General features: G+C 38.0%; 1 protein-coding gene and 2 long non-coding RNA genes across 6 annotated transcripts; 1 reads left to right on the plus strand and 2 right to left on the minus strand.

Moving 5' to 3' along the window:
* The first annotated feature begins 46,077 nt into the window (after positions 1 to 46,077).
* On the plus strand, positions 46,078 to 117,303 carry RNF180 (ring finger protein 180). Of its 3 annotated transcripts, none has more exons than XM_061342674.1 (7): positions 46,078 to 46,639; positions 53,099 to 53,234; positions 55,503 to 55,598; positions 59,122 to 60,048; positions 92,376 to 92,601; positions 97,303 to 97,428; positions 114,081 to 117,303. In XM_061342674.1, the coding sequence occupies exons 2-7, from the start codon at positions 53,133 to 53,135 to the stop codon at positions 114,284 to 114,286; spliced, it is 1,683 nt and encodes a 560-aa protein (XP_061198658.1). In that variant the 5' UTR covers positions 46,078 to 46,639; positions 53,099 to 53,132; the 3' UTR covers positions 114,287 to 117,303. The 3 variants fall into 3 exon arrangements, with proteins under 3 accessions (XP_061198658.1, XP_061198659.1, XP_061198660.1); XM_061342675.1 differs by having other exon boundaries at positions 46,078 to 46,447; XM_061342676.1 differs by lacking the exon at positions 46,078 to 46,639 and adding an exon at positions 47,247 to 47,308.
* Positions 81,624 to 85,379, minus strand: LOC133206562 (uncharacterized). Its single transcript, XR_009723806.1, has 3 exons — positions 85,245 to 85,379; positions 84,814 to 85,153; positions 81,624 to 81,948 (listed from the first exon to the last, which is right to left on the minus strand). It is a non-coding gene; the product is annotated as an uncharacterized LOC133206562 (long non-coding RNA).
* LOC133206580 (uncharacterized) lies at positions 100,523 to 121,314 on the minus strand. Of its 2 annotated transcripts, none has more exons than XR_009723809.1 (4): positions 121,187 to 121,314; positions 120,795 to 120,899; positions 119,920 to 119,982; positions 100,523 to 100,946 (listed from the first exon to the last, which is right to left on the minus strand). It is a non-coding gene; the product is annotated as an uncharacterized LOC133206580 (long non-coding RNA). The 2 variants fall into 2 exon arrangements; XR_009723810.1 differs by lacking the exon at positions 100,523 to 100,946 and adding an exon at positions 118,615 to 119,508.
* Between the last annotated feature and the right edge of the window lie 16,175 nt (positions 121,315 to 137,489).

Raw genomic sequence — 137,489 nt, forward strand, 5'->3', positions numbered from 1 at the left:
ATGAGGAATAGATTTCAAGCCTTTTCAATAAGTAACAGCATTAGTCTTATTATTAATTGCAAGTGCAGATAAAAATTAATAATCAGTATTTAAATTAAAAAGTCTAAAGAAAGTTCCTGGATTAAGAACAATGGAAATTGGTTAGAATAAATGCCATTATTAAGAGATGTGGGTTTGATTTCCCAGCTGCTGTAAATCAGGATAGTTCAAATGTAAATATCAATGGCCATAAATTATTACAAAATCTGAGAACCTAGTAAGACTCAAAGAGGTCTGTGGCAGCTAAAAAAGAGTATCCTCTTTTACATGAACACAGACAAAACCCTGACTCTGGTTTCCATTGTACTTGGTAATCTGGTATAAGTTGAAGATCTTGGCTGCTGTAAATATACTCAATTATTCCATGTTTTTAAGGTAGTTAATGGGGAAAGAAGGTAAGCTGAAAAATTTGTTGTTAAAAGGAAATTGTTACTCTGTACCACAATAATAGCTGAATCTTTTTAATCTAATAAAGTATGTCCTGCTTTTCATAGTGAGATGCAAAATGAGGTTGATATCAGACACAGAAAACTGGATACAAATTCCTTTAAAATAGGAGCAATGTGAGATGCAAAATGAGGTTGGTATCAGACACAGGAAACTGGATACAAATTCCTTTAAAATAGGGGCATATAAAAAAGCATACATCCAAGATCATGTAAATAACTGTTCCGTGAGATGATGCTGTAATATCTGTTCTGCTGCATGATGGCCATAACCCTGCATCTATCAGTCTTCACCAGAGCTGTTAAGGCTGCATTCCTGACTTTGGGCTATCTGCCTGTTTTTTCTGTAGTGTTTATCATGCTATTTTAATCTGAATTTAACAAATTCTGTCTCTATAACAGTTGCTACCTGTACAGGAACTCCATCTGCCTGCTGTGCTAGCATTGTGTAGGTCGTTGTAATGAAGATCACCCTAAGAGAATTTCTGGTATGTACATGTCAAACTTTATAATCCTTTTTTCCGTTTTTGATCTGTCATCTGTTGAGGTTCACTGACAATGGATCCTTATCAGTTTCTTTCTTCTATAGTTATACTAGCCTCCTGGTTTCCTTCATACCTGAGGTGAATGTTCCAGTTCTTCACAGCGTGTTCACGGGATGGACACAGGATGAAGACAGTCCTAAGTTAAAGCAGCTCATGCTTTAAGAAAATTTTTACTGTTTAGCCAAAGTTCTGCAACCATAACAGCTACAGGTTTACCAAGTATATATGAACAGCTTCACAGTATCACTTTTCTTTGGAACTACATGAGAATAAATATTATGGCAAGTGAAAAAAACAGTCAGTGGAATCTTGAAATACAAGTCTTTGTCAAATAATGTATTACTTTCTGCAAAGTATTTTAAGCACATATGTAATACTCAGCAAATATATGTCTGTTCAACATATATAATTATAATGTAATATAATATAACTAATATATATACACACTGTAGATATAGCGTATGTCCCACTGACATATATAGGCAAACCAACTACCCCACAAGTATTCAGATATTCAGGGGGGAATAATGAATGCAGCTCTGGCCATGTTAAGAGCAAGGTGGGTTTGCACTGAGGTTCTTTCAATTGCCTCCAGTGAAGACAGACCTTCTTGCAGTATTTTCTTTTCATGTTTGTCATCTGTTGGAACAGATTCTCTTCTATTTTCGTGGAATATCAAAATCCCCCATTTAAAACCACTTAATAAAAATTAATATTAATGGCAAATAACATGTTTAATCTAATTAGATGAATGAAGATGAGACCCAGTAGTGACCTTAATTAAAAAAAAAATTAATATTCTATTAATCTATTGTTGATTCGAGCTGATTGTCCATTTCCTAAGTGATAGAAGGATAGCAAGGTATAGTATAGAGTCAGTACCTCTCTCTCTTGACTAAAACTCTTTTACTTTCTGTAAATAAATAAATATTCATTAGTCCACAGAGAGAATGATTCAGTGACAGTGCAGATAGCCTTAAAGTGGTTTCAGATCCCTATCCCTATGACAAGTTAATTGTTTATATAAAGTGGCACAGCTCTAATGAGCTGCTGCATATCTCCATCAAGAGACGAAAAGTGCCTTATTTCAGGATAGCAAATAGCCTCATGGCCAGAATGCATTATGGTCATGGAAAAGACGTCAGTTCAAGTCTCTCCTCTAAATCTAAAAGAGGTTTGATGACTTCAGCCCACATATTCAAGACCTTAGGGATGTATCCTAAGGATCAAGTTGTCAACTATGATATTTCTCATTTTCAAGCCTTTTCTGTAAAAAAACAATTTCATCTAAATATTACTGTCCTTGCTACAAATATGAGCCCTAAATCTGTTTACCTATCCTGGAACAAAATTATTCTTGGTGTTAATATTTTTTCCTCCAGTGTCACACTCTGTCATAGAAATTCAACACCTTTAAGTTCTAACCCTAACAAGTTCTAGCCTAATAGCAAAGCAGGTAGATGAACAGCATTTTCCAAACTGAAGAATCAGTAGTTATCAGGGATAATTGCTATCCATAGTAGCCATGGGTAATGATTGTTTCTCCACAGCTATAGATCCCTCATGTTCATGTCATGTTTATTTGATTATCAAGCAGTATAACATCTTTCAAGGCCAGCCTATTAGTTGCTGAACTGAGATTAGAGGTCTCTTTTCAGGCTCTCGATTAATAAGTCTATTGTATTTTTGCACAAGGAGGTATCTTTCCACCCAAAAGCTACAATAATCCAGGATAGACAGGTATTTTCTCCCCAGCAGTTACAGATTTGGTTCCATATTCTGTAATGCAGCCTCTGCCTCTGAATTTGTCACAGTAACAGCCTGGCTGCAAAGGCCAAGGACAAATACTTGTCTCTGCATTCATGATTTTAGCCTGGCAAACCATGAGTTGTGTGAGAGGCCAGAAGCTTTGGATACCTGCAGGCTAAATCTTCTTCTTGCCCAACAGGATCTTTTGTTGAACCAAATGGCTAAGACTCCCTAAATATAGATAATGTGGTCATTGCTCTGTATCTGTGCACTGGATACTAACTATATCTGGTTATGTATTTTTCAAAATATCAAGCTGCATCCTATAGTTTGTCCCCAAAATTCTCAGTCCCAAAAATGAATTTCTAGGAGCACAGTCTCTATCAAGTCTCTAGTCTTTCAGCCATAGGTAGCCTAACAGTGATTGCAATTGCCTCTCTTTCATGCACCAGGTTTACTCCCGTATAATCCAATGCGCTTTCTCCTACATTGCAACAAGGTGATGAAATCCAAGCCTGTGGCATGCTACAGAGATATAAGACATTTCTAAACATGATTTAGTTGTTACAAAACTGCAGCTAAGATAGTGTTTCCATTTGCCTTAAGCTCCTACTTTTCCAAGTACAATTGACAGGACAACAATCTGATTCTGAAATTAATCAGAAATAATTCATTACAACCACGTTGGTTTAAAATATTAAAAGCTCAAGTGTACCCTGACTGAGTTTGCTGACAATACCAAACTGAGTGGCGAAGCAGATACCTTGGAAGGGGGAGCCACCCTACAGGAAGACCTGGATAGGCTGGAAGAAGATTGGGCTAAAAGGAACCCTATGGACTTCCACGAAAAAAAGTGTAAGGCCTTAGGAAAACACAACCCAAGAGTGCAGCACAGGCTGGGATTTGCCTGGCTAGGAAGTAACTGTGGGAAGGAACCTGGGGGTCCTGGTGGGAAACAAGCTCAATATGAGTGAACAGCGTGCAGCTGTGGAGGCAAAGAAAGCCAGTGGGAAGCTAGGTTACACCAATAGGGGCATCACCAGCAGAGATAAAGATGTCATTATCCCACTCTACTCAGCTTTTTTTAGGCCATACCTGGAATACTGTGGTCAGTTTTGGTCCTTGCTATACATAATAAATGTGGACAGGCTGGAGAGGGTACTGAGAAGGGCCACAAAGATAAAGGCCTGTGAATCCTGCAGTGTGAGGGAAGGCTGAGAGAAGTGGGTTTGTTCAGCCTTGAGAAAAGAAGGCTCAGGGAGACCTTATGACCATGTTCTAGTATTTAAAGGAAGATGGAGACTCCCATTTCACAAGGAGTCACATGGAAAAGACAATGGGTAGTGGGTACAAGATTCAGGTTGGACACAAGAGGAAAATGTTTTACAGTGAGAAAAATTAGCCGCTGGCATAATGGTGGATTCCCCAGCACTGGACACTTTTAAGATCTGGCTGGACAGGGTGCTGGTACATTTAGTTTAGATCCTGTTTTTCCAATAAAGGTTGGTCTGATGACCCTTGAAGCTCCTTCTTCAAGGCATTGTATGATTCTATGAAAATTTTAATAAGTAAATTTTAATAAGTAAATTTTAATAAGTAAAAGCAAAATCAGCTATATGATTATCTGCATACTACTCAGCCATCCTTCTAGGTTTCTGCCTTAGAGCAACTGTTTCCAAATCTTTTTTTATTGTTGACTCCCAATACATGTTTGTTTGTTTGTTTATAAAACAAATATATGTACCTCTGTACTAATACATTATGCACATTATAAAATGCACAAAAAGTAGAAATTAAAAAGCATAAGATAAAGCTGAAATAAAAACATTTAAAATATTATTTTATATTATTTATTAATAGTAAAAAATGTTTTTTTTATTCTCACATCCCAACAGTTTGTCTTGTGCATCACCTGGGGTGCACACTCCCCACTTTGAAGATCACAGTCCTACACTGAAGTTCTGTCATTGCTGTTTCTTTTCCTAAGCAAAGACTATCCCAATGTAATATACAAGTCACTATCAATGACAATGGTTTTATGCACTGATGGTTTAACTGGCAAGAGCATTCAGCAGTTGCAAATATACAACAATAATGTAGCAAGCCCTGCCAGCTCTGTCATTATGGTTTCTATGGCTAATTCTAAATGTCTTATTCACTGCCCAGGACCATGACATTGAGCTATTTTTTCTGCAAAGACATCATATGTCAAAAAATTGCTAACAAAAAATTGCATATGAAAATATATATGCCCCTGTTTGGAACACTTGACATGAACTATCTCAAAAAGTCAGAGGACTTAGAAGCACAAAAAGGTAAGAAATCAATTTCATACTCATAGTATGAAACTTGTGAGTAAAATCCTGGTTACACCAAAATTCAAAGTTCCCATCCACTTTCACTAGGGGAAAATTCTGCATCAAATACAGATATGAGCAGTTGTCCTAGACACAAGCCAAGCAATATTTCAGACATGAACACTGTAAGTTAGATCAATGTATGCTTTTAGAAAGATAAAAAATGTTTTATTTGCTGGAAAACTGAGTGGTGGAATGCATTAGGTAACAAGCTGGAAGAAAATCACCTCCATCTTATGAAATTAAATGAAAATGCACTTAAATGTATTTTAGCTGGCAATCAGAAACTGCCAGTTTGATTAATTTTTTAATATAACTCAGCTGCAAGATGGCAATCCAAATTTTGAGAATTCCATTCAGAAGTCAGCTACTAGCTAAGCAAAAGAGCAAAGTGCCATCAAAAGCTATACCAGTTCCATCAAAAAAGGATAACGTGCACATTAAAGTGGACTGGTAAATGTTCTGCTTGTGGAGATTCTTTTTGTGAAGAGTTTAACATCCACAATTACAGCAGCAAGATACATCCTTTAAATTCTAGTGATTCCAGGTGTCTCAGTGAGACTATTTGTATGCTTAGAGATAACTCCTATTTCAGCAAAAAACTTGAGAAAATGTTGAAATTAGCAGGCATTTCATTCTTCAGTGCTCCTGAATGAAACCACATAGCTGCATGTTTGCTTTAGGACATAGGTCAGTACTCTTTATTCATTTTAGTAGTGTTTCTGCCTCAGGGAAGCAGATAAATCTGTCAAATCTCTAAATCAGATCAACACATTAAATGGCGATACGGACACAAGAGGGAATTACTAGAGCACACAGTCTTAAACAATTTGGTAAGTGAGAGTGCCCTTTAAATATATGTGTACAAACAGGGGTCAGAATGAACCAGCATGTGATGGTACTTCAGGTACATATCTCCAATTTTTTTTTCAGTTGCCTGTGACTAGGAATCAATTAATAGGTAAAATGCAAGAACGTTTAGAGTCTGTGATACATAATCCTCAGCAGTTCCGGGATGAAAACACTCAGTTTTGAGCTTGACAAATAGCATTTTATAAGCTTCCTATAGAGCTTGCTGCCTCTTAGTCATCATTCCAATTCAGGCTAGCAACCCTAAAATTAAGCCAGAACTCAGCTGCTACTCAGGCTGCAGCAAGGTATAAAGAATGGTCAGAAATGCTGTTAATACCCACATATGCACCTGTAAACACTAAAAGGGGTTGAAATCCATGTGGGAAATTTCACACAATGCTTCAATTTTATCAGAAGTCACCCATGTAATGCAACACCTGTAAAATACTTTTCAATAGCTCTAAGGAAATCAGCTTGGTTTATGTCATGTTCTCCAGGTACCTTTTGCTTCTCTGGGGCTTGAAGGGAAGTTTTCTGCTGATGAAGTTACAAATATATTTGAAGGTGCTCCATCCCTGGTGGTGTTTGAGGCCAGGTTGCACAGAGCCTTGGGTGACATGGTCTAATGTGAGGTGTCCCTGCCCATGGCAGGGGGGTGGGAACTAGATGATCTTAAGGTCCTTTCCAACCCTAACTATTCTATGATTCTGTGAGACCAGGGGAATATAGCTTAGTTAATATTTAAAAAGTAACCTAACCAATTAATTGCATACCTCAGGAAGTCAATTGTGCAAAGACAGTAGAAACAACAAAAACAGTTTTCACACTGTGGAAGAAACAAATCATCAGCCCTTGAATGAAACAACTCAGTGTCTTGGCTGACTTGAATTACTAAAAGCCATCATTTAGCTGGGAACCTGCCAAATGTTCATCATATACACTGGGTGGAAATGCTGGGAAAAAAAATGAATGCATAAACATAAGATATGATGGTATAACTCTTTTAAGCAAAGAGACTTTGTGACGTAACAAAATGAAGCTGGGGAGAACTTTGTCACTAAAGTATTCGCAGCTCAACTTTAAATAACCTGGTCAAGGTTTTATGTTATACGCTTTTTATAGATAGAGTTGAAAGAAGTACAATAAAATTATTGGCTGGAATGAATACAATTCACCATCAAAGGAAGTGGAGTTTAAAGAACAATCCTTCCTTTAAAGGCAAATGATGGTATGACTCTATATGGGTTATAGAGGTCATATGATATATATGCAAGATTTGGAGCTTGTGAGGAAAAAGCAGACAAACCATAGCCATTTAGCAATCTCTGTGTTGGAAACTTCCTGCTCACACTTGGTATGTTTCTCATTTCTATAGGCACAGAGGTCAAACACTGTAGAGTCTGGTGATGTGGATGGACCAGGAGACAGCAGACTCACATGTGTGTGTGTTCTCCAAGAACATCTTCCCTCAGCAAGCCTTGACAAATGGTCAGATATTGGACAGAAATACGTCTGATCAATTTTTAGCTACACATATCCACTATTTATCACCCTGAGATATGGGGTCACACTTGATAAAAAGTAAACCACATATTTTTATAGATGCTGCATGGGAATTTCATGGACATCAAGGGACAAAAATAGGCTAAAACTGAATGCGTCTGAAAATGTTTTCCTCATGGAAAGAAAGTAGTAACAGAGCAAGCAGGCACTTTAATATATTTAATTACTATTTCTTGTTTCTATCAATTATTATTTTCTATTGCTACTAGTTATTATTTTCTATTAATAACTTAAACAGTTTGGGCAGCATCAGCCGTTGACAGCACCCAGTCCTACAGTTACGGCCAAGACCGGCAGCTTACACTGTCTGTTCTAGTCAGTTGAATGGGAATGCTCTTGGGCAGTGAAGTGAAAAGTGTGAAATGCCTACAGCTATGTTAACAATTTCTCTTAGCACCCAGAGGACGGTAGTTTTATGCAGTATGTCCTTTAGAAGCAGTTTCTAAGAAAGCACAGAAATTGACTGGAAGTGACAGATGATCGGAGATGAAGGTATCCCACAGAAAACTTGTGCAGTATAAAGGGGAGATATTCCAGTGCATGAGTATGTCTGGGCTACAACTTATCAACTACAGAAGGTGTAAACTGCAGTAGATGGAGTAGCAGAATTCAAGTGTATTGTTACATTTATAATTTGATGTCTAATCTCTCACACATGCATACACATATATGTGCAAATCTGAACAGTTACAATCACACAGGTCAAGAATCTTCTGTGATAAATTGCCCAGACTAGAAGAGGGGGGACTGCTCCTTTATCTAAATAGATGCGTATTTTGTATAATTCTAAATTTTGTTAATCTACCTTGCTTCTGCACCCAGACTTTCTCCTGTTCATTTTGTCTGACACTGGCACCAAACCAAGCTTCAGTTACTAGCCTTTGACACAGGATTATTGAATTGGGCCATTGCTGAAATTAGAAATATTCCTAAAATGAGAAAGGCGCATTGGCTGGTTATACCCGAGTGAAAGGGTAGGTTTGGCAGTGGTAAGGACAGATTGGTTTGTTTCTCCGAGTTAAATTCCAATGGAATTTCTAATCATTTAGCCTGGTTATCTACACAGCACAGGACATTTTATTTCTGCCAACTGCCCCTATATTTACCTATATTGTATATTATCCAATTTTTATTTGAAAGCATTTGATCATTAAAAAAAAAAAAAGATACTTTGATAGTTTGTCCCAATACTTTACACCTTAGTTGTTAAAGCCCATACTTGACATCTACTTGGAATTAGTCTCATTCCAGCTTCCAGTTCTCATTTCCAAGAATTTACACTTTTTTTTTTCCCGTCATTTACACTTTTTTTTTTCCCATCATAGTCAGAGAAGAGATTTTTAGCTGTGTGATATTTCAAAGGAAAAGTGGAAAGATTGTAGCAACTTTCAGAGTAATCATCTCTCCCATTTTGGAAAAACTTCATGGTAGGTTTTTTCATCATACTTCTCCTTAAAGAGACATACTCATTAGCAGTTTTGGAGGTATTTCTATATCTGTTGAAAGCACTCATCTGCTTTCCCTGATTAGTTGTTTGAACACTAAAGCACTCTCTCGTTTTGAAAAGAAACACACTCAAAATCTCTTCAAGGAAAATCAAGACCTAGTATACTTTCAGCATTAACAGAGCTTTTTCCAGTCTGTGATGTTTTCATCACTTGTAAATGATATTCACACTGGCTGGGTATGATAAGTTTATATGTGATATGCAGCAATATTTAAAAAATATATTTAATATTTAAATATTTAAAAATATTTACAATTTTTTAATATATTTTTAAAATGGATTCTACATGTGATTAAACTTGACTGCCTGTTCCTAAATGTTCAGCATTTATTTCATAAATCTATTATATAGATATATGTGCAATTTATTTCATATATCTAGTTATATGAATATATATATAGATATAGTCATTATATAGATATAGTTCAATTTATTTCATATATTTAGACTGGTTTCTTTCTCTGAGTTAAGTAAAAACAGTTTCTAATCACATTCTTTGCTCAATTAATTATGAAAACCTTATTGATGTATTCCTCAGAAAATATGTACACTTCCTCTGTCATTTTTTGTGTACTTTTACAGTGAATTCCTGGGTCACTTAATTCTGTGAACATCACTGAATTCTTATTAAGACATTTTCCCCTAATGTCTTTACAGTCCTGCAAAGAATTTAAAGAAAAAGCTAACTTTTGAAAATAGAATGCTAAATACTGCTAATTAATATTACTATTTAAGGAGAAGTATAGTGAAAATATGTACATAAATAAATAAAATATTATTTGCAGTTGTTTCATGGATATGACTCACAAAAGAAATTCTCTTTTGGGTTTGGAGTCTTTAATTTATTAGGGACACTCTGAATTCCAGTCTTCCTGTCTTCCCTCCAAAGTACTTCAAATCCACTGTAGCCCAGTGACATGTGCAGACTTTCTCAATATGTTCTTTATATCACCATCCAGGCCATTAATTAAATTCCTGAACAGAAGCATGTCCCAGGCAGATTTATGCAGTAGTTCCAACCTCCCAGAATGAGAGCACACCTTTGAAAATCTGCTTGTTCCCCACTTTATTTCACCTGGACCATATTTCCTTAGTTTGCAAATAAGGATGTCTTGCAGGATAGTGACAAAAGTCTTACTGAAGCCAGTATATCACATAACCTGCTTCTTCCTCATTTGCTACACTGGTTCTCCTATCAGAGGAGGAAATTACATTGAATCCCATTATTTGATCTTGACAAACCTACATTGAATAACTTTGTCATCATTGTTATCCCACAGACGCTCACAAAACGGATTATTCTAGCACTTTAACTAATATTGACATTAGGCTGACACACCTATAATTCTCTAAGTCCTTCCCTGGTCCTCTTGAAGTTATGCTGCATTTTTGCCTTATCCTTTCCAGATTCAAAGTGAGAATCTCTACTGATTCCAAGGTTGCTCAGGATTTCTTCAGAAAACCAAACTGAGTTTTACCAGCCCTTGCAGCCTGTAGTCATAGAATAGTATCAGATTCATTCAGGATTGCATGTTGGAAGAAAAAAATCAGGTAAGAGACCAAACTATACTATCCCCTATCTCAAGCAATCACAGGAGATTCCAACCAAAGTGTAATAGATCTGTAGTCTGTGGGTTACTTATTCATTATGCTGGAAATTAGGTGAAGAATCATGTGATTGATAGGTAATAGGCTCTGCTGTGGTGTCTGAAATAGGCAATATTTCTCATGTCCATCTGCTTGTGTTTCTGTGAAGTGAAGCTTAAGTAGGCAGAGTGAAAACTGATCTGACTCATGAGCGATCAGGTAGGTTTGCTGCAGAGGCAGCAGTTCTAGCAAGAAGCTAGGTAGCAAGGTGGGTGCAGTAAGCTCTCTGTGTTTGCTAACAACACACATCTCACAATGCCCAAAGAAAGGCAACTGGCAACTTTCTCCGGACTATTACACCTGTTAGCTGCATGGAGCCACTAGATTAGGACCTGTCACTAGTGGTGTCCCCCACAGACTGATTTGGACCCAATATTGTATACTATCTCCATGACAGGATCAAGTGTACCCTGACTAAGTTTGCTGATAATACCAAACTGAGTGGGGAAGCATATACTTTGGAAGGAAGAGCCACCGTGCAGAAAGACCTGGATAGGCTGGAAGAGCGAGCTAACAAGAATCTTATGAAGTTCTGCAGGGACAGGCAAAAGCTCTTGCACCTGGGAAAACATAATCCACGAGTGCACCACAGGCTGGGATTTATTTGGGGATCTACTGGGATGCATTTGGGGAGCACCAGTGTGGAAAGTCACCTGGGGGGTCCTGGTGGACAACAAGCTCAAGTATCTCTGCTCAAGCAGAGATATAGAAGCTCTTATCCCACTCTACTCAGTTTTTGTCAGGCCACACCAGGAATATTGTGGTCAGTTTTGGTCCTTGCTATATAAAATAGATGTGAACAGGCTGGAGAAGGTCCAGAGAAGGGCTGCAAAGATGATCAAAGGACAGGAAAGGCTGAGAGAAGTGGGTTTGTTCAGCCTTGAAAAAAGAAGGCTCAGGAAGACCTTATCACGACATTCCAGTATTTAAAGGGTAGCTACAAAGAAGGTGGAGAATCCTATTTTACAAGGAGTCACATGAGAAAGACAAGGGGTAATGGGTATAAGTTGATCCCAGTGAGATTCCAGTTGGACACTAAAGGAAATTTTTTCACAATGAGGACAATCAGCCACTGGAATAATCTCCGAGGGAAGTGGTGGTTTCCCCAGAATTTGACAGTTTTAAGATTTTGCTGGGATATCTACTCTAGATCCTGCTCTGTCAAGAAAGGTTGGACCAGATGATCCTTGAGGTCCTTTCCAACCCGCTATTCTATGATTGTACAATTCTACTATTCTGTGATTGTGTGACTTTGGTTAGCTGTGGATTTGCTGGAAAATCCATATATATCTTCTGCAAGACTAGTTTAAATGTTAACTGATTCTACTTTTTACCTCATCTCCAAGGTAGGCCAGTCATTGAAAGCTTAGAAGACTGCCTATCACTCTTGAAGGACTTCTGGGTTCCACTAATGCTAAAAGCATGAACTCAAGTTTGTATGCTTTTAAATTTTTTCTTTATTCTATGCAAATCATGTATGCTCAGTGTAATAGGGAAGAATTTAGAGACTTGTGCTGAAACTTTATAAAGACAAACATATAATCTTAACCATCTCATCCACCCAAGATTTTTTGAAAAGGCCATGTTCTATATTATATAGAACCTGTTTCTCTTCTTGTGGACAATTTCCTCTTTCATTACATATAAAATTCTCCATTTCACAGTAATACATAGCAAATGCTAAAATGTTGCCAAGGTCAGATGACAATATTTGATGTTTCTTTTGCTTTGATACATTTCACATCATGCAGGGTAATAGGTCATTAAAAGAGTAATTCTCTACTCTTCATGTAACACATACCAATAAAGAAGATCTTATTTCACTATTTCTTACATGTGAATAGAAAAATGACACTCAGCATTTGCAATTTCTGTCTGTTTAGGCTGTGAATCACTCCTGCTATGCAACACTTCAAGGCTGTCAGCAGTATCTTTTAGAGGTGTCAAATCTTTTAGAAGTCTTACTGCAGTATTTACTGGTTATAAAAATGATACGCAGCTGCATGCCACGCATCACATTGTGGGGGGAGTGTATATTCTTTAAAACAGATTTATTCAGTCATTGTGCAATATTCTGCAATGGAAATCATGTTCAGTGGTGAATCACTTTCTACTGGAAACATCTGTATTTACACAGAAACACTAAAATAATAAAACATTTAGTGAAGATTAAAACTTAAGGCAGATAAACCTATTAGATATGAATATGACATATGAAAGATTTGTCTTATTGTTTCTCCTTCTTTTTCTTACTCATAAGGATACCAGAATAAAAAAGGCAGGTACTGCTTTTCAAACTTTTTATACAGTCAGAGAGACAGTAAACACACAGTCAAGACATACAACATGAAAATAAAACTCTCTTGCCCCTAGTGATGCTCCAGTTTGTTAGAATTCAATTGCATTAATAGGGGAAGAGCAACCCCTTACACTAATTCTTTTGCCTACTCAGTACCTCTGTACCACATGCAATGTGTTGTCGCTCTAGACAGGAAAACCATTCTGTTTCTGTAGCAGGATCCCAAAGACCATGCTGATGTTAGAGGTAGATTTTAGTTCCTTCACAACTGTCAAGTGTAAATGTTTTCAGGATTCATTCATTCACAGGTCTCCACTTGTGTTCTTAGCACTTTCCTAAGGCCTATTCCCATGTGCCCTAGATAAACCAAATGGCAGTACTGTGATTTGGTAGCAGCTTTGACCTCTGGTAGGAACCTTCACTTGGTCATTAACATTGGTCAGGTGTAAATTCAGAAGAAATATGCTAACTCCAGCAGACCTTTACGAGAAAGCCTGAGTATGAATCTTAAAGGTCATGCCCACTCCTATTGAACAACTGTTTTTATCTTTCAGTACCCAAGAGTGTGTCTGGGAATTTTAGGTCCGTTAAGTAATTTCCAGAGATATTATCTTGTGTGTCTTCTTCCTAGCATCTGTTCTGAGGAGCAGGCACATGTAATACGGTCTTTATAAAGAAAATGCTGTCATCACAGGTAATTACATGTTCAGTCAAACCAGTTAAAACTAAATGATTTAATCTGTGGGGAGATGCTATCCCTCTCTCCCCTGTACACCCCTGGACTACTGCCTTCTTTTACTCTTCTCCCTCTGTCCTTGATTTTGACATTTACTGCAGTTACACAGTCAACTTCATAAGATTATAACTTAAGAAATGTAACTCACTTTGAAAGCCCAAACATACTTGTCAGTTTTCTCATTCACAATGACCTATATAAGCATATTTGTGGCATATTCTTCTAGGAACAAAACATTCACTATTATGTGTGCCATAAGGAAAAGTTACTGCCTACGTGCTAATCTGCTCTTCCCATGAGAACTTTTGAGTCTGTTTTTCCTTCAGTCTCAATGTTTGCCACTGGTTTAGGTAGATTCTGCAACATCAGCAAATGCTAACAAGCAAATTTTATGCCACCAGTACATAAGAGGGTAAGGGTCTGGCATAAAGAAGGGCAGAGATCTCAGTGAAATATATACAGGAAATATTTTCCCAAAGTGAACTGCCCTGAAACTTGGGCAATTAAGCATAGATAAAATCAGAGAACAAAATATAAAAAAAGAACAGTTGTATTTTCTCTGTACACAGCTCACAGCAGTGAAAACAACTACTGTCTGCTCAAAGAAGGACTTGCTTACAGTCCTAGTAATGAAAATATTGTGGTTCTCATACTTTCATCTGTATCCACAGTACCAAATTCTATTCTCTTTAGATCACAACTGAGTAAGCTTTCCCATCATTACAGAATTCTTGTATGCATGAACAGAAATGTGATTCTACATATTTCTCCTTTATTTGATTGAAATTCATGGCTCATATACATTGATGTTTTCTCCACCTCTATTTTATCCAATGTGATCTCTCCTACACTCTTCACTGTCAGAGAATCATAAAACTACAGAGCAAGGCTGGGCTTCCTTTGAAAACAGATCTTTCTTTTGATTTCCTTCTGCTTGGGTACTATTACAGCTCTAGAAAGTTTTACCTGGTGTTTCTGTTTTATACATTTACCACAGTTTTTCTCTCTTCAAAAGTTAGTCACCTTTAGAAAACTGAAATTCGGTAAATCTAAATCAACTTATTCCTCAAAGGGTATTATTTTTTGTTCATAAAGCCCTATAGCAAACATACTGTTGCACAGTTCTGTATGGAGAGAGTTTTCTCTATATAACCTGACTATATAGACAGTTAGACAGTACAGGGTCCATAATGTCTCAAAAAAAAAGTTGTATATATTCTGGTTTGGCTCAAGGTAAAAGAGAAAAAAAATCCTGACCTAAAATTGCACAGTCTTCTAGAGACAACAAATGCTTATCTCTTGCATTAATAACCAGTTTTTCAATATTCAGGTGTCTGTTATGATTCATGGTGCCAGAGTTGCTTAAAGTAATAGCAAGCTCACTGGGAAAGTCTTATGGAATGAAAAAGCAAATAAATCAAGGAAGAAATTTTAAAAACCGATTGCAGAAATTACTCACGCAAGCTATGATTTGTACTCATACAAGACATCCCTCCTAAAGGATTTTATTCAAATAATTGTATGATTATTAAAAGCCTCTGCGGTGAAATAATTTTTCCATCAGTTTTTGTTACTGTTCAGAAATAACATGTTACTCAGTAAATGCTATTTCTGAAAAAGCAAATAGCATCTGACACTAGGAGAAGTTAACCTAATATGAACTTTTTACAAAATGAAATAGAAGTTTAAATGCACCTGCATAGTCGAATGCATAACAAATGCTAGCAGAAATGTCACTGTCTTACATAACACTGGTAAATTAAAAAAAATCTATTACTGCAAGATTTTATTCTTTTTTTATACCTCAAGTTTCACATGTACTAGAAAACAGGTTCTCACTTTGGGACTTGTGAGCAATTGAGTGGTATTAAAAACATTTTTTTCTTAACAGCTAGGTGAAGATGTTGAAAATCAGGGACTGAGTACACCTGAGAACAAATCACATAACAGTGTGAGGATAACAGTACTAACATATTTTCCTTGGCCAAATTGTTAGCAATTTTATATTTCTATTTTATTCTACTTAAATATCTCCGCTTTACTTTTTCACCCCTAAAAGTCCCTCTGACAACTTATTGCTCAAACTACTTAACTGTTTTAAAAGAAAACATATCAAAAGTGGTATTTACCAAGCACAAATCTATTTCACAAAAAAAAGCCTGAATCTAGAAAAAATGTTTTACAGAAAACCTTCAGACAGATGCTAGCTTTTTCTGAAATCACCTATTTGTTTGTATGGCAAGGTTTTGGTAGCAGAGGAGTTACAGTGTTGGGTTCTGTGAGAAGCTGCCAGAAGCTTCCCCTCCATATGACAGAGCCAACACCAGGCAGCTCCAGGATGGGCTCACTGTTAGCCAACGCTGAGCCCATCAGCAATAGGTGTAGCACCTCTGGGATAACACAGTTAAGAATGCAGTGGTGGGAGGGGGAAAGTGCAATTGCAGCTGGAGAGAGGAGAGAATATGTGATAGAAACAGCCCTGCAGCCACCAAGGCCAGTGCAGAAGGAGGGGAGGAGGTGCTCCAGTGCCAAAGCAAAGATTCCCCTGCAGCCCATGGTGCAGCCCATGGTGAGGCAGCTGTGACCCTGCAACCCATGGAGGTCCATGGAGGAGCAGATCTCCACCTGCAGCCCAGGGAGGTCTATGGTAGAAGAGGTGGATGCACCTGAAAGAGGCTGTGACCCTATAAAGAGAAGCCCACAGCAAACCTGGAGCAGGTTTGCTGCAGGACTTGTGACCCTGTGGGGGACCCACACCGGAGCAGTCTGTTCCTAAAGGACTGCACCTCATGGAAGGGACCCACTTGGAGCAGTCTGTTCCTAAAGGGCTGCACCTCATGGAAGGGACCCACACTGGAGCAGTCTGCTCCTGAAGGACTGCACCCATAGAAAGGACCCACCCTGAGCAGGGGAAGAGTGTGAGGAGTTCTCCCCTGAGAAGGTGGGAGCAGCAAAGAAAATGTGATGAACTGACCAGGGCCGCTATTTCTGGTCCTCATGTGCCACTGGGGTGGAGTGAAGATAGAGCAAACCACAAGTTAAGCCTGCAAGGGAAGGTACAAGGGGAAGGTAGTTTAAGGTTTGGGTTTATTTCTCATTATCATACTCTGATTTCATTGGTAATAAACTGATTTCCCCAAGTCGAGTCTGTTTTGCCCATTACAGTAACTGGCAAGTGATCTCTCCCCGTCCCTATCTCAACCCACAAGCCTTTCATAATCTCTCTCCTCTGTACAGGTGAGGAGGAGGAGAGATGGAGCAGTTTTGGTAGGCACCTGCAAAAATTGCACAGCCCAAAATTGCACTGAAGTTCTTTTTGCTAACTGGCTCATTTTCCTAGTGTTCCAGATTTAATGATGTAAAAAATGACTGTGATGTGAGGACAGCACCAGGATGCCAATTTTTATCATTTCACCTCTAAGGGGATCTGGTAATAAGTCAGATAACAAAGATACAATCTTCCTAGGAGCTTTTGTACTCACTACAGCAGTGATTCCTTTGAGAATCAGTGCATGGTGTTTATATTGGACAACTAGATCAAACACATCCAGCAAGGCTGAATCATCTCTGTCGTATTCCATAATTTTGTGACAAATAATAGAAACGACACAGACCTGTTGAAAAAAGTGGAGAACAGGGAGGGGAACCTGAAGAGGGAATAGCCAAAAAAAAAAAATAAATCTCTTCCTTTTATGGACAAATCCACTTTTGTCACATTATATAATACTCATGTGATTTTCAGTTTCTTGGTGGCATGTATTACTCAATATGTACCACAAACTAAAGTTTTGAACTGGTTATGCTTCTTGTTAAGCAGGTCCCAAAACAAAAATTCTATATTATTATTATTATAATATTATATTATTATTATTATTATATTATTATATTATTATTATTATATTATGAGGGGCAGTCAACATGGCTTCACCAAGGGGAAGTCATGCTTGACCAATCTCGTAGCCTTTTATGAGGAAATAACATGGTGGATGGATGATGGCAGAGCGGTGGATGTGGTCTACCTTGACTTCAGCAAAGTGTTTGACACGGTTTCCCACAGCATCCCTGTGGCTAAATTGAGGAAGTGTGGTCTGGATGATCGGGTAGTGAGGTGGACTGTGAACTGGCTGAAGGAGAGAAGCCAGAGAGTTGTAGTCTATGGGGCGGAGTCTAGTTGGAGGCCTGTATCTAGTGGAGTGCCTCAAGGGTCGGTACTGGGACCAGTATTATTTAATATATTCATCAATGATTTAGATGAGGGAATTGAGTGTACTATCAGCAAGTTTGCTGATGACACTAAGCTGAGAGGGGTGGCCGACACGCCAGAAGGCTGTGCTGCCATCCAGAGAGACCTGGACAGGCTGGAGAGCTGGGCGGGGAATAACTTGATGAAATATAACAAGGGAAAGTGTAGAGTCCTGCATCTGGGCAGGAACAACCCCAGGTTCCAGTATAGGCTGGGGAATGACCTGTTAGAGAGCAGTGTAAGGGAGAGGGACCTGGGGGTCCTGGTGGACGACAGGGTGACCATGAGCCGACACTGTGCCCTTGTGGCCAAGAAGGCCAATGGCATCCTGGGGTGTATTAGAAGGGGGGTGGTTAGTAGGTCGAGAGAGGTTCTCCTTCCCCTCTACTCTGCCCTGGTGAGACCTCATCTGGAATACTGTGTCCAGTTCTGGGCCCCTCAGTTTAAGAAGGACAGGGACCTGCTGGAGAGAGTCCAGCGCAGGGCAACTAAGATGATTAAGGGAGTGGAGCATCTCCCTTATGAGGAAAGACTGAGGGAGCTGGGTCTCTATAGTTTGGAGAAGAGGAGATTGAGGTGACCTTATTAGTGTATATAAATATATAAAGGGGGAGTGTCACGAGGATGGAGCCAGGCTGTTCTCAGTGGCAAACAATGAAAGAACAAGGGGTAATGGGTACAAATTGGAGCACAAGAGGTTCCACTTAAACCTGAGAAGAAATTTCTTCTCAGTGAGGGTGACGGAACACTGGAACAGGCTGCCCAGGGAGGTTGTGGAATCTCCTTCTTTGGAGACATTCAAAACTCGCCTGGACACGTTCCTGTGTAACCTTATCTAGGTGTTCCTGCTCTGGCAGGGGGATTGGACTAGATGATCTTTTGAGGTCCCTTCCAATCTCTAACATACTGTGATACTGTGATACTGTGATTATTTAATTAGAATAAAAATATAGAAAATATTAAGAAAGGCTCAAACAACAATGAAAGAGCAAATCCAGTGTAATTATTTTTAAGTGATAAGCAGTTGGTGATTTTGCTGTATAGTTCTTGCATGCAACATAAAAGAAAAAAAAATCTCAGTTACTTTTAAATATAACGTAGTCTCTTCTGAGGAGGAGAAATAAAGCCCGACAAATTTCCTAAGAAAAGCTTATAATCAACAACCCACCTCCTGGACACATATTGTTAGTATAGCAAATGGGCACGCATACAGGACATTTAAAAAATGCACCAGTTGCACCTGCCTAAAGCCAGGTTTAGATGTAAGTAGTGGGAGAAAGCCTCAGACCACTGCAGTGAATTACATTTAACTTAACCTTTGCCTGATTAAAGCACAGATTTATCAGTAAGACAAGACAGGTGTAAATTCTCTTTTCTGTAACCACCCAGAGTTGCTTATGAAGGTAAACTGTGATCTTAAGGGTAATGTAGTAGCTGATACTCAGTAGAATACAAATTCCACCATTTGGAGGCTGAAAGGAAGCAGCCTTTGAATGAGTGTGTAAGTTTGAATAACTTCATTTTCTGTATTTCAGATTTTTCCGCCTATAGAAGAAAACAAAATTATTACCTTTCCAACACTGATAGATTTCAGTACTTTATTTTTACCCCTCAAGTAAATAAAATTTACTATAGGAAAATCATTAATAAATATTTTCAAAATCTCATCTCAAATTCATCATGAAATGTAAAAAATTCTTTCTTTTGCCTTTTGTGATAGAGGGTATGCAGGACTCAACAACTCTGCAGAGATTGTGACATAGAAATTATAACTGGATTTTTTCTGAACTTAGGTAGAAAGCATACTTCAAAAAACTATTAACGTTTGTTCACAAGGAAGCCTAAAATCCAGAAGAGTAAATATTGTTTAGCACTGTTATACTTAAATTTGTTCCTGTCTATGACAAATGAGGTCTTTGAAAATTACTATGTGTAGCCATGTACAGCTTTTTCAGTATCTCTTACTGCTTATTTTCATACTCTGGTTTCCTCTCGTGTCTTTCCAGATTGGCAACTGCAATGCAGTTTTCATTCTGTGAAAACTTTGCTATGACTGGATATAATGCAGATGGATTAGCTTAAGACATTATCATTTTAGATCTACTGAACAAACTTGAAAGTATTATGTTAACAAGGATCACTTTGTAAAAAATTGTCATTGGAAACAGATGTCTGTCATTGCTGGCTAAGACCATTGCTGGATACACTTAAAATGTGGTTTGATATTACTTTAATACCAACATAAATGTAGGTTGCTGCTGAAGGAGGTGATTTACATCATCCACATAACCCTCATCAGCACATTCAGAGTGCACATGAGCATTTGTTTGGTCACTTGATGAATCATAACAGGAAACAGATCCAGCTGAAAATTAATCTTTTAAGCTATTTGTTTATCTTGCTGATTCCAGCTGGATCACTTCCCAGGCCCAGGTCACTTAACTCAACACAAAGATCTGCACAAGATAGGGACTAGGAACAAGTGACTGCAGGTAGAGAAAAGGACATTTGGGTCAGATTAAAGGAACCATGAAACAACAACGAGAACAACACTAAGAGGTTGTACTTCTTTCTTAGGCTGCTGGCTTACACTTCTCAAATCTGTCACTTTTTAAAGGCAAATTATAATAAAAAATATTAGATTTTGTCAAAAGAAATTCTGGACAAATCATACTTCTAATAGAAGAGTTCATATTGACTATCTAATACATTCAAAATACAATGGCTGTGTTAGATTTTTAAAATGCTATTTTAAAGATATTAATGTGTATAAAATATAAATTAAAAAAAAATCCAATTTTACATGGAGGTAGATGTACACAGAGAGGAAAACCAACACAAAAATACCCTGTGATCCTGTTGTATCAATAGACAAGAGTAATAATAAAATATATATAACATACAATAAATTAGTTTGCAACAGGTATTTTAGAGGAATCTCACAGAACTTACTTGGTAATCTGTAAGTGTCAAGATAAGCTATGATTTATATGGTTTATCAGAGTGCAGCCTATGGTACCAGCACAGGTAAATCTTAATTTTAACTATTAACTATATTTAACTATTAACTATAGTTGACTAAAGGTAGCCATGCTATCTTTAGGTACCGGATTGTAAAATAACAACATTTACCATAGGAAAATGCTTTACTCTTGTGTACTACTGCCAAGTAGCCCAAATATGATTGCATTTCTAAAGCCAAGGTAAAATCATGTTTACTGGACTCCTGTTTTCTGAGCCTCTGAAGACAAGCATTTTCAGATTTTTCCCTACTGCTCACCAAACTATGAAAAGGGCTTTATGGCAGAGACACTTAAATTAGTTGAACACTTGTTTATGTCTATTTTGCATGGGTAACTTACTAACTCAAGTTAATTCAGTTAAACAAAAATTAAAATAGATCAAGCACATTTTTATTACGCTTCTGAACTGCTCTATGTAAGCTGCTTCAGTTTACCCTATTGCAACGTTTTACAAATTAAGACAGCCCAAAGGAATCTCAGTTTGTAAAAGCTGCATCCTGCTAAACACAAAAGGACAAAATGGGATATTTTTACAACTGAAAGAATCAAGGTTGCTGCAATTTGAGCAAAGGAATCGCGACTCAGTGGTTTGAAGGGGTCGGCACAAAGAGGATATTGAAAGCATATGGACAAGACTGTGCAATGCTGTGTAACCAAGTTGGCAGGAAATGGTCAATGTTTTTACAGGTAAATTGTGTTTGCTAGATTGTTCAGGAGACAGCCTCTTGTATATTATGTCCATAGATACAACCAGCCAGAGAAAGCTATTGCTAAATATTCTCCCATACATGGAAAATCCCCTGTTCATGGAATTAAGAAGTATTCTCAGCTGCAGAACTTTGGATGCTGGCTGTCTCTCTTGGGCACCTTTTTCATCTTCTTGCAAAGAACTGTGCAAAGACAGAATGACCACTCCAGTAACAGAGGATATTCTATTAGAATCTATTCTAATTAATTTTATTGAGTAGAACAGGTTGATACATCAGAAAGGGGGAAATCCCTTAAAAGTATCATTTTAAAATAACTTTCTCCCACCACCGCATTTCTTAAAATAACTATTGTTTTTAAATTACATAAACTATGTGATGAATTGAAACTTGAATAAACGCCATGACAATCTTCTCATTTCGTAGTCATTTTAGTGCTAGAGACAATTTAAAACATTTTTTGCTCATATATCTTGCCAAAGAGACCAGTGGTATAAGTACTCATCATCATTCCAAATATTCAGTATAGATCCTCACAGAAGCCCTCCTAAACATTCTTTTTTTTTTTTTTTTTTTTTTGGTATGCAGATAACTCAGTCTGGTTGTAGCCTGACCCCATCTCCATTCAGAAAAATTATCTTCTCTTAATTTGGGTATTTATTTCTTTATGGCTGTTAATGAAGTGTGGCTTAAGCGCAGGACTATTAAAATAGCAACTTATGAGCTTAAAATATTCCTACATTTTAGAAATAAAACAAAATAAAATATTTTAAAATTAAAGTTACGTAGTTGGAATTCTGTAATTCCAGGTGATTATGTTTTAATGTGTCTCTTGTTCCCACGAGACCTGTTCTTTAGTTATTAGTCCTCAAATCAGTTTTGGTTTTGTTGTTGATTTTTTTTTTCTTTGCTTGGCTTTTTGTTGTTTGCTTTTCTTATTTTACACATATGGGGATTAAAGAAAATTTCTCCATGCAGCCTCTACACCCAGTGTACCCTCTGCGTGGCACTGGCACAACTTTTGGATCTACAATCAGTCCCCAGTGCCTTATATAGGCTCCATGCAAGGACCTAGTGGAGCATGGTAACAGCACAACTAAAAGCTTCAAAAGGTAAGTTTTGTTTCAGGGCAGCTTCGCTGAAAGATGTTAGACAAAAACTACTGCAACAAGGCATAGACTGCGGTCTTTTACCATTTTGTATTGTTTCAATACTGATAAAAAGACATCATGCCTTCCGTATCTGATGTGTACAATCCACCAATTTTATAAGACTGAGATCTAAATTCTCTCCTCATTGTACAGGGTCATGCTCACTGAAGTGTAAGGAAGTCTGATGCAAAGAAAAGTCTAGTAACTGTCTTCTGTGTCTATTACCGCTCATATATATAGGAGAAGAGATTTAATTCCTTATGAGTCAAATGTGACCTGTGCAGAACCACTTTTTCTCTGATCACTGGAAGAAAGGAACATACTTTGGTTTTCTGATCCCATTCTGATGTGTTGTGTCTGCACATAAAGGTGCAGGGGGGAGGAGGAGAGTAAAATAAATAGATTTGATCATAAATAACTATGATATTTTTACAAAAACTTCCCGGATCAATGAGTCACTCTGATGTTTGAAATAATGTGCATTGAATATAGTACATCCTACCAAAAAAAGTAATATATTTCACAATTGCTACCAGGTTTTTGTATGGCAACGTGAACTTTTGCAAAACAGACTGAAAAAATTATGCAATTCCCTGCACACTTGAACTGGCATGCACAGGCTCTCTAACTCAAAAAAATTACTCCAGCTACAGAAGGGTTTGTTGAATTATGATACTGAGCACACACCTCTTTTAATCATAGAATCATAGAATAATTAGGGTTGGAAAGGACCTTAAGATCATCAAGTTCCAACCCCCCTGCCATGGGCAAGGACACATCACACTAAACCATGTCACTCAAGGCTCTGACCAAACTGGCCTTGAACACCGCCAGGGACGGAGCATTCACAACCTCCCTGGGCAACCCATTCCAGTGCCTCACCACCCTACCAGGAAAGAACTTCTTCCTTACACCCAATCTAAACTTCTGCTGTTTAAGCTTTAACCCGTTAGTCCTTCCCCTATCGCTACAGTCCCTAACGAAGAGTCCATCCCCAGCACCCTTACAGGCCCCCTTCAGATACTGGAAGGCTGCTATGAGGTCTCCACACAGCCTTCTCCAGGCTGAACAGCCCAAACGTTCTCAGCCTATCTTCATATGGGAGGTGCTCCAGTCCCCTGATCATCCTTGTTCCAATGTTCCTTGCCCATCCTTGATCTCGACTTGTTCCAAAAGTTCCATGTCCGTGTTATGTTGAGGACACCAGAACTGCACACAGTGCTCCAGGTGAGGTCTCACGACAGAAAGAGTAGAGGGGCAGGATCACCTTCTTCATCCTGCTTGGTCACACTCCTTTTGATGCAGCCCAGCACACGGTTGGCTTTCTCGGCTGTGAGCACACTGCAGCCGGCTCATGTTAAGTTTCTCATCGACCAGCACCCCCAAGTCCTTCTCTGCAGGGCTGCTCTGAATCTCTTCTCTGCCCAACCTGTAGCTGCGCCTGGGATTGCTCTGACCCAGGTGTAGGACCTTGCACTTGGCATGGTTAAACTTCATGAGGTTGGCATCAGCCCACCTCACAAGTGTGTCGAGGTCGCTCTGGATGGCCTTTCTTCACTCCAGCATATCAGCCGAACCACACAGCTTGGTGTCATCAGCAAACTTGCTGAGGGCGCACTCAATCCCACTGTCTGTGTCAGTGACAAAGATATTGAACAAGACCTGTCCCAACACCGATCCCTGAGGGACACCACTCATTACTGGTCTCCAACTGGACATCGAGCCATTGAGCACAACTCTGTGTGCAGCCATCCAGCCAGTTCTTTATCCCCCAAATTCACATACTTGGAGACTCAGGAGCATCTTAAATCAGATTTTTGTTTATTTTTATTATCCTGAGTTGTAAATAAAATTCTAAAGAAAGAGAAAATAATCACAGATTATTTATTTTTAGTGTTAGAAGTGCAAATTTTATTCTATAATTTTGAAAAGGGAAAGATGGTTTGTAGGAACGTACACTAAAATCGATAGAAAGCAGATTAATCAGTGCTGTCATAAATCCCACACATAAATGTCTTTGAAAACTTGCTCTTCTCTAATTAAACCTGTCATAAGAAAACAATTTTCAGAAAACAGCAAAGATTAAAAATATATATTTGTATGACTTATCCTCGTGATCATGTGTGGTTGTTTACAATGACAGTGAACTAGTGTTCAGCCTGGAGAGGAGAAGGCTCAGGCAGGATCTTGTCAATATATATAAAGGGACCTGCAAAGAGGACAGAGACAGGTTCTTTCTAATGGTGCCCAGTGATAGGACAAGAGGTAATGGGCACAGACAGAATCACAGGACACTTATTTTGTACAACAGGAAACACTTTTTTACTATGAGTGTGACTGCACACTTGCACAGGTTGTCCAGAGGGGTTGTGGAATTTCCTCCCTTGCAGATATTGAGGCTGCATTTCAAATACCATGTTCAGTTTTGGCCTTTGCACTACATGACGAGCTAGACCATGTCCAGAGGAGAGCAACAAAGTTTCTGAAGGTTATATAGAGTAAGTCTGCTGAGGAATGGCTGAGGGAACTGCTTTTTTTTAGCTTGGAGAAGAGAAGGTGTCAGGGGAAACCTTTTCACTCTCTTCAGCTGCCTAACAGGACGCTGTGGTGAGGTGGGGTCAATCTCTTTTCCCAAGTAAAAAGAGATAGGATGAGATGAAATGGTCTCAAGATATGCCATGAGAGGTGTAGATTGGATACTAGGAAAAAAATTATTCAATGAAAGGGTTATCAAACATTGGAACAGATTCCCCACGGAAGTGGTGGAGTCACCATCCCTGAAGGTATTTAAAAGACATGTAGATGTGGTGCTCAGGGACATAGTTTATTGGTGGACTCAGCGATATTAAGGGTCTTTTCCAACCTAGATGATTCTATGATTCTATTCAACAGCAGTCTGGATATGATCAAGTGCAACCAGTTTTAGGTGACCCTGCCTGAACAGTAGGGTTGGACAGAGTGACTTTCAGAGGTCCCTTCCAATCCCAGCCATTCTGCAATTCTGCAATTCTGTGATTCTGTGACAACTAGTCCATTACTGAAATAGAATTGTCATGAATCATAAATATTTATTGTATAATTATGCTTACTATACTTACAGGAAATTTGTATTAAAATAGCATGAAGAAAGCATGTGTAATCAGTTCAACTAGGAGAATTGAATGACGCTGAAAGTCCAAGAGGGCTGCCCACTTCATTGTCTACAGCTTCTTGCCATGAGACCAGGTGAAAATTTGGAAAATGTGAAATTTGGTCCACACAAACAGTCTCTTGACTGAAATAACGAAAAGGGCACTTCAGTGCCAACATACTGGGACTCTAAGCCAACTGGTGAGAAGGAATTTCCTTCTTACCTGTGACTTTATTAGTAAATTTCACCTTCAAAGGAGCTGTTAGATAAGACACTTGCAAGTCAAGGCTGTAATCCAAAATCCTGCTTATTGTGATTCCAGAGTGTCCTAATAAGAATGCTTTGCCTGTATCTCCATTGCTCAGCTTATTTTGTGTCCATAATGTATTACCTTGATTTAACTGCCTGAAAGGTTAACTCTGGAAATCAAAAACAGAGAAAAAATCAGAAATATCAGAATTCATATACAAAGTCATATCTCAACTCCAAGACAGTCACCAAAATACTACTGTTGTTAAAGGCCTGCTCTTGTTCTGCTCTGTGTGAGAGTGGAGCATATAATTATTAGGATTCTGCTAAGTTATTCTTTCCTTATTTAAAAAGCCAGAAAGGATGTTTGCTCTTGTTTCTATTAGATTTCATAGACCACATGTAGAGCCTGCCTCCCATGGACGCCAAGTAACAAAAAGCCACAATGACCAAGCTCAGCTGTCAAGAGTTTAATGAAAACCAGCAGTGAGGCAAACTTGCTAGATTTCTTATTATAATTCATAATCCATACAGCCATACACAGGAATTAGTACTTGTGACTACATATTGCGTTCCTTTTCCTTGTCTACTGTCTTTTCTGTATGTTAAAACAGAAAGTTCTTAGTCTCGGGACTCTCTTATTTCCTACTGCTTTGAACCTGTGGTGACCAGTCAGCTTCCTGCACATCTCTCCAGCATTATGCAGCATACTTCACATGAAGAGATGAAGTAATGCAGCTCCCCTTATGCTCCAAATATCAAAAGTCTTTTCTATCTGTGATGCCAACTGCTTTTGCTGATAGCTTCTGTTCAGAGTAGACTAGCCTGGGAATGATGGAAAGATATTAACTGAGAAAAGACTGCAAGTGCAGCTGTGTAATAAAACCAAGGTTGGTTGCTTAAGAAAAGTGGCTGTACACCATTTCTGAGATGTCCGTTACAATTTGAGTAATACAAGACATGCAGTTAGAAGAATCATGACATTTTTGCATCCCCTTCTATCAAATCTACAAGCAATTAATTGTATTGCCCAGCTGTTTCCAACATCTCATCCCTGTGCAATTTTAGCATGATTGTGCATGAAGGAAATATGTGCAGCTTTAAAAATAATAAGCAGCTTAAAAGCTAACACAGATATTGTCAATGGACAGACACTACATTAATATGTAAACTCCATTCAAGATTTATTACCTTATTTTAATTACCTTTAAAGGGAAAGAAAGAGTTGAAACCAATATCTTCAATTAGATAATCCTTGAAATTACTGAAGTCTTCGAAACTGTTTTCCAGACAAAAGTAAGAAATACTGTTCAAACATACTTCCAGATAGTCCCACATTTGTAGCAATAAACTTTCAGCTATTCTTGATTATGTACCTTCATTCTTTGGCTCTTTGATTCTTTCAGCTAGAATCTGCAGCACCATAGACATATTATGTGACAAGCAGAACACTATGTTACCCAGAAAGAAGAATGAGACTGCTTCAGAATGTAGTAAGACATCAGGATAATGGATAAAGCATGCCTTAACAATTATCAATTATGGTATGAAACTCAAGACTTCAATCGGTGCTTCAGTACCATTTAGGATTTGAGGTAAAATATATTTCAATTGGTTTTAAAGAGGAAATTCCTTTTCCATCACTAGTGAGGACATGAAATATTTGAGTACTTGAACTCAGACTGCTGCAGAATCTATTTAACTCAGACAGGTGTGATTAGCAAATCTCTTCCCTTCTATATCTTTAAGAGTTTCTTTGATATCTTCATAGTTTAACGAGTAAGAAATTGCCCTTGAGAATATGAGTTAATTATTTTCATTCAGCTACATCACTCTATTACCAATCATTTTCAAGTAAAGCTAAATTAACTTCTTACCTTAAGTCAGGGTAATCTGCATATATTAAATATCCATGTTAATTGGCCTAAACTGGATGGGTACACACAGAGCAGACACCTGTTTTAGAGTGATATTCAGAAACATAGTTTTGACTCTGCCTGGCTTATGACTTTACTGTTTCTCTCAACTCATAACACCTAATGAAGCTTCCTGCAATAATGTATATTTTCTGTGATTTTTAGTGTGCATTTGCACTTTTGTCTTGCTTGAGTGAGAAAATGCACTCACGGACACATTTTGAGAAGCAGGATCAATGCTTTCACACTAGAAAATCCTGTGACTGAGAGCTGGCAACACTCTGTCCAATAGTAAGGCAAAGATTCCGTACAAGTGAACATATCAGTTCTGGTTGAAATGTGAGAAGGAGGTAAGCACATTCATGTATAGTCTTAGGATGCTCAGTCATATGTCAAGGAGCCACGGTTATTCTGGATGGCTACCCTGAAAGGAGGAATAAGTGAAGCTTGCAAAGTGAGATAGTTACTAGTCCTTCATTATGCCAGTGAACAAAATAATGTAATCCCTCTTGTGTCAGTTGATATATCATAAGTTTAGCTAAATGTGCCTGCGTACCAGTTGCTGACGTTAACCAGGAGAGAACAGCTCACTTCCACACTAGCCTCTGAAACAGCATGGGCACATACAAACTGCCTAGTGGAAATGATTTGCAGTACATTACAAACTCAGCTTGGAAATTGTTTGGAACAGTGCAAGCTCACATGGGCCAAAAAATATAGTAGAAAACACATTAAAAATTCCACAGCATATACAATTGAATTTCAGTGCTTAGAAGTGTTCCCTTGCACTGCTCAATTTCATAGTAGGTTTCAGAAAGACAGTTGATAGTAATAGTGAGATTAATGGTCTACCTGTGCATTTTTTTATTAATTTTACCTAATAGCTAAACCTCCTCACTTTCTCTTTTCCATTTTGGCCTTGTTTTGTTTTCTTACTGAAGGTGAACAAATTTCCCTATGTTGTTTGAGTTTCAAAGATTTCTATCAGGACTGGATTATACTGTGTGTGTTTAGCAGTTTTGCAGATCAGGCCTTTCAGATTGTACTTCCTCTATCTGCAGCTGTGGCTCTGTGCTTGAAACCGATGCATGATCCAAATGAGAATGTAGACTGGTGATGTGGAACTAAAGTTCAGAGGGAAGAATTGAAGTGCCTCATTTATGTCTGAGGTCTTAAATCTGGAGTCAAATGTAGACATTTGAAATACCAATACTGTCAATTGTGTTATATTCAGAGGTGAAAAATTAATCTGAAAGGGAGTTCCAGGGGGATGACAAAGCATTAGGGCAATTGCTAGTTCCAGAACTCAAGGCAGTGTAGATGTTACACTGTGTGCTTGCTCACCACTTGGGATTCCTGTCCTCCAGTTGATGGATCACAATTAGCAGACGGTAGAAACAGAATAGTTAACCTTTGGAGACAGTGATTCAGAATCCTTCTACAGATTCTTCTACATCTTCCCAGTAGTCCTGTCAGCAAATGCATGGGTGTGGAGCAGGCTTCTGTGAAAGGCAAGCAAATCATTGCCACTTTTGAAGAGATGGAAGATAGCCTCCTTCCAGTCTTGCTCTGCTGCATGAAAATCCAGCTCAAAAGTTAAGACTTTTAACTTAAGTTTTGGAAAGTACAAAGCACAGATTTGACCTCTTTTTGCCCAGAGGTAAATCTTGCTTATACATGGAAGCAACTAAGGCTGCTGGATGATACCTGGCACAAAAGGGCTATGTCTGCACTACGCAGACATCCTAGCTGCAAAAAATAGCAATGTCAAGGTAAAGTATAAGCTAAAGAAGACAGTTCAAGAAGAATGTGTTCTCATTCTGTTGCCTTTCTAAATTGTAAATGTGAGATTACAGCCTTAACAGTAGAAACTTTTCCTCACATTCACTGTGCTTTTGAGATACCATTAGCTGTTACAATGACTACTGAGTAACACCCCTGTTTGTGGGAGGGGAGGTTGTTTTCTAGAACTAGTACCTTAGACTTCTTCCATACACTGAGAAGGTTCAGAGGGGCAAGCCTATGCATGAGGCAATTTTCAGCCCACCTAATTTTATTACTAGGCAATGGAAAAATCCCTTTCAGCGTGGGCTAACAGAGCGGGTACTCTCTCTGTCATCTAGTAAGCAAAAAGTGAGTCTGTAAATCTTAGAGCAGATGGTAGATTTATGCTACAGTCTGTGTGCTTTTCATGGGATTTATTACCATATGTGCTGCTTCTATTTTACCATCCTTCTGTTTTGATTACTGATACAACTCCATTTGAATGCAAGAACGATTAGGCTCAGTGTAATGAATCCAACTCAGGTTCCAAAAGAGCAATAAGCAATGCACTCATCCTTAATGTAAAGATGGTATCAGATCAAGAGTTAAGATTACATGAAAGAATTCATCAAATTGATTTAGTTATCTAAATTTTTATATGCTGTGCCCTGGGATTTGAATTCTCCAAAGAAGGGGCTAACGACCACCATAAGCTTTTAAGAACATTCATGTTAAATTAGCATTAATTAGCACTAGTATTAGCATTTAGCTACACACTCAAATCCAGCTGGCAACTTCTGAAAGCCTCCTTGGGTAGAGTGTTAGACAGGTGCCTCCTCTTTGTCTCTTCATTCCAAGATTCAGACTATTATTCCTATTCTTCTTTCATTCTCTCTTCCTCTTCTGTCTCTTTCTTCATTTCACCTAGTTGACTTCAACAGATGGGAGAGGAGCAGTCAAAAGGTAAAAAAATTCAGCCAAAGATTAATCAAATGTACCTTTATTTCCCTGAAGAAGTAAGTGCCTGTCACTTCTGTCAGGTTGCAGAATTGGAAAGAGGATTAGTATATTTCACTGGAAGTAAAAATTAATTTTGTAATAACAGCAGCCCAGAAGAGAGGTGATATGAATTCTAGAAGTTCAAGAAAAGGCTCTGTTTGACAGCCTATGGCTCCGTGTTCTCCTGCATGCCTTTGTAACAAGGAGTAGGATGGACAGCATCTAGCCCTTAAAAACCAGCTATGATTGTGGTGCTACCTTTGTTGAGCTATAAAATGCTCTATGCCTATCCATAAAAAATGTTAACTTTCCTGGTTTTCGTTTGTTTGAGGAAAAGGGGAATACATCTTTCCAAGGATTTGTTTGGGGTTTTTGTTCTTTCTGTCCCATCAATACTCTTGAATGAAAGTGGTTTATTGTGCATTACTGATGCCTAATCGTTGTCTTTTTCTATTCAGGTAAAAATCTATGACTTTGGGACAGCCTAGGACAGCTAATAATCAAAGAGTTGTGCTCTGTTTGTTTACTGTTATATAAATGCTAAAGTTACATCAGACATGCTGGAGAGGACAATCACAGCCCACCCAAATCTGTTTATAACTTACACTTGAAACCTGACAGAGCCAGTAAGAACCAGTAAATCCCTACTCGGAGTATGTATTACTGACCCGCGTTACAGTTTGCGTTTGAAGTACAGAGACATAGTAGACACTAAGGAGTGCCAGAAGAAGGATTACTCTTCAAGTTTCTTATGTTTTTGAAGCATAGCACCTGAAAGCATTTGACATGCCACAGGGTAAATTCTGGAAATAATCAGAATCACAAGGCCTCACCTAAAGTTCAGTTATCTCCTATCAAGACACTTTATAAATAAAGGTAACTTTTAAACAAATTACAATAACAGAAATGGAAACCACATTTCACAGTGAAAGCCTACTGCAATGGTGCTTGAGAAAACCTCGAGTACAAGTTTGCTCACACCCAGCACTATTCAGCACCAGTACTAGCAATCATCAGGCTAACTTTAAAGAAGCTAACTCAGGAACCTTTGAGAGTCTAGCCACAGTCACACAGCTCAGTGGAAGTTAAATTTAGCCTGGTAAATACAGTTTCTTAACTCAATGATGCTTTGAGTGGACAGCTCTTCATTCTCAGGCAAGGTTTGTTTTACCCTTATAGTTAGAGCAAGTCAGCATCCTTAATAATCTTTAAAAAAGAGCCCCAGTATGACTTGGAGAGTATACCAAGTGAAATACCATGCCTGATCTAGAAAAGGGGACATACGGTTTTCTAAACCAGTTGTGAAAAGGAAAAACCTGAGTGGCAACCCTTATCACATCTCTGAATTTGGAAGAAAGGGTTTTATTTAACTGATATCTGTGTCTGCAAGCATTTGTCAAGCATATAGAATCACAGAATCATTATTTCCCTCAAATAAAACCTTACTTTCTTAAACATTGCTGCCTTAGACCTTTTAGAAACTACATGATTACTGTGCTTTGGCAAATACATTACTATTATGTCACTCCTACTAACAGTGGGCTCCTGGGCAATAACTGTAGTTTGTAAGTTGACATACAAGTCAACATACAAAACAAGCAATAATGTCCACATTCATCTTTTCAAGCTACTACAAGTTCTTTTCAAGGTAAATACTATTGGTAGTGAGCCAATACCCAGTTATACCAAATTTGAAATAGTCCCTACAGAAACAAATCCACCAAAGACATATTAGGTGAATGTCTAGAACTATTCATATCAGAGCAAGGAAGGCTTTTTGGGGTAGGAGTAATAGGGAAATAACACATGTGCCAAAGGAAAAACATACAAATGTTGAATATGTGCATTTTAGTCAATCTGTACTAGTGTTTTCTTCCATCATGCATTATCTTATTTGGAAATACAAAGAAATACAGAATTTCTGCAGAATACAAATAATACTATGTAAATTCTGTATTTTGGAGACAGCTTGATGGTGAGACAATGGTGGTAATTAACATACCACCAATTAACATACATTGATTACTTCACATAAAAAAGAATATTTTATTAGACAATCTAAAAGTTAACTAAACTTGAGGTGGTGCATGTATAAGATGCTTTTTGATGCCCCAAATCAATTAAAATTCCTATCATTGATGAAAATACCATTGTGGGTGAAGATGCAGTAAGTATAGCAATATGTCTGAATAAAGTCTCTGTCTTGCTCTTCCAAATACTAAAGCCATTTATGTCATGATATTGGGATGTTGTCTGCAGTCTGATGATGTCTCTTTTCAAAGGTGGTTAGCCTTCGGAACTTGGAACACTGCTTGATTTTTTACTGATCACATCAGTCATTCTAAGATAAGCTATTAAACATCCCCAGAAACCTGCCCCACTCAAATAGAAGAAACTGTCTCAAAAAAAAAAAAGTCTTAAAAATGACACTTGCTAGTGGAATACTTCTGAATATCTGTCTTTCAAACCCTACGTTTATATAAACAATTCTCAAGAAATAACTTTCTTAATTCTATATCAAAATAATCACAGCAACTTGTCATTGTTTAAGCCCAGCAAGTAACTCAGCAGCACTCAGCCATGTGCTCATTGTCCCACTTCCCCTCACCACTCTGTGTGGGAGAATGCAAACTCCACAGGTTTTGATGAGAACAGGACAAAAACTAAATATAAAACTACTGCTACTACTAGTAGTAATAGGGGAGAGAATATACAGCTAAAAAGGGAATGGAATTAACAAATAAAAGTAAGGCACAGTACAACCACTCACCACCCACTGACCGATACCCAGCCTGACCCAAGCAGCGATCTATCTGCCCTTCCGGGTAACTCCCCCCGGTTTATATACTGGGCATGATGCGCTGTGGTATGGAATACCCCTTTGGCTAGTCTGGGCCAGGTGTCCTGTTTCTGCTTCCTCCTGGTTTCTTGTGCCCCTCCTCAATGGCAGAGCATGAGAGACTGAAAAGGTCTTGAGCAGGATAAGTGCTACTGAGCAGCATCTAAAACATCGATGTGTTACTGGCATTGTTCTTAGACTAAAGTTGAAACACATAACTGCACCAGCTGCTAGGGAGGAGAAAAAAATAACTGTTACAGCTGAAGCACAACTAGAACCAAAAATAGCTGGTGGGTCACCCTCCAATCTTTTCCCTGCCAATATTTAAATTTTCTCTTGTAGATGTTACACATTTACCAGAATCAGTGACATGGGATAGAAATCTTTATGTTAATCTTTGCATTCTTTTGAGAGTGCCAGTGCACACAATATTTGCCATGCCTCAAAACTTTGTTTTAATGTTTTTATTACTAAAAACTTCAGTTTCCTTTATCTTTTGAAATTCTAATTTTCTGATAAGATCTGAATTACGTGTATTCTAGTCGAGAAAAAAAAAAGGAAGATGAAAACATTACCTAATATCATCACCCTTTCTGAGGAGAATACAAATTTGGTTGATGTTATCAAACTGCTAACTCTGAGCCTTATTTTCAGACTGCAAGAGACTGTTAAAATAAGAGTCACAGGTGTCCATCGCTTGATTTAATGCTTCTATTTTATTACATTACAACACCTGTAAAATACTGCTCACTGATGGTTCCCAGATCGAGACCAGAGTTTTAGGAGAAGCATTCTGTCTCAACATAGTACCTAACACAATAGGCCTCCCTGCCTCAGCTGCAGCTAGTGTGACATTACTGTAATATTTAGCAATTAATTATGGTGAGCAAGATGTTTCTGTATTTTCCCTTTGAATGTTATTACTTACGTCCTTGAAGTAGCTCCTAATGGCCAAAGGCATACTGAGTTCTATTGTGGCAGGTACAGAACAAATACATAGGAAGTAAGAAAGGTTCATAATTTTCAGATGAATTTGCTGGGGGTGGGTGGGGGGTGTTCCATCTTCTTTGTACTGAATTTTGGAACTATTTCCATGTAGTAAATGAGTAATTTATGTGCACAGATTATCAAAAGCTTTTGATATATTGAGAAAATTCTATCAAAATAAAGTAACCCTCTTGACAAAATAAAATACTCTTTGACTACCCCCCTCAGTGGCAACAGTCTAGATAAATATTACTTTGGCCTTTGGCATGATCTAAAGACCAACAGCAGTAAGCCTCCTTACTTCACCCAGGTTTCAACTAGTCTGTTCGTATTACAGATGTGATTACTTATCCAAGAATCCGCTGCGTGTGCTTTGATCTAAAATGGGATCCCACAACACTGTAAATCCATAAATTGTTATTTGAACCATTAACATGGCACACTGAATGGTATTGTTCCTAATATTGACTTTTTGCAAATCCTGACACCTCCTCACAGTTAATTAGTCTTTAGCTCATAATAACCAAGTACTTTCTTTTTTTTTTTCTAATCTAAAGGCTCAAGAGGGCTGTTGCCCAGCAGCCCTATTTTTAATAGAACTAAAAATTAATTTCAGTAAATTATGGAAGGGAAGAATGAAGGAAGGATACTGAACATAATCACAAGCTGGCGTGGGTCAGTTTAATTACTGGGCTGTTATTCAAGTCAGTCCCCTTTGTTTGCATCCCATCTCTATTCACCCTTCTCTGTTTCTGGTAAAATCTGAGAGAAACTAATAATTAAATAATTGAGCACAGCCCACACCTTTCTTAGAGCTCATTACACCTAGAGATCAACGACTGCTTGCAAAATGCTGACAGTTCATGGACAAATCAACTCCCCTTTTCCAGTCATTCCCAGGAATGTACTTCAGGAAAATCTTTAGAATCATTGAGAACAAATATTCTGCAGAAGCATCTAGAGATTTTTACCTTGTTACTTGCTCAGAACATACTGATCAAAATAAGATTCAGAATGTTCCAGGTACTACCAGTGGATTAATTACTCATTACATAGGTTGGCTTTTATGAGTTTTTTATGATTTTTTTTTACATAATTCCCATAGTTAGTGGTGAAGATTTTGTTAACCAATAAGCATTACAGCAAGAAGATCTATCATTTCAGTTTACACTCTACTTCTATATGAAAAATTACATGTTCCAGTAATGAAATAAATTTCCCTATTAAAGACTTAATCTCAGTTCGTCAATATTTGATTTGTAGCAATCATAAAGATAAATATCACCATCATTAATTAAGAGCAGTTCCTCAGTAATGTTTCACACATCTAGTTAGCTAACCATTATTTCTGCATTCTTACCTTCTAAATTCCTCAAACTTTTTACTAGTTAAGTAAGAATTGCAGCCATTTCAAGATAATGCTTTCTGTTTAGGCAGTTTAAGTATTTTGCTTTAGCCATCTCTTTTTGTTACACATCTCACAAGCATTATTTTTATGCCCTTGCTGGCACTTCGATGTTCGCTTTTGGGGCTGCAGTCAGGTATCCTTAATAGAGGAGTAATGACTGTGGAAATCTCTCCCTCTGGTGGTCATTCGAGCCTCTCGCTTTCAACTGTTTCCAATCTCAACCCAGCATTTACCAAATGGATCTAATCTACGGTTTTATCTTTTCCTATCTGTTTAGTGGCCCACTGTCTGGAAGAACAGTTTATACTTTTGCTTCACTTCAAGAAATCATCCCATACATGTTTTTATTGTGAGCAAGAGATACTGTCCGCATGGTTTTGTTGAGCTCAGAAAATTATTAGGGGATACTTGGTAAACAAAAAAAAGGGAGAAAAGCAGTGACAGATAAATAAAACATATTGACTGCAAATAACAAAAAGTTAGATAAAAAACATAACACAGAATATCAGTACTTTCAACAATGTAAGACATACAAAAGTTTGCAAAAGGGAAATGTTTTAAAACTATTAGTACAGAAAAAAATACGCAGGTACCAAAAATGCATTTAAAAATGTAGTTAGGAGAAACACGGAAAACAGAGCTGTATTCTGTGGCTACTCCAAGCCTGCACTTTCTGTGAGGCAGTGTGAGAAATGCGTGTATTCGGCATAGTGTAGGATAACTGTGCAGGACCATCAGTTTAGATCAGGGCTGTATTGCTTCTGCTCATTGACAATTCAGCCTCTTGGAAGATTATGAATGGCTGAAAATGCAATTTTGCTGATGTTTCTACTTTATTTTAAAAATGTTACATTAAAAAAATGCCAAAGCACACGTCTGATTTCTCAGACTAGAAGACATGCATGGTTATGGGCACAAGTCTACTCATGACATCTAGTTGTTCCTTCCCTCAGATGCAGAAATAGTACCTTTAGCTCTTTTGGTACACACACCATGACTAATCAGGAACAGAAAACAAAAAGGGCTAGTGTGGGCCTAGGAGGGAGAACAGCAGTCCGCAAATCTCTCCAGCTGTTTTCCTGGAGCTCTTCAAGCACTAGCCCAAAGAGGCTCTCACTGCCAACCTGATGCAGGCAATATTCCAAGAGGGGAATGTGATTCTTTGACCCATCACTAAGCTTCTCCTTGGCATGTTGCCTGGTTCCAAGTACACACAGAGCACAGATGACTTTCTGACATTATATAGATTCTTTTAGCCATCTATTTAGACTCTTTAAGGACATTATTTTTGCCAAATGTTTTAAATTAATCCCTCTTTTCAATATAATATGAAAACATTTTATTTCTCCTTTTTATTAATGCAGAATTATGCTTTCAAGAATTCAGCTTTAAAGGACAGTAAAATGTTACTACAATTCTGCTATTTCTATAACTTCATGAACTGGGCAGAGACTGTTGTAGAGAACTAAATTTGCCTACAAAGTACTAATAGCACTTGTCATTTCACCTCACCTTATAATGTGTAAGAAGAATTAAAAATACTTTTATGGAAGTATAGAAGGATTTATTATTCATAATTAAAACAAAAGAACAGCTTCTTATGATCCTTATTATTTACATTGCGTATTCATTTACAATTATTTTGCTGTGCATGAGGAACCACAGGCTTCCTTGTAAAGTATGACACTATTAATACAGAAATCAACAAATATTGTTTCTCATATGTCATTAATATTAATAATCTAACCAAACACGGGGAAAAAACTGCATCAAAACAAAATCCAAAATATACACAACAGATCTTGGATTCCTGCAGCACAGAAAAAGAGGTGCTGTAGCAAGTATTTGGCACATTCGGAAACAGTGATATCATGGACCAAAGGGCAAAGCACTGGCTGGAGATTGACGCTCAACACAGAATTATGATTACATGCCAGTTGTGTATTGCATTCCCACTGTTATACAGTAGAATTATTTAAGATTTCCAGTCAGAAATCCAGTCTCTGTCATACTCATCCCTAAAGATACACACACACAAAAAATATCACTGCACAGACTGTGAGGATTTTCAGTTTGAGTAATGTGAGTGGACCACCTGGAGAAGGCCACATCTGGGCTAACGAGTGATGAGGCGCACACTATACCTGGAGACCACCCCACCCTGGCAAAGGGCTTCATGGCTGTGCCCCATCCCACTAGACAGGCCCTCTCAACCAGATTTCAGCAGACTGGAGGGGGAAGTTGTGCACAGCACCAGGAGAAGAAGGAGAAAGCATTGTGTGTTGGGATAGAAATACCAGCTGCACTGTTTGTAATGAGGACTAAGTCTTTACCTGCAGTTCCCCTAGTTTTGTTTTCTTCTAATTAGATTATTAGCTAGTGCCTTTGAGTCCATTTTGGGGGCAGTGAATGCCCCAGCTCGCTGGTCTTACCCTAGTTTCCTTGGCTTCCGGGGCACCCTACTGCTGCCAGAGGCATGACCTCTTGTGGGCTGAAGAGGCCTGTGAGCTATTGGCCTTCTTTTCTGGAGGGTGCTGGGGCATCCCAGGTGAGCCATCTGGGCCTTGGCAGCAGTGGAAGAATCTGCCACCACATGCCCCAGCTCCTCATAGAGCATCTCCTCCTCCTTAGGAATGGGGCAGGATCTCTCCCAGGGAGGCGGCAGGGCCAGAAGCAGGGCCAGGAACAGCACAGAGCTCTCCTCCTGGGTATCTCAATCAAGCCTGGTATCAAAATCAAAAAAAGGACTCTGAATACCAGCTTTTCACAGTCAAAATGGTCTTAAAGTGCCTGTGGTCTGTAATGTCCACATACAAATTACAATTTTTTTAATAATTTTTTTTTTACTGTTTTGCTCAGAAACCTGCTGTGCCTTAAGTCTGAAGAAAGGATGTGACTAAACTATGACAAAGTGATTGCTCTGCTACTTTGCAGCATCACTACTTCTACTTAAAAGACAGTTCAGCATCATGATTAATGGGTGTATGTTCTTATTCCCTAGCTCAGGCAGCATCCTGCTAAGTGCTGGAACAGAGAACTGCCCTTTAAAGAATCTCACTCTTCACTGACTCTGTGGAGCACATGGCTGCCCTGAGTCACCTCACCAAAGCAGGGAGTTTCCTTTTAGCCCATCAGTACATAGTTTTGGCAAAGAAAATAGACACTTTAATAGGTCCCTTTGGCAGGATAAACCAAAGTTTACATTTAAGGATCATAGAAGGGCTTCCATGGCAAAAGCTATGAGGTAACGCTCAGTTTATATAGAAACTGGTAACAAATAAATAACTGAAGTTAACACATTGTTTACTGTAGCATCTTACTATATGACATATTTTAGATCACTGTATCATAGGAGAATTTTTTATCTCTGTGGGATCCTTCAGAAGGATCCACAGGCATCATATTTCAGTAATAGTAAAAATATTATGCATAATCAGGCATGAGTGTAGGATGATTTTTTGACTACAAGATTATTCAAATACAGTATCCTGTTAGAAAAACAAAGTTTCCAAGCCCTCTGTTTTGCTTCTGTTAAGCCACTAAATTGCAAATATTAAGTACAACATAGCATGTCAGACCACAATTCTCAACTCAAAACCTGTGAAATATAAATAACTATTTTTCAAAAAAGTAGAGCTAGAAATTACCTCAAAATTATTTATGTCCTCAACTGAAATCGATATCTGAATCAAGATACCATCCTCTGAGCATAAGAGAAGTAAGTTGTGAAAAAATTGAACATTTAAGTTGTGTAATATGAACTGGAATGTGTATGTAAATAAGCTAACTCTGAAGTAATTTAGAGATTAATTTATTGCTCATTGTTTTATTACAAACCAAGTTTTTAGTTGATACATTCAAGCAAGTTAACAGACTAAAAAGTGTTTAGAATGTCATTAATAGAAAATAAAAATTATTTAATACAACTGCACAATCTGTAGAAATCGTTAATTATGCAAAAATACCTTGTTCACAGTGTATGTCCACTTAAACAGATCTTATAAAATTAACACTTTGATCTGCTCTCAAGGAGAACGAGATACCTTAACCTGGGGTGTCATAAAATGAAAGACAGATTATGTTGCTTTCTTCATCAGTCAGACAAGTTGCTTATTCTTTCTACTTCCTCTCTACTTAATATTTGTAAACTATAGGATTAAATATATTATGCATACAGACATCCAAATGAAAGAAAAGCATTGCTTAAAAGCTAAACTGATTTAATGAGTCTATACACTAAAAGCAATTTTAAGGGGATAATTTATTTATTTGCATATCATCCTGTTACATGCAGACATTAGCACTAATGAGTGAAAGAAACTTCCACTGCTTTCTACTAATTCCTGTTGAAAAAGTGAAATTGATAATTCTAGGAAGGAAATTAATTTCAGACTGCTGTCATAAACCATATAACATTGGAATTAAAGAAAAAAAAAAAAAAAGATTTGATTTAAACAGTGGCAACACACTAATGGAGTCTTATGAAATCTAAAACTTCACCAGATAGAAATTACTGTGGAGAGCTGTTCAGAATGTTTGAATGACAGCAGAACTGAAAAAACCCAAACTCCTTTATATCCCTTCTGAAGGATATAAAAGACATTTTAACACTTCTTAGGAAATTTTATTTTATGTAAGTATTAAGCACTGACAAGGCAGTGCCCCTCATGGGACAGGAAAATCAGGACTAAACACACAGAGAGAAACTCAGTCACAAGATAGCAAATTACCAAGGATAATCTCCATTTCCCAGAAACTGTAAGATTTAACAGAAAAACAACCAACCAACAAAACAAACAAAAAACCCAAACAGCTGGGACTGTAGTAAAAGAAGACTGGAAAGAACCTTCAAGCTCTTCAAGCCTCACACCAACTGCTGTAAGCTTCATATCACACAGCTGTACTTCACCTTCAAATCAGTTGGTGGTTTTCTCCAACACTTTTCGTAGGAAGCTCTTCCAGTAATCTCCCTGGTGGAACAATTACAACTTTTTAATTTTCACCCTAAATTTTTTAATACACCTACTTTTTTTTTCATACATCTTCTAGGCTGTATAGTGTTGACATAATCTTTTATTTTCCCACTGAAGACCTATCAAGAAGAACTATTCTCAGCATTTCTTTTGCTGAACTGAATAAGTAAAGCTCTGTCTTCCCATAACACAGACTCGATCCATTTTGATCACCTTAGTATTACTTCTTTGTGCCTATTCTAGCCTCAATTTCTTTCTTGAAAAATGGATTATTACAACTATCTGTATTACCTTAAATAAAGAAGTATTAGAGCATTGATAATCCCCTGTTTGTACTGGAAATTTACCCACAGTCCAGGTCACAGATGGTGTTTTCAAAGCTACATCATCCTGTCAATGCACAGACATTCTGTGACCAGTTAGTATATTTCAACACTTCTCTTGTTACTTCCATTTGATGAGTCCTCAGCTGATAGCAGAAATTCTTGTCAGCAGTATCCAAGTGCATAACTTTGCACATTATTCACCTGAATCTCAGTCAAAATGACTATTTTCCACTTCTCTAATAGTCAAGGTTGTTAAGTGCTTTCTTAATATTCTTTGCAAGTTCTAATTCAGCTTTGATTTAAACAGTTTTTATTCCCACTCTACATTCTAAGAAATAACTGTATTTGCTGATCAGTATTTTTTAATTCCTTTCTGTTGTTTTCTATTCCTTACAGTGTTCATGTATTTCTAAAATCCTTCTTTGAGTGACTATCCATTTAGTTCTGGCATCATTTCTGAAAGTCTTTTCCTTGCTCAAATACAATTTTTTGGTACTTTAAATAAATTTAACTTCAATTTCAGATTTCCTCTTCATTAAACTCCTGAGCAGTTCAGACTGAAGTTTCTTTAGCTTATCTAAGCTTACTCTTCAAATCAAGCATTTCACTTGAAGACATACTTTTTTCTGAAGGAAAATGAGACTTTTTTGGCTAAACTGAATCAACATAATCAAAAGCCTTGATCAAAATTTACAATGACTGATTTAACTCCAGTGTCATTGTTTAGCCAAACTGAACATAAAATAGTATAAAACCCGTTTCAAAGAGTTGTTAATGGTAATTTTTACTTGTCAGCTTAGTGTAGAACACTTGAATCAGTCCTTGAAGTTCCTTGAAATTCTCTTTCCCACAAGTTCTACAACTCTTTAGGCATGGGCATGTTCTTTTTCATCCCTTATAGTCCTACTTACCATAAATATTTGGAAGCTGTGCCACTGTGAAGAAAGGAAAGTGTGCTTTTAGCTCTAGCTAGGTAACTAGTATGTTCTCCCAAGTTAAGAGAAATGTGGGACAAATAAGCAAGTTGTAGACAGAAGTGACCTTGGGTCTATTTTCTGTGCAAGTACTTCTGTGTAAGTACTTTCACTTCTAGGAACTAGTTCCCAAGAGGTGATAAACAGAACACATCTAATGAACTTCACTGACCTTACTCATTTTCAGAACATATCTTCTTTATGATGTTTTCTTTTATCCTACCTCAAGACAGCAGGATTCCTTGATCAGCAGGATTCTGAAGCACAGAGAAGATGCTTGCATTTAACAGAGTTCAGGGTTCCATTCCAGGAAACAAGTGACCACGAGATAAGAAAACATTATTAAGAATTACTCTATTAAATGTAGTCATTGGTGACTTAAAAAATGCTTTCCCTAGTTCTAATACAGCCTACGACCATACAGAGCAGTTTTAGACTGATCTGATTGTTTTTCAAAAAGAAGCAAAAGGAAATCAAACGATTTGTTAACTGATGACTATTCTGTATACGCTTTAAATTTTTTATGAGTATGACAAACTTTACAAATCAGACTTGGAACCTTAACTGCAAATATAAACCATTATCATCAAATGAAGGAAGAAGAAATGTAATTTTCCTACAGTTTACTTTGTAATAGGAAAAGCTGTTCAATGATAAGTTAAATTGGAAATCAGGGTGTATTTTTGAAAGGACAATAAAAAGCAAAAATATTATAATCTCTATACAATGAAATGTTATGTTTTATGTAATGCCTAGTGTTGTTAGCAAAGTTTTTTCCAACAATTAATCCTATAGTGAAGGCTTCTACCACCACAATGCTGTTTAAGTATGCAAGCTGCTTAGAAAAACACAGGTAATGGCAACAATAAATTTCCTCCCATGCTCAGTATCAGGACCTGAAAGTTCTACCTAACAGCTTCCATTTCTTCATTCTTTTCTCCTCTCTGACCATCTTCTTAAGATACTTTCCTCCAGCACAGATGATCAAATAATAGATATGCAGGTTTTAGAGGTGGCCCAGATGATGGGGACAGCCTAACAGGCATCCCAGACCCAGGGATTACGGAAACAAGCTAATGCCACTAGTCATTAGTGCACTATTGAACATCTGGAGAAAATGTAATTTTTTCTTTTGGAGAAGATGTATTTTAGAAAGGAAATCTACAGGAGTAAAAGTCAACTCATTCAGTTTCTTAGGCAGCCAAGGATTATTTTTCCCAGCTTCATCAACACTATTGTCGAGAAAAATGATGCATCCATGCTAGGGCTTTTGGAATACACTGCCACCTGTCAGAAGCGTTCATGGAGCATGCGTGAACTGGATATACTATCTATGTGCCATGGACATGAAAACAGTATGAGTCATTTTCTATGCACAAATCACAACACCACTGCACTCTGTTTCAGTGTTCACTAATACACTGCATACAGCCTTCAGTATAGTCTTACCACTATACCATCCTTGTCTCAGAACAGCACGTCAAAAATACTCTCTGGTTTCTGATTTACTGTGTGTCAGTTTGACACTGATCCTTGGAATGCTCACCACAGACTCAAGGGGCTATCCCAGTAAAAAGCAATTTGTATATATTCTGCCTTGAAATAAGCATTTGCACGAGGCTGTCACATATCCCCAAAACTACAGCACAAGCAATACCCATTAAACTTCTTAGACCACCTAAGCCACTCTTAACTTTGCACAGGCCAACTGCCCTGCTCTCATCCTTTGACAAACTCTCTCTGAGAAAATAAATACAGCTAACCACACAACTGAATGGCACATTGCCCTTGCTTCCCTTGTTTAACAAAATCAAATATGCTGAACAAAATTCTCAAAATATAATCTTATAGGAAGTAGCACTGTTCTATTTTTCCTTATGCTATTCGCTGTTGCTGTGACATGAGCCATATGGTGCCTTTAATTTCTTTCTCTCCATTGCTATCTTCACTGATATTTCTCCTTAAGGATGGGTTGCCATTAAATTCACATAATCCAACCCTACATCTTACTAAAGTGGAAGCAGATGAGATGTAAGAGTTAAAGCTTTCTCCCCTAATCGTTTCAATATTCTTTTATGTCAGAAGGTGAAGCCTTAAAGTAATTTTAACCTGTATTTTATTTCCTCAATTCATCTATTTCACTTGTTTCTACCCGCCTTTACCAATTAAGTTTGCTAGAAAATGCCCTATAACCTGCAACACCTTATATTTTTACTATATAGATACATATAGATACACACTGTACATAGTGCTTTATCTAAACAGCCCTTTCAGTTTAAGTACACTGTACCACACTAGAAATTATTTCAAAATAACAGCCTGTCTCTTCTACATATAATTACTGTACAGTCATGGCAGAGCAAAACAGAATTATTGTGAGCGTTTGTGAACTTCTTTATGTAGACTTTCTTCACTAGGTCTACATTAAGCAAGACAAAAATATCAATTAGCACATGTCACCAAATATAACAATCATTAAAAAGACCTTAATAATCCTCTCCTCAAAAATAAAACCAACAGCTTTTCTAATCATGGAGTAGGGAGAGAATGGTAAGATAGGAAAATGGTTCATCATAGCACAGAGTAATTTGATGTTTATAAAAAAAAACACAACAAAACCACACACACAAAAAAAAAAAACCCTCGCAGAAAAAAAAAACCAAACCAAACCAAGACAACCCACGAGATCCAATTACAGTATTTAAGCACAAACAAGTAAGTTAGTTAGCTGTAATTACTGAAAAACAAGGCTTTCTGAACAGATGAGGTACATTGTTACTTAAAATATTTGTATCACACTGTCTGAAAACTTTTCACATTAGAACTCTAAATGGCAGGAACAGGATAAATATATACTCTACCAAGACAAAACAGACTAATACTGCTAGTGTTATTAGGCAGTCTGTTAGAATAATAACAGGGCAGTAAAAAAAAACCAACAACAGGTAAGAGCACTGAAACTTAAAAAAAAAAAAAAAGAGACGGTGGGAGTGTACTTCTGCATTCATGACAGCCCAAATCTTACAGTGAGTCCTACCTCATCCAAAATAGCTTACCTGATGACAAACCTTGTCTTGATCCACAGGGAACGTGCATCGAAATGCAGGAAAAAACACTAAAATTGTATGTAAGTGTAGGAGAAACAGTGAAATGGAGGTTTCAGTATTTCAAACCACCTCCACAGGAAAAAGTGGGCAGATTCTAAATTTTTATTCCTCAGCAACCTTCCTGCCTTCCCTACATCCACACTGCTTCAGTAACTGGTCCCTTTCCGTGTTTGAAGTTGAACAACTATTATTAGCAGACTGTCAGCTACGAGCACGTTAGCTCCTGATCAAGTCACAGTACCATCACTAAAAGTCAGAACACTTCCAAGGTGAAAACAAAGCCCACTTAGTTTATCAGCTTCTATTCACTAGCGAGGTATGGACACCAGCAAACTGCCCATGGTGCGGCTTTCTTCAGATCGGTATGCCTGCCTCTTCTCCCACACAGCTCTGCACGATTTGCAGAAATTCCCTATAAAATGTCACAAGTTTACTTCACCCCCCCCCCCCCCCGCCTTTTTACTGTAAAGCTTCCCTCTTTGCTCTTGCAGCCTACTGAAATAGTCAGGGGTTACTGGTGACACCCTGCCAGTACGTGGTTCCTTGCTGGCACTTGCCGGTCCCTCTGATGTCCCTAGCCCAGCTCTTTTGACTTCTGGCTCTGGGCTTGTTCCTCGGGCGTGAAGGCACATATATTTTGTCCCACTTTTTACTGAGAAGTTTCCATTCAGCTCCCCGTAATTCACCGCTGCACCCTTTCCACCTTGGCTGACCCCACCCCGGCTCCATCTCTGTCAGTCAGGAGACGAGAGGACGTGCCACCCTCAGGCCTCGGCAGGGCGCCGGCTGGCGCGGCCGCTGCCCTCTTCTCAGTGACAGCAGGGCGGGCCCCGCGGCTGGCGATGGGCCCGTCCTTCCGCGGAGACGAGGGACGCTGCCGACGCCGCCCGAGAGGACTGGCCTTCCCCAGGGTGAGTTCCACGGCCGGCCGGGCCGGGCAGGCGCCGCGCTGGCGCAGCGCTTTCCGCCGCCGTTTGTCTCCCGTCTCTTCCCGTTTGCCAGAGCAGCTGCTGCTGCTGCGCAACCCCTTCCCCGCCCGCCTGCCCGCTCTCTCGCTCGCCCCAGCTGTGTCGCCTCCTCTCAGCCTCGCAAAGCGAGGCCCGGTGAGCTGAACCCGGTCAGGGTCAGGGTGGGAGGGCGGAGGGAGGTGCCGCCGCCGCTCGTTGGGCCGAGACGGGCCCTGAGCTGTGCGGGCCGCCGAGCCAAGGGGGCTGGGTGCGCGGGTTGAGCGCGGAGGTGCGGACACCTGCCGGGAGCTGCGTGCTTGAGGGGGCGCCGGAGTGCGGCGGCGACGGCCCCGACTTTCAGAGTTAACTTCGTGGTGTAGCCGCCGGTGGTCAGCACCCGAAACGCCCCGGGAGCCTCTGCAGCCCAGCCTGTCCCTCCCTCTGCCACTCTGGGGCGGCTGCCGTGCTCCCCATAGTCTCCTCACGACCAGCAGGAGCCCCGGCCCGAAGTTGGTCGGTGCCCGGCTGGGGCAGCTGCGGCGGCTGTGCAGCTTGGTGGCTTGCGATCGGTAGCTCACGTTACGCTGGGAGGCGGGCATAGTATTCCTGCCTCTGTCGTCCTTCATTCCGTGCTACAACTAATGTTTGTGGATGCAAGAGCGTGAAACGGACAGTACTGGTCTGCAGGATCTCATGGAAGAAGGACATTTAAGAGCCAGTGTGTGGTTTTCTGCTGACCTCTTGATGTGTGCCCCGTCAAATTTTTTGTTGCGATTCATACTAGACCTGTTGATTTCAGCAGCATGCAGTAGGATTTTTTAACAGGTTTACGCGTTGCATTTATTAACTGCCTTTATCTTAACTGCCTTTTAATTATTTGGGCTACTCGTGCTACAAGAGAAAGTGTATCATACACTGGCCGTTCTTTCTCATCAACCAGTGGGCCGTGATAGGGGGGCTGATCACACAGCAATAGCTGAACTGGTAGGGCAGTTCATAGCTGAGCAGGTGCTGTGCACTTTGCTGTCTTGCATGTCTGGCAGTCTGGAAACAGTTCTTTAAATCCTACTTATTGAGAAACACTGATGAAGCATGTATTTAAAAGTGTCTCTTAAGGAATAGACACGAGATCACACAATAGCAGCAAGGATGTTTTTATAGCAGAGTGCTTTTCATGATTGTGTCTCTTCCTAGCGAAGTGTCAGTTCCTGCCTTTCTGGGAGGAGGAACTTCTGGTATGGACACCTGTTGGCTAGGACAGCTCATCTAGCTTCTGTCATGTCATCCTCCGTCAAAGGTGCCACTCATTATTTTTTCAAGACTCTTGGTAACTAATGCTCAAGTTTCTGTGCCCTTATTTCTCGTGACCTAATTATTATTGTAGTCTCCATGGCTGCAGTATTCTGAAAGGATCACAGGTGACTTTTGAACAAAAAAGGCATTGAGAACCACTGTGCCACTGTACCCTTATTTTTTTTTTTTTCTTTTTCAATTTATGCATTTGGGGATTAGGGGCAATCTAGTTGAAAAATTCTAGGCCAGGTTTTCAATAGAATGTAGGGGGTTGTATTTAGTTCTTAATTTTGAACTTTTGAGATTTTTTTCTTGGGGATTTACTTCATGTTTTCCTGCAATCTTTTTGAAGAAGAAATGGGCAAAGCTTAACGCATTGTACAATTCAGATTGTATAAGGAACTTAAACATAAATATCAAAGAGGACTTCTTACTAGTGAGATGATGCTAGAAGGGAAAGTGTCCCATTCAAGGAGTGATGAATAAACAGGAAGCTGATCAGCTCTGTACCATTTCTCTGACTGCTGTGTCTACTGCTTGATCCTTCACCTATTTTGTTTTCTTTGTGAATAGTTCACTAGCTTTCTGTGGTGTTGCTTGTAGATTTTCCAGACAGAATGGGAGGAGGGGGAAAAATGCAGTTCCTGTTTCCTCTTCCCTTAACATGTTGATGAGCTTGTATGGATCTGAAAATCTTATGTATCTCATGCTGAAACTCCTTAAAAATTATTTGCTGCTGGGAGGTGTTACTTAATATTCCAGTTTCCTGTCCTTATAAATGTAAGAAACAACATTTTCAAATGGATTCAGTGAATTTTATATTAGTTTTCACCATAGTGAGGCTTTCTCAATTCTTTTTTACCCTTGAAAATTTATGAATGGTCTAATGTGCTCCCTAGACAGGAAACTTTGAGTTCAGCATCCAGATTTAAACGCTGCTATGAAAGAATAGCTGACCTATTTGAAGAGTTCACTAAATAGCAGCGACAGCTGGAGATCAAGAAACCATGACTGGTGAAGAAAGGGAGAAAGAAGTGGATTTATATAGCACAAACTTAAGTTTGAAGGGGAGCTAATATATATAGTAGGTGTTTAATGGTGTAAAATTTTCTTTATGGAGAAAAGGAGCTGTTTTCTGTATTCACAGTGAATAAGGAAAATTGCAAGAAAATTCAGGGTAGATGTTAGGGGAAGAATTAAAATAATAGAAGATAAGAAGGTAATTAAATAGTTTGGGAAGGGTGTGAAATCTCTGTCATCTGTAAGAGAAAGTTAGACAAATCATTTTCAGGAAAAGGAGCTGAAAGCCTGACTTGGGAAGGAGGTCTTCGGACCCTCTGGCTTTTCTGGGACTGAATCATAAAAGAACATTTTAAGGAAATAAAACAAGACATATGAAGGAGCATAGGCTTTTTAACACTTTGGTAGGTCTACATGCTATTCTGGAGGGAAACATCTCACACAAAGCAACTGATCTGAAAGCAGGACAGCCACAACAAACATGGCTCAGCGCCTTTCTGGGCTGCAAGCGCACACTGGCGGCTTATGTTCATTTTCTCATCAACCAACACCCCCAAGTCCTTCTCCGCAGGGCTTCTCTGAATCTCTTCTCTGCCAAACCTGTAGCTCTGCCTGGGATCGCTCCGACCCAGGTGTAGGACCTTGCACTTGGCATGGTTAAAGTTCATGAGGTTGGCATCAGCCCACCTCACAAGCGTGTCAAGGTCCCTCTGGATGGCATTCCTTCCCTTCAGCGTTATCAACCGAACCACACAGCTTGGTGTCATCGGCAAACTTGCTGAGGGCGCACTCAATCCCACTGTCTGTCACTGACAAAGATGTTGAACAAGACCTGTCTCAACACTAATCCCTGAGGGATACCATTCGTTACTGGTCTCCAGCTGGACACTGAACCAGTGACCACAACTCTTTGCATGCAGCCGTCCAGCCAGTTCTTTATCCACCAAGTGGTCCACCTATCAAATTGATGTCTCTCCAATTTAGAGACAAGGATGTCATGTGGGACAGTGTCGAACACTTTGCACAAATCCAGATAGACGACATCAACTGCTCTACCCCTGTCCCTCAGTTCCATAGCCCCAACATAGAAGGCCACCAAATTGGTCAGGCAGGATTTCCCCTTAATGAAGCCATGCTGGCTGTCAACCAAGCACCTTGTTTTTCATGTGCCTTAGCATGCCTTCTAGGAGAATCTGCTCCAAGATTTTGCCAGGCACAGAGGTGAGACGACTGGTCTGTAGTTCCCTGGGTCATCCATTTTCCCCTTCTTGAAAATGGGGGTTATATTTCCCTTTTTCCAGTCATTGGGAAATTCACCTGATTGCCATGATTTTTCAAATATGATGGACAGTGGCTTAGCAAATTCATTTGCCAGCTCCTTCAGGACCCGCGGATGGATTTCATCAGGCCCCATCAACTTCTGTACATTCAGATTCTTAAGATGGTCTTGAATCTGATCCTCTCCTACAGTGGGCCTAAGGTCTTCATTCTCACAGCCCCTGCATCTGCCTTCCAGACTTGAGTGGCGTGGTCAGAGCCTTTGCCAATGAAGACCGAGGCAAAGAAGTCATTAAGAACCTCAGCCTTCTCCAAATCCAGGGTAGCCATTTCTTCTGATAGCTTCCAGAGAGGGCTCACATTGTCCCTAGTCTGAATTTTATTTGCAATGACATTTGGTGATACAGACAGTGGGATTGAGTGTGCCCTCAGCAAATTTGCCGATGACACCAAGCTGTGTGGTTCGGTTGATACGCTGGAGGGAAGGAATGCCATCCAGAGGGACCTTGACACGCTTGTGAGGTGGGCTGATGCCAACCTCATGAAGTTTAACCATGCCAAGTGCAAGGTCCTACACCTGGGTCGGAGCAATCCCGGGCACAGCTATAGGCTGGGCAGAGAAGAGATTCAGAGCAGCCCTGCGGAGAAGGACTTGGGAGTATTGGTTGATGAGAACATGAACATGAGCCACCAGTGTGCACTCTCAGCCCAGAAAGGCTACCATATCCTGGGCTGCATCAAAAGGAGTGTGACCATCAGGTCGAAGGAGGTGATCCTGCCCCTCTACTCTGCTCTTGTGAGACCTCACTTGGAGTATTGTGTGCAGTTCTGGTGTCCTCAACATAAAAAGGACATGGAACTGTTGGAACAAGTCCAGAGGAGGCCACGAGGATGATCAGGGGACTGGAGCACCTCCTGTATGGAGATAGGCTGAGAAAGTTGGGGCTGTTCAGCCTGGAGCAGAGAAGGCTGCATGGAGACCTCATAGCAGCCTTCCAATCTCTGAAGGGGGCCTATAGGGATGCTGGGGATGGACTCTTCATTAGGGACTGTAGTGATAGGACAAGGGGTAATGGGTTAAAACTTAAACAGGGGATGTTCAGATTGCATATAAGGAAGAAGTTCTTTACTGTGAGTGTGGTGAGGCACTGGAATGGGTTGCCCAAGAAAGCTGTGAATGCTCCATCCCTGGTGGTGTTCAAAGCCAGTTTGGTCAGAGCCTTGGGTGACATGGTTTATTTTGAGGTGTCCCTGCCCATGGCAGCGGGGTTGGAACTGGATGATCTTAAGGTCCTTTCCAACCCTAACTCTTCTGTGATTCTATTATTCTGTTTTATGTGTAGAAACCTGTGTGCTGTGTTAGAGTGCATTTTTAGCTTTTCTTTCTATGTAAGAGCTGCAAAAGACATATACATGCAGACCTACAGGAATTTTCCTTTTTTAAATTCAACTAATCAAGACGACCACCAGCCTACTGTGGTATAGTCTTACAAAGTATTTGCATTTTGATGGCTTGTTGGTTTTTTTTTAATAAGTTCACTGTTAGCATTCTTTGTTATACAAAATACAGCCTATGCTGTGCAGGTTATTATATTATTATTATATAAAAGTTTCTGCCAGGAAAGTTTATTTGAAAATTAAAGATACATGCAGAAATATGAAGTTCATTTTCAAATGTACAAGTTTAGAAAAAAGAGCTTTTATTTGCTGTACAACTGTGTTTGCTTGCTAAATATAATTCAGTTGAGAGGGATGTTTACATCACTTCAAGTGCCAGTGATCCTTAGACAGCCTTTGTTTGCATGACTTGAACCTTGTCTTTTAAATATAAAAAGCACGTTTATCTGTCAGTCCTTTATCTTTTGGTTCAGAGGTCTATCAGTAATAGTTTTATACCCCGCTGCAGTATTAGCCCCAAATTAAGCAGCTGTTCAACAGATAGCAAAACAGCTTTTTCTATAACAATTAGCATAAGGGGAACAGAATGTATGCAGAGACTTAAATATATACTATTTGAGTACATGTATACAGCATATAAGGTATGCAAGATGTATATCACTAACAGTAGTACATTTCAAGAATACATTTTAATCGTTGGGGATTTGGCTGTACATGAAAAGCACATCTGAGCTAGCTTTATGTAAAGTCTTTCAGTCCTTCCTGGTTGGTGTTAGATTTGAAGTTCTTACTGAGCTATGATAAGATTAAATTCATTCTAGCAGCATGTTACGGAATTGTGAACAATAAATTAATTAGAACAGCTTTAAAATGTTCGGGTGATAAAAACAAATTCATAACTGGTAATAATTTTTTCAATACCCTGTGAAGTCTAATGTCTCATTTATCACAGCAAAGTGATACACACAGCCTGTAAAAATCTTTCAGAGCCTGAATTTACTTGGGGAAAAAAAAAAAAGAAGTCATTCATAGACAGATACAGGATTTTTTTACATTACACTTTTGAAATGTGTCTGATACAGAAGGTAGTAGTGCTGACACAGCGAGGTTCATAAAAAATTAAGAGAGATTCTGATTTAGTCAAGGTATTTGAATCATCACATTTTTGTCATAAACAAGACAGGTTTCCAGTGTAAATTCTGCCTTTTCTGTGAGTGTTTCTTTCATGATATTTTGCTTGGCCACCTTCAGTTAAAATACGTTAATGGAATCTTAAAAGAAATGATACAAATCAGTTATGGGCATATTCTGGGAAAACTGGAATTGTCCTTTATCTAAACATTGAGGAAGTTTGTGGGTTTCCTTTTTTGCTCGGGGTGTGTTTTTTAAAATTTGGTCTTCTTGTTACCTTTTAGTAATATATGCAACCTGGAAATAAAAACAACTCTTTTCATTTTTGCTATTTAAAATGTCTAGGTGACATGCTGTACAAGATCAGAGAATGTTTGTAAATAATGTCTCCTTTATACAGAAGAGGCTATTGATAGACTTCTGGGTCACAAAAAGAAACCATGTGTGGTTTCAGCAGGTAACTGAATTGAATGTTTTGTATGTGTGTGTTTACAGGTAGCGATACAGAACTGAAGAATCACAAGTTGAAATGAGTAACCAAGAGGCTGATGTTCTACGTTGCTGGAGATGTAGAAAATATGTAGCAAATTCTGTTTGCCTTGAAAAATCTCATAAAAAAGAACCATCTGATGTAAGTATAGCATATGGTGGGAGTTTGTAACATTTTCCAATGTCACTGGTTTTAAATAAAAGAGAAGAATTAGACTTGCCCTCAGTTATTAATTAATGTACTGTGAAGATAAGTACAAAAATATGGAAAATTCCATAGAGAGTATGTAAGCAGCAATGCTACAGAAGCCAAGCAAGCAGTAATCACCTTTTTGTTCTGCAATAGGAAGGCTGGTATTTATGACTCATTTGACTACTAGATTGTGTGGAGTATACAGTGTTACCATTTTTCATGTAAGAATGGGTTCTTGTTTTGACAGTTTTAATGAAGTAATTTTTTGTTTTAATAACTATTAATAGAGAAGTCTTTTTTTCTAAGGACTGTTTTAAATAGAGACACTGATTTCTGCTGTGGTAGTTGAGTGTGCATTGAGAGTTTCCTACATCAGAAAATTTTGCTCTTCATTTTGAAAAAGTAGGGGATAGTCTGTGCACAAAAATAGCTCAGATTAGCCTGCTCCGAGGAGGGAGCATGTTCGGGAAGACTAAAACACCACTTAGTAATTTACATTATTCTGTTAATTTATTAAAATGAACAGAAAAATCATCACAGGGAATAAACAATGACAGAGTATTTCCTCTGCTTTATAATGTCAGTTAGTAATCATAAAGAGTTAGGGTCTTTCCAGATATGCCAAAAGACTGTGCTTTCATCGCGTGATCTTGAATCAAAGCAAAAAAGCAAATAGAAGGGGAGTTTTATTAATATTTTTATGAACACACTAGAAATGTAACACTGTTCGTTTTGGCAGTGGAGGATGGTATAAGCAATAGAGGTAGAAGCAAAGTTGTTATCTTTTAGTTCCTGATATAATTAATATTGTTATTATTATTTTAATCACTTCTTACAGAGCTTGAGGTTCTGTAATAACTTTCATACTTGGGAGTCTTTATTTTGTGCATCATTTGAAGCAGCTCTTGGGTGTATGGGAGGGAAATTTCAACTTCTTTCATGGGAAAGATGTAGTGAAAAGAAGATTTCTGTGCCCTGTGATGGAGCTTTTAGTTGTTAGTGGAGATCTGCCATCACTGTGCACAAGACTGAAGTATCTCCTTCCCTAATTAAGTAGATAGCAGATAAAAGAATGTAATTTAGTGCTACTTCCCAAGACACTGGGAGTCAGATTGTACTATTATGGGAAATGTTTTCAGTATGTTTCCTTTCCCTGATGAATTTTAGACCTTTAGTCAAAGACATAGCTGAAATATGAGTAAAAGAGAAAAATCTTAGAACAGACCTTAAAACCGATTTTTGAATTTACGAATGCAGTATAAGCACTTTAAATTAGAATTACACCCAAACTGAAGTACAGGTATTGTCCAAAGATAGAAGGAAGATGGTAGCATGAACATGAGAAACAGATTTATCTGTCTGCTGTCATTACTTGGAGAATTTCTAAAAGCTTCTGTCTTCTGTGTATAGCCCACTTTCAATTTTTAGCCTAATAGAGTTTTATTCCTATGAGTTTCATAACATAGGAGTCAGTGATTTTCCATATTCATAAATTTTAACAACAGATTTTAAGACCTTCTCACCAGAGTTTTCTTATTTTTTTAGCCATCTTATAACTTTACTGACATTCTAAATCATATTAAAAGATTTAATTATAGTTGTATCACTTCTGTGCTAAAAAGCAGTTAGTTAGGTAATTGTTTTTATTTTAGGTTCAATTAATGAAATGCTACAGTTCTTAAGATTTTGTTTTCTCTTCAGTTAGTCACATTATCGCAGTTAAAAATCAAAAGCTACTAAGAGTCCCTGATTTCTCTGCTAGTTACTCTAACAAGCATTAAAAAATAATTTAAAATATTTTTGGCATAGTTGTGTGGTACTGAAAACAGTCTTTATATAAACTAGAATTTAAATTCTCCTTTCTTTACCAGAAAATTGTGCCAGCTGATAGTGCTTCTGAAATAAATTTCTGAATATACTTGGGAGATTGTAAGTTGCATACTTGTAAATAAAACAAAACCATCTCCAAATGCCTCCTATCTCTGCAGTGAAGTCTGTCCAGTATCCTTAGATTCAGAAATAGAGAAATAGTGACAGCATTTACTCGATTTTTAGCTTAAGGAATGCACCAACATCTTTGAGTTCTGTCATTTGTTAATATTTACTGAATTTGGTAGGCTGACTCCTGGGTGTATTTAGACAAAAAAAAAACAAAAAACAAAACTTAAATAAATGTTGAATATCAGTACAATAATTCTTTCCTTTTTTTTTTAACAGGCATCTCAACCTTCATCTGCTGCTCAGGAGCCTTGCAATGTATGGCATGTGAACTTAGAAGCAATTCCAGAGTGGGTAAAATGTGTCATTGAAAAGGTAAATAATTTTTTACTTGCCTCTTTATAATCCCCAATGTGAAATAAGTAGAGAAATAAATTTCAAGGACACTTTTCTTCCAAGGTCCACATGTTTTATAGAGACCCTCTAACTGAGGGGGCTCTTGGTAACTTCTGTCATTACCTTTTAGAGAGGCTTTTTTTTGATCTTACATGTTGGTTGTTTTTTTTTACGTAGGCACAAAATCTACAAGTGATAAATTCTGTTCCTGCCTATTTGTAAATGAATGTATTTCAGTTTGTCCAAGCAACTGTTGCAGGCACCTTTGCAACAGTTCCAGTGCTTAAAATTATATTATGATCTAGGCTTTGGGTTTTGGTTTGTCTTGGTCATCGTATCTTGCAGTACTGGCACATATGTTGACAGTGGTAGTAAGAAGTGTGTTTCTCCATAAAACTCACTGGCGGTTTGTTAAGATTGCTGTTGCTGGAATATGATGTGAAGTCTTTTATATTTAATGTGTTATTTTGTAACATCAATAGAAAGCAAATTCAAAGGTCTGATGACAAGCCAGTGTCACTGCTTTTGAGTTTTAACTCCCCATTTGAAATGTCAAACCATCCCACAGCTTTCCTGTTGTACTGTTGCCTGAATTAAGTATTTTCTTTGGTTTAAGTCTACAAGTTAATGTTGTTGAATAGCTATTATTAATAAGCAGAAGCAGTGCTTTTCCTTTGCCCTACAGTTTTTCTCTGATGAATCTTTGATTTTTGAGAGAAATGATACCTGCATTCTGCTTAAACTTCAGTGTCTAAGTATTACTGTATTGCAAGTAACTTCAATCTAAGCAAGTGTACCCTGAAAATGTGAAAAAAAAAAAACATGATTGTAAACCTAAGCATTCAAAAGTCAGGAAAGTTTGTTTTGTCTTTCCTTATTGTATTGCTCTCTGTTTTATTTTGTTAAACATTAATTAATTTTACAATTACTCATCCCTTCAATAGTGCATGACAGAATAGTGTATCTGTTTCACAAACATTAATCTTGGTGGTGTGCGTGAAAATTAGTAGTGATGAAGTATTTCCTCACTTTACAGAACTGCCTAATCTTGAATGCCTGATCATAGGTTTTTACAGTACTTTGCATGTTATTTCAGTAATACTGGATTCAATATTGATAGTAATACTATTCTTTTCACCTTCAGCTGTAAATGGCCAGCCTTCTGCTTTTGAAAGCTTAGAGGGTCAGGTTGGAGACCTGGGAAATACAGAACATGTAGACTGGTCAGGAAAGGCTTAATTGCTCAAGATTGCAGAGGAGCTGCGCTCCACTGGTGGCAGAGGCAGAGAATGCAATTCTCTGTGAAGATCTTAAATATCTTAGTGTTCATTTTGTGCTTTAATATCCTGGGAACTTGCCTTATTCAATTCTGACTTCTCTGGAAGAGTCCTGTGGGTTTATGGACAAATGTGTGGGGTTTTTAAACAATTCCGACTTATCCCCAGATCTCCTGGGCTCTGAATAATTTTCTGATCATGTGTTATTTTCTCTCTTATGACTCCTGAATCAAAGGCTAATCATTTTACATAAGCACATAGTCTATTTGCAGGCTGTAAAAACCCACTGTTTCCCAGCCAGTTCTTTTTTGCCATCTGTCCCTGTTCTTAACCAGTCTCATTTGGTTTCATGCACACATTAGTATAGATGAACTTCAATAATCACAAATATTTGGGTAGTGATGCTAGTTACCTTTATTTGCTTACATTTTCTTTTTCCCATCACTCTTCACTTGTATGAGCTTCTCTGGCTAGCCTGTCTCAGTTTTTCTTCTTTATGCAATCCATCAATAAATCTGTGTACCCTCATCTCTTTTTCATATCTTGCTGATTTTCCCCCTACCACCTCCTCCAGTAGTAGGCTGTTACTTCTTTTACTGAGTCAATGCTTTATCAGTCCATTGCCAAACTCATGCTAAATCAGTCCTGAACTCCCTTGTACTGCACCTCATCTCCCAGTTTCTCTGCACATACGACCTAGAGATGTCCTTTTTCTTCCTACCATCTATTGAGTTCCCAGTTTTGCCAGGCTTCTACTTTTCTTCCCAAACCTTCATGAATCACTCTTCCTCTCCATTTGGAGACCCAGGTTTCTGTTCCATAATGCCTGAGTGCCAGAAAGATACATTAGTAGCACTAGAGAGGACTTTCTCTGAATTTTAGTGCCTAGCCCATGACACCTGTATATGGAGTGTAGGAGACTTACAGTAAATCTCTGAACCATCTTAATTCTTCTTTGGAAATGTCATATGCATAGATTGGTCAGCCTTCTAAACTGAGAGTGATTGTGCATGTTCAAGGAATTTTGAGGGATTTGAAAGCCTTTGGACATATGTCAACTGAGGTATTTTTTTGTCTAGGTTAAAAACATACCAAGATTTAAACAGAATCTCGTAAGTGCAGTGAAAGGCACATCTGTGAAGCTTTGTGACATTTTGCAGTATGAACCCACAAGGCAGGAGTAGGTTTCTCAAAGAAGTGTTTTCAGAACTTTTACTAGCATTGCATATGAAAAATAACCTTTTTTCTGCACAAGTTTGGGGTTTTTTTTTCTGAACTGCAAAATTGATTTTACTGAAACTTTCTGAAGCTTTCAATCAGACAAACATCAGTCATAGAATCATCTTCTCAAACTACCTTGAAAGACATCTGCAACTGAAAGCAATGCTTTAACTAGAAATGTGGAGCTTCTGTATTCATGGCTCAGCCCCACTTTAGGCACACTATTGAGTAATATGTGACTGGAGTTGATAATGTTGTTTCTTATGCAGGATTTGATCCTACAGACACTTGCATAACTTCGTCAATAAAGTTTCAGCTGAGAGATGAATATATTTACTAAAAATAGTAATGCGTGCTAATATGTAGGAGTTTTAGATCTTTGATACATATTTTCTTTTGAAAAGTGCCTTTAAGATTGAAATAAAATTCATAGAATAAAATAATGAAAATAACTGACTCCTTATAGTGTATTAATGATTTGGTGTAGTATTTGTACACAGATTATATTGTAATAATACATACATCAAAATGCAAATGCCATTTCAAGCTTTTGTAAACAAAGCAAAAAGCTGTATTCTTTTTGTAAGAAAACTCCTTCCACTGTACTTAGTATGCAAGAAATGTATCAGCATTCAGAGCTGAGAAACTGTGCTTGCCAATTCCAGATTAACATGGTAAATTGATTTTACTGCTTTAAAGGAGCTGTTTTCATTAGAATTGCAGCATTTTTGTATCTATGGACAATTTTAAAACATATTTCAAAACCCCTACATTTTGAAATGTGTGTTCTAGAGTTTTTAGAGTAAGTTGTCACTGCAGCAAGCAGAGTTTTGACCAAAACATTATTTATGGTGGATTTGCTTTCTGCTGTGAAGTCTCATTTGTTATGTTTGAAAACCAAAGAGTAAACCCTTTATTAATGGAGCAAAGTAACTCTGGTAGTGATTTCTTAATTATTTGTTTGCCATGAATGTTTCTGATATATTTTTCTTTCTTACGAATAGGCACAATGGACAATTGGAAAACTGCACTGCCCATTCTGTGAAGCGCGCTTAGGGGGCTTTAACTTTGTTTGCAACAAAAAATGTTCATGTGGACAGTTAGTAAATATACACTTCTGCAAAAGTCGGACTGACTATCAGCCAGCTTTCTCCATTAAATTTGCAAAATCACCAGGGAAGCACTTACCTCTCCTCAAAATTCATTCTGGCTTTAGCAAGGATTCCCGCCATGAACTGGTAACTGCAACTTTGGAAATCAAAAATCAAGGGCTTTTGTGCATGGCCAGGAATAATAAGAGTACTGGCAGATTAACAGAAGCGCTTTGTCTAGAAGTGAGAGCTCCTAGTTTTGAGAGAAGAAGTAAAGCATTTCCTTTAAATCAAAAAAGAAGTATTTCTACTTTGTATCCTATGAATGATGCATGCACCGTAAAATCTTTTCACAGAAGATCACATAGCTTGGATTTAAGTATCAGAGAGAGACTTGTTTTGTCACCTCCATTATATGAAACAATTTACCACAGCCAAAACAAAAATCCACCTGTTTACACACAAAGCGGCTTGCAGTTAGAGTCCAATAGGGAAGATGTTCATCCTTTGAAGGACCTGTCTAGTTCCAGTGCTGACAAATTACAAAAAAGGTTTCAAGTTACTTCCTTTACCACATTACTACATAAAGAAACAGAAAATGAGTGTGATTTTGAAGCTCCTGGACAATCTTCTGGAAATGCCATTGCTGATGGGTCACCTTTTGTGATGAATCTTTCTTCACCTACAAGTGCTATGGAGGAGGAACAGTACATCTCACCTGTTGATTTCCTGCAGCCTACAAGTATCTCCTTCAGCCAAAGGCTGAGTAAGAGAGAAAGAAACAAGTTGAAAAGCTTGAGAAGAAAACAAAGAAGGAGAGAACGGTGGCTACAGAAGCAAGTAGGTGTTTAAAAGTAATTATGATACTTTTTTTGTAAACTTATCCTTGCATTTGTAATATTTTTTTTATGCTGTCCCTTAATACAGCTTAACATGTATAATGTATAATAGCTATGTCCTACAGACAAGGATTCATTTAATCTTCCTAGATGTAGTTTTTCCAATTCAAACCAGTATGGGTTTTTTCTGAGTAAAATCAAAGCTTGGTGGGTAGATATAACTAGTTTCTATTGGCCTTCTTATTGGTTTGTAATGTAATAATAAATTTGAAGTGGAAAATAATAGGTTAAAGTTTATTCAGTGTTTAATCCGCTTGCAGTCCTTTTTCTTCAGCGTTCTCACAACCCTCCTGTAAAACTGTTTTGTTACAGCAGTACTTAAAATAGAAAGCTGATCTGTGCTACTGTGTAACCATGATTTCCAGCATACTTCCCACATAGTCTTAAACAATCAGGTAGTAAAGAAAATAAAGTATAAACCTCTCAGTGGGTGGAGTGAAAGAGTTTTGATAAATGACAATGCGAAGATTTAATTTAAGGGCTCTTTTGAGAAGTACTTCAGTGCAGCAGAACCCTAATGTGAGGTGAATCTCTTCTAAGCTCTCTCTGTTAAAGGCACTGTACATCTCATTTTCATGTTTAAATAAAACTTTTTGGGAGGCAGTCCAAGAGAACAGGCTTGTTCAGACTCTGCAATTTCTTTGTAAATGCATAGGCTGTGACTGTAAGTTCATTTTGTAATGTGGTAACTTTTATCTGTCAGACGTTTTTTCTGTCTTGCAATAAGCCAAAACGTGCCCATAAATGTTGTATTCTGGCAGAATGCACTCTGTTGCTGAGCTGAAGTATATAAACCTTGCATTTGAAGTAGGAGCAATAAGCCTCTGATCTCCAGTTGTCTCCAGAGGCCTACCCTGATGCAGTGTCTGTGGTGAAGAGTGAGACTGAGCTAGCCTGCTAACAGCAGAGGGACCCAAGCTTCCGCTTTCTGTTCCACAAGGAAAAGCTCTTAATGCCTGAGCTGGATACTTACGTTTTATGTGTGTGTGTGCACAACCGTTTGTGTTTATGGGGGTTTTTTAGATTTCTGGTATATTGCTAGGGTATGCTAATAACTACTTATACCTAAGAATTGCAAGTAGTAATAATGATTCTTGTTACTGTTGCCATAGCCAAGAAGATGAAGCATTTATGTTATAAATTCCTTTTTGTATATATCTTGTTCTATGTTTGTATTGTTTGCTGATACCTGGAGCTTATAATAATTTTGTGAAAGTTCTTTCTTGCTTCTGTTCCAAGGTTATATTGATTACTATTCCAAGAAAATATTTATAAACAGCCTATAATTATAGAAATACTGTATGCGTCTTTCTTGTATAATCTGTGAGTATTGGAAACTATTATAATTTTTCTAGAAGCCCACAGAGAACCTGAATTGTGACAATTTATGAGGCTTGCTGTCCCACAGCTAAGACAATGACCTTTTTATGGAGGCAGGTTGCAGTAGTGTGCAGTTAGGTGCATGCCAGAATTCCAGTGTGGATTCTTATTACATAGACAGAGTGAAGAGCAGACCAAGTTGCAGTTACATAAGATAACTTATGGCAGATAAAAATCAATGTTCAACAATGTATGAACAGCAATACAAGAATACTTTCATATTTATGAGGTTTACTATGTATTATGACAAGGACCACATCAAATGCACAAGGAGAGAGTTTGAGGTAAGACTATGTAAGAGAAGAATATATTTTTATGAATTTTGTAGGATTTTGTGCCCCAGGTCTATAGTTCTTTACTTCTACAAATTGTTACTGACTCAGGGTCAAGAATCTGAGTAAGTTTTATATTCCTAATTGGTTTTCATGGTACTAAAATCTCTTGAATACATATAAACTGAGGTAAATTGAATGCTGCTTGCATGGAGATATAAGTAGAGTGCAGGGTTTGGTTCTCCAATTTTTTATTTCCTTTTTTTTTTTTTTCTTAGGAAAAAACGAATTCCTAACAACTGGGAGAATTAAAGCTCTCCATTTTTTTTTTTTAATTTTTTTTTTAGGAACTATTTCATCATGCCTTGTAGTGGACAATCTAGGAATGTTTCTCATCCATGACCCCCCTTTAAATTTTACAGTATCCAGTTTCTAAGCATTTATTTTTCCTCATGTCCATATTTGAAGAAAATAATGCTATCTGAAAAGAATTTTTTTTCTTTAAATGTCTTCAAGTATTTTAAGTAAAATTAGAGGCAGTTGCTAGCTTTCATAAGAATTTATGGTTTTTTAATTTGATGAATAATGAGTTATTTTAGTAGGAAACAGCAAAACTAAAGTAGCAAATTACTGAAATAAATTATCATGTATAGTATGCAAAGTACTGAAGAGATGTTGTATGGTAAGCGCATTTCAGAATTAAATGAAAGATAGCATCCACTGTTACAGCTGAAGAAGTTGGCAGTCTCTTGGCATATGAACATCTTTTGCATATCCAAAGTACAAACTTACACCAACATGTTAAATAAAAGTTTTCTGGTTCTGATCTAACATCCTTATGGCTGGAAAGCTGTAACAACTTTTTTTTTTTTTTAAAGCCAGCTATTGCTAAGATTTTATTTGCACAGTGCTTTTTTTTGATATCATGTGCTTCCCTCGTGCTTTTTATCAGCACCTGAATTAAAACAGTTACACATCAGAAGTGAAAGGTTTCTTTTATAGATGACTTAGCTAAAAACATGCTTCACGTTTAATAGAATTTAGAATTATGGGGATGGAATGTATGAAGGTTTTTTCAATTTCCTTAGAAGCATATATCATCTTTTTGTGAAGATGCTAGAAATTTGTCACTTCACGTTATTAGTAATTCACAGTCCATTTTCTAACTAAAACCATTTCACCTTTCATTTGAGCGTTAGATTTGATGTGTTGTTTCTAGACAGTGGAGAGTGGAGCATGAACAAGAAAATGGACATAGTGAACATGAAGAAAAGAAACATTCTAGTTGAGTAGTGATCTCACACTTTTGAAAATGCCATTAAGGTTTCCTCACCATAGTCTTTTTAAAAGAAATCCAACAGTTTAATCCAAAAAGTTAATAAAATCTTTTGTTGAAATATTTTCATATTTTGTGCATCTCATTTTCTTCTATGTACAAACTGAAGAGAGCTTTCACTACTTCTACTAATCAATTTTGTATGGTTAGTAAAAGTGTGTAGAGTCAAATACTTGATGTTATGAACACTTAAAGAAAGAAATCATTTGATTCTTCTCTCAGCTTGTAATGGCATTATTTATTTCATTTATCTTTAGTTCAGTAGCTTTTAAAAGCTGTTTTAAATTTTGATTGTGATTTAGACTTTTTGCTGAAGTGCACTGCTAATATACTGTTTCAGAAGCAAATTGCAGATAGCTAGCAGCTTGAGAACTAAAATGTGATCCTAGCTAAGGGAGACTGAGAGGAGGCACTGGTGAAGAGAAGTGATTCTCTTATTTTTCCATAAATGCAAAACAGTTCAGTTAAAGGTTTGTTAAAAGCTCTAGAGAAATTGAAGGAATGTTTAACAAAAAATTGGGATAAGAAAAAACAATTCCATGGACTTTTTTTAAAAAGTAAGATTAGAAGATTCAAATAAATCTAGTTTAGAATATCTAAGCTTCCATTTGCAGATTTAAATTAGTATGTCTCAGGAACAGGAGAGCTAGAATTACAGTGCAACTCTGAAATGCGCTTTACTGGAAAAACAAAACTCCAACTGTATGCTTACTCCACTATTATTCTTGTCACGTTAGTTTTCATGCAAAGCAATCTCCACAGGTTAAGAAAATAAGTCCTAGAAAACAATTTAATTCATAAGAAATAGAGCAAAGAACATTCATTAAAATATGAAAAAGAGCTTGACTGCAGACATGGTGAAGGAAGAAAAACATTAAACAGTGAAAGAAACCATGCAATGTGGAATGTTACATCAGTGGGCTCCCTGAATTGGAAAGAACAGGTGATTTTGGAGCATTTTGACTGTTTTGCAGTCTGATATAGCAGAAGGTTTGTTGCTAAAAATAATTATGCATGTGATTAGAATGAAACATTACACCTAAAATTCTGGGGGGAAAAAAAAAGATAAAAACTGGATGCCAGTCATTCATATGGAAACAAACCTATGTTCTTTGGTTTGTGTGTTTTCTTGGTATTTTTTTACCCTTTTTGTTCATTTCAGCCACAATTTATGGTGTTTTATCTTTCAGTAACTACTAATATTTAGAAAACTTTAGGAAGGTAGGTAAAAAGTCTCAAATGTGCGAAATGCTTTAAATGAACTTTGCAAAAGTTAAAAAATACCAGTTGTAAAAAAAATGCTGTAGCAGCCAAGCCCCATGGTAGAAGACCTGCCACCATTGGCACATCCAGAAACAGTATGTCCACAGCTTATACTTTAAGTAGTACTCCCCTTGATGTGGGTCCAAAATCCAGACTGAACTGAGAATGTTAATTATATTACAGTAAAGAGGAATACTGATTTTGGTATACTAGCAAACTCAAATTTGGTTTTGTGCATTAGGAAAAACACTGAACAGAAATAGATTTTTTTCTTGATGATCCAATCTCTTCTATGGGGAACTACTAAACTGAAAAGCAGAACACCATTTTTGTAGTTACTGTGGCAATATGTTGTTGCCCTTTGCAGCACAGCACAGCAGACCAATCTGGTTTCTAATAGTAAACTGGTTTAGGAGGATTTAAATAATGCATCAGAATTACTACAAGATGAATCTTTCTGGATTGAAAACTTAATCTATGCAATATAACCGTATTTAGAACAGTATTAACCACTGCATGGTTGTCTGCCTTTTGCATTTCTTTTGTTCTAAAAGTATCCCAGCTCCCTTTGGCTTAATTGTAGATGTAGCATTGAATGTAGCAGTATACTGAAACTATTTTTATACTGGTGTGTGAGCAGTATGGAATTTTGGAGACATACACTGAAAAGTACAATATGCAACCCATCACAGTGGGGACAGAATGTGGTGAGGATGTCCTGGGATTAAATTGATCCACTAGTACTAAAATATAATCTCACTTCTTAATGGAGAGCCATAGTAGCAGGTGGTTGTTCAGCCAGAGTGCTGAGATGGGCTCTCAGCTTTGTCTGCATGTGCTCTAGATTGAACTTTTCTAAAACCTGTCTTGGGAAGCAGTGGAAAATCTTACTGAATTCTGGCTCTGCCAGTACATTATATGACTTCTGTTTCATTTTATCTGTACCACTATCTATACCACCTTCAGCTACAAAGATAGGTTTTTTTCTTGCTTCTAACACAGATTTTGTTCATCATTTTGAATCTCAACAAATCCAGTGATCTGGTTAGATGAGATTCATAGTATTTGTTTATCTAAGTTTCTCTACCTAATCTCTCTGTCCTCTTGGCAGCAGTTTGTCTCTTTTTGCCTTTCTGTGCACTATAGATGGTACCATATCAGGAGGCTTTGGACAAATATGATTGCTGTTTTGAAGTCTAATGTGCATTTTCTCATCATCTTACATTCAATTTCTTATTTGTGCTTTCAGGCAAGGTTTTTTCCTACTTGTCCTCCATCAGTGTTCTGTCATTTTTCAAATACGGGTGTGCATGTTTTGTGAAAATGGGCTTGCTGTATATTTGCATGTAGTATGCTTTTTATTATCATTTCTTGCAGGTAGAGTTCAATTACACATGTAATTCTTCATGAAAATCAGGCAGAAAGTGGGATGGATATTGAGCACAGTGGAAGAAAACAGTTCTTACATCTCAAAGTGGATACTGTAAAAAGATGTTTCTTAGTATTTTCATAGCAATTAGTATGAAATGTGCACTAAAATGGTACATTTTAGTGCCAGAGGTATTGACACATCTGCTGTAGGAACCCTCGACTAGTAAACTATGGCGTGAATGTAGCTCACGTTACCTTCTGCGCTACTTTGTGCCCCAGGTACTGGTTTGTAAGGGGTCCTTAGTATGTGGAGAAGGAAGAGAGCTGGCACAGAGCTAGCTGGAAGTTCACTGACAAACTGAATCTTGAGTTCAAGAGTGAGACCACTTAGCCTAAGAAAGGAGAGGAAATAAGGGTGTCTTTTCTTCAGCTGTCTCTTGTCATGCTCCTGTTCTGTTGGATAGGATTGCAGTTGGAGGTGGAAGAAGAAGAAAAGATAGTGGAGCTGGAGTGCAAATGCATGTACTTTCCCTGATTCTACTCTTCTTTGTTTTGAAGCTGGACTATAAAGGGGAGTGGGATGAAGCGGAACAGGCTCTCCAGAGGCATTAACTTCTTACATACACATAAGTGAAATCTAAGAAGTAGAAAATAGATACAAAGAGTAGTGACTCTCAATTCACACTTGTATTTGGATGTTTAAGAAAGAGGCCAGGAACATGTGAGGGTATGTTAAACTCAGAATGGAGAACATCTTTACTCACTTTGCTCTGTTTCTAAAAAAGAGGAAAGTTAAGACAGTAGTAAAAAGCAAATAGCGGCCATTTCAAGAACATCCTCTGTATATTCCTATGATCTTGAGAATTTCTCTAAGGAACCTCCTCTTTAGTGTACAGCAATAATGTTGAACTTTTTTGGTTTTATGATTTTTTTTTTCTTTAGTGTCAAATGTAGTCAAAAAACCACAGTGCTTTGTCAAAATTGTGTTTCAGCAAAAACCTCTGCTGAACGGCAAACTTATTAATGCAAACAGCTCACCTTTTCTGATTTAGAGCCTGCTAGTGCAAGATGCATCTGCTATGCGAAGAAGCTCGCTGGAGCTTGTGGAAGCTCACTAGCAGTTCAAGGTATCTGCTACTTTACAGGGTGGTCGTTGTGACAAGCTTGCTAATCAAGGTAGATTTTTGGCACAAGACAGCAAAAAGTATGATACTTGTACTATCCTGAATCATGTGCCCTTCCGCAGGGCCCCTGTTAGCGACTTTGTTTAGGCTGTCTGAAGAATGCTGGCCAGTCAGAATGGTGGACTAGAATGGTGGATTTGTGACTGAACTAGAACTTTTCAGGAATTATGCTTTTGCCAGGGAATATCAGCAGGGAAGGTTCTTGACTCACCACACCAGTGATACACTATTGCAACATGGTTTTATGAATGACTTTCTGGGCAGTTTCCACAACTGTTTGTTCACAAAATACCCTCGCAGTCAGAAACACATGGCAGTGCCAAAATACGCGAGTATCTAATTATCTTTTACTGTAAATGGTAGTGTGAGTAGGCAATGTGGGCAGTCGTTTCATGTTATAGCGGGTGAAAAGGAATCCACATACAATTCTCGCCACAAGTGTCTGCTTCTCTTGTCTCATCTGACTACACAGTGCTCCAATTCAGAGAATCAAAAAAAAAAAAAAAAAAAAGGCAAAAACTCTAATGATTCTTCTGACACATCAGCTCATGCTGGGTCAGCAGGTTGTTGCAGCCAGCATGAGAGTATAGTTGGAACTGTGCAGTTGGAGGTAAAGAAATGTTAGCTGACAGGTCAGCTGAGCTGTAACATGAAAGGACTTTATACTTAGTATTTTTGCTAATTATTAGTTTCATATTCTAACAATGCTCCTAGAAAATGTGCTGATGTTAGAGTTCTGTTTGTTTGCAGTCATACTGTTTCTTATCAGCAAATCATCTTCACTTGATGGATGTTTCTTGTGATGGCTATAACAGTGTAGTTATTGTCAGTGGAAATAAATGTGTGAGACATTATCTGAAACTGATTTGCTGTGAATGGAATTAAGTTGAGGGCTAGTACATAGTCACACTGTATTGATACCCTGACTCTGTAATGTGAATATAAAAACAATCTGTCTTTTAACTTCATGAATTTTTAAGATGGACTTATGTATCTGCTTTGGAAATTTTGTAGCCTTACATATTTAATATATTTAATAATCTATACTTAGATCATTGCTTATTCTAACCTAGCACATACAATGGTATCTTGCTTTGCATTATAGTCACGAAGTTTGTATTTTGGCTCTATGGCATTTTCATGCTGTTACACAAATTACCTCATTTAGGGTTGGTTTCTTTTTTGAGAAGGAATACTTTTTCAGCAGCAGACCAGTACCATGGAAAGAAGCATCTACTGATTCTTATTTAATTAAGCACTGTTCAGCTTCAGTAGCTATGTGATACTATTTATGCAAGGAAGTTTGTAAGCGATATTATTACAAATATATATTTGTTTAATTCTAAATGGGTAATGTGAGACATCTGTTCCAGCTGTATGTTCCACTTCTGAAATGAAAAGTATTTCACAGTGATCTTTACAGAGCACTTCTTAGGCACTAAGAAAAGCTTGCTCATCTAGTTTTTGACAGCCATTTTTCCACAAGGCACTCAGCATATTCTTGTGTTAAAAAAACAGGCATGGTATCATATAGCAAAACTTCAATGAAAACTATGTGGTGTTTTTAGTTTCCACCCAGTATTGCAAAAGCAAAGAATAGGAACATCCTATCCAGTAACTGTGCTGGATGAACTGTGTGCTGATAATACAGGATGACCAAAGTTTGAAGATACACCCTGAGGTTGAAGTTAGTCCTCAGCTGGTTCTAGGAAAGGCAGATTTTCACTCTCATGTTCAGCTCCTTACTTCTGTGCTAAATGTGGCCTGACTGGACATGGGTGGTTGGAAGGGACTTCAAAGACCATCTAGTTCCAAGCCCTCTGCCATGGGCAGGGACACCTTTCACTAGAACAGGTAGTTCAAAGCCCTGCCCAACCTGGCCTTGAACACTGAGAAGGAAAAATCCTTTTTTTTTCTGTCTTTACAGAACTTAGTAAACAGATATACACAGTGATGATGCTTAAGAGCATAGGAACTGTAAGAGTTACCCATAAAAACTGTTATGCCATTTATTTTAAATATTGCTAAATTCACACTTAACCATTTGGTTTATAAGCAACGTTTTTAGTGTGTAGTTTTTCTGTAGAAGTGATATGCAGCATTTTCAATGAAGGGTTTAGGAGATACATTATCCTAGCATCTTTATTTGTTTCAGAGAAGTTCGAAAGTGTTAGATGCTTTTCACCATAGGTAACTCAATAATCCCTGTCTCAAGGGCATGCAGTTTACTTTTGGTAATGAAATGTTTGGTAAGAACAGCCAACAAGAGAGATGAGTATCATCTGAACTGAAGAATTACACCATAGGTACTTCATCTGGAGCACTAGAAATTCTGGGGTATTTCAGGAGATGGAGTTTATAAAAAACCCAAGTAAAAAGGATTCTCCAACCATGTTGAAAAGGCACTTCAGTTGTTGCACATTAATCATTTTGGACCTCTCCTGGCCAGTGCTGAACTTGTGTCCAATAAGCCTGTCTTGGGGAGCAAGATGAATTTTGCAAGTGTTCTGAGTTTCTTTGCTGTCATCTCCATCATCACAGGACAGTAAGTGGAATGCACTAAGAGCTACATACAAGCTGATCCTGCAGTTTACACCATCAAGAAGGAGCATGATGCAGGACCATGAGCTTCTCCTGCATGAATCACCATGAATCCAGGCAGGGTCACTCAGGTGTCTTCACCATACACTCCTATTTCTGGATTTATCATGCAGAAGTATCTCTGATATGCTAAATATATTTCTTCACAATGGATGAAGTGACTAGGCTGCTCATTTATCTAACTGATGCTGAAAGCTTAGGATCAGCTTTAATGTGATTCTGGATCTGTCTAGGAGACCCGCTAGATATAAATTGCTGTGCAAAGAAGCAGTTGTCTTTGAACTGATGACAGTTAATCACAATGTGAAGAGACATCCCAGAAACAGGTAGTTGCTCGCACAGAATGCAAGATTAGTCTGTATCAGAATGTTAGCAGACAGTGGCCAGTGATTTTTCACAAGGTATTTCCAACATTACAGTGTTACAAAAGGTTAATTTTAATGAGCGAAGGTATGCTTGTTTTGCAGCGCATTTGGGGTGTTCTTGTTTTCTTACATGACCATCCTATTCAATTGTAAGATTTTTTTTAATATATGTATATAAATATATATGTGTATATGCAAATATATGCCTGGTGGAAAACAAAAGTCATCTCTTATTTGAAAGATAATAATCTTATGAAGTAATTTTTTCAGGTTAAAAGCTGCTGGATTGATAGGTATATTATGGAACAGTCTGAATTATTAATTTAATTTGGCAGGTTAAATAGTCTTTATTAGTTACAAAATATGATAGATGCTTATTACTGTGGTATCTGCATTTTAAAGATATTAGAGAATATTTAATGTTGAGTATGCATAAATCAGTGTGCTTGAAAACAGGGCATAATTTGAAACTAAAAATATATACTTGACAAAAATTCTGTGAAGAGTCTTTTGTAAAAATCAAAACTACTTAAAAGGCTGTAGTTCAGGTAATAGATTTCAAGTTTTAAAAGATGAGCTGTTTGCTGAATAACTGTTGCAGATTGCTTTGAAATAAGTTTTGTTTGAAGTTTTAAGTGGCAAATAACCTTTATCAAGGTGGGTAAAACAGATTCACACATTTTAGTAACTGTGTAGAAACAGTTTCTGTTACTAACATACATTTGGCTTGCTATGTTAAAATGGCTGTGCTCAAGCCTGGGAGAGCAGAGGTAATTGTTGTGTTCTCTGACAACTTTGCTTGATTTTTGACCAAAGTATCTTAAGAACTTATAAAAATCTTTCCAGTTTTTTTATTTAAATAAGTTAGATTATAGTTGTTTCAAGAATCATATTAACCTTTGGATTCCAGCTCTATTGCCAGGAACTACAGTAGATTACCATATGTAAATTATGTATATATATATATATAATTATAATGTGTACACATTTCATGAAATCAATAGTTGCATGTTTTTTCCATTATAAAGTTCAGGATCTTGACCTGTAATCTCATTCGGTACAAGGTAAGAGCTGAATGGTGGTGTGTGTTCTGTAAATGAGTGTAAGGAGAAAAATAAAATACCAGCATCTTATTTTTGTAGCATGTGTACCTCAAACTTCTGGAAGATTATGATTTTAAAAATATGGACCTAGAGAAGTGTATCATTCAGACATGCATCTCTTGTAAACACAGAAAATTAAATGTTCTTTTGTGAAAGATAAAAACAAAGTCATAAAGAAACCTTTTGCCTAAGGCAATGTCTGAGGTTCATACTTTTCAAAGAAAAGGACCCTAGCAGAGGTAGGAAAGGGTTTTTTTGTTTGGGGTGTTTTTTTGTTGTTGTTGTGGTTGGTTTTTTGTTTTTGTTTTTTTTTAATATACATTGGATTTGAGTTTTTAATTGTAGAACACATACTCGCTTAGAAAGTCACCAGTTAGTGGAAATTTACTCCTCCTACAGGTAGGCCAGATGCTTTCATATTAATTTCTTAGATTCTGCATTGATAGGTCATCTTTGCAGTAACCTAAATGACTAGCCAGGAAGAAATTTTTCAGAGAGACCAAACTGGTGACACAGGTGTTTAGTACAGACATCTGGACAAATTCATAGTTTGCCAATATTATCTGCCATTGATTTCCTTCCTTTTAGTTTACTTGGTTGTCATTTTTGCTTTCTCCTTTCAGTACAAATAAAAAACTGTCAGGATGCTGGAATGGGCTTTAGGATCTGTGGCTGTGGAGAAGGCAGTCAGTGGAACTCCTGTCTTACTACCGGTAATTTTAGAATACAGGGCTCAGTGATCCAGAGAGTCTTTTGATTCTGTTTTTTTTTTTTTATTATAAGGTCTTTTAGCCACTGCAGATCATATTTCCACCCTGCACTAGTTCAAATAGATCTACATCAGGCACGTAGGCATACTGAGTACATTTTTAATTGCTGAAAGAGGGCCAAGGAATCATCCTCTGACCTGAAGCCTGGAGGCCCTGTTCTTGTCACTCTGCATAGAGCTCCCTCCCCCCAGAACATTCTAGTTGTGTCCATCTTGCAAATCACTTGGTGGTGGGTCAGAGCCCCAGATGGTGCCCTGCAGTCTGAAGGTGTAATAAGGTCTTGCATGTCTGCTTTGTTAGGTCAAAGTGGCTGTATATGCTACAGCACACCAGGGTGGTGATTTTGTAGCATGAAACTATGAGTAGCTATTGCTTGTCTAATAGGAGTACAGCCCAAGCATACAGAATAGTATTTGGGATGCAAAACCTGAAGTTGTAAAAAAAAAGATGCGTCATTCTTCCCTTTGCCATATAACACGGCTTCTGCTGAAAAAAAAAAAAAAATTTTTTTTTTCTTTTTGTTAACTGTCCTTCAATAGTGTCTGTTCCCCTACCTGTAAGCTAATTCTGGCATAATGGTGAATTAGTCACCATAGTTAAGTGACTAATTCAGAATGCATTCCTTCTAAGCACTTGTGTAAGGTACAGCATCATTTCATAGAATCATGGAATAGGTTGGGTTGGAAGATACCTTAAAGATCATCCAGTTCCAACCTCACTGCCACGGGCAGGGACACTTCAGACTAAGACCAGTTTGCTGAAAGCTTCATCCAGCCTGTCCTTGAATACTTCCAGGGATGGGGCATCTGGGCACCCTGTTCCAATGTCTCACCGCCATCACAGTAACAAGTTCTTCCTAATATCTAGTCTGCATATGTACCCTCTTCCAGTTTAAAGCCATTCCCTCTAGTCCTGTCACTACCTGCCCTTATTAAAAGTCCCTCTCCAGCTTTCTTGTAGCCCCCCTTTAGGTACTGTTAGGCTGCTATGGAATATGGAGGACTATGGAGACTCGAAGGTCTCCCTGGAGCCTTCCCTTCTCCAGGCTGAACAAGCCCAGTGCTCAGCCTGTCTTCCTAGGGTTCCAGACCTCTGATCATCTTCATGGTCTCCTCTGGACTCACCTGAAAAGATCGATGGCCTTATTGTTTTTAAAGGTGGATGGTTATGCTTATGCTACTGAATGAAGAACTGCACTGAGGGTGGCTTATATACTAGTATAATGTTTTGTATGAAAATTGTAGTAGTAAGATCTAACTGGATTTTATTACATTTTATTATAGGTTTGGGCTACTTACAAGATCTTTTTAAATAATATTTTAAAGCGCTTAATAGGAATTGGTCTCTTCCGGTATTTAAAAAATATCTGTTGAAACTCAAAGTTCACATACAGTAATGTAAGGAGCAGTGTGAATGCACTGTGATTGCAGACTGAAGAACTATTAAAAACTGTATAGATTATCTACTTAAGTACACAGAGCAAAATTTATAATGCTTTCTCATATTCTTTGTGTGATTAGCCTCCACAGTTGTGCAACAGGTGGCTTGGGTTTTGTTTAATTATTTTCTTTTTCCTATTTTAAATAAAATTATGTTGTGATCTGCATGCCTCCTTATTCCTAAAAAGATACAGTCTTTGGAAGAACAGTTAAGCACTTATTTAGCAATATCTGCTCAGTACCCTCAGGGCTGTGGTGGGCTGACCCCAGCCAGCAGCTAAACACTCATCCAGTCTTTTACAGTGTTGGGGAATGGCAGGAAGAAGGCAAGAAGACTTATGGATTGAGATAGTGACAGTTTAATAGGGAAAGTAAAAGCTATGTGCACAAGCAAAGCAAAATAGGTATTTATTCAGTTCTTCCTGTCAGCAGGCAGACGTCCAGCTGCTTCTTGGGAAGCAGGGCCACAGTTGCTTGCACAGTTGCAACCAGTAATGGGTGCTTGCACAGAAAAATGTGATAACCACAAACCTCCCACCTTCCCCCTCATCTCCCTGAGAATTTATTGCTGAGTGTGACATCCAATAGTATAGCGCAGCTGTCTCAGCGATACCCAGTCCCAGCCTCCAGCCCAACCCCGGACTACTTGCTGTGTCAGAAGTGAAGGAAGCATTAGCACTGTGCAAGCACTGTTCAGCAATAAACCAAACAGTAGTCTGTTACCAGCACTGTTCTGGCCACAGATGCAAAGCACAGCCACGTAACATACTACTATGAAGAAATTTTCTTATTTCTCTCACTGATGGTTGTTTACACATCTTCATGCTTTTCTTAGCATATTCTTTCCAGCAGCATCTCCAGTTTCCAGCTGAGTTGGTTTCATTGCCATTTCATACCCTGTGTATCCATTAAATGATCCATGGTTAAGTGACTAGTTGACAGTGATGGACTTCAGAGCCAAGACTGCACTCAGGCTTAAGAAGGTCAGAGTTCGCATCACTGAGTTTTTCTTTCAGGTTGACTGCACCAGTTAAAATTTTATAACTTACAAATGTTTATCTGCAGAATGAGGGCTAAGAACTTTTTATTAACAACATGTGGGGTGCTAGAGGATTTGGATTTGTTCTGTGCACTCTTTGTGCTGTTTCTACCCTTCACAAAGGCTTTATGTGGATCTTCTGCTTGAGGGCTTCAGCTTGCATCCTTTAAGACTAAACGTCCTAGCCCCCATCGAATGTACTGTGAAACCCATAAAATGAAAATATGTAATCTAGCAGGTTTTATTCTTTTTGAGGTAGGCTTGTCTTTGAACAATACAAAAGCGAGCTTTGTTGCTCCAAACATGCCCTGCTTTTGCCTGAAGAAATGACATAAATAATACATCTAAAACCAAACACAGTTTGTCATCTACAAACTTACATTAAGGAGACAACCAACCCAGCACAATCAAACTAAGTGGCATTGGTTTGCTTCATGTGCTTTGCTGTATTGGGTCTTTTTGGTTTTGCCTGTTACGTTTCCTCATTATAAAAGACTTATTCCATTCTGATGAACTGGGACATAGGATGCTGTCCACATTAAGGAAATTAAAATTAGTAGCTAACATCAGAAAGCTTCCAAGACCTCACTTGAGAGTACTGAATTATGTGGTATGCCATTGTGTGAGATATGTCCTCTGCTGAAGTCTAGTAAGATTATTTCAATAGTTTCTCCTTTCTTCCCCCTGCTGTTTTACTAGGTGCAAAGCAGGGTTTTAGTATCCTTTCTGTCAGTACAAATAATTAAAAATAAAATCATCTTTTACTGACATGTTAATAGTAATGTGCAGTATTAGCAGTCTATTGAATTTTTCAAAAAGAGGGCATATATTCTGATATCAGAATAATTTTCAGCTCATTTTGCATCCAATTTTACTTTTCTCCTTGTGTACATTTTGAACTGGTCTTCACATGAAAAAGCTGTGTGTTCCAATTTTGTTTATATTTTTACAAATTTCCAAATTTCTCTTTTTTACATTCTTAGGGTAGAAGAGTCTTACAAAGACTTTCAGGCTGTCAGCAGTGATATTTTTGAGATGCTTTGTCTACTGATGATGAATTGTTTTCTATGTTGGCTACCATTGTCAGATGTGAGTATTATAACTAAGTTCAGTGAGATGGGTGAAGTATAGAGCAGTGTATTGACTTCTATAAATTCAGATTTTAACCCTTAAACAAGAATCTTGCCTGCATCTGAGTATCACAAATAATATTTTATGGTAATCTTACTTTGTTGAAAGATAAATAACTGCTCAGACTTACTCCGTGCCTCTGTTTATGTAACAAATTATTAGCTACAACCTGCACATTTATAAATATAACGTCTCTGTGTAGTAGTTCTAAATGAGTACATGCTATACTACTAAAATAAATCAGGCATGTAATTCTGCAGCACAAAATCCTAGACCTGTCCAGGTGACTTTAATGGGACATAGATTTCATGCTATTGTTTACCAAAGTGCTAAAAGTACAGTCACTTCAAAATGTATTGTAATTACAGACAACTTTGTGCCTTTTATAAATTTATGTATATTTGATGGAATTAAATTGTTTTGTTTACTGTAGTCTCTTTTTTGTTATATTTCAGGTTTTCATTAAAAGAAATTAATTCTGTCCTATTAACTTTTTCATATCCTCTTGGGTCCTGAAAGATAGGGCTCAGCAAGCTTTTGGAATTAGTAAAGAATCCCAATAGACATTGTCTCTTCTTTGTAGCTATGAAAATGTGGATTCTTCCTGTAAGAGGTTGTATTAGCATCTAAGTTTGATTTTATTTTTTTTATTGAGCCTAAAAAGTATTGGCTCAAGCAGCATATTCCGTGTAAGCTCAGTAACAACACCACCACCAAAAAAAAACCCCGTGTGAAGCTTTTGCCATTATTCCATTATTTTTTTATCATAGTCTTTATTTGTCTACTGGTTCTGTTTGACTAGTGAATTCCGCAAATACTGGCTAATTGGTTAATTGAATATCAAAATTATTTAATTCTCTGTTTCAGTGTGCTCAGTGTTGCAGGCAGAAGTAGAGGCATTGTTTTCGAATTTTATTTGTTATTTTCTATCAGCTGTATTTTGTTGGAATGATAAAATTATGTGTGAGCATTTCCTTCTTACTCTTTTTTTAGCATTTGTTGATGTCCAGACACTACAGCTGTGCTTGACCATTTGTTGCTTTCTTTATTCTTAATTAGAAAATTGTGTTCCAGACATGTTCGAGTTGACCATAATTTTCTGTAAGTCTTAGGGAGACCAGTAAGTGATCCCCTGAACGCTGCGCAGTCTGAGCTAACCAACCTGAATGACAGCTTCAGCAAAATCTGATGGAGATTTCTACAGAAATTCATAGAGATTGCCTCTATTTTAAGGCTTAATTTGTCCACTGAGGTTTTTCTAACCTTTTCATAGGTGATCTTTTATTATTCACTATCATTTGATTGACTTGCCGAGGTGAGAAGCTCCCGAGAGGCGCCTTCAGCACCGGAGCGTTGCAAAGACACAGCGTCCACCAGCCTCGCCTGTGGACTGCCAGAGCCAGCAGGGGCAGTCCCAAGGCCTCGTCAGGCCTTGCTCGGGAGCCGGCAGTGCTGCTGACGCAGCCGCTGACTCATAGAGGGTCACCGCCGCCCGGGGACGGCGGCCGATGGAGCAGGGGGAGAGGCAGGGGAGCGGGCGGGATGGTGAGCTCACGGCGCGGGGCTGGGTCCCGCTCTGGCAGCTCTGCCCTGGCTGCCCCGGCGGTGTCATCGTCGGCACCCAGGCGGAGTTGATGAAAGGGGAGGCTACAGCGCAGACCTCAGCGTGTAGGAAGAGCTGCTTCAGCCGCTCCAGCCGATGAGTTAGCTTTATTTGGAGCTCGGCTCAGATGCTGCTATAGTATTCGCCAATAGTATGGGGAATAAATAAGATGAATTAGAGATGAATGTGCGTCTAGAGGGGTATGACATCACTGGCATCACAGAAATGTGGTGGCATGGCTCCTGTGACTGGAGTGTTGGAATGGAAGGTTATAGGCTCTTTAGGAAAGACAGGCCGGGCAGATGGGGAGCGGGTGTAGCTATTTATGTCAATGACTGGCTGGAGTGTATGGAACTCTGTATGGAACTCTGTATGGGGATGGGTGGTGGGCCAACAGAGAGCTTGTGGGTTAGGGTCAAAGGAAGAAACTCAACCATCAAAAGGAGCATGACCAGGAGGTCGAAGGAGGTGATCCTGCCCCTCTACTCTGCTTTCATGAGACCTCACCTGGAGTATTGCGTACAGTTCTGGTGTCCTCAACATAAAAAGGACATGGGACTGTTGGAACAAGTGCAGAAGAGGACTGCAAGGAGCTGTGGAGGCTGGAGCACCTCCTGTATGAAGACAGCTGAGAGAGTGGAGGAAAATCTGTATCTGAAGGGGGCCTACAAGGATGCTGGGGAGGGACTTTTCATCAGGGACTGTAGTGATAGGACAAGGGGTAATGGGTTTGAACTTCAACAGGGGAAGTTCAGGCTAGATATAAGGAGGCAGTTCTTTACTTTGAGAGTGGTGAGGCACTGGAATGGGTTGCCCAGAGAAGTGGTGAATGCTGCATCCATGGCAGTGTTCAAAGCCGGGTTGGACAGAGGTCTTCGGTGATGTGGTCTAATGTGAGGCACCCCTGCCCAAACCGTTCTATGATTCTATTTACCAAAGTATTTTTCTTCTTTTTGTAAGGAAGAGTTATTTTATTTATTTGTACATATAAGTGAGGTGTCCCTGTCCATGGCAGGGGGGTTGGAACTTGATGATCTTAAGGTGCTTTCCAACCCTAACTATTCTATGATTCTGTGATTCTATGATAAGCAAAATGGGAAGGAAGATATTTAGTTGGACCTCTATTTGAAGATGAACACAGATGAAAAGTGTTCACCACATAAAAATTACCAAGAAATTGGAATTCTTCAATTACAGCAGAATATGTTGGAGTAGCTTCAGTTTCTGGAGTTGATGCAATATGAAATACTATAATAAAGTTTCTTTTACAGTACAATGAATTCACAAGGTTTAAAGCACATTGTCTGCTTAGCAAGACATTTTTTCTAAAGAATAAATTGTAGGTGAAAATGAGAACACAAAGAGATTTTCTGGATATTGGCAAGTGTGAAAGTAACATTAAAAGCAACTGACTGCAGTTTAGTAACTGGCATTGAAGCTTCCTCTGGAAGATTGCTGTCCAAGATGTTCTAAGAAAGGCAAGTCTAAGTCTACCTCCTAAATATTGCCTGTTAAAATGCTGGGCAAAAGAAAGGTTTTCTTATCTCCTCATCCAGCTCATTCTTTGCAAAACTTTTTCTGCCACTTCTATGTCATCCACAGGGTTATAGTCCCTTTAAACAAAGATGAGACAAATTTGAATTGAATTCCTGCCCATATGCAGTCAAGTGCTTGTTTCCTTTGCTAAGAAAATTTCATCAGCAAAGCAACTAGAAAAGAAAACCTAACATTGCTATTATTTTGATTTTTTTTAATCCAAAAGTCTAGTATTGTAGCAACATGTTCTTTAAACATAAACTCAAGGCATAAGAATTATCAGGGTAGTGTGTGTTATGTAAATAAAACTGTGTATAACAACTTCATGTCAGCTAAAGAGGTACCACATATGCCTAGCCCATTGCTAGGTGAAGAGGTTTCTGTACAAGAGAAGGGACAGCTGGCAGGGCTTGTCAAAAGATCTTGTCATCAGTCTGCTGCTTAACATTCAGAAAGCTTTAATTTGTGGACAGTCTAGACCTTTCATAAGGTTTATATTTTAAGTAAGTTATTGAAAAGGGAATGGTGTTTGAGAAGTGGTGGACAGGAGTAAATGGCCTGGGATTTTTTTATTGTTATGTTCTTTCTTACACAGTTACCAATTTCTTTGAGGTTTCTTTCTTTTGCTAATAGTGCTGTTTTTAGTTAGTTACAGACTGTAGCAGAGTAATTCTTAAATCTTTCTGTTGGTGAGTACATTACACAGACATTAATAGTTGCATCTTACTTTTATAATCCAGGCAGAGAAATGGGAAATAGCAGATGTTCCTCTCAATCTTTCTATTTTAGCATGCTGTCATTCCAAAGAAAAGCTTTAAACTCACTTATGGAGGGTGAGAGGGGGAAAGAGATTTTCATACTCGGTTTCTGGGAAGCTTTGTGAGAGACTTCACTAGAAGGAAACACTGCAGTATTACACTATAGCAGGGAGAAAAGATAGAAATCTTCAGAAATCATTATTCAGACTCCTCAGTGCTTTTGTAAAAGACTCTTCAGAAATGTTGCCACCCTAAAATTTAAAATGGGCTTACTGTCTTCATAAATAACTTCTGGGGAAAATGAAGTACGATGCAACATACTGCTTATACAACACAGAAAATTCATGTCTTGCATAAAATAGAGTATTGTAATACTTGTTCAGTGAATGCAGTTTTCTCTCTGTGAAAGGAAAAAAAATAAAAATAAGCAATAATTTCTGCTCTGTTTATCAGACAGAAAAGATTTGAGTAGCAGTAGCTTAAATGAAGTATCTGGAAAGAGGATTTATTTATGTATCAGTGTACTGACAGCTGACCCCTTTGAGGCCATCCATGTTCAGCACTTTCAGTCTGAGGCTTCTAATGAATAAATTTGAGGAAAGCAGGCTTTTGCACATTTTGGATGACTTTGGATTTAGCTGACTCAATACCAGGGGAAGAATGTAGTGCTTATTCCTGAAAGCTGCCATTACAGAACCATAATTTCTGACATAATTTCTGATAAAATACCATCAAAATTAGAGTTGAGGAAAGATAGCTTAAATCAAGCATCTAGACATTATTTGTCAGAAAAACAATATATAAAACAGTTGGATTGCCTTTTGTTACAGCAGATCCACATGGATTTATTTTTTTTTTAATAACACAGGATCAAATTTCAGTGTTAATTTCCAAAGGTTGCACATAAAGAAGAAGGAAAAAGGCCTTTTTTTCCCCTCTATCACTAAATGAAGACATCTGAAACACTTTTGTATTTTGGTTGTTTATTGTTTTAATTTTTCATTGCAATATCTACTGCAGATGGATTGGAAACTGCAAATTTTACTGAGTCAGAGTACCTGTGTAATCAAAGTGGAGAAAAATATCTTGCTTCTTTTGTTTTAGTTGATGACTCCTAGAGTCCTAACCTTATTTTTTTTTTTTCTTTTCAGCTTTTTCTGCTCCTCTTTTCAAAAGAAAATATTTGGAAAGGTATTAGAAGTTTTATAGGAAATCAAAAATATTTGGACTTCTTGCAAATTTGTAGTAATTGAAAATCTCCCATCATTTTGGTGGGGTTTTTCTATCCGAAAATACACTGTGTATTTCAGTGATCTGTTAGTTTGCATCTTAAGGAAACTATATGATTTTTTTCAAGTCATCCCAGAACTGTGTGAGAAGTGAATTCAAAGATTTTATTCTGATGGGGTTATTCAATACTGATTTTACTAGGTTTAAAAAATTGAGCAACAGTGATTAAATGTGATTACCTTTCCCCTCGGCTTCTCAGACATATTCTTCTTTGAAACCCTTGTCTTTATTTTCCTTCAGTATAAGTTATGATGTACTTTAAAAACTGCTTAGAGATTGAGTCTATTATGTAATAAATAATTAAACTGAGTTTAAGAAACTCAGTCTGGACACTTTAAATAGGTGGCCTGATTGTTCTGAGCAAGATGATCACCCAGCTGTTCGATCCAGATATGGAAACTTCAAAACTGGGAAAATGATTTTGTCTAAATACAATTTTAGGTTCCCAATTTTAAACTTATTCTAAAGCAGTTCATCTTACTAGGTGGATCCTTTTACTGTAATATGTCACAAACTGTGCCCCAATTGTGGAAACAGGGTACTTGCAAATTCATAAATCCAGGATGTTCTATTTGTATCTTGATTTGGGGGTGAGCGGGAGGAATGTCCCAGCACAGTGAAAAGGACACTTGTAGGAACCCCGTCCAACAGAGGGATGTTACATTCCAAAGATGCCCTCCTGAAGGGTCAGGGTTGGGCATACTGTCATGTGCGTCCAGGTGAATACAGGGGCAGAGTTAATTCATCTGGGTTAAATGCCTTCGTGGAGTCATAGTTGTGATGGTTCTTAACTAAATTCTCTCTTATCTGATGAATAAAAGGCAAGAACTTTCTCACTTCTGCCCCAGCTTATGTTGGTAATATGTGTTATTACTGTGTTAATAAAATCTGAGTGATTGTGTAGCCACCACAGTTAATGACTGAAAGTACCATGTTTACGTAATACTAGTAAGGAATTAGTGTAAAATTTATTTAAAGACATTTTTGAAAAAAAAAAAACAACACAAAACAGCAAAACTGTGAGAGTTCAGTTCAGCAAACTCAGTTTTCTGTCCAAAACAGTAGTAAGTCTTCTATAACCATATCTAACAGCCAGAAACAATATGTGACTCATCATATTGAACTTTTGATAGCTGGTAGTTAACAAATCTATGCAATTGGTGTAGACTGTATGAGCAGACAGAACTGTAACTTGGTGCTGGCAAATCCCAGGAGCAATGAGGCTTCGGTAGGAAACTTGTCATCTGTAGACCAATGTTATTTACAAAGGTGTGTTCCAGATGTGGCAATGTAAACAGTTCATAAGTGCTGTTCAAAACAGCAGTGGACCTCCCTTTCTGACCAGCACTCTTCCAATGTTGCTTTCTCTGCTTTGTGTTGTACAGTGCTGGGGAAGGAACCTATATTAATGACAAGAGTAGGTGTTCTGTACTAAAAGGCTTTTTGTATGCTGGTAACTCAGATTGTGTCATGCATCACTGTAATTTGCTTCAGATTTATGCTGAATCACAAGAAAAATTTCAGATGTGTTGATGGACTATATTTATGCAAAGCTGCCAAAATACAGCATCACTGTTCCAGACATTCTTTTACAGACATTCTGAATACTTTCCCTAACTCAGTAATAGCATATACATTTACGTGAAGCCTGTAAGTAAATGGAAAAATGAATGCACACAATTGTCTGTTATTTCAGTTCTGCTGATCTCTTTGTTAAAATATATGCTGTTTTTACGGGTATAACATTAATATTTCAACATAAACACTTTATTGATTCACGTGAATTGACAGGGCTTTCATTTTTTACCATGTACCAGAACAACTACTAAGTTGTACTAGAGAGCAGTTGTACTCTTGTTGTACCACAAAGAACTCCAGCTGTAGATAGCAAACACTTTGATCTAGCTAACAAGGTAGTCTTTGTGCTTGGAGCTTGTTTATTTCTTCAGGACTATAATTTAACCCTCCAGTTCACATATGTTTGTAAACCTCAGCAGTATGCTTAATGCATGTGTTACTCCCAATTCTACATCACTGCAGTTTCCATAATACAAAGGAGATCTGTAATATGAAAAGGAGGTACAATACTCTCCTTTTTTTTTTCCATAAATTCTTTAAAAAAAAAATTGTTAAAAAAGAAAATGTTTTATCTGCATGGAATTCACACCAGAAGGGCCGACTCAACCTTCTGTTATTTAGGCATTGCATCAAGGCTCAAGGAGATTCACAGAAGTTTCTGCAGGTGTCTTCAGAATTTTCCTCCTCTATGAAATACTGGTTACAATAAAGATGAATGATTATTAATATTTACTTGTTGGGTGTGCTGACACTCATAGCTGTGCATGGATGCTCTAGTCTGCATATTCATTTTTGGTGTGAAGTTTCATTTGCCAGCTTAGGTATACTGCTCACACCATTCTCTTTAATGCCTGAATAAATAATATGTATGGTTTATTAAATACAAAATCAAAATAAAAGTGAAGATAGGCTTGTAAGATGGCACTTCTTATATACTGGTTTAGGGGTGGATATAAATATTAAAACATTCAGATGATTGTAGCTCAAGTATTTTGAGTACCATTTATTCCAGTGGCCTTTCTGAATTCATATTGATAATTAAATTATTTTAATAGGCATAATACTTTATGATAAGTCAGTAAAGTAGTTGCCATGATCTTCAAGAGATCTTCATAAAAGCTGTGTTTACAGATGTTGCTTGAACAATAAATCTGATTCTCCTAAGAGACATTTCCAAGAGGGTAATAATATCTAGAGCTAGCTGCCAGTTTATCTGTATATTCTTAAAGTTTTAAGTCTCAGTTACTCCAAAGATGTAGCTGCAGAAATTAACCAAATTGCATAACAAAAATACTTAAATAATTTCAAATCAATCATAACAAGAAACTGAGCTGTATTATAGATGATGCTTGGAAAGAAAGGGGATATGTGCATAATACAGCATCTAGCACAGGGGTTATTCTATTGCATGTGGCCTGTTTCAACGTGATCAAAATCAGCAGTTCAGTAACATTAGTCATTATTCTAGTTCTGTGAAGTGTGTACAGGAACAAAAAGAGAAGATATTAGATCATTATCTTCTGCTTTATCTTTTTTTCTGAGTTTCATTTTTCGTTTCTTCTACAGAATAAGCCTTTATCTCCTGACATAGGTAAGATTAAAGATCTACTGAAGTAAAAATACTTCAGTGAGACAAATCGGTTAACTTGCCACATATCAAGCCATTTTATAAATTGGTTTGACCTTTTACTTAAAAGAAATAATATTAATATTGCACTTAACTAGTATTAAATAGTGTTTGTCATTAACAGGTTACTGAGGGTATTACAGTTCTGTAACTCATAATGAATCTCTAACCAGAAGTTAAAAAAGATTCTCTAAATAACATTCATTAATTTATTTGGTAATTAATGAAATGTATAAGAAAGGCATGGTTCCTTGAGCAGTCAGATTAAGTAAATATACCCTGTTTCTTTGTAATAATTTTAGGTCTATCAAAGTCAGTTATCGTCAGCTTTCCTTGATATTTTTTGAATGTAACTGCGTCTCCAGAGAAATAAAATGCAGGCTGAGCCTACTTAGCCTTCAGTGAAATGCCCGTGTAAAAGGATGTGCTTTATTATCCATGAAGTGGTGAATTAATCCAGCCATGTCAGTGCTAGTACTATCTCTCTGTTAACTTCTAACTGCAGCAGATCTGTAATAGTTACACTGATAAATAACCTCCCATAGGCTTTGCACTCAGTGTCTTATCCCTACTCCATTAATGCACATGCCATGAGATTAACAATTTTTGAAAAAATCAGTCCTAGTCCACCTATATAGTCCATAAGTGGTGGAATGTTTATCATATTGATAATACACTTAAATTGTTATTGTTTTCACTTTGAATTTGTGGCTTATTTTCAGTTTGAAGCATAATTGCATATGTAAGATATGGCATCTTGTTATTCCTTTTTCTGATAGATTTTAAAAAATCAAGTTGATTAAATTCCTTTGCCTTCTGTCGCACGATGTATTTTAGGCTTTTATGTATTTTTCTTGTGCCTTCTCTGTTTTTCAATGCCAATTATAAATTATAGATGCTCAAACTTGGGTATGTGATTCTAGAAGAGATCTCAGTAACAACCTGTGCAGAACTTCAGGAGAGTCTTTAAAAGAGTTCTGTGTAGGCAGCAAGAGATGAAATTCCTTTGGGGCAAACATAAAGTATATAATTCCAGTGCTTTTTTTATATCCACACTTACTCTGTGGTTATGAAGGTGTCCTGGTATTCAGCACTTGGAAGAATTTTTTGGCCTTACAAGACTCCATAGAATTGGCTTTTTTTTATATCCCTTCGTAATCCATTAGTGAGGCCTCTGCTGCTGACATAAATGGCCTCATCAAAGAGGCAAAATCACATGGGTTAAATGAGATGCATAAATCCTTGCTTCTGGACACTTGACTTCTTTCTTTCTGGTCATACGGAGTAGTTTCCAGTACTGCTGCTCCAGGCAGTCGCCGTAAGCACTGAAGCAAAGCCTGTCTGTGTCCAAGTATATCAGTTGCTCAGCTCCTACTGCCCAGTTACCCAAGTGTTTCCATCTGGAACCAAAAAAAAGTCTCTTATATCTTCCTTTAGCTGCAACAATATTTTCAAGCTAATGTTTCCAGATCAGCATATGAAAAGACTTACTTTTATTTCAGGGTGCTCAACATAACATCTTTTAACTCCTGAGAAGAGCAGTGAACTCAGAGCAATTCTTACTGGTTTGTTGACCATGCGCATCCTTATCAGAGCCTTTGATCCTTCCTCTGAACTGTGTCAAGTGTCAGCACCTGAACAAAAGAAAGCAGTACTACTTCCAGGTGACACATTAGGGCTCATAACTAACAAGCATCATTTGCTCTCTATGAGCATCACATCTTCAGGCAAATTGCTTACTGTTTTAATCTCTAATAACTTTTCTATATGCTATTCAGTTTTTTCACAGGCATGTTAATTTGTGAGTTAGACCTTCTCATGACTCAGGAGTAATTTGCTCAAATGCAGTCACCTAGTCAAGTCCGAACAACACTGTGCAGAACTTCACAAGTTTATAACTGAGTAGGTTGGCAATAGTACAGTCACAGACTTCCAAAGTGCTCATATACTGAAATAATAAACTGGATAATTATCTTAGGCAGGAGTATGAAAAACTCATAGAGTTGTTGACCTGACTCTTTATAGCATGTATGTTGTTTGGATACAGTAAGCATTAAAAAACCCTAATACTTTCTCACCTGTAATAATTAAGTAAAATCTAACTAGGTAAGAAATTTAACTTGCCTGTATTTTTTGCTGAGATCATTCAGGATTAAGAAAAGATTGTAGTAATACTATTGTAGCCATCATTACCTAAAGATAAAAACAATTTGAGACTGATAGAAAGAAGTTAGTATGTGTACATATATTTGATTAAACAAATCAAATAAAGCATATTTGATTAGGCAAACTTCTAGGGTGTGGAAAAAACCAAAGCTTGGAAAGTCAAAAAAAGTCCTTTCAGGTCTGAAAAGCAGTAACCCTCATGAATAAACATGACCTCAGAACAACCTCCAATAACTCAAATAGAAACAGAAAGGGAATTGAAGTGTTAAGGAACTGATCTTCTGTGAGAAGCAGGAAAATAGGTTATTTTCTCTGGAAAATGTAAGAGGCTCCATAGAGTTTAGAGTGCAAATATCTACTGAGAATATTCTGATTTTAATTTTCACTGTTTATTTATTTATGTCTTGTTAGAGCCCCATATACAAAAATCATAGGTGTCCTATCAGTAATTGACTTAGAGACCTTGGTCTGCAAAATGCCTGATCACACAAGGGCCACTCAACTGCCTAAAGCTACTTCTAAATGGAATAAATATATATATATATGCACACTGATAGCTTTAAACCAAAGTTCACTAGAATAATAATGGAGAAAATGTTACTCAGTTTTATATTCTTGAGCAATCTATCCAACCCAAATGCAGCAGAGAGGGTATGAATGGAGGGTGTAGAAGTAGGCAGCTTCAGAGAGCTGGTTAGGCTGCTTTGCTCTGCTTTGAATTGCTTGCCTTTGGATTTTTTTGAAATATTGTATGGGGAGAAATTTTAGAGTGTAGGGAATTCAGACTAAATTATTGATTTGTACAGATATTTAAGCCATGGGCATTAGCATCTCTGTCCTGTTATGATACATATGTTTTCAGCTTAGGTTTGCTAGACATGTGGAAAGGTGTCCTTTTGCATTCATACCAGTCCACCAAAACAGAGTGCTCAACAGCATACAAACCCTGGTGGACCTTACAGCCTGATTTGAAAGAACTAGTGCTAGTTTAGGTAGTAAAAAATTTTAATAGGTGTTTTCCTACATTTTAAAATTGCACTTACATCTGTTTTCTGTATTTGCTTTTGAAATCCCATAAAAATCCACCAATTTAGTCTGCAGAAATTAGGCTAGATAAATTCTTTTCAAAGCAACAAAGCAGCTGCAGGCTTCTCTGTAGCAATGACACTCATTGTTACCTCTCTACTCAATCTAGCTGTCAATTTTTATGAACTGTTCAGGAACAAAGTATACCTGAGGTCACAACCCTTATGTCAGATTTGTTTACAATTGACTAATGGGTTCAAAAGCTGTTGTGGGATTATCTGTCGGATAGATGTGGCACTCCTACAAGCTGCATTTCTTTTGGGCTAAACCTGCTGATCATTTTTTCCAGCAGGAACCAATAAGAATTTCTTTCTTTTTAATCCATTTCTATGCAAAACAGTATCTATATTCATTCTTTAAACTTTTTCAGACCTGGGTGTATGATTCTGATTACATAGTATAATGTACTCCAGACTGGTCAAGGAGGCTTTAAACTATATGTGTTGGGGGAGGGGGGCATCATTCCATCCCAGCACACCCAGTCAGCAGCCAGCATCTATAATAAACGCTCGGAGCAATGCAGAGGTATTCCAGCCCCTCCAGCCAATGAGCTGGTTTCATTTGGAGCTTGGCTCAGATGCCTCTATACAAATGCCCGTATCAGGGGGAACAAACAAGAGGAATTAGAGATGTGTGCATGTCTATGGGGGTATGATATAATAGGCATCACAGAAACATGGTGGCATGGCTTCCATGACTGGAGTGTTGGAATGGAAGGTTACAGGCTTTTTAGAAAAGACAGGCCCAGCAGCCGGGGAGGGGGAGTTGCCCTTTATGTTAAAATCATATAATAGAATCATGGAATAGTTAGGGTTGGAAAGAACCTTAAGATCATCCAGTTCCAAGCCCCCTGCCATGGGCAGGGACACCTCACTCTAAACCATATTCCCCAAGGTCTCGTCCAACCTGGTCTTGAACACTGCCAGGGATGGAGCATTCACAACCTCCTTGGGCAACCTATTCCAGTGCCTCACCAACCTAACAGGAAAGAATTTCCTCCTTATACCCAATCTAAACTTCCCCTGTTTAAGTTTTAACCCATTACCTCTTGTCCTATCACTACAGTCCCTAATGAAGAGTCCATCCCCAGCATCCCTATAGGCCCCCTTCAGATACTGGAAGGCTACTGTGAGGTCTCCATGCAGCCTTCTCTTCTCCAGGCTGAACAGCCCCAACTTTCTCATCCTGTCTTCATATGGGAGGTGCTCCAGTCCCCTGATCATCCTCGTGGCCTCCTCTGGACTTGTTCCAACAGTTCCATGTACTTTTTTATGTTGAGGACACCAGAACTGCACACAATACTCCAAGTGAGGTCTCACAAGAGCAGAGTAGAGGGGCAGGATCACCTCCTTCGACCTGCTGGTCATGCTCCTTTTGATGCAGCCCAGGATATGGTTGGCTTTCTGGGCTGCAAGCGCACACTGCAGCCAGCTCATGTTCATTTTCTCATCAACTAGCACCCCCAAGTCCTTCTCCACAGGGCTGCTCTGAATCTCTTCTCTGCCCAGCCTGTAGCTGTGCCTGGGATTGCTCCGACCCAGGTGTAGGACCTTGCACTTGACATAGTTAAATTTCATAAGGTTGGCATCAGCCCACCTCACAAGCGTGTCAGGGTCCCTCTGGATGGCATTCCTTCCCTCCAGCATATCAACCCAACCACACAGCTTGGTGTCATCAGCAAACTTGCTGAGGGTGCACTCAATCCCACTGTCCATGTCAGTTAAACAAGACCAGTCCCAACACCGATCCCTGAGGGACACCACTCGTTACTGGTCTCCAGCTGGACATTGAGCCATTGACCACAACTCTTTGTGTGAGGCCATCCAGCCAGTTCTTTATCCACCGAGTGGTCCATCAAATTGATGTCTCTCCAATTTAGAGACAATGATGTCGTGTGGGACAGTGTCAAATGTTAGGGATAGGCTGGAGAGTATGGAACTCTGGCTGGGGACAGGTGAGCAGTTAACAGAGAGTTTGTGGGTCAGGGTTAAATGGAAGATAGTGATGGGAGACATTACTGTTGGGATCTGTTACAGACCACCTGATCAAGGAGAACCTGCGGATGAAGCGCTGTATAGACAGATAGGAACAGCCTCACGCTTGCAGGCCCTTGTTCTCATGGGTGACTTCAACCACCCTGACATCTCTTGTTCAGCTGAGAAAGTTGGGACTGTTCAGCCTGGAGAAGAGAAGGCTACGTGGAGACCTCATAGCAGCCTTCCAGTATCTGTAGGGGGCCTATAGGGATGCTGGGGGTGGGCTCTTCATTAGGGACTGTAGTGGTAGGACAAGGGGTAATGGGTTAAAACTTAAACAGGGGAAGTTTAGATTGGGTATAAGGAGGAAATTCTTTCTGTTAGGGTGGTGAGGCACTGGAATAGGTTGCCCAGGAAGGTTGTGAATGCTCCATCCCTGGCAGTGTTCAAGACCAGGTTGGACAAGGCCTTGAGTGGCATGGTTTCTTGTGATGTGTTCCTGCCCATGGCAGGGGGTTTGGAACTTGATGATCTTAAGGTCCTTTCCAACCCTACCTGTTCTATGATTCTATGATAACTGAAGACTTAAAGTCTATTTTAGAGCTGCAATCATTATAGGTTTATTTATGTACAGTTTATGAATAGCATAGAACAGATTACCAAGAGGCATCTTCCAAGGTGATGAAGCAGATCATGCATACTGCACACTTTCAAAATGTGAGGTATGTGAATGTGCAGCAAATGAAGTCTTCCTCTTAAATTGTAATGGTGAAAATGTGACTTCTTAAGCTTCCTACGCCACTGTTTCTCTTTTTGAGGTATTGTTCATGTAGGAGAGTAGGAACAGTTGTCTCTGCAAAGAGACTCCAGTTTTATCTACCTTCACATTAAGCATGCAAGGGCAGAAGGAATTTTTTTCCCTCTTAACCAGTTTAGATTGTAAAGCACTCAAACACCAAAGCTCTGGCTGTAGCTGGAACATATGGGCACTGCTTAATTGCAAATGCACAATAATGCCTGTTTAAATTATTGTGTATTAGCTTCTTGCCTAAGGAGGTTGCTCTGCTTTTAGCTTTGCAGTACAAAATTATGCCATGTGCCTAGATAGGTCTTTAAGTCTTTTGAGAAGGAGTACAAAGCTGTAGAAAAGTCTTCCTTTGATCCGCTAAGGAGATTATTCTTAACTAGGGTCTAGTTTGCACATCAGGATAATTTTGATCTTCTTTCTAGTTGCAATTGGCTCTGAGATTCTCCTGTTTGTGTATCTTACCATGATTACAAACCTATCTCAGAACCAGCCATTATCCTTGTCAGCCATGTTGCCACTAACACCCTTATTTACCTAACTGCTCACACAACATGTTTAACTTGCAGCCACTGAGGTAGGCAGCTTCTCTGTACACATTTTATATTTGAAATCAGTACTTATCAAAACCAGTCAGCAAAAGCTTGCTTCTTCCCTTTCTCTGCTTGCCTCCATCTTTTCATTTTGTGCTAGCTTCTGTAGATGTTAGTCCCAGCCAGACCTCTGCTGGCTGCTCATCAGTACAGTCTGGCTGCCCCTGCAGTAAGTTTCAATATACACTGAATTTCTGTGGGCCTCTCTCAAGTCTGGCATGGAGAAAATCAAGTTGGAGTGATAAGTGCTGAGGTAAGTACTACAAGAAGCACACAGTTATTAATGCTTAGGGTTGCACAAGAGCTTAAGTCTGGACACACTGATAAAACCAAACTGTCTCCATGGGTTTATGTCACAGCAGGGCAGAATTTATAAGCCCTCTTGGCACCTAGTGTTCTGGAAAGTATGATGTAAAAGCTGAGCTGGACTGACAGGATGAATGCTTATCCAGAACTAATAGATTCTCAGTAAATACTTCTACTGTGTATTTTTTAATTAGTTCCCCAGTACCCATACTGTTAGAATTATTCATTATCTGCAGTGTCCAGTATCCCAGGTTGAAGTGGACTGACTACTGAGAGACAGCAGAAATCCAAATGTATTAGCCATATATGCTATCTAGAGACTCCCATCTGTACAGCAGGGACAAAATAACAGTCATTAATATTTGGTATACCAATGTCAGGCAGTGGTTGCCAGTAATGGTCTGTGAGTGTCAAAAGTGGCTTGTGAAATATACAGCTAGTGAGCATGCAAATTAGTTGCAAATCAAGCAGCTGCTCTAGCACAGAGTAGTACTTATTGAGTTGAAGTGCATCAACAGATGTGCTTAATGTCAGTAATAGGTGTCTGGAAAGACATGTGGAGCTAGTGTTGCAGGACTAGCAAAGTACCTACAGAGCAGTGGTTGAGCAAGGGACATGAGGGTATTAAGGATGGATACTGGAACTTGCAAGAATTCACAGATTCTACAAGGCTGCTTAGAATTAAGACTCTTAAACTAAGATAATGAGACAAGGACTGGGAATTTAAAACAAGAGGCATGAGGGAAAAGTTCTGAGCAGCACCTGATACCCTCCTCTGTCTTTGTTCTTTCCTGGTGGGTGTCTTAGATACTGGGCTGTGTTGGGTTCTGTTAGATGTGAAACAGGGAGTATGTATAGAGGAGCTAGAGCAAAGTTACTGTTTCTTGTATGACTCCCATACAGATGAAAAAGATAGCTTTATTTCTTTAAGCCAAAAACCTCAGATGAAATTAGTATCAGATCTTCAGATTACATGGAAGGGTTTAGTTGTCTTACAACACAAAAGGAGAAACCTGGCAATATACGCGAGGTGTTACACTTACATGGCAAGTACACTGTTTGGGAAGTCCAGCTATGTTTCCCTATGAATATATCAATGCAAGAAAATTTGGAACACATGTGCTGGCAAAAACCAGCAGTTACCAAAGATGGTAGAGGTTTCTATACTCTACTCTCTTCTCTGAGGTTTAGATTCTGCATTATAGTAATAAAGTTGTGGCTTGTTTCAAACTGTGAGCCATTATTCTTGCTGAAAATGCCCTTTGTAAATTACTTTTCAAAGGCAGAGCAATCCAGGGGTTATTTTTAGAGAATTGTTGCTTTGGTTTGCCTTTATGGCAATGTAACCAGGTATTTTGGTAATAAAATTACAAATAAATTTTTAAAATCCATATTAAAAGAAGGAACCTGATCATAGTACAGTTTACTCAGTCTTTTTGCTTTTGTTATTTTGTTCTTTTACTGTCTCATGTGATTCTTGTTCACCTGTCCCACAGAACGCATGTTCTGACATTCCTCTTATCATTATGTTTTGTCATCTCGTTGAAAGTAACTTGTATTAAAAATTAAGAGTATCACCAGTGTGTACCAGCTTCTGAAGTGTTTTTGAAAGTCACCTTCCTAGTGATTGGTTTATCCAAAATTGTTATGAGCTGAGCTGTGAAATGATGTTTTATTTTTCTTCTTGCAGACTGCAAACGATAACCTGCATACAGATGATGAGCATGACCTCAGAAGAGATAAAGAAAGCTATCTCTGTGCAGTGTGCCTGGATATTTATTTCAATCCTTACATGTGCTATCCATGCCACCACATCTTTTGTGAGCCTTGCTTAAGGATGCTTGCCAAAGACAATCCAGCCAGTACTCCATGTCCACTGTGTCGCACTACAATTGCCAGAGTCTTTTTCCAAGCAGGTATCAAAATGCAAGTTTTTAAAATAGAGAAAAGTATTTGTGGCTTTCCCTATTGTATTTATGGCCTGAATAAATATGATATGTAGTTTAAAGTATAGTAAGGCCCTGTTAAAAGAAAAAATAAATTAAAAACAGCATGCAACGGGCCACATCCAAAATGCATGCAGAACAAAATTTAATGACGTTAATCCACTGTAAGGTCTTCTTTGCATTTAACTCCTCCTAGGACTATTCCATGCAGGCTTTCTTCAGTAGCGAGAAACTATTTTGGATGCATATTTTAAAACTTTTTGAATTTTGAAGTGCAATTCTGATATTTTGCATTTCGTTGGCTTCCTCTTGCTAAATGCTCACAGACTCCAAATATAATAAACATTTTCCTAAAATAACCTACCAAGAAAAGCATTTTTAAAATTACTAACATAACGACACACCAAAAAATGCACTTTTCTTGGTTCTATGGTTTTAATTTAGCTATGAGTGAAAAGAAAGACTGGCAGAACTATATCCTCCTCACTAAACTTCTTTTAAAATTCTCCCTTCCTGGCCTCTTACACCCTCACCTCTAGTGTTCCTGACTTTTAGCAATAGGAGAATGTGGTGGATAAGAGGTGTTTGATGTGAGAATAGAGGATAGAAGAGGGTAAGCAGATGTAGATGGGATACCTGGAACAGCACAAATCAGTTTTTTATGCCTGGACCTTAAAAAGGTAAATTCAAGCACCATGGACAAAATTGCAATATGATAACTGGAGCTAGGCCTTTTTGAGTTCCTAAAATGTGCATAGACAGGTCACAAAGTAATGGAAATGACTCAGCCACGCAGGAGTATTTGTTTATTTTTGCATGCTGCAGAGATCTTGCAGCGATCCTTTTTAAACTGGGAGAATGCTGTGATGATGACAGGTTGAGGATGCAGAGTATTGAAGTATGATACCACATTATCAGCAGACCTATATTTCTGTTTGTGCAGATTCTTGCTCTGCACAAGCTCAACTTTGTATAATTTGATGGCAGACCAGTTCAAAGAACCAACTGGGTCAAATATGAATTCCTTTAGGTAGGAAGGAGGCATTTTTCAGACAACCTAACCAGTGAACCAGGATGGTTCAATTTATTGCTGCTGGTGGCCAGAAATAGGGACTGACTATATCAGTACTGCAGCAGGGAAAATGGATGGAAACCTGCAGCCTGAGCACTCTCAGCACCCTGCCTGGCTGGTGTATAGAGGTTTCAAGCTGTTCTCATTTCATTTGCTTAATGTTTGATGCTCCTTTGGATTTGATATACAGATGAAGTGTGTTTCACCGGTAGATAATTACTTTTAGTTGTTTTTTGAGGGCTACTTAAATTAAAAAAAAAAAAAAAAAGAAGAAAAAGCTACTTAACAGATTTGATGCAGCAAAATACTTCTGGGAGAGCACAAAGAGAAAATACAGATGCTTGCAAAAATGTATTTGCAAACTTTTCAACACATTCAAAGTACTGCTATTTAAATGAAATATTACCATTATTATCTGCAATTTTTGAGTACTTAATATGCAATGTGTAAAATGGGAGGGAATGAAGAAGAGGGAGCTGGACTCTTCTCACTGATGCCCACTGACAGTAGAAGCACAAACTGAAATACATGAAATTCCATGTGAACACAGAACACTTTTTCACTGTGAAGGTTGTCAGACAAGTTGTTCTGAAAGGTTGTGGGGTCTCCATCTCTGGATACTCAACACCCAGCTGGACACCCTGGGCTGCCTGCTGTAGCTGACCGTTTTTGAGCAGGGTGGGTTGGACAGAGCCTTGGGTGACATGGGTTAGTGTTAGGTGTCTCTGCCCATGGCAGGGGGTTAGAACTAGATTATATTAAGGTCCTTTCCAACCCTATTCTATGAATCTGTGATTCTGTGACTGACTGATCTCAAGACATCCCTTCCAATGTAACCCATTCTGTGAAAATATTAAAAAGGTATGTACTGGTTTTGAGGAAAAGTAGTTGTGTGGCTAAAGTGTAAATATACTGTCATAAATACATAAACAGGGAGCCTAGTCTAAACAGAGAGTCATAGCAATGTATGTTTAGTATTAACAATTTCAGATGAGAGAAATTCATATGGCCTTACAGCAGCTATTTGTATATTGCTGTTCAATACATAGCAATATATGCTTGACATGGCAATATATTTTGAAAAGGATACACTGAATTTACTTCAATTTGTTATACATATATTAAGAAAAATACTTTGTAGTTTTCAAGCGCATAACATACTGAGCAGCTTTTAAATCAACCAAGAAATATTGATGATATCCTTAGAGAAGTCAGTAAAATCAACACATTAAGGAAGATGGATGGTGCCAGATCAGTGTAAAGGGTAGTAAATACTTTTTTTTACTCAGGAGATTTAGCAAGCCATATAATAGTTATGCTAATGTCACTGCTGCTATAGGTTTGTGCAGCCAGCAAAGCAAAGTTGCTAGCATTCTTTGCGTATTTCTATAATGCCACAGCTGAGAAGACTTACTTCACTCTCTAATTTATTCTGGACATTTTCTACAGCTTTGCTTTTGTATAACTGTATTTTACCTTACAAGGATGTCTCAAAAAGAAAACATTTAAGGGTATATTCAGAAATTCACTTCTTAGCTTGTACAGTTTTGCAAACTGAATATAACTACAACAGAAGGTTGCGTGGAACATGTAAACAAAAAGATGAGGGCTAGGAGGTTCAATTACCCAATTATGAGAAAAAGAGTGCTTAAACCAGAGCTACAAAGCTGGATGTGACCTATGAGGATACTTTCTTCAGCCTGTTGCCTTGATCAAGTGAGCTTTTTTTACTGTTCCCTTTAGAGTGAGTTCCAGTCCAGAGAGGGTTAGGATTAGGTTTAAGGTTAAGCTCTGATGGTGTCTGTTGTGCATTCCCATCTTTTTTAAAGGCTTTATTAAAAGTCCTTCTCACATCAGGATAAAATCCTGTCTAGTCAGTTGATAAGGGTGCCCAGGATACACCTAAGACAGCTTTTGATCTGATAGCTACAACCCAATTAAAGTAACCCTGAAAAAGTCCTTGAACAGAGTAAGCATTACTTAGCAACAAGTAAAAACATCGGTGTTTTATCATCACTGTTCTCAGACTAAAGTCAAAAGCACAGCACTGTACCAGCTAGTAAGAAGGAGAAAAAAATAATCTCTACAGCTGAATCCAGGACACCAAGAAACCTTCTAAAAGCCAGTAAGGGTTGTCACCACTGCCTTTTGTGAAAAACAGGAACTGGATACTTGACCAGAGATTTCAGTATTTGAATCTGGACAATAAAGTTGAAAGAAGTGTGTTGATTTTTATGACTGGTAGAAGAAAACTAAAATATTCTGTGTTGATATGATGAGAGGCAAGCAGAGTCTCATCAGAGGCTATTTCTGTGAATCTGAATAGTATTTAATCCAAATATGTTCAGTAGTATATAAAGTTCTTGCATAAAAATTAACTGCTAGTGAAAAATGCACATTTTGTTCCTTTTACATTTGGGAGAGAAAATGGCCTCTTTTCCAATTGGTGACAGAGGTTTATGGGTGCAGTAGCATTGTTCTTGCATAACGAGATAGAAGGATTTAGAGATTTCTGTGGTCTGCATGTGTTGTGTTGCTTCATTTCACCTGTGTTTTGGCATGGTGAAAAATACAGGATAATTTTTAGAATAAGACCAGGTGGAGAGGGGTTGGCTTCAAATCTGACAATGCCTTCCTCTTATTCAGAAAAAGCTACTGCAATCCAAGGGCATTTGGAATTTTTCCTTCTTTCTGGAAGCTCACAAAAAGCTTAGGTTTCTCAAATTTGCCAAAAAGATTTCATAAAATACAGATTATTGAAAAATCATGTACAATTTCAATGAAACAGGTAAACAAATAATGCATAAGACTTTTTGAAGGTCTGTGAAGGGTCTTTTTTTTCTGTTAAGGTACAGAAGGAATTATGGTAGCAGCTGCTGGTATTTATCTAGAGCCATGATGGTTTGAAGAGTCCAAATGTGGGGGGTTTGAAGTTTTCCCTGTTAACTTCTAGCTTAGCAACTCTGCTACAAAGTAAATCACTTACATTGTTAAATTGCTATGGATAAGTTAGTTTTGAGTTTTGATTTGCAGTGCATGTAGGTATTTCACAAGATTGTATCATGAGAAGCTGGTGATCTCTTGAGACTAATAAGGTATGTCAACTCTTGCAGTGTACCATTAGTCATTCTACAAATGAATTCCTGTTGATCCACAACATTTTAAAAGTCTCAGCAAAGATTATCAGACTCTTCCCATCTCTTTTCATTGCAGACTGTTACTGAGCAATACTGTTAAACAGAAAAGCAATATGAACTAAGAATGTGTCAGTCCGTACAATAGATGTCATTTTGATTCAGTATCAGTTTTTTACATGAAATGGCCTGATTTATTATATGCTTCCTTTTTGCTAGATTGCCATCATCATTCCTAAATGGAAACAAAAGGAACAGAATCAAAACAGCCATGTTTAAGACTTGTTCTTGCTATATCTGGAAATGTTTGGGTTCATGTGATATTAAAACAGCTTAAGAGATGTTATAATTAGAGAAAGGCTTACACAGTAGATAAAGCTTTTTTTTTTTGTATTATAAGTGTATGCAAATTATTGCTATATTTACAGCATTGATTTGTATATTCTTTCCCATTAATTACCATAGAACTGAACAACTCCACCAAATCTTTTTTTCCTACGGAATATTTGAAGTTAAAAGAAAATTTTCAAAAATCAAATTCTGCAAAATGGCCTCTACCAAGCTGCAAGAAAGCCTTCAGAGTTTTTGAAGGTAAGTTCTTTAATTTTTCGTTAAATTTCACCCAGTCTTGAGTATAATATTTGAAAATAAGTCTTTAGCTAATACATGCCATAGGAAATCAAAGATGGATGATTATTAAGGTAGAGCTGAACTAAATTATCTTGGGTAACTTATACACAGTGCTCTGAATCTGAGGATAAACTTCAAATTCTGAAAAGGCAATTGGTGTGTGTGTGTACCTTTTTATTTATTAAATCTTCAATTTTGTGTACAGTATCAGAATAATTGTAGTTTTCTCTTTTGGAAAAATTGTGTCTGCATCGTGGAATAAGGAAAATTACTCAATTACTCTGGAAAGAAAAAATTCTGAGTGGGGTCAGTAGAGACATAAAAAAAAAATTACAATCACTTTTCTATGAAAGCATATAAAAAAGCTGGAATAACATCACATGTATTATTATGTATTGTTTGTTTCATATATGAAAAGGAGTAAAGGCTGTAGGTTTTTTAGCTTTGTTTTCTGCTAATTACATGAAGAAATCTTAGTCCTCTTTTGCTACTTTAACACTTAAACATTTTCATGGTTATTAACTAGTTGTTAACTGAAAGAGATATAAGTTAGATCACTGAAATGTGGGATTCACTGTTTACTCCATTTTCCCTGTTTTCAGTCTGATGGCCTTTCTTCACCAGGCCTCATCTACGTTTACTTATAAAGTTACTTTCTGTTGTGCTGAGTCTTCTTAGCAAATACATTTTTCCTGTTTGTTAGAACAATACAGATTGCTTCTAAAAGTAAGTGGAAAGAATAAAACAGGACATCCTTTTTGTGTTACTTTTGTGAGTCTACTCAGGCCTTTCTAGAGGTAAAATTTCATAAATTCTAGTCCTCCACTTACAAAATTGTGTCACACAAGGGGATGATTTGATACTGAAAATAACAAGAAATGCTCCTATCAAAAAATAGCAGACTTGAGAAGTTCAAGAACTGATCATCTTTGGTATTACTCAGAGGAGAAGCTGTTGGCAGGAGAACATGAGTATTTCTTTTCTCTAAGGCAGTTAATGTAATGTGGATGTTGATGCTGATGTAATACATTATGTGTGTGACATAGTTCATGTATGTTCCGTACTGTCATATCAATTATGTCTTTCATAAATATGAAAAGCTACCATGCCGAGCCTTGTGCAAAGCATAAATAATTAAAACTAAAAGAGAGATCACAGAGGTTTAGTATTGTGCTGCATGAAAATTGGGCATGTCATTCCACCACAGTAATTCTGAATCCTGGATTTATGTGTCTCCAAAGGATATCCTGTAAGTCCCACACCAAATGGGAACATGACTACATCTGGTTAATAGGAAACCTGAACCACATAGCTGTCTGAAACGTTGTCTTTGCCTTCTTAAATGCAAGGGTCACTGCCATATCCCTCTCTTCTGACTTTTTATTTGAATAAAAACTCCTGCAGTGTTTATGTCAGTTCAAAACACAAAAGTATAATATTTTCTTCTGGACTGCTTTTTTTGGCTTACAGCTGCACTGTGTTTGGCAGCATCTAAAACTCCATATTTGGTTTTCTTAACTTTGCTTATGTTCCTGTCTCAGGAGGCTCCCAGGGATACACAGACATAGAAGACTCAGCATACAGGCAGCAAAAGACTTCTGACAACATAATAGATGCCTTTTACAAATACAGCCCCTAATATCAGTGAGAGCAGTAGGGGAAAAGAGGCTACTTAGATTAATTTTTGTTTAATTACAAAAGTAATAGCCAAATAAGATGTTAGAGTCGCAGAATGGGAAGGAAAACATAGTGGAGTGCATGAGAAGAGTGACTGGAGTGAAAGTGGCCCTGTTAGAAATACATACGCTGTTTTGTCTAGTTCATATTCAACAGAGTCAGTGGCCACTGAGAATCTGGCAGCTCTTTCCAAACTTTATATTGCTCTGGTTTTCCCTATGACAAAACTTCTTCTGTAATAGTATTTTTATAATCTGGACATAAAAATGGTGAACTTCGAATGGTAAACCACTCATTAGAGATACTAGACCTGATAAAATCAGACCTCAGCTGACTGTTGAGAAGCCTAGATTAAGTGGATTTGTCAGTTGTAAAATTTAAAAAGTCTAATTTAGGCTTCCTGAACATTGCAGGACTGCTAGGTAAAATCAGATGTCTTTTCTTTTTCCTCACATTTTTCATGAACTGATTCTCTGAGCCAGATTTTGTAATCAATATACGAGTCTTCTTTGATATGGGAATTTTCATGAGGAATGTAAAAGTGTCCAGTGACTAAAAAAAACCCAAAACAAACTATATGAGATAAAGTTACTACATTAGTTGCTCGTTTGAGTGTTGCATACAATGAAGTCTGTACTAGTTCTTTACTGATCTCATCTCTGTAATGGCTTAATAAAAAGCTATTGATTTCTGCATCAGTCAAGGATTGCAAGATACAGTGTTTCCAACACCTGCTAATACTAGTGGAAATTCCCACCACCTCAGTAGGTCTCATCTACCATGTCCTTTTATCTAATCATTAATAGAAAGCGGCGCTCCATTTCCTAAATGTTGGGTTGTTTGGCTTTTTTTTGGAAAAAATGTCATAAAAGCTTTTAATAACACTTGTTAATACATTTTTCAAATCTGCTTTATTCAAGATTCTTGTTATCATGATTTCAGTTAGATAGGCAATAAAGGAAGGATGTTAACAGCTGTGAAAATTTACAGCTATGGCATTACATCAACTACGTTTTAAGTTCATAGTTCTCTGTTTAAAAAAATTATTATACTGGCTTTCAAGTTTCTGATGATGTGACCTATTAAGAAAAAAAAAATTGGTGTTACTAAAAATAGCAGGTGCAGCATTCATTTTAGCTCTAAAGTGTGATGCTGGACTGGAAGAAGTCTCTCAGAATAATCCTTGTGTCAAGGTATTTTCTCCCTGAGTCCTCTTCCATCCTCCCTTACTGCACTTTTTTCTTTCTGTTAATTTCCTTACTTCCTCATTTCTTTAAGTTGCTTGTTGCTTTGGCATACTACTCAAGACTGCAGCTGTGGGACCATGCAATGTTTCTTCACCAGAAGGCTTTCTTTTTTTAACCGGATCCATCAGATTTTACAGTATAGCCTGTGGAATCACAAAAAGCTAATCTGCACACATGCATTTCTCACAAGATGCATTTACAGTCTACAATCTTCACAGTAAGTGAATTTTCTGCCTCAAGGAGACACACATTACTCAGAAGCGTTGTCTTTGAGCATCTCTTATCCTTATAGTACGCTAAAACTGAAAACAGACTCCAAGTACTGCTGGTTGAGTGTGTCTTAGGTCAACTGCACTGATGGAAGCTTTGTCATTTTGCTATTTTGTAAGCACTTGCACCCGTTTTCATTGCCCCCCAGTCCTTTCAGCTCCAACAGATCACTGGTAAAAAACACAAGACTGATTTGATTCAGAGGCCCCTTCTGTCCCCTGGTGCAGCTGTGCTCCAGCTGTCCTTCAGTCCTTCACTTCTGCACTTCACCAAGCAGAAGCGAATCTGAAAGAAAAATGAAATAAAATAGAAGGGGAACTTTAAGGTACAAAGGCCAGTGCCACAGGTGTGTCTTAAGCTTCAGCCCTAATAGCACTGCCACTTTTTGTCGCTGCTGTTTTGCCAGAAGTGTTCTACAAATTATTGTGTAAGTATCAACAGCCTTGTGTCCTGGGCTCGTCTGTAACAGTTATTTTTCTTCTTCTTAGCAGCTGGTGCAGGACACCTTGTTTATCTTTTAAGCTATTTTGCAGAGGCAGCTTTAGAGACTTCTTCAGATCGACAGTCCCATTGGAAAGGATATTTTATAGCCTTTTCCCAGTCCTGAAGACTGCATCCAGGGCTAGGCCGTGTAGGAGAATGATACAACTCACTCTCAGAAATTATGGCTGCTTAGTCATTGCTATTGGTTCATCAGTGCCTTGAAGGGAACCAAATTCTAGCTAATCTGATTGTGTGATCAGAATTTCTTGTTTGCATCTAACCATGATATTAGAAGACAGTTGTACCAGGAATATCGATAGCTATAATTATGCAAACAAGGATTGTGATAGAATGGCTATGTCAAAAAGCATACTGTATCATTTCCGCATCTATTTCTCAAAATGTCCTTAAGTTAATATTGGATTGACATCCTTAGTTCTACCTAGGGAACCAAGTGTTCATACTGGCTTGAAAGGCAAATTAAGAACATTAGAGATGTCTTACAAAGCCGTGGTCCAACAGTTGTACCGGAGGGACCCAAATGAACTTGAAGGGGAATTAGAGGTATCATGCTTTTTACCCTGCAGCTTATAAATTCCTCAAGACTTTTAAGAAGGTTCTTTTCTGAAGATGCTTGAAAAAACATAGCTGTGTTCATGATAGGAGATGAAGTCTGATCATCCATTAATAGTTAAAAGATACCAATAAAAGAATGGAAATAAATGATTCATTTTTCTCACTGGAGAGACATTAGCAGTCTAGTCCTAGATGGATATATGGTACAGTTTGTACTATCCAGCATATTTGTTACTAGAAATGGAGGAGATAACATTTGCTTACATTACTGAAATATTTGGGATAATAAAAATGAAAGCCAGATTCGAGCAGTGGCAGAAGACTGGGTGATCTTTAGCAATGTTTACATTGATTTTGTTTCATAGAAAAAGGAGGTAGTAAACTGGATGGGTACAAAGAAGATAAATAAGAATGTAATTTTTAAATGACTTCCAGTTGAGCAATATGTAAATAAAGTAGAATGCTTCAGCCAAAACAAGAGATGACTAAAGAGGAGCGATAATAGAGGTAATTAAAATCATGAAAGTCATGGCAGAAAGGAACGGGCTGTTGTTATTCAATGTCTTATAGTAAAATAACTAGAGGACAGTAAATAAAATTATCGTTAACCCAGAGCATGGCTTCAAATACTAGCAGTTTCTTGGAAGAAAATGGAATAAAGAGTATTAAAATCAATAATACCGCATCTGCTTGTGAAGATTCTTGAGCTGTGAGTCCCTGGGAGCTGAGACGAATACCAGGGAGGTATTGCAATATGCTTGCTCTGTTCTTATGTTCTTTCCTCATCACTCACCAATTGTTTGACCTCATCAGAGAAAGACTGAGAGTGTAAGTAGACCTTTAGCCTCCCCTTAATATGCCTATTCTTATGAGATATCCTAAATTTTATGACAATGGTGTCTTCTATTACAATTTTAACTTAGGCACTGTAAAAAGATTTTATTCATTTATCAAGTAAGGTTATATAAATATTTATTATTTACCCTCTAAATACAACTGAGAATAATACATAATCCTAGTTAAACGACTGTGGGTAAACTGAATTGCTAGCTTTTTGAAGTGGTAGTCTTTCATCACAGAATCTGTTTAGAGCATAAAATATCTCCTGATCATTATTTGTCATGTTTTGTGTAGGATTCTGCTGAGACTATTTCAGATTACAACAGGTGTCCTTGAACAAGTGGAAGCAAAGATGCCTTCTGTCTCCATCACTGGCAGGAGTTAGCAAGTATCTTTCTATATACTTCTAGTGGAAGTGAGGAATAATCCTTGCCAGCTCTGAAAATAGAATGGCAAAAAGATTGTGGCCACTAAGCAATGATCAGTAAAATTGGTTGCATTCCTAATTAGCTGTGAACTAATCATGTTTAGTAAGGATAATACCAGACATGCTTCCCTAGCATGCTCCTCCACTCCACTAAGCACTGAAATGCCCTGCGTAGGGGAGCAGTTTGTAATGAAGTAGCCCCTAAAGAGTCAATTTTACTGGTGTAAACACATTGTTACTTGGAAGTTCAGTTTGCCTGGTGTTTAGTCCTTTGATTTGATGCCTCGTAGAAATCCCATTTGCTATGAGAATAACAAATAATTCTTGGCTAATAATGGATTGTAAATATATCATTTGGCTTCATCCCTATCGATGATTTAATAGAGAAGTAAGTAGGACAAATGTGTATGTTGTTTCAGCTGCCTACCATGCCTACCATGTGATTTCTGCTTCATATGTCTCTACCTGCAACACAGGGACCCACACCATTCCAAAATCTGGATATGAACACAAGTTCAGTTTGATCCTAAAGCATTGATTGGGTGGAAAACTCCTAAGATGTCAGGAAGCATATGGTATTTGCATAGTATAATTATAAAAAGTGAGGCAGCATTTTGGGGGCAGGGTAGAGTTTTGGAAACCCCTAGAAGTGGGAGAAAAACCCTGACATTTTAATTTGATGGACAAAAGATGAAGCATGAAAGTACTCAAGGTGACATGTGAGAATAGTAAGCAAGAAAAGGTAATAGTATTTTTGTTAAGTATACCTTCTGAAAGAAACAGGAGATGAGCACAGAGCAAAGTCAAGAGATCTTTGGTGACTATCTTAGGTGAGTAGGTAAAGGTGGATATTTGAAATGGTGTCAGAAAAAGAGTTAACCACCATAACACATTTGATGAAAGATTAAAGGAAGGATTTTTTAACAGTTCATAAAATTACTTTTTTAAATTTAAATAACTTATTTCTTGATAGCCTTTGAAGTAACTTTACTTTGGGAAAACTTATTTTTAATCATCAGTTGAACATATATGAAGGCTTTTCAGACAGCTTTTTCTGTAAAACGTTGGTCAGCATCCTAAACTCTGCACCAGCAAATTTTCAATTCAGGAAAAAGGTGCCAGCTTGCTCAAGACATAGTCTTGCACTTTGTATTTTTTTGTTCCTGGGAGGAATTAATATTTCTTTTGTTTGCTCCGATGAGAAGTAGGGTTGGCATTCACTGAAGCTGAATGTGAATTTGTTCGAAGACAATGGCATGACTCCAAGATAGGTCATTCACCAGTCTCTCTGGGGGAATTAAGGGAGGCATGTTGCCAGACAGCTAGACTTGCAAATAAACCAAATGCTTTGTGTATTCATATATAAAAAAGATACACACAGCCTTCTCTTACAGAGTGGTGTGGTGAGGCCCTGAAATGTCCATTCTGTCTATTGCCCCTAATCTTTTCTGTCAGGCGGACCCTGATTTAATACAAGTGGAGACAATTCATTAATTTATTTTTAAGAAAGTATTTACATTACTGTTATCTTAGAGTGTTCCACTAAAAGTGGCTTAAAACATTAAAGCTTTAAGCACTGAAGGACTTATGGACAGCATAACTCTGTATAGCATAACTCTGCAAAGTTTTATTAAATAACCTTTAGTATTAATATTTCTTTTTATCAAAATATAGCAAACTTTCAAGCCAAGAAATATATATCTAGAGCAAATTGAACAGTATGCCAAGCAGCATTCACATTACAGACATCGTATGAGATTCTTTTTAATGCTATTTCATACTTACTTGGTCATTTTGAGCTACTGTATTAAGCCTACCTATAATATCAATAGCTTTTTCCTCTCCTTACTTTATAATGTAGCAGTCCAAACAAATGGAGCCTGAAGAGATTAAGTATTTAGGGAGGAGTTATAGGGAAGACTGAAACTAGAGGGCAGTGATGCCATTACAGCAATGATAAAAAAGGTTAGATGCTCTTATGACGATAACTTAGCAAGAGTTGTTGACAGCTTAAATGTAGTATTTGATCATCTGGAAAGATAAAAAAAGTAAAGAAAACATAAACTTGCAACATGATTTTTAGAAATGTTCAGTGATTAAAAGTAACAACAGAATAGGGTGTTGATGAATAGAGACCATTAGATTTACTGAAGAGACAGGAGAAGAGACATGGAAAATAGATAAAAATTAGTAAGAAAATTCACAGAATCAGAATATTCTTAATAATTTTTAAAATTTGTTTTTCATATAGTTTATTGATGCACATACCATGGAAATCAGATTCTTCAGGTTGATGCTTGAGATTCTCTCATTCTTGTCTGCACTATCATAGCAAGGAGTGAAGTTGTCCAAAGGTTAAATTCACTGTTACAATAGAGTTTATCTACTCTATATGTGAACAAAAGTGATTACAGATCTCCATCTTAAGAAAAATGTATGAAAATTGCTGTAACTATAATATGTATGTCATCAGTATACAAATTAACTTACCTTTAAAATTAAAGAAATCTATTTACAGTCTAGAACGTATGAAAACTGTACATTTAGATCCATTACATGATCTTACACGGAGACCATGAAGCTTCATTTCCTGTTGCAATAGGACAAGGGGTGGTGGTTTTAAACTAAAAGAGGGGAGATTCAGAGTGGATGTGAGAAAGAAATTTTTACAATGAGGATGGCTGGGCAGAGAAGAGATTCAGAGCAGCCCTGCGGAGAAGGACTTGGGGGTGCTGGTCAATGAGAAAATGAACATGAGCCGGCTGCAGTGTGCGCTTGCAGCCCAGAAAGCCAACCGTATCCTGGGCTGCATCAAAAGGAGTGTGACCAGCAGGTCGAAGGAGGTGATCCTGCCCCTTTATTCTACTCTTGTGAGACTTCACTTGGAGTATTGTGTGCAGTTCTGGTGTCCTCAACATAAAAAGGACATGGATCTGTTGGAACAAGTCCAGAGGAGGGCCACAAGACTGATCAGGGGACTGGAGCACCTCCCATATGAATATTGGCTGAGAAAGTTGGGACTGTTCAGCCTGGAGAAGAGAAGGCTGCATGGAGACCTCATAGCAGCCTTCCAGTATCTGAAGGGGGCCTGTAGGGATGCTGGGGATGGACTCTTCATTAGGGACTGTAGTGATAGGGCAAGGGGTAATGGGTTAAAACTTAAACGGGAAGTTTAGATTGGGTATAAGGAGGTTGTGAATGCTCCATCCCTGGCAGTGTTCAAGACCAGGTTGGACGAGGCCTTGGGTGATACGGTTTAGAGCGAGGTGTCCCTGCCCATGGCAGGGGGTTTGGAACTTGATGATCTTAAGGTTCTTTCCAACCCTAACTATTCTATGATTCTATGGTAAAACACTGGCACAGGTTGCCCAGAGGGGTGGTGGATGCATCATCCCTGGAGACATTCAAGGCCAGGCTGGATGTGGATCTGGGCAACCTCATCTAGTTGAAGATGTCCCTGCTAATTGCAGGGGGGGTTGGAGTAGATGACGTTTGAGGTTCCCTTCCAACCTAGACTACTCTGTGATTCTATGATACTAGTCAGCACAACTCTATGGATCACAGTCACAACAGGTATGGTGAAGGGTAGGTCAATTAAAGAAGCCAATGTTTCATTTATTCAGAGAGCTAGTTTGCACCCTGAAAAACAAAGACATGCATTTCAATTGCTGTATGTTATTTTTGTATCATCTGTATATTCTTTTTATTTCATTACCCTTCACTGAATTTTGAAATAGTGGTTTTAAAGTAAGAAAGAGAGTAGGTTTTGCTGTAAGTCATTTTTTAAAGCTGTAGTATGATGTCCTGCCTGTTTTGTACTTAGTGTGTTATGGTTTAGTGGAGGAAAGAAAAAGCAGAAAATAATTCACTTGGGTTACTTAAAAAATAAATAAATAAATCTGCTTGCAGACTGGCTTCATGGCTTCCACAGACAAAAGACATTTACATTGTGAAATGTGAGTTTGTTTATTCCTGGTTTACTGTGTATCCCAGCGCTTAAACTAGCCAACTAGCTTGTATTTGTGACTATTGATAATTATAGAATAGTCATCACAGATGTTTGGACAGAGTATGTTTTCTAAACTCACTCAGCCTTCCCACAGTCCTCTTGCTTCTTGATTCTTCCAGGGAAATAAACATCCCAAGACAGAAAACACAAGTTCTTCTAGTTTTGTTTTGAATTTATGAGAGGGAGTGGGCACAAGTTATCATTGAATATTGTTCATAAAATTTGTAATAAATTTCATATTTAATAAATAAATGAAAAAGTTATACAAAATGCTCAATGTTAAATGCGTATGCTGGTGTGTAGTGTGGTCTACTGGATTTTGTCATTCATTTTTAAAGCTTTATCTTCTTTTCAAATAATGTGAGTCATTGATAGTTTATAGAATCATGGAATCATAGGATGGTTTGAGTTGGAAGCAGCCTTAAAGATCACTAGGTCCAAACCCCTCTGCCATGGGCAGGGACACCTTCCATTAGACCAGGTTGCGGAAAGCCCCATCCAAGCTGGCCTTGAACCCTTTTAGAATGGGGCAGCCACAGCTTCTCTGGGCAGCCTGTTCCAGTGTCTCACCACCCGTTCAGCAAAGAATTTCTTCAAATGAGTAATTTCTTTTAGTGTAAAACCATTCCCCCTTGTCCTATCTCTACAAGCCCTTTCCAGAATTCTTGTAGGCCCACTTAAGATACTGGAAGCTGCTCTACGGTCTCCCGTGAGCTTTCTGTTCTCCAGACTGAACAAGTCCAACTCTCTCAGCCTGTATTCATAGGAGAGCTGCTCCAGTCCTCGGAGCATCTTCTTGGCATCCTCTGGACTTGTGCAAGCAGCTCCATGTACTTCTGTGTTGGGGCCACAGATGTGGACACAGTGATCCAGGTGGGGTCTCATGAGAGCAGAGCAGAGGGGCAGGATCACCTCCTTCAACCTGCTGGCCAGACTTCTTTTGATGAAGCCCACAATATGGTTGGTTTCTGGGTTGCAAGTGAACAGTGATGGTTCACATTATGCTTCTTGTAAGTCAGTATCTCCAAGTCCTTCTCCTGAGGACTGCTCTAAATACAGTATCTGCCCAGCCTGTAGTTGTGATTGTCCTGACACAGGTGTAGGACCTTGCACTTCACTTCGTTTAACTTTGTGAGGTTTGCACAAGCCCACCTCTCAAGCATGTCAAGGTCCCTCTGAATGACATCCCTTCTCTCCAACATATCAACTGAATCACACAGCTTGGTGTCATCAGCAAACTTGCTGAGGCCTCAGTCGTTCCCACTTCCATGTTGCAGGCAAGATGTTCAGCAAAAGCCGTCCCAACACCGCCCCCTGGGGAGCATCAATCATCATCGATATCCATTTGAATATCAAGCCATTCATTTAAATATCAAGCTGTTCACTTAAATGAAGAACTCTCTGAGTGCAACCATCAAGCCAATTCTTTATCCACCAAGTGTTCCTTCCATCAAATCAATGTCTCTCCAGTTTAGAGATACGGATGTCATGTGAGACAAATACCTTGCACAAGCCCAAGTATGGTATCAGTTGTGCTTCCCTTATCCCCCAATGTCATGACCCCTTTACAGAAAGCCACCAAATTTGTTAGGTACAACTTGCCCTTAGTGTTGTCTGTCACCAGCCACCTCCTTATTGCCTGTGTGCCTTCATGTAAGTTTCCAGGAGGACCTGCCCTATGATCTTGCCAGATACTGAGGTGAGACTGCCTGTCCTGTAGTTCCCCAGTCTTCCTTTTTTTTCCCTTTTAAATGTTTCCCCTTTTCCAGTCACTGGGTCCTTCACCAGACTGCCATGACTTCTGAAATATGATAGATAATGACATCTGTCAGTTCCTTCAGGAGTCATGGATGCATCTGCTCAGGCCCCATGGGCTTGTGCACCTTCAGGTTCCTTAGATGGTCTCAAACCTGACCTCCTATAAAAGGTGGTTCTTCATTCTCCCAATCCCTGTCCTTGTCTTCTGTGACTTGGGCGGTATGGCTGAAGCTCTTGCTGGTGAAGACATGCAAAAAACTTCAATTATAAATAATCTGTACAGAAATCCAGTGAGCTGTACTTGAAAAATATGACATCTTCATTTCCTGCCCAGAGTAAAATTGTCAAATCTTCTTGTCAAGTGTAAATATTGTAATTGTGATAGAAAGAAATTTAGTTTATTTCACAAAGGAAATAGTGAATATAAAAATGATTTTAGGTAAGATTATGTCCAGCTTAAGTGCATTTTACCTCTAGCTGTTCTACAGCCCAACTGCTAGCATGAAAGTAGGACATGGATTCTGGGGGTGGAAAAGGAATGGAGAGAGGTTTAGGCCACCATATAGGTTTAGTCAAGTATGGATGTAGTGTGTTGGCAGCCAACGGGAGCCCACGGAGCCCATCAGAAGGGCAAGAGGAGAGAAATATTCAAAGAACAGGGTAAGTGAGAGGAAAGGAGAAGGAGTAGGATAGCAAGGAAGTTTTGGTAAGGTGATTGGACTTCACAGTGAGAAAAGCCTTGAAAGGGGATGTTAGAAGCTTTAGCATAGGAAAGCTGGAGGTTCTGGTGTGCATTTTGGGGCGAAAGGAGTTTGGAATTTGAGGGCTTTCTCTAGAAAAAAATGAGATTTTGAATTCTGAAACAGTAAGTGTGTAGAGCCTATGTATCTGAGGCAGGAGGGCAGAGACGTTCAAGCTTTTCATGTGGGAAGAGGGGAAATGCTAAAACTCTAGACCTGAAAAGGATGGTGATTGGCTTCAGTTGCCTTGTTTTGGAGAAGGAGCTGGATGCTCTGGGGACTTAGGTTTGGTGGAGGGCTTGAGGCTGAGTTAGGGGTTTTCACATGAAATCAGGAGTCAATGGGACATGCTTTCAGGCATTCACAGAGGATAAATGCCATCACCCCATAAACATCCCTAGCAATACATGCTTTTTTCTTTTTTGGAAATACAGATCTCATAGCTAATTTTAACTAGGAAATCTTATAATTTAGCTATTACATTAGCATAACCAGAACGTGGTACTGCATGATGAGCATATGAGAGAAGGCTGGTGTTTAAGCAAGAAGTTTGGGATGATACCTTATTTGTGAAAGCATTATAAAAACAATGTATCCTTTAAAAAAGTACAGCATGCTGTGAAATTTTGGCCCATTTCTCCATACCATCATCAGGTCTGCAGATGACAGCAAACTGGAGGACTGGTTGGTAGACTTAGTGGCAGGGGTACTATTCAGAGGTCAAGACAAGCTGGAGAAATGTGCTAAAACAGTAAAGGTGTTTCAATACATAAAAGTCCCTTTCAGCAGCACAGACCAAGGTAATATAAAAGAGTATCTAGCAAATGTCATTGAATTGTTGTTGGAATCCCACAAGATTCTGCGTAGTTCAGGACATTCATATGCAGTTTGAAAAAGTGATACATATACAGTCTGATGAAGTTTATTAGCGATACCGAATTATTCAGTTCACTGATTATAGTAAATATGAACTTCCCAGCTAACAGTTCTCTTATCAGCAGCCTCAAGGAGACAAGAGAATCCACTTTCATCAGGTCTGCAGAGGACAATAAATTGGATGACAGGTTGATAAACAGCAGCAGTTGTCACTCATAGAAACCTAGGCAGGCCAGAGAAATGTGCTGAAAGGAACCTTGTGAAATTCAGCAAGGACAGTGCCGAGTCCTGCACCTGGGAAGGAAGAGGCCCTGGCAATGAGACAGCCTGGGCACTGACAGCCTAGGGAGCAGCTCTGTGGAAAGGACCTGAGCATCCTGATGGAGAGCAAGCTGCACGTGAACTGGCAGTGTGCCCTGGCAGCAAAGGCAGCCAACAGCATCCTGGACTTTATGAACAGGAGCATGATGTATGAATAGCAGTAGATGAGGAAAATGGTTCTCCACTGCTACTCAGCAGACAACTAAAATACTGCAATTTTTCCCTTTCCCGCTCCTCCCCTTCACTCTAATACAGGAAAGGTGGCAGTAAATTGGGTAAATTAAAGCAAGTTTAAACTGAGTAAATTTCTTCAGTTTTAGGAAACGGACATCAGGATGCTCAGGGTCCTGGAGCACCTAACCTATGAGGAGAGGCAGAGGGAACTGGCTTGTTCAGTCAGGAGAAGGGTAGGCTTTGGGGAGGATCTCCAGCCAGCCTCACCGTATGTATAAGGAGACCACCAAAAGGAGAGACCAGCTGTTCACAGTGGTGTGTGGCAGGAGGATGAGAGGTAATGGATATGAGAGGTTCAGACTCAAAGTAAGAAGAACGCTTTCACTGTGAGGACAATCAAGTGGTGGAGCAGATGCCCACAGAGGTTATGCAATCTCCACAATACATAATATTGACTATGATGAGCTGTAAATTAGCTACTGCCACTTAGGAAAAGAGGTCTGGGTAATACTGTGATTAGTTTTCTGAAAGCATTCAATGCGCAGCCATAGCCAAAAGGTAAGCAGGAATTATTAGGATCATAGCAAAATGGAAAACATTATGTCATTGTCTAGATTTGTGGTGATACCACATCTCCAATTTTGAATATAATTTTAATTACATCATCTCAGAAAAGGATAAAGGAGGGTAAAGGATAATGTGGAAAAGATGATCTGAAGTATGGAAGCTTCTCCATACAAAGGAAATTTACATGTTTTTTCTTTGAAAAGAATATTACAGAAAACAGCTGAAAGAGGTCTGTAAAATTAGGAAAGGCATAAAGATGTTTTACGAAAGATTGTTGGCTATCTCTCAGAGGCATTCTTGCATTAGCAATTATATCAGCCATAGTAAATAGGGCAGAGGAATGGGTGCTGAGGGCCAGATGTCCACATTTGGATTTTAGAGAGCAAGGGCAAGTTAACTTCAAGTCCCAGGGGCTGAATGCCCATTAGTGATTGAAGTGTATTACTGGAATGTACAAGAGCACTTGGAGCTTATCTTCTGGTTTAGGTTCCCCCAAAAGAAAATAATTTTTTTTGTTCTAAGACTTCTCTACCAAGGCACACAAAGCTCAGTCAGTGGAGGCAATGAAGAGGCATGCAGAGGCACATGTACGGAAAGAAAATCTTATCAATGCCTTTTTAAAATACTGTTCTGACCACAGAGTCCAAATCACTCGTATCCTAAGTTGCTGATGCTGCAAGTGCACATATGGGAAGGCATCAGCCTGTACTTGCCTTCTTTCTTGTCTTTCAGCAGCTCTCCGCTGCAGCTCATAATCAGAAAGAAGAGACTGTGTCAAAATGACCTTGGTACATCTGATTACCTAAAAACACTTGTTTTAGCGCAATTTAATTTTACATGAGCGCTTACAATGTAAATGGTTGTTATAGCTTGCATATTATTTGTTTGGGCACATTTTTACAATAAAATTTTCCATGTCTCATATTCCTTAACAAAATAGCAAAATGAGATCAGTCAATTTACAATATTGGGAGAATATCTTTGATTGTACTTTTATTTTGAGTATTGCTAGTACCTCAACAGGAGGTTGCTGAAACTTTGGCAGGGACACATATAACAGATGTGCCTATTGATGCTTTGGTGAAAATCCTTTTTGATTTGCATGCTTTGGTGGGTATAAAAGTGCGACTTGCACACAACATTGCTTTTGTTATCTAGTAACAAGTTTCCACTAACAGCCTGCCAGACTGCTGGCACTGTGCATGCATATTCATGTGATTGGAGTGGAAGTTCTTGCACAGAATATAGCAACACGGGGATGCATAAAAAAGTTTAGTAAAATTTGTTTTAACAAATACATGCCCATGTAGAAAGCATCTAGGGACTGTGTTCATCAAATAAGATAGGGTTTCTTTTTAAAAAAGGAGTAAATATATTAGAAGTAATTTGAAGCTCCCTCAGCTGTCCTGTTTCATAGTGCAGACCACTATTACATGTTGCTATACAGTTTTTGAGGAACTCTGCAACTCTTGGTTGTTATCCACAGATGGCTAGAATCACATGTAAAGACATGGCTTATTTCCTCTCTAGCTGGAGAGATTGACATTTGGAGGTATTTTTCATGTCAGAATTTATTAAAGACAGTAGTCACAGTATGGAACATAGAGTCTGCAGTAATATTTATGTATGATCATACAGGGTTTCTAAATCTGATACTTGGTTTCAGTACTGTTTGGTAATATACTTCAGTTCTTTTTTAACTTTCAAGGAAAGTTTGGTAATATACTTCAGTTCTTTTTCTTTGTTAGCCTCTGTTGAGTCCTGGAATTCAGTTTACATAATAATTCTACTGTTGACATTTTCAGCTGAAGCTTAATCAATTTACAGATGGTAACAAAGACCCTATTTCAGCCACAGAATATAAATATGTATCTAGTAGCTTTACTCACACTCAGGGAAGCCGCAGGGATTATATATGGTGTAATAGTAAGCAGTTGCTGATTGTATAAATGCCTTTAATACAGCATCAACAATTTTTCTGTGGCTTTTCGTATGAAGAGCGATTAGAGAATAGCCAGTTTCCTAAACTGAAAATGCTGTTCTTCAGTGTATAATGGTTACATTACAGAGTTTAATCTGTCATAAACTCAGTGCAGGTTTGCTTAAGGTAAGTTGCAGATGTGCAAATAAGGGATAATACTTGCCCAAATCCTCTAGAAGGCGACGACTAACAAGTTAAAACTAATGTAGCTACATGTTTCCATAATTCCCTGATTATCCCTTTTGATCCAAAAACAGCCTCTAGCATTTTGCTTTTAATCTACATTAAGTATAGAAATAAATAAAAGGAAAACACAGGTAGCAATCTTCACTCGAACCCCCCAGAGAGTATAATATACACTAATATTCATATGTGAAAGGCACAGTGAATGATACAGCATTAGTATCATTCATATTATAAAACGTAATGCCAGTTGCAAATTAAATTAAAAAATTAGAACGTAATAAATAAATCTAGGTTTCTAATTGGTAATAATGCTTTAAAAGTGTTACAAAAGAAAATAAGAAAAATAACAGGTTTGAAATTGGTGTAAGTTTTGAAATTAGCATTTTTGAAGTAAATTCAGTCTTGGCAGAGTTAACTTTTTTTTTTTCTCAGTCTCGTTGCTTTTATACAGATTTTTATCTTCTAGTTTGTTTTTTGTCAGGTTTCCAAAGACGATCAGATACTGTAACAAGGAGGCATTTCCCACATGCTGCTCACAGAATGGACTACATGGACTTCGAGGATGATAGCCGTGTATGGCGGTTTGATATGGACATGGTGATAATCTACATTTATTCAGTCAACTGGGTAATAGGATTTATTGTGTTCTGTTTTCTTTGTTATTTCTTTTTCCCTTTTAGTCTGTAATAGTCACAGCTGCGGAAAAAAGCAGTCATGTGAACCACAATAATGTGAATAAAAAAAGCTTGAAGAAGGCAAATGCTTGATATTACATTTTTATCATTCAGAATTGTAATAGACTGCATCAAGCATGCTGTGAGGCTATTTGATACTTGTGCTATGTGTGACAAAGTACTTGAGTTTGGTTCCAAGTATAATGTGAATTCTAGATTGTATTTCATTCAGTGAGAGTTTTGCCTCAATTTTGGAGGAAACAGGATTTACCCCTAATGTATAAAAGAATTACTCTGTAGAAATATGGAATACTGCTTGTTCTTAGGGGGATTCTGTCTACTACAAAAGAATATGATCCATAGACTCATTTTGGGGTTTGACTTTATGTTGGCACACTTTTCTCGCTCATTGGTGCTTCAATTCCTCATACGTCAAAGCAATAAATATGCTTCCCATTTATAGTCAGATCTTTAGGGAGCAGGGAATTATAAGCAGTGCTGGACCATGCATAAACAGACATTCATGACAGCTTTTTCAATAGTATAACCCAGATCCTGATTTTGACAATTGATAGACCTATCAGCATTCTACTGTGGAAATATGCTGTACTCAGTGCCTGAAATTTTGAGCCTGTTAACCAAAAAAGAAGTGATTCTGCACAGTGGGCTGACAGTTTATATTTCAGCAAATGGCAATCAGAAGGAATCAAACAACCCCAAGTCCTACACATTAAAGGGACCTTTTTTTATGCAGATTCCCAGGGTATCACTGCACCTTTTCTTACCCATCCAGATGAATGTGTATGGATCCAGCAAGACAGCTAATGGAGGACAAGCAGCAGGCCTCCTGGCTATGATGATGTGAGACACCAACCCAGTAAATATTGGAGAAAGAAGCATTCTCCAGTGTAAGAGATCAGTGCCATTATTGAATTGCTGTAACAATTTGGGGATACTCTCAAGTGTGGGCTCACCAGGACTATGCATCTCCAGGGAGGTCACATAAGAGGACACAGTATTTATTTGCACCTTTCATGTGAAACAATTCTAAAGCACTTTATAGTTACTCTATATATAGATTGCTGAGATACAGTACCAAACTGCAGCCAGTTCAGCAATCATTCTATACTTGCTGCTTTACACAGTATTTTCAAACGAAAGTGAAAGAGCGTCTATTAAATGATAAAAAGGACATTAGAAACTATTGTGGGAATAAGGTGCTAAAACATAGTACTAGAGGCTTACTTTTCAGGAAGGTACAAGGCCATTTTCATTTCTAAGGGCATGACCCTGCGAAGTATAATGTGGTTTCATCTTGAAAAGCATGTGAGTATATGTGTGTATCTGGTATGAGGATTTGTGTGGGAGACCTGTGGTTTTTCAGTAGGTGGTGTACTCCCCTGTTCTAGCAGAGAACAAGGAGAAATGTGTTGTGGAAGGTGCCATCTGCCAAATGTGATGGAATGAATTTGGGGATTTTATTAAGCATGTACTTACGCTTCTTTACTGGAGCAAGGCCAATATGGTCAATCTCTTATAGGCTATAAAGGGATTAGGACCAGAAACTTTTCACTTAACCTGAAAAACAGCAGTAAATCAGCTACTAATATTTAGTTTTACTACAGGCTGCGTAAAATAATCTCTTTGAGAATATATATATCAAATTAAAAATTACAAGTCTAACTATGGTAATTAAATAATTCTTGCCATCTTTTTAAATATGTGTGAACTTACAGATATATAACAATTGAAATTCACCATCACCACATAGTCATGTTTGTGACAGTAACGCATTTTCTGTAATTACAGTATTATCTACTTTGTCTCTATCTAAAGGTGATTGTCTCTATTACTGGTGGCATTAGGCATAACATTTTAAAAGCTTTAAGATTACATTAGAGCATTCGGTGATTTTCCCTCTTTATATTGATACAAACAAGTCTTTTAAAAGCTAGGGTTTTTAGGTCATAGGCTAATGTTTGCTTCATGCATATGTGTAGGTTTGTATGCTGAAATATTATCAATAATTATTAACACCTTTCTCATCTATGCCAGGACTGGGATTTTAACTGCAATTTTCATTTGTTTCTCTAATTTTATGAATTTAGTGCTCCTGTCTCATTAAAGAGAAGGACTGATTCACCTGTTAAGTTGAAATTGCTTCTACCTTTTGATATCAGAAAATGCTAAAATAAAAATGTCATGAAAAATTACTTTAATTTAGCTGACATAGTCTGAAATTCCAGTAACAATGTAATTTAAAATTATTTAACCAGGATATCTGATAAAACAGTAACCTTAAGTATTCTAAAATATATTGAGACATAAGAAACATAATACAGGTGCTAACTAATTAGATAAGAAAGAGTTACTCAAATAATTTTTAACAGCACGTTACCATGGTTTTATTCTGAAAAAGGCAACACAGGAGAGTAAGAAGTCCAATGTAACATCGGCCCCTTTTGTACAGGAAGAATTGATGACACGGTGGCTACATTTTCCTAAATTTAGTAGGTGTGACAATTTTGTATGGCATTTCTAACTGTGTAACTCTGCCTTTCTTCAAATCCTAAACAATAAACTGTTTCTTGGACTATATTGTTTTATTTTATATTGATTTTCGAGGAGACAATTAATTTTAAAAGATTACAAATGTACATAATGAAGACTTGCAACTCTGGGAGACAACCTCCATGGGGAAAAAAAGCGTAGAGTGGGTGGTACTTCTTTTTTTTCTTTATCGCTTTTTTGAGATACATACTTTTGTAAAAATACAGTAACAGTTTGAAGGCTTAAATCTGTTTTTTCTTGAAGTCTGTCTGTAATTTGCTGTCAGTATCTGTGGGATCAAGAGCAGATCCTTTGTAAGCAATTTTCTGGTTAAATTGATCCTGCTCTGATCTGCTTGTCTTTCTAATCTACAATAGTATTAAAATGTTTGCAACAAAATTTGAGTTGTTTGTAGTATTTTGCAGTCATTTCACTAGATTTTGTGTGGTGGAATTAAACTTTAATATTTTTTTCAATCAATGCCTTGTTTGTTATCCTGTGTATTCTTTACCTCCTTGGGGTGCAGCTAGGGTTTGCTGAATTTTTTACTACTGTGATTAACTCTTTTCATACTAGCAGCCTTTTGTTTGTTTCAGTACTTACCAGGGAACAGCTTCTGACAGATCATCTAAAGTCTGGGTTTTATACAGGTAAACATTTGAATTCAGATTTCCAAAAACACTTCCTGATTTTGGGTGCCTCAGTTTTTATTCCCAGCATGAAGCCTTCCTTCTAAAGGGGCCTGATGCAGAACTGAAAATCACGTTTCTCCAAAATAGTTCTTTAGGATTTCTTATGTTGGGAACCAAAGGCTGATCAAAGTTAAATACACCTACTTATGATGGACTTTAGCAGTGATCCAAATATGAGCAGAATCCTTAAGAACCATAATTGTAAGGATCTAAATGTAGTATTTAATTTAGGATATTTTGCTTTTAGCTTGATTATATTATTACACCGTGATTTCTTATTTTTAAAAAATACAGTGTTCCTACAAAAAGGCTGAAGTATGTGTATTTCATATTTTGGTTCCCTAAAATTTATAGGACAGACTTCATCTGTGATATGCACTGGAGAAAATGTGCTGAATAAACTGAAAAAATCTAATGTGAGGAATGTTTTGGGGCAAGTCAGCAGATTGACACTGTAGAACAAAAATCTCAGGGATCACTTCTCAAGGAAAAGCTCTCAGTGGGACAGAGTTAAGTACGAAACCAAGTGGCTTTATCTTGCCCTTTGAATGCTACACAGGACACTTTCTACTTACCTGGATACACAGCCTCCACTGGCACTTCAGCATCAGCTTTTATCCTCTACACCCAGGTGTCCCATACAAGTCACTGGAAGCTATCCAGAGGATCTGATGGCAGACATTGATTTTCCTTTTCTTCTTCATTAAAACGTTCCTGAATATTGCCAATTTTCTTCAGGTTTTTTTTTTTATTGAATTGTGACTGCTGAACTCTACCCAAGGGAGACAAGATGATGTGCTATTATTTTCCATTACTTTTTGGCCTTTGGGACTGCTCTTCGATTTCAGTCAGTTGATGTCCTGAGACATGTATGACATGCCACCCTGAAACTCTGAACAGGATTTTTTTTAATTACAAATATATCTGTTAGCACTTCTTTTAATATTGTAGCAACAGTCAGTATCCTGTGTGTGCTTAACTAAGTAGGTTTTGAGTTTGAAAGATACTCTAGACTCAGTACTACAGCGTATCCTAACCCAATAGTCCTCAGGCACTCATCAGCAATGCTGCCTTACATCAACCACATTATTAATGTCTGTTCTACTATATAAAATTTGGAAAGACTCCTTCAGCTTCATGTCCTCGATATCTCAGTACTAATTAACAAGTGAAATAAACTGTTCCCATGATTTCTAGTTTGATGTTATACAAGTGATGCGTATCACTATGATACTGTATTGGTGATGGCTTGTTTAGTTACAGTTTCGTTTTAGGATTAAAAAGCTGCAGCAACTATATTTGGGATTTTCACTAGATATAATTGATAATAATGTATTTCATTTTCCATCAAACATTTTCAACATTCAGTTGAAATATTTCTACATTTCCAGAAATGCATTAAAATGTAATCAGGCAGTCACTTAGAATATACTCCACATGTAATCTATTATCCTCAAACAAGACAATGAAACAGAAAAAATAAATGCAACCAATAAAAAGATCATGGTAAGTCATTTGATACTGATATAGCATTAAAAATTCATTTTTTAAAATCATTATTACTGTCATTTAAAAAAGTATTAAAATGCTGATTATGTAATGTACTCCAGTGTTTCTGAGCTGATCAATGAAATTCACACTGGGTAGAAGGGGAGTCTTATGTAGCCTTTCTGTATTATCTATATAAACTGAAAAATGCTAGATACTGACATAAAAATCTAGATGACCATCCTGTTCAATGAAAAGTGAAAAATGATACTTTAAAAGAATCCTGTGTAATCCAGATCTCCCTAACATAATCTACGGTTTGGGGGTATTAACTCTTCTTATAATTAGGTTGCTACCCAAGAAATATTGTTTAGACTTGCACTCAAAGTGTGAAAATAACTGAAATGCACAAAACCCTGTCCTAAATCCATGCAGATTATAAATCCTTGGGGACGTATATGAATTCAGAGCTCATTGCCAGTCATAGCATGGCATCAGATAGTGCCTGAAAGATAACACATTCCAATTAGAAACATATGAGGTAAGAATGTGTTTGCCTTGCAGATGGCTCTAGCTAGCTAATGTATGCATTTCAGCTGTCAGAAATTAAACTAGTTCTAAAATAATTTGAATTAGACTTCAGGGGAGGGAGAATATGCTGATTTTCTTTTATATCGTTCCAAGGAGAGAATGTTTGCAAAAAGTTAATGTACAGGCAATTTATAGACCTGTCTTGTTCCATCTTAAAGAACCGGACCCCTCTTTTTATCTTTTTAAAGAATTCTGAATTAAATGAACATAGGAGTTAATAATTAGCTGTATGGTTGTGGATTTTTCCTATATATATAGTGCAGTTTTATTTGAACAGCAATTACATGACCTACAAAATTATCTGATAGCTTTGTATTATACTCACCTAGGAGTTAAGGCTCCCAAACTCATTTTTATTTGTCATCTGGATTGTCACTTGAATTCTGAACTACAAAAAAAAAAAGACATAATGGCATTAAACTACCATGCTACACTGGTAGTTTTCTTTAATTCTGCTTAAGATGGGAATATAGTGTAATGATAGTAATAGCGTAAAATCAAGATACCCCTTCTTTGCCTAACTATTATTCCCAAAATGCCTTATTTCAACGTGATTTACAGGTCAAATTCTCATCATTTTTGATTTCTAAAACCTAGCTCTTCAGAACTTCCATTTTCCATGCAGATTCTAGTAGCAGCAATGCTCAATGTGCAAAGAACTTAGACCTTTTCAAGTGAAAGGCACTTTTACAGGAACAAGATGACATCTAAATGCAAGTACTGCAGGTTATCCAACAGATTAGTGCATGTTTTGGCAACAGTAACAAAATTATCATTATTACCATAATTTAAATCAAATGACAGCCAAATTGCACATGCATGTCTTGCATAGATGCTAACAATTATTCACTGATTTAAAGGGAAAAAAAAAAATAAAGCTAGTTTAGCATGTACTCTTTCACAGGAAGTTTAATATTTGAAGTTTTTCAGCATTTGTGTGTGACCCACTGATCAAAAGGAGATTTCTGGAACTAGCCTCCAAGTACTACTTAACTAGGTACCGTGAGCAGGAAAAGGAGAAAATGTCTAAACCTTTAAATAGTGCAGATAGCAAATAGGTTCAGGACACAAAATATAAAACAAATTGTAATTTATTAAACATTTATCTGAGCTTTTTTACGTACAGGAAAGATGAGTTTATTTAACCTCTAAGCTTTTTAACAAATGTAGTTAAACCAATCCACTAGTTATTGCACAAACCTGAGTCAAGATCATCAGTGATCAGCAATGTGATCACAGCAGTCATTCAACTTTTTTTGTACAAAAGAATGCTACTAAAGACTGTTGAACTCTCTCTGAAAAGCACTACAAGCATATTTCAGCATTATTTTGGAAAAACAACACAAATGCAATAGATGATGAGTGGAAAAAAAATATGTATTGAAATTACTGACATTTTAGACAGTAATAATGAAGGACTTGGAGGAGAAAATGTCAAGTTGTAGAAAAGAGAGTCTTCCAAACAGGTAAGGATGAAGTCCTGAGGCAGCAGTGAAAGTTGTCCACCAGCCTCTTGTTTATAACCTAGTGTTACGAACAAATCCATTCTCCCACTAGGCCTTTTTCTGTACCCACTGCAACAGCAATACTACCCCTGAAACTGCTGTGCTCTGCTCCCCTTGTAGTGCAGGAATCCTCCCACAGACTAGAGCCAGCATAGTTGGCTGTATGCACTACCACTTGGCATGAGAAGTCATACAGATGGCAGGGAGCATGGTCAGATGACACTGCAAACTGCCCATACACTGCTGGAACAGGCTCTTGGTGACTGTTAAAAATGTGAAAAATGAGTGACTGCACCTCTCCAAATACTTCTTCTGTATTCCCAGGAAGGAACTGTAATGTAGAATGAATTAGGCCTATATCATCCAAAGGTGCTGGAGACCTAAGACCCCTTAGAACAACAGTATCTGTTATGTATAACGATACATGTGTTTATCACTGATCATGGTAGTTTTTTTCTACAGATCAGTTACCAGAGTGCTTCCAGGAAAAGGGTTTAACATACCATCCTAGAACCAAAATTCTGCTTGTTGATAGCAACTGCCCTAAGTACTGGGTGATAATGTAGGCATATGCAAGGGCAACACCACTTTACTGTCAAGTGAAAGAAGGCTACTATATTACGGTTGGACTTAATGATCTTAAACATCTTATTCAACCTAAATGAGACTATGATTCTATCTGAACTTGCATACATTATTAAGTGCAGAAGATGGAGTTTCTACGTTTCTATTTCACAGAAACTGAACCTTCAAGTTACATGCTTTAGCTGGGGGTACATGGGTGAAGGGGGAAAGGGGCAAATGCTGGTCTTGGATACACCTTGTATGTTTTAGTTTTAGTTTTTCTCCCAGTCACTATATGACATTCTGAATCCCACTACCCTGCACTTAGCCTTTTCTAGATAGAGAGAATTCTATCTAAATCCTATTTTCAAATTTCAGTTCCCTTGGTAAATGTCTAACTTGAAAATTTGTTGAAGCAAATCCAGAGGAGGTTACAAAGGTGCTCAGAGGGCTGGAGATCCTCTCCTAGGAGCACAGGCTAAGAAATCTGGACTTGTTCAGCCTGAAGAGAAGACTCCTGGGAGACCTTAGAGCAGCTTCCAGTGCCTAAAGGGGGTCTACAAGAAATCTAGAGAGGGACCTCTTGAAAGGACATGTAGGGACAGGACAAGAGGGAAGGGCTTTAAACTGTGAGAGGGTAGCTTTAATTTATATATTAGGAAGAAATTCACTATGTGATGGTGGTGAGGGACTGGCACAAGTTGCCCAGGGGAGCTGTGACTGCCCCATCCCTGGCAGTGTTCAAGGCCAGGTTTTCCGGGGCTTGGAGCAACCTGGTCTGGTGGAAGGTGTCCCTGTCCGTGCCGGGAAGGTTGCAACTACGTGGTGCTTGAGGTCCCTTCCAACCAAAAATGTTCTATGATTCTATAATCTATGTTGTATTGGAATAAATGTTTTCCCTTTCTATGTTAATTTATACCATTTATCTAAGCATACACCTGCAATCGTTACTGTGACATGTTAAGTATTATTATGAGCGTGCTAGTTATTTTCATATTGGAAACCAGCAGTTTTCTCATTTACTTTTATATTGGTAAATATATTGCTGATTTAATATTATAAAAAATGTATACATACTACTACTTTCAAGAGTGCAGTCAATAATATTTAAGGAAGAATAGGAAAAATTCTTTAATAAAGCCATTAGCAGAAGTCAGTTACTAAATATCTGAACACCTGTTTCTCAAGTTCTTAAAAACCTTTTAAAAAAAATGTTTCTGTTGTCAGATAATGGATGAGTGCAAAAATATATACGTATCTTAAATAAATTTTATAATAATGAAACTTTTCAACTTTAATGAAAAGAAAATGCAAAATAACACAACGTAATTATGCTGAATGTTCATTAAGAACTTGCTGTTTGACCTTATCAGTTTATACGAGATGCAGTTTCTAGGTACTGTGTTAGGCTTGATGCTGTTTATCATATTCAGTCAGAGACAGAGCTGCTGCAGTCCTTGATGAAAGCCATGGGAACATGTGCAAAACCTCCTCTCTCACCATTCTGAGTTGTCATGAGTGTTCAATTTCTGGGAAATGTGACAAATCTTTCCTTCTGTGCCAGACACTGCGTTTACTGATGTTTTTTTACTGTGCTTTCTTCAAAGGCTTGTGGCAAATTAAAAAAAAATAAAGTAATATATAGATTTTTAAAAATAGAATAAAAATAAGTATATTAACTACTGAGCATTTAAACAAATATTGTCTGATTATATGGTAATTCTGATATATTTAATAAACTCTTTAAACCCCACGTTTTATTATAAACTCTAAGTTTGATAAGTATCCAACTTTCATTATGACTAAGACCATAATTGTGGAATTACTCTTTGTTCAAATTTTTTAACTGCTTATTACCATATCACTTCTTCAGGTTTATGCAGATGAGTTGAGGCTAAGCTAAGCTTCAATTTAACTGTTAATGGTTTTTGCTGGAGATTTCGTACATGCCAGGTACACACAGTACTGTTTTAAGTCTTTGCCCCCAAATCCACAGTTTGAAAGATCTTTGCAGTAGTTCTACGTCTGTTCCTTCGGAAATACCAGTGATACACCGTGCAGTGAACACACTAGAAATCGATGTGCATACCAAACCGAACACATAGGGTGCACATGAGCATGTAGTACCCAGGAGCTTTTCAGAGATTAAAAACTCCTGCTGAACTACAGGCTAAGAACAGTACTCTTACTGTGCAAACTGAATGTGATGATCTATTATTGCACCAAAAGAAAGTCATCAGTGAATTTAAATATTTTGAAAATCATGAAAAAGAGTATTTTTTTTTTATTTTCTACATGAGGAAGAAGATGATGTTGTTAAATATGATGTGGTGTTAAGGAGGGAGCCAATATGGGATTCAAAGAAGTAGAATAACATGTCTTGACCGTATGTATGTATCATGAAACCCATTAGAGAGCCCCAGCTCACTGTTCTCATGAGCCATTTAAAGTCATGTGGGAGCTTTATCAGCTTTCGAGAGGCAGTGAATAGGATGACTCTGCTGCACCAGAGATTCCTGCTGGAGCAAGATCAATAAGGAAAGGAAAGGAATACATTAATTAGACTGCTTTTATTACCCATCAGGAGATACTTGTGCTAGGAGTAGGTCCAACAGAAAAAAAGGTTACATTTTTTATTAGCTTTTCAAAGAAAAATTGATAATAAAGCAATTCATGCAGCTATATGGAGATTTAGAAGGGGAAGAGGAACTTCTGTCTCTTGCTGAACTTTGAGACTCTCATCAGAAATTAGATCATCACTGCATTATCTTGAACCCTCCATTGTGGAATGCTCATAGTGTTTCTAGGTTTTGTTCTGTGGCTTTGACCTGATTTCCTTCATACTTTCTCAAAGCCATCTACTCCCAACAGAATTTTTTTAAACCTTTACAAACATGGGATTATAAATCACTTAGGGTTTAGCTAATATTAATGCTTTGAAACAGGCCTTTTTTGTGCTTTCCAGCACCATTCGTAGGATCATGTAACCCTTTGTCTGGCTTATGTAATTTAGATCTATGCAAATGGTTTCAACTACCTTTGCTTTTCACACCATTCTTAGAATCGAAAGGATGTAAGGTACTTGTCCCAGAATGTCAGGTAGACTTCTCTGTAGTATTCTGGAAGAGATTAAAATGTTATTTCTTATTGCATCTACTATTAAATGACATCTCTGTCTCTTTGTACAGTTTAAAAACCATAGACCATATCCTTAATTTCCTGTCTGTAAAGGAATAAATATTCTAAATTAAAGCCATCATTGCAAGTTCACAAGTTGAAACATATGATACAAAAGAAATGCAGCATTATATTCACAGGTTTTCGGGTATAGAAAGCAAGATGCAAGGTAAGCCACTGTTAGACATGCCATAAACTGTTCATTTAAGTGACAAAGAATAATGCCTCACTTCTTGAGCATTTTATACGTCTTTGACTAGAAGAGCACAGCTTTCTGGACTATTAAAAGGATTTTACTCAGTGTCTTGAACTGCCTGCAAGTTCCATTTTTTTTTAGTGTTTTCTTCTGCATCTCAGACTTTTGACAGAGGCATAGTTTATTGGTATGAAAATAAAAGAGTATGTTTCAGCCTGTAAGGGTCATGAATAGATGGCAAAAGTCTCTTACGAAGACCTTTAAGTTAGTATTGCAGTGATCTAAAGACTTACTTAGATCACCATCCATCTATTCCCATAAGTAAATAGTGTTTAGAAGGAAACAGCTTTATTCAAACATCACTGAGAAGAAGTTTTCAAACATCATGGCTCTGAAGAAAAAAATCTTCAGAGGGATTTTTTCAGACCTGCCAAGTAAATCAGGATTTAAAATCACAGGATCATAGGATCATAGACCGGTTTGGGTTGGAAAGGGCATTAAGATAATTTGGTCCAACCCCACTGCCATGGGCAGGGATGCCTCACACTAGACCTTGTCATCCAGGACTCTGTCCAACCAGGCCTTGAACACCACCAGGGATGGAGCATTCACCACTTCCCTGGGCAACACATTCCAGTGCCTCACCACCCTTACAGGAAAGACTTTCCTCCTTATATCTAATCTAAACTTCCCCTGTTTAAATTTTAACCTATTACCACTTGTCCTATCCATGTATCCCACCTTAGTCTCAGCTATACCAAAGCTGAAAGGGATCTCCCGATAACCATATGGTGTTAGCTGCCTTTAAAGCATTTTGGTTTGCTTTTTTTTGTTTTGGTACAGAAGTTACTTTAAATCACACTTTTATATCTATGGAAAACCCATTACAAGAAAATGTCTGCCTGAAGGAAATAGATTTGTACAATCTTTACTCTCTCCAGATGTTTAAGAATGTTTATGAGATGTTTATGAGAGGCTCAGAAAGAAAAAGAGATGGATGGTGGCAGTGCCTGGATGTATCAGTAGACCTACATACTCCAAAAATAATTTTGACACAGACTCTACATCAGGGTAAAGAGAGAACTTTATCAGAAAGGCTTTTGTCCCTTGAAAGCATTATATGCTAAATCTAAAGCCTCTGTGTGTTAAATCCACTTCTCTACAAGAGAGTAGAATTTCAGAACTGGGTTTGACCTCTTTAGAGTCTTATCTACCCCCTTCATTTTCATGCCACTCTCTTCATGCCTGCAGGAGTGATTGCCCTAAAATGATCAGCTGTGAATAATCTTCAAAGCAGCTGAGGAAATATTACCATATTTATCAAGTAACAGTTCTGTGGCCTTCCAGGGTTGGGTACTAGGCAGTAGTCACAGGTCTTTTCTGTCTCTTCCCAGCTGTGCTCAGGTAAAGTTTCCACAGACTGATGTCCTAATGTTTTGTATTTCATGTATCATATAACTTTATTTGCATATTCAAATTCCCAGTAAACTGGATGACTACAATATGACCATAAAAACAAGTCTCTGAGAAAAATTAAAAAAATCTTATTATTATATATGACAGTTCTGTAAATACACACATGTAAATGCCTATTTCAATATTACTTTGAATTGTAAGGTTGCAAAAGCATTAGTAATAAAACTATTCAATTTTTTTGTTAACTATAAATTTTTTTATTCATTGGAAAGTGAGTTGAAATTGCTTGGAGCTACCTTCTTAAATAACTTCCAGATTGAACATGTACATTTTGCATGCAAATAAGACTGAGAGACTGTGGCTACAAATAGCTATGCTTGATCTGAATATGCAAAAATAGTATTTGCATGTGTGAACTTTACTAGGAAACGAGTAAGAGAGTTTAAAAAACAGGCTTGATATCTGTGTTTTCTAATCTGCAGAATGACAGGCATATTTCTCAAAAACATAGGAATATCAGGAAAGAAACAAGTCTGGAAGCTGATGGAGGAAAAAGGGAAAAGAATCAAATTATAGTCCAGTAGACTTTTATAATTTAGCAATCAGTCAGATTGTACTTTATAGAAATAAAGCTTCACAAGCCCAAATAATACCAATAAACATATCACAATTTACATTAACCAAGTATTTCTTAATGCCAAATTGGTAGACCTTGCTTTCCTTCAGATAGAGTCCTTGATTTTTTTGCTGAGTCTCCTACAGTTCTGTGCCCTGATTCTGCACCTGGATGAGGGCCAAATTCTATTCCTGCTACCTGAGGGAATCTGGAAGTTAAGAAGACAAATACTGGATAGAAAAAGGGAATAAATCAAGTTTATGAACCATTCAGAACAATACAATAAGAGCCAAACTCAGAGTAAAAAATAAATACAGCTCTTAAAATAATGAATAGTAAGATCATATATGCACCAAATATCCTACTATTATAAGTGCATTTGAGGCAGCAGCTGTTACTTTCCCCACCAACAGTCCAGAACTGAACATCTATGTAAAGACACCTACAAATAAAAGGTATCTTTTATCCCAGTTTTTATATTTAGATAGTATAGTACTAATATTGGATTATTTTTTTTTCTGGTAGAGGAGTAATCATCATACATCATACAAGCATGACACAAGGTTTGTTACACCATTATCAGCATCAAGTCAAAACATTTAAGTGTCTAAGACAACTAATGTATTCTGACACATGTAGAACAGACTGGATGATCACTCTACAGACTTTCCATCAGGAGCTGGGTATCTGTAAAATTCCTTCTATAAAACTTCCAGGAGTTGTCTCCCTGAATTCTGACTACTAGCAGGGGATCTCCAACAGGGAGGACAGCAAATAGATCATCCGTAGTAAAGTCCTCTGCTGGGTATACTCAGTGTAAACAAAGGGCATATACAAAATCATAATAAAATAATGAAATTTCCTGTAGTATTTTTCTTCATAAATGTTTGGCTAAATAATACATTTTCGTGTTGAAAGATTTGAGGTTAGATGGTGTTTGAGGTTCTGATAAGTAAGAAAGAATACATGTTAAAAAAGTATTCAAATAACAATGATGTAGGAATCAGTACCACAAAGATGTGTACATATATTTTATGTGCAGTAAACTGTCTTAGAAAATTAAGCAAACACGTTGATTTAATGACTTCTGTATTTAGAGGCCTATTGTTTGGGGTTTTTAAATATTGAATGCATGGGTAGATGGAGAAGCCAAATCTCAATTGTAATCCCTTCCATTATAAAATAATGATAAAGCCAACTTAAAACCAAAGCCATCTGGGCACCAGGTAAAATAGTGGTCTAATAAAAAACAACAGAATAAGGAGAGTAATTGTTAGCTAGGAAGAACAGCAAAATGGAGATTGTAACACCACCAAAATTTATTATATATGCAGATTTGTAGAAGCTTTCATTTTTTAAATAGTTCAGTAGCATTTTCATTTAAAGCTTGTTGGGCAAAACTGATTCCAGATCTAGTAAGATATAGGCTTTGTATGTGGGAAAAAAACGCAATATGCTTGATTTCTGCCTTGGATACCGTATCTTTTAGGAGAACAGAGAAGGAAAAAAAAAAAAAGCAAACCCAAACCTCAACAGAATGTGTACAGAATATAATAGATCTTTAAGTAATGGGAATCACCAACACAATCTGACTGACATATACTAATTTCAGAATTATTTCTTATAAGGCTATATATGTTTGTTCTACTTAATAAACATAACCTGAAGCTGTTAGCTTAAGTGATCATCCCATGTGTTAATATGCTGATTATTTTCAGATGTTTATTAATGTATGAAGCATTAAGATTTACAGGTTTTTTTCCTAATTTTAAATTCCTAATTTCTTTGGAGGTTTCTTTTTCTCAAATGTAACTCACTTTTAAATGCCTTCTTTTGTGTTACAAATCCCTGATTTCTGGATTTGATCTTACTCAGATATTTCTGAATGGTTACTCCAAACTAAATAACTAAGACACATTTCCAAGGTTAAATATCAACTTACTCAAAACATTTGGTGAAGCAGGTACATTTTAAATGGTGACCTGAAGTAGCTAGTGCTACATCAGCAGGACCAGCTTCTAGTACTGCATTGACTATAGGATTCCCTAGACTGCTTTCTGCTGCTTACACAATATTTATACAAGCACCTAGTTCTGTATCAGCTGAACAAAGAGCTACTTTTGAAAGATGCTGAATAATAAGACTTCCAATGTACTTATCTACAACAAATATTCCTGAATTCTAGAAGTCTGTTTCAAAAGCCAGATTTGTCTTATAATTTTCAGTGTAAGCAAACCATGAAAAATGTGTATTATCCATTCAGTCCCACGAATCTAAATAAACATAAAATATCACCTACTTTGCATCCATGCTCACAAGAAGCTTAGTCATAGCAACAGCAACAAAGCTACAAAATACATCTCTGTAGTTTATCTAAGCAGGCAGAATTCTAGTCCAGCACTTTTTCTTACTGTATCTGATATAAATGATTTGCAGATAATTGTAGTGGACAGCAGAAGTGATCATAGACCTACAGTAAGATGATAAACCTAAAACATTTCTGCAAAAGCAATAAATACAATTGCATCCATTGCAGGACTTAAGAAAGCTTGACTGGACTGCAAGAGATGACTCTGCAGGTGACTGAATTAGAGAGTTTATTCTCATGTAGGGAAATAGTTCTTAAATGCAGTGGATATCTGGGATTTCGCTCAGGAGCTTTTAAAATTCAGTATCAATGGGTTCTTTTTTGTTTGGGTTCGTTGCCTTTGCAAAGTGGAAGGTAAAAGGGCTCAACTGATTGTACTAAATCCCATAAGAAGACTGAGGAGAAATTTGCCAGAACTTGAGAATACATGATAACAGCCAATAACCATGTACATCAAATTAACAGGTTGTAGCTTGTTGCTTAAATCCATTCTTGGAGCCATTATCATCCACGTGCACTTCCAGAGCAATTTTCTTAACTATTCTCCCAGTTAAAAGTTCAAAACATATTCACCTGCAGTCAGCAATAGAAATGTATAGTTTTAAGACAGTTAAGATCACAGGTTGCAGTCAGTTTACAGTCAACCTAATTTGAACAATCTCCAAGTTTCACTGTTAGGTGTGTTTGTTTTTAGCATCTCTAGTGAATACCAACAGTATAATTAAAATTGTCTTGTGATCTCTAGAGTCCCCTCAGGAACAGAGAATATAGCAGATGCCATCGTACTACAGCATAGCAAAGCTGCTTTATAGGAGTGTACCTGTGGTTGGCTGTATCAGTGCTGTGTACCAGAAAAAAAACAGCTTATTTAAAATTTAATATTTTTGTCAGAAGTATTTTATTCACAGTAGGAATGCACTGTGCAACTCAACAGCAATAATCACATAAGAGATTTAAGTGTAAACCTCTAGGGATTGAAGTGCTACAGTAGTATTACTAATAAATATCTATAGTAAAGGAAATTTTTATGGATGATGCTCTTTCACTTAGAAAGTCCCAGCATCTATAAAACAGAATGTTACTGAATTCTGCAGTCTTTTACTCTGCCATTGTTTCTAACTGTTGAATGAGTAACTATTGAAAGGGTAAATTAATTAATGTTAAACGATATACCATTCATATAATTCATATACTGTCACAAACTAATTCTGCCAAGAATTCAGGAAGTAAACACAGAGGGATGTCAAGGGCACTTGTTTTACTATGAGCTTTCCTGTTCAGTAATATCTTAGGATCAAACCTGATAAATAATAAGATTTCTAAATGCCATTTTCATTTGATAAGGTGTTGTCTTTTAGTAGTGATCAAATTTGTTTTGGTGAACTAGAGTAACATTCCATTAAAAATTAAACTGAGGCAATTAAAAAAAATAGGCCACATTTCTCTGTGGTCTAAGTTTACTGAATCAGGAAGAAATATGGATCTAATTTCAAGATAGAAGGGCGAACTAATCCACAAATTCCTGTTAAAAATAAATCTAGACCGTATTTATAAATGCAGAAAAATTCAATGATCACAATGGGATGTACACAAAGTACACGATGTACACAAAGTACACAATGTACACAAAGTATATTTAATTGTATCTACAATAATACAGACGAAAGGACATAGAGCAGTTGTAGCTTCCAACCCCCTACATTCACACTCCAATATGTGTGAGCATACTCCAACACTCAGTCAGAATGCAGCCATAGTTAAGCTCAAAATCCAGAAATAAGGAGATGCTTTCTGGCCTGATATTACTGATATGGCCATTGAAAAGAGTTGTTTTTAAATAAATTTGAATGTGATTCTTATTAGCTGTTTATTTCTTAAATAAATCATTAAGAAAATCACAGCTACCTGAAGGTTCTGAGTATACACTGATATTATGCATAAATCTTTTCTCTGGATTTCCCAAAATGTCAGTTCTTTGAAAATTATACTGAAAAGCTCTTTCACAGACACCCCCTTGTCGTGGGGAAAGAGCTTGCGTGCCCTTGTGAAGTTGGGAGTTATGCTGGTGGTGGCTTATGCTTCCGGTAGGGTCTCCCATGCCAGTCAGCTCTCAAATGAAGGGTCAGACAAAGTGTGTCCATGGGCAGGATGGGCTCACTAGCCTTCGGGCAACCATCCTAGGAGAAGGACAACTCCAACTTCAAACCCGGGCAGATGGAGCTCGTGTAGCCCTGTAAGGCCATCCATCTAAGAGAAGGATACTCTAATTAAACCTACAACCTGAGGACTTTGCTGTCACCGTCCAAGCTCGCTAGGCCCTGGCAGATAAACCTCAGGTGTAAAGGGTGAGGCCAGTTCTGCGCACGCTGTGCCTCACCTAAAATAAATCCACTGCGCAGGCCCGAAGGGTTTACCCACACTTGCAAAGCCCTGCAGCGACAGGCGAGGGACGAAACGGCAGGTGATAAGGTGCACTGGAAGTCGCAGACCCAACCCTGCATGCAGGCGGTTCAGGACATTGGTCGCTCAAGTCTGACTCAGGAGATGACAGTCTTGTTTGGCAGCATCCTGAATGACCAAGCAGCCTTTTTCAAGGACAGCACTGCTTGCTCCATACGGAGAGGGGCCTAGAAAAGGTGGCCTAACCAAAGCTCATCTCCCCCTCCACCTGGTTGGCTAGCCGCGGCCAACGGGCATCTTCTATTGCGGTCAATTAAAGACAAAGAGACAAAGGCATACACCTGCCTCCAAAGGTGTGTCCAGATTGACACTCGCATGTTGGAACATCAGAACCATGCTTGATACAGTGAACAGTGGGCGTCCTGAGCGCCATTCTGCGCTAATTGCCCATGAATTGTCACGTCTTAACATCGATATCGCTGCACTCAGTGAAGTTCGCCTTCATGAGGAAGGTAGCCTCAAAGAACATGGTGCTGGCTATACACTCTACTGGTCAGGCAAACCCAAAACTGAAAGTCATCTTTCTGGAGTCGGCTTCATGATTAAAAACTCCATAGCCTCTAAACTTGAAAATTTGCCGATAGGTCATTCCGACCGTATTATCTCCTTACGTCTTCCACTACACAATAAGCAACATGTTGTTCTTTTCAGCATATATGCTCCAACTCTGCAAGCTGACCCTGCAGAAAAAGAAAAATTCTACTCCGACCTGCGTCACCTCACTCAGAAAGTTCCTATAGAAGATAAGATCATAATCCTTGGTGACTTCAACGCCCGAGTAGGAGAGAACTTTGAAGCCTGGAAAGGGAGTACTAGGCAAGCACGGTGTTGGCAACTGCAATGATAACGGTTGTCTCTTACTAGAGTTCTGTGCAGAGCAACAGCTTACCATCACCAACACTATCTTCCATCAGAAAGACAGCTGGAAGACAACCTGAATGCATCCTCGATCTAAACATTGGCACCTTATTGATTATGCTTTAGTACGTCAGAGAAATATTCATGATGTCTGCCAGACCAGAGTGATGCCTAGTGCAGAATGCCAAACAGACCACCGCCTTGTGCATTGCAAACTTAATTTCCACTTCAAGCCCAAACCTAAGAGGGGCGGCATTCCGAGGAGGAGGCTCAATGTTAATAATCTCCAAATAGCTGCAGTGAGGGACAGCTTTCAGGCTAACCTTCAAACTAGGCTTGAAGACCAACTTATAGATTCTTCTCCTGAAGCGCTTTGGCAACATATCAAAAATAGCATCCTGCAGTCCTCCGTAGAATCCATTGGGTTCTCCTCAAAGAAAAACAAAGACTGGTTTGACGATAGCAACCAGGAGGTCCAGGAATTGCTGACAAAAAAGAGATCTGCTCATCAAGAACACCTCGCTCAGCCACTCTGCCATGTAAGAAAAGCAGCCTTTCGTCTTGCATGTAGCAAACTCCAACAGAAACTTAGAGACATCCAGAACAAGTGGTGGCTCAGCCTAGCAGAAGAGACTCAATTATGTGCAGATCTGGGTGGCCACAGAGGATTCTATGAGGCTCTGAAGGCAGTGTATGGACCCACATTCCAGGTTCAAAGCCCCTTACTTGGTGCAGATGGCCAAACGCTTCTTACAGATAAAATCTCCATCCTGAATCGTTGGTCTGAACATTTTCAAACCCTCTTTAGTGCTAATCGCGTAGTCCAAGGTGAAGGAATCCAGCACATTCTGCAACATCCAGTGAAAAACGAATTGGATTTAGCCCCTACCATGGGAGAGACTCTTAAGGCCATACAGCAGGTGAAAACTGGCAAGGCAGCTGGGGTTGACGGAGTCCCACCTGAAATATGGAAGCATGGAGGCCAAGCACTTCACGCTAAATTTCATGAGCTAGTTGTGTGCTGTTGGGAACAAGGCAAAATACTGTCAGACTTTCGTGACGCAATCATCGTCACTCTGTATAAGAAAAAAGGTGCCAAGTCAGACTGCTTAAACTACCGTGGTATAACTCTGCTCTCCATTGCTGGTAAAATTCTTGCAAGAATATTATTGAACAGACTAGTACCTGCTATCGCAGAAGAACTTCTACCTGAAAGTCAGTGTGGTTTCAGGGCTAATAGAAGTACCACAGACATGGTATTCGTTCTCAGACAATTGCAAGAAAAGTGTAGAGAACAGAATAAGGGGTTATACGTAACTTTCGTTGACCTCACCAAAGCTTTTGACACTGTGAGCAGGAAAGGCCTGTGGCTGATCTTAGAACGATTAGGTTGTCCCCCCAAGTTCCTGAAAATGATCATTCTGTTACATGAGGATCAGCAAGGCCAAGTCAGGTATGGTGATGCACTCTCTGAGCCTTTCCCAATAACCAATGGTGTGAAACAAGGTTGCGTTCTCACACCGACCTTATTCACAATCTTCTTCAGCATGATGCTCCAAAGGGCTACAGCAGACCTCGACGAACAGGACGGCATTTATATTCGATACCGTACCGATGGTAGCCTATTCAATCTAAGGCGACTGAAGGCCCACACTAAGACCCTAAACCATCTTGTCCGTGAACTGCTCTTTGCTGATGATGCCGCCCTTGTTGCCCACACACAAGCAGCTCTGCAGCGTTTAACATCTTGCTTTGCGGAGGCGGCTGAGGTTTTTGGGCTGGAAGTCAGCTTGAAGAAGACAGTAGTCCTCTACCAACCTGCACCGCAAGAAGATTATCGCCATCCCCATATTACCATCGGCGAGTGAGAGCTTAAGACAGTTCAGCAGTTCAGCTATCTGGGAAGCATCATTTCCTCGGATGCCACGATCGACAAAGAGATAGACAACAGAATAGCAAAGGCATATAGAGCCTTTGGAAAACTCCATAAAAGAGTCTGGTGTAATAAACACCTGAAGAAAAGTACAAAGATCAGTGTCTACAGAGCCATTGTATTGTCTACTCTTTTATATGGGTCTGAATCATGGGTCATCTACCGTCATCACCTGCGACTCCTGGAATGCTTTCATCAGCGCTGCCTCCGTACAATTCTAAACATCCATTGGACTGACTATGTGTCTAATGTCACTGTCCTCGAACAGGCAGGGGTCACCAGCATCGAGGCCACATTGCTGAAACTGCAGCTGCGCTGGGCAGGGCACGTCTCTAGAATGAAGGATCACCGCCTCCCCAAGATCGTGTTTTATGGTGAACTTGCCACCGGTAGCCGCAAGAGAGGTGCCCCAAAGAAGAGATATAAGGACTCCCTGAAACAATACCTTAGCCTTGGCCATATTGACTACCATCAGTGGTCCACCCTGGCCTCCAGTCGGGAGACTTGGAGGCACACCATACATAATGCCGCTGACTCCTTTGAGAGTTCACGAAGAACTAGTCTCGAGGAGAAAAGACAACACAGGAAGAATCGCGCCCCACCTGTTTCACCCAAGGAGACCTTCTGCTGTGCTTTTTGTAGCTGGATTTGCCTATCCCACATTGGCCTTCTTAGTCATCAGCGCGCTTGTAGTAAGTGTGGGTAAATGCCCTTCCCAAATCTTCGTTCGCGAAGTCAAGCCATGATGATGATGATGATGATGATGATACTGAAAAGATGAACCAAAGTGGAGTTTTATCTTTTTTCTTTTCTTTCCTTTTCTTTTTTCTTCTCTTTTCTTTTTTCTTCTCTTTTATTCTTTTCTCTTTTCTTTTCTTTTTTTTTTCTTTTCTCTTTCCTCTCCTCTCCTCTCCTCTCCTCTCCTCTCCTCTCCTCTCCTCTCCTCTCCTCTCCTCTCCTCTCCTCTCCTCTCCTCTCCTCTCCTCTCCTCTCCTCTCTTCTCTTCTCTTCTCTTCTCTTCTCTTCTCTTCTTTTATTTTTCCTTTTTTTTTAAGAAACTCCTAAACTGAGACTTTTTCCATAGTTCATGTTCCACTAACCTTTTTTATTTAATTTTCGTTCTCATGGCCATCTAGCGTCAGAGCTACTCTGGATGCTCATGGAGCTACTCATGGATATTCTGTGCAAGTCTGACACTTCATTTGTGTCATAAACTGTGACAAGCTCTGCTTCTTCTGCTTCTAAGTTTTGCAGATATTTCATTAGCTGCTTTGATATAACCTGTATTGTTTGTTTATAGTAGCAAAGGTATTGAGCCTGTTAACCCAGTTTTTACACTATTCCGTGTTCCATTTAACTGTACTTTTTAATGTGCCTTGACCTAACGGTTCCAAAGTAGATCTGTCATATACATTGTGGAGGAAACCTGGAAAGCTGTATTTGCTACATGTATTCTTCCAGAATATCCAAAGCCAAAATCAAATTCATGGTTTCTTAAATTTAAGTTCAGAAAGTTATTTTTTAAAGTTAATAAAAATAACTGTAAATTTTAGCCAAGTGCCTTTTTTATGGTTTTATTTTGGTTTTGGGTTTGGTTTGGTTTGGTTTGTTTGCTTTTTTTTTCCATGAGCTAGAGATTGAGGAAACGTACACTTCACCTTGTTTTTTAAATAAGCTCAATAGGGGGATTTAGTCCAACTATCCTTTATGTCAAGAAAAGATGGATCAATTTAATTTATTTTTACAGCTATTCTAGATGCACAATTGTAAAGGACACTTTTGTGCATCAATGATTTTCAATCCACAAGTTACCTAAGTCAAAACAACCATAAATCGTCCTTATAGGAGCATTTTTTTAATGAAGGCTCAAGGAAAAAAGTTTACATTTAATGCCCAGCCAAATAGTTGAAGTAAAAATCTCTATCAATGTATATTATTCTCTGAGTTGAATATAAAATAATATGGAGGAAAGAAAAAATCTTTATCAGTAGCCTGATAAATCAGTATTCTCAAATCTGTGTATGTTACAGAATCCTACACAAAAGCAGCAGTAAGTGGGCTTTTGGTTCAAACCCTGCACCTACAACTGGTGCAGTCCCTGAAAAGGTCCATCTTCAATGAATTATCACAGAGATGCTAAATTAGCTGCTTTTGCAGAGGATTTAATTGCTAAGGGCAAAATCCCACACACTTATTAAGTTTGAAAAAATACTAACATGAACAGAAGGAGTATTTAATATGAAAGCGACTGTTAGCATGCACACAGGCAGATTTTTACAGATAAAACCACTTTTTGAAAAATATGATCTTTTCATGTTTCATGCTGCATACATTCTTCCTCTGGTGACTATGTAAAACAAGAGCTAAAAACCAAATTTGATAAAAAGGAATTAAATTTACTTCCTAAAAATTAACTAGCCTCTGAGCTTTGCAAAAGAGTAACCAAAATAGTAGGAACTCAAAAAAGACTAGGTTACCTCATCCTTCCATCCAATGAAATCCATGGCTGAAAGGACAGATATGTTTGGAAACACAAAGAAAAAACCAAAAAAAAAGAAAAACTCCCATTAAAAAAAAAGAATCATCTACTTGATGTAATTTTGTTTTCCCTTTCTGGTTCATAAGAAGTCTTGTACTGGCTTAGCAACCCTAAAGGACCTTTGCCTTACTTATGTGGGTAGCTGCTGAACAAGCTAGCTTGTGTTTCATTATTTTCTGGGTTACCACACTGTTGTTTTCAGTAGCCAGTTTTGTTGTCTACTCATTCCAAAGCTATTTATCACAATCTCATTTGGGAGTCTG

The sequence above is a fragment of the Neopsephotus bourkii genome, unplaced genomic scaffold, assembly GCF_033783945.1.
Source record: "Neopsephotus bourkii isolate Nb327-2 ecotype Australia unplaced genomic scaffold, CSIRO-AGI_Nbou_v1 NB_1810, whole genome shotgun sequence".
Classification (NCBI taxonomy): Eukaryota; Metazoa; Chordata; class Aves; order Psittaciformes; family Psittacidae; genus Neopsephotus; species Neopsephotus bourkii.

Bases quoted from the DNA above. Each gene is read 5' to 3' on its own strand.
- RNF180 (XM_061342674.1), top strand. From the start codon at position 53,133: ATGAGTAACCAAGAGGCTGATGTTCTACGTTGCTGGAGATGTAGAAAA. The intron at 55,599-59,121 runs GTAAATAATTTT...TCTTACGAATAG, and splicing joins TAAAATGTGTCATTGAAAAG to GCACAATGGACAATTGGAAA. The intron at 92,602-97,302 runs GTATCAAAATGC...TAATTACCATAG, and splicing joins CAGAGTCTTTTTCCAAGCAG to AACTGAACAACTCCACCAAA.